Source organism: Nymphaea colorata, chromosome 10 (assembly GCF_008831285.2).
Source record: "Nymphaea colorata isolate Beijing-Zhang1983 chromosome 10, ASM883128v2, whole genome shotgun sequence".
Lineage (NCBI taxonomy): Eukaryota > Viridiplantae > Streptophyta > Magnoliopsida > Nymphaeales > Nymphaeaceae > Nymphaea > Nymphaea colorata.
The window spans coordinates 13,481,284-13,623,267 of record NC_045147.1 but is presented as its reverse complement, the minus strand read 5'-3'; the positions used below and the strand labels follow the sequence as shown (position 1 = coordinate 13,623,267).

The 141,984-nt window shown below is 39.9% G+C and overlaps 11 protein-coding genes, 1 long non-coding RNA gene, 1 other non-coding gene and 1 pseudogene across 18 annotated transcripts; 7 read left to right on the top strand and 7 right to left on the bottom strand.

Annotated features, from left to right (window-relative positions):
• Positions 1 to 12,699: 12,699 nt before the first annotated feature.
• TRNAA-AGC (transfer RNA alanine (anticodon AGC)) lies at positions 12,700 to 12,772 on the bottom strand. Its single transcript has one exon. It is a non-coding gene; the product is annotated as a tRNA-Ala (tRNA).
• Positions 12,773 to 13,896: 1,124 nt separating this feature from the next.
• On the bottom strand, positions 13,897 to 16,854 carry LOC116262630 (probably inactive receptor-like protein kinase At2g46850). Its single transcript, XM_031642116.2, has 3 exons — positions 16,095 to 16,854; positions 15,181 to 15,255; positions 13,897 to 15,093 (listed from the first exon to the last, which is right to left on the bottom strand). Exons 1-3 carry the CDS (start codon positions 16,822 to 16,824, stop codon positions 14,018 to 14,020), a joined length of 1,881 nt encoding a protein of 626 aa, XP_031497976.1. The 5' UTR covers positions 16,825 to 16,854; the 3' UTR covers positions 13,897 to 14,017.
• A 1,808-nt stretch (positions 16,855 to 18,662) lies between these two features.
• On the bottom strand, positions 18,663 to 22,255 carry LOC116263148 (protein CURVATURE THYLAKOID 1B, chloroplastic-like). Its single transcript, XM_031642764.2, has 6 exons — positions 22,001 to 22,255; positions 20,740 to 20,840; positions 20,579 to 20,665; positions 20,301 to 20,363; positions 19,078 to 19,115; positions 18,663 to 19,000 (listed from the first exon to the last, which is right to left on the bottom strand). The coding sequence occupies exons 1-6, from the start codon at positions 22,152 to 22,154 to the stop codon at positions 18,943 to 18,945; spliced, it is 501 nt and encodes a 166-aa protein (XP_031498624.1). The 5' UTR covers positions 22,155 to 22,255; the 3' UTR covers positions 18,663 to 18,942.
• A 5,142-nt stretch (positions 22,256 to 27,397) lies between these two features.
• On the top strand, positions 27,398 to 29,976 carry LOC116263147 (caffeic acid 3-O-methyltransferase-like). The gene is made up of 4 exons (XM_031642763.2): positions 27,398 to 27,953; positions 28,835 to 29,253; positions 29,344 to 29,408; positions 29,509 to 29,976. The coding sequence occupies exons 1-4, from the start codon at positions 27,652 to 27,654 to the stop codon at positions 29,809 to 29,811; spliced, it is 1,089 nt and encodes a 362-aa protein (XP_031498623.1). The 5' UTR covers positions 27,398 to 27,651; the 3' UTR covers positions 29,812 to 29,976.
• Positions 29,977 to 40,282: 10,306 nt separating this feature from the next.
• LOC126409182 (caffeic acid 3-O-methyltransferase-like) lies at positions 40,283 to 43,750 on the top strand. The gene is made up of 4 exons (XM_031641432.2): positions 40,283 to 40,638; positions 42,583 to 43,001; positions 43,092 to 43,156; positions 43,257 to 43,750. Exons 1-4 carry the CDS (start codon positions 40,337 to 40,339, stop codon positions 43,557 to 43,559), a joined length of 1,089 nt encoding a protein of 362 aa, XP_031497292.1. The 5' UTR covers positions 40,283 to 40,336; the 3' UTR covers positions 43,560 to 43,750.
• Positions 43,751 to 44,930: 1,180 nt separating this feature from the next.
• LOC126410489 (uncharacterized) lies at positions 44,931 to 46,204 on the bottom strand. Its single transcript, XR_007574549.1, has 2 exons — positions 45,671 to 46,204; positions 44,931 to 45,399 (listed from the first exon to the last, which is right to left on the bottom strand). It is a non-coding gene; the product is annotated as an uncharacterized LOC126410489 (long non-coding RNA).
• A 1,859-nt stretch (positions 46,205 to 48,063) lies between these two features.
• LOC116262255 (caffeic acid 3-O-methyltransferase-like) lies at positions 48,064 to 51,087 on the top strand. Its single transcript, XM_031641434.2, has 4 exons — positions 48,064 to 48,450; positions 49,919 to 50,337; positions 50,429 to 50,493; positions 50,594 to 51,087. Exons 1-4 carry the CDS (start codon positions 48,149 to 48,151, stop codon positions 50,894 to 50,896), a joined length of 1,089 nt encoding a protein of 362 aa, XP_031497294.1. The 5' UTR covers positions 48,064 to 48,148; the 3' UTR covers positions 50,897 to 51,087.
• A 5,971-nt stretch (positions 51,088 to 57,058) lies between these two features.
• Positions 57,059 to 59,891, top strand: LOC116262256 (caffeic acid 3-O-methyltransferase-like; annotated as a pseudogene).
• Positions 59,892 to 65,190: 5,299 nt separating this feature from the next.
• LOC116262254 (caffeic acid 3-O-methyltransferase 1-like) lies at positions 65,191 to 68,683 on the top strand. Its single transcript, XM_031641431.2, has 4 exons — positions 65,191 to 65,566; positions 67,568 to 67,986; positions 68,078 to 68,142; positions 68,243 to 68,683. The coding sequence occupies exons 1-4, from the start codon at positions 65,265 to 65,267 to the stop codon at positions 68,543 to 68,545; spliced, it is 1,089 nt and encodes a 362-aa protein (XP_031497291.1). The 5' UTR covers positions 65,191 to 65,264; the 3' UTR covers positions 68,546 to 68,683.
• A 14,948-nt stretch (positions 68,684 to 83,631) lies between these two features.
• On the top strand, positions 83,632 to 85,413 carry LOC116262850 (protein DMR6-LIKE OXYGENASE 2-like). Its single transcript, XM_031642371.1, has 4 exons — positions 83,632 to 83,906; positions 84,004 to 84,251; positions 84,515 to 84,836; positions 85,047 to 85,413. The coding sequence occupies exons 1-4, from the start codon at positions 83,682 to 83,684 to the stop codon at positions 85,287 to 85,289; spliced, it is 1,038 nt and encodes a 345-aa protein (XP_031498231.1). The 5' UTR covers positions 83,632 to 83,681; the 3' UTR covers positions 85,290 to 85,413.
• A 13,929-nt stretch (positions 85,414 to 99,342) lies between these two features.
• On the top strand, positions 99,343 to 104,396 carry LOC116261876 (transcription factor bHLH57-like). The gene is made up of 4 exons (XM_031640789.2): positions 99,343 to 99,822; positions 100,024 to 100,659; positions 102,489 to 102,944; positions 104,058 to 104,396. The coding sequence occupies exons 1-4, from the start codon at positions 99,787 to 99,789 to the stop codon at positions 104,124 to 104,126; spliced, it is 1,197 nt and encodes a 398-aa protein (XP_031496649.1). The 5' UTR covers positions 99,343 to 99,786; the 3' UTR covers positions 104,127 to 104,396.
• A 1,065-nt stretch (positions 104,397 to 105,461) lies between these two features.
• LOC116262165 (metal tolerance protein A2-like) lies at positions 105,462 to 110,990 on the bottom strand. 6 transcript variants are annotated; one of them, XM_031641302.2, is made up of 4 exons: positions 110,737 to 110,990; positions 110,509 to 110,602; positions 108,689 to 108,885; positions 105,462 to 107,075 (listed from the first exon to the last, which is right to left on the bottom strand). In XM_031641302.2, the coding sequence occupies exon 4, from the start codon at positions 107,073 to 107,075 to the stop codon at positions 105,633 to 105,635; it is 1,443 nt and encodes a 480-aa protein (XP_031497162.1). In that variant the 5' UTR covers positions 108,689 to 108,885; positions 110,509 to 110,602; positions 110,737 to 110,990; the 3' UTR covers positions 105,462 to 105,632. The 6 variants fall into 6 exon arrangements, with proteins under 6 accessions (XP_031497162.1, XP_031497161.1, XP_031497163.1 ...); XM_031641301.2 differs by lacking the exon at positions 108,689 to 108,885 and having other exon boundaries at positions 110,737 to 110,989; XM_031641303.2 differs by lacking the exon at positions 110,737 to 110,990 and having other exon boundaries at positions 110,509 to 110,729.
• A 3,237-nt stretch (positions 110,991 to 114,227) lies between these two features.
• On the bottom strand, positions 114,228 to 118,758 carry LOC116263435 (50S ribosomal protein L11, chloroplastic). The gene is made up of 4 exons (XM_031643206.2): positions 118,414 to 118,758; positions 118,149 to 118,321; positions 117,944 to 118,007; positions 114,228 to 114,735 (listed from the first exon to the last, which is right to left on the bottom strand). Exons 1-4 carry the CDS (start codon positions 118,634 to 118,636, stop codon positions 114,527 to 114,529), a joined length of 669 nt encoding a protein of 222 aa, XP_031499066.1. The 5' UTR covers positions 118,637 to 118,758; the 3' UTR covers positions 114,228 to 114,526.
• Positions 118,759 to 121,338: 2,580 nt separating this feature from the next.
• On the bottom strand, positions 121,339 to 138,827 carry LOC116262845 (1-acyl-sn-glycerol-3-phosphate acyltransferase BAT2, chloroplastic-like). The gene is made up of 6 exons (XM_031642366.2): positions 138,439 to 138,827; positions 138,159 to 138,356; positions 137,685 to 138,091; positions 137,475 to 137,576; positions 137,095 to 137,406; positions 121,339 to 121,778 (listed from the first exon to the last, which is right to left on the bottom strand). The coding sequence occupies exons 1-5, from the start codon at positions 138,557 to 138,559 to the stop codon at positions 137,179 to 137,181; spliced, it is 1,056 nt and encodes a 351-aa protein (XP_031498226.1). The 5' UTR covers positions 138,560 to 138,827; the 3' UTR covers positions 121,339 to 121,778; positions 137,095 to 137,178.
• Between the last annotated feature and the right edge of the window lie 3,157 nt (positions 138,828 to 141,984).

The following is a 141,984-nucleotide window of genomic DNA, read 5'->3' as shown; positions in this document are numbered from 1 at the left end:
TAGCTCAACACAGAGAGAGGCTTCTGCTTCTCTGTGAAGAGGCCCCACAGTTTCCTTTCTCTCTCTGCATGCATGTGGCGTGTGCAGCTTTACTTGGAGATTTTATCTTGGAATGAAGCCATGCTTACAGGTAGGTTGTGGAAGATGCCAGCTCTCTCCTGCTGCAACATCAAACTTCTCTTCGACAGCAGTTCCTCTGTTATGTCAGGTCACATTGTTAAGATACCGTTGCGTTTCTGCTCCCATGAGGGTGATCACTGGTCACCACGATTGATGTTGGGGATGTGAGATTACCACAACCATGCGATTAATTTGACAGTTGATATGACCACTCCCCTTTTAGTTTGGTGAATTAAATGTATCTTTCTCTCTCTAAACATTAATTTATATTCTTCACTACTCATTCACCATAAACTTTGAGATAAAACTGCTCACAACCGGTTTGCATGACCTAAAACTACGCTTTGTGTCAGATTTTAGCGTCAAAATCTACAGTTTTTGAAAAACAAGAAATTTATTCATCAAAATCTATTGTCCGAACACGTAGGCAATCATTGTAGAAAACTTCCGTTCTGATTTAATTCGGACTCGGTGCAATATATATGAGTAGTTATTACTTGTAAATTGCTGTGAAAACATAACAGAAGCTTCCAAACTTTGGAATGACTTCACTATGCGGGATGTCCGTTACAAAGGTCTTTTCCTGCGTTGGCATCATACTAAAGACTTCAGGAATCCCCATGCACAAGCAACCGGAGTTCATGCCTTTCTTTCTCTTTTCTCTTTCTCTTTTTAAATTTTTCTGGTGGGAGATCCAAGCAACATCACGTAACGGTGGCAGAAGTTGGTGATCCCCACATGAGAAAGGCAGAGGGAGGAAGGAGATAACATGCATGAGCAGAGGACGTGGGGAGATAACCCCACAAGCAATCGCCATCCGCTTTAGGGGGGTAGGCCTTCATGCGCAGCATGGGGTGTCCTCCTCCTCCATCAATCGCCGCACCCCTTGATCTGTCAGTAGACAGGTCCCCTTCCTAGCTAGCCTACCTCCCCCTTTAATCGCCTTTCAGATTCTGGGGCCCTGCTGTGGATGGCAACAAAATTTTATCTCTGCCATGGAGGATGAGAATGTGATGACAAAGATCTTGCAGAAAAAGAATATCTACTGTTGAGCTATTATGCATCATCTTGTTGGCAAAGTATTTGGTTTATGAACCTGAGATGTAGATTTCTTAGTTTCTCTTTCTTTCTACTATATAAGAATGTGCATGAATATTTTTATTGGTGCTGCTCAAACCATAACTACCAAGATCTGAAATACACAAGAAAAGTCACGCCTGAAGTCGAAGCGAGACAACAAGGATTAAGTGAGAGCAGAACGGAAATCAAATACAACGGCAGAAATAATGCTTGAAGACAGAAGAAAGATGTATCAGAAGCAGGAGGAGATGATCAGTAAATGACTCGAAGAAGTAATGAAAAAATACTATTTGAATTTGTTACAAAAATTAAACACAATAGGAAGCGATGAATAAATAAAAATGAAATGCGATCGGTAAGCATGAGAGAGGAAATTAATGCATTTTCAGTGAAGAGGCGCATGTCTTGTGATGTGCTTTGCAATTGAGAAGCGCGTGTGTCAGATCTAAGCCTGGGCATCCGGCCTGGGCTGGGAAAAACATGGCTTGGGTCAGCTTGGCCCGGCTCGTTTAGATTACAAAATTATTTTTTATTATTTTTAATAATATATATTTATTATTAATAAATATATTTTATATTTTAAAAAATAATTTAAAATAAAAAAACTTATTTTTTAATTTTAAATTGGTCGAGCCGAGACCCGAGCCCGGGCCAGGCTCACCGGCCGGATTGGGCCACCCTTAGCGCCACATCCTAGGCACCTCGAGTGACTGGTACCCCTAATAAAGTGATCTTTGTTTATTTTTGTATTTAAATTCTTAAAAAAGAGTTTTAAATACGGATGAAGTACAAAAACTACAGTTTTTATTTATGAAAGAAAGTCCTTAGTCTCACTGGCGGGTGGTTTTGCAGACAAAGAACAGCAATGCCAGGACAAATTTTAATACTGAAGATCTACACTTCCTTTCAACTACGCATCCAGAAAACTGTTTATGTAAGTTCGCTACCATTTAAAAGACTCTAAATTAAGTCAGAGAGTGGGCCGACTCGGGGTTTTACTATTATGGCTCATGCTCATTTAAGTGGTGTATGTGGCTCCTTGCCAATAAACGTAGAAGGGAAACCACTGGAAACATCATGCAGTTAGAACTTCGAGGTAAATTGCCATAACTTAGTCTCCTATTTATTGCTTTTGTTTTAACCACGAATAATTACCCACATAAGGATCCTTCAATGAAACTTCCTCGGTGTCTGCCTTTTGTCGCACATCTACACTGCCATCTGCTTTTAACAAATAAATCCAGAATGCCAGATGCACCTTTTTAAATAATAGAACACACGAGAAAATTCTCAAGCTAATTCATGATGTCTATCTGCCATCCGATTCCGTCCAGCTGCAAAATTTTGACGGTGAAATTTAGTACGAAGTGTTTCTTTAATGTCAGTTCCCAAGGAATTTGTTGTCCCACTTCCATAGCTTCGTCTTGGCTAGTCTAAATTCTATGGTGGTGTCATCTTCTTCATCATTAGCTCAGGGATGCATGTGCTCATCTTTGATGTGTGGTAGCCTCTTACATGGAACCCAGACATTAGAGAAAATGGACCAATTGAACCAACTACATGTGAGCATGACATGTGATATTGACGTCCAAACTACTCAATCAAGCACGTCCACCTGATACATATGGTTCAATCTTCTGATAGCACAATATAGATGACCCATCACCGAGGTAATTTTGAAAGAAAAGAGAGAGAGAGAGACCCTGAAGATGCCGAAGCCTTTCCCCCTTTCCCCTTGCTTCAATCTGAGTGGAGAGAGAGACATCTTTCAACCAATCCACACGCTGCCATAGCCTCATTGAACCAATCCACTGTATGGCATGTTAGACTCGGTCACTCTTCATTTTTTCATTTGAAGATGTTATTTAGTTTCATTGTTTTTTTTCATATTAATGAACATTGCTCTATATGTTATCTTACCAAACAAGCTAGTTTACTCTTTCCTAACAATTCAATATCTACAAGTAGTATATTTCAATTGATTCATTGTAATATTTGGGAAAGTTATCAAACACCTGAGCTCATTACTTTCTCACTATTGTGGATGATTTTTCATGCTGCATGTAGGTTCTGAAACGTTTTTTTATATCCAAAAATTTATTAATCTTGTGGAAAATTAATTTTAAAATTCTATTAAAAAATCCGCACTGATAATAGAGTTGAATTTGTTTATGTGAATATGAAAAATCTTAACATTAACATTTCTACGTCACCACACTTCAGCAAAATGGACTGGTTGAATATAAACACAAACATCTCTTAAATATTGTTCGTGCACTTTGTTTTCAGGCATGCTTGCCTGTAAAATTTAGAGGGATATGTTTTAACTGCTACTTATTAATCAATCATTTGCCTACTCATCCTTCACAAGGAAAACTCCTTATGAGGTTCTTTATAGATGACTCCTAGATACAACCACATTTGTGTTTTTAGCTGCTTGTGTTATGCTTACAACATTGGCAAAAACCACAAATTTGACTCACACTCAAACAAAATGTGCTTTTGTCGGATCCTTTTGGTCAAACTGCTTATAAACTCTATGACCTTGACACTCATGAAGTTTTCACTAGTCGAGAAGTTAAATTAATTTTTTTTTTCTTTTCAAAACCACGAAGACCAAGATAGTGGTGTTGTTATACCTCTTCCATCTCAAGAATCACTTGAATATGAATACCAAACTCATACACCTAGCCCACCCCAACCTAACCAACCACCATGTTCTTCGCCAACACACACACTAGAGCCACCATCTCCACCATCGGATCAGCTCCCATCCCACACCTTTGAACCCATAATCACCAACATTGGTACCTCTTCCACTGAACCTCCATTGTGGCGATCAACTAGACAACGCATTCTACATTCACGTCTTAAGGACTATCAATGTCATTCCATTGCTCAACCCACATCATTTGAGTCGAAGTCGACACCTATTCGACCCAAAGGAACATGATACCTTATGAGTCATTACCTTCATCTACATAAGTTCTCCTCTAACTATCAAGTTTTTCTTGCCTCTATTTTAAATCACCAAGAACCATCAACTTTCCAAGAAGCAATGCAATATCAAGAATGGAGAGATGATATGACCACTTAAATTTGAGTAGTAGAAGCAATCTCAACTTGGGACGTGGTTTCTCTTCCAACAAGTAAGCATCCTATCACCTACCAATGGGTGTATAGGATAAAATATCCTGCAAATGGTACAATTGAGCGTTATAAGGCTCGCCTTGTCGCTAAGGATATACCCAGATGAAGGGCATCGACTACACGGATACCTTCTATCTAGTAATCAAAATTACCACCATTCGATGTCTTTTATCTATTGCAGCCATTGGAGTCGTTTTCAAGTTGACGTCAACAATGCTTTCTTCCATGGTGATCTACATGAAGAAGTTTACATGACTCTTCCTCCTAGCTTTGCCCGAGAGAGGGATACTAAGGTGCATCGGCTAAAAAACCCTTATACGGCCTCAACACAACAGTTCTTCGAATTAGAATTGATAATGGAGCACAGTTTTTTCATGTGAAATGAAAAGTTATTTTCAGCGAAATGGAATTTTACATGAACACAGTTGTACCAAAACCCCACAACAAAGTGATACTGTTGAGCAAAAGCATCGTCATCTCTAATGTGTTGGAAGAGCACTAAAATTTCTGGCCAATCATCCCTTGAGATTTTGTGGGGATTGTGTTATGACTGCCACCTACCTCATCAACTGAAGTCTGAACTCCATCTGAATTTGATTCAATGAGCAACACCGTATGAGCATCTACTTAATAAAAAGCTTAGTTTCTCACACCTAGAGTCTTTAGATGTCAGTGTTTTGCAACCTATCTAGACATTAAACATAAATTTAATCAATGTGTTCATAGATACATGTTGTTGGGATACCCCAGTTGTAAAAAATCATACCGGGTATTTGATCTTGAAAATGAGAAGTGTTTCTCAAGCTGTGATGTTAGATTCTATGAAAACAAACATATTTCCTTTCAAGACCTCAGTTGAACCTGAAATTAACCCGGTTTTTCCTAATCCTATAGCAGATAACATAAGTGAAAACAATGAATTTCTATCACTAGAGGAGATGATCAACACCACACCACCACCATCTAATGAAGCACTTCCTAGTTCCCCACATAATCCTTGTTTTGAACATGATTCCAACTCCATATCAGACCATTCAAATTCTAGTGAACCCTAGACAACACCCAGCCTCGTCCTGAACCTTTACCCACTCACAATACTGAACTCAGAGAAACCGCCTGTCCTTCTTAGAAACTTCTATTGTGGTGCCGCTCAGCTGAGATCCCTCTACAAGCATCGTTGGAGGAGAATAATGGCCGCTGGTACCCTCTCTCTCATTTTGTTTCTTTTGATAAATTTTCCCCTTCACATGGTTCCTTCATTGTCAACATATCTCATCAGTCCGAACCTGCATTCTATAGTTTCTGCATTGACATAAATTGTCATGTTGAAAGCCACTAGTCAGCAATTAGATCCCTTACCAAATAATAAATGTATTTCTTACCTTGCAGCTAGAAATGAGCATTCTATGTGCTTTCAACTTGCACCATCTTGATAATGCCGGAAAAGAAAAAGAGAGGGAGCCACCAATAAGAACTACATTTATTATTTGGTAAGGGTTTTAGTTGGTGAGTAGTGGCTTTCCAAAGTTAAGTAAACGAGCATATATATCAATACCATCAGGATAGAGCCACCAATAATTCAATCGAGTATGTGGGTTTACATACCATCCAGCCTGCCCGGTTGTATTACCATCATTTGGTAGAGAGAGAGAGAGAGAGAGAGAGAGAGAGAGAGAGGAAGTTCCACCATTAAATGTACTGAAACGGACCTTGTCTGTGCACAGCCAAAGTCCCTTCCTATAGTTGCTTTCTTTTCTTTTCATCCATCGAACAAAGAAGAGAGAGAGAGAGAGAGAGTACAGATGAATGAGAGAAGGAATGAGTTGGAGTCACCTGTGACGTACGACCAAACATGGTTGAAATTAAACCAACCGAGCATGTGTTTTCCGGGCCATGATGTGAACCGTGGCCAAAGCCAAATATTGCCAGGCCAAGAGCGTCTCTTGTCACGAGCCCCACACCGTTCTTACTATCATATACCAATTCCACGTGACTAAATGTCTTGTCCTCTAGCAATGTGGCTAAGATGTCTCTCTGCGGGGCCGGGAGATACTGCTTACCATGTGGGGACTAGAGGCCAAGAAATTTGTCTTCATTCATGACCTTTTCATTGTATGGACATGATTAATTCGTTCTTCTTTTATTTTACTTCTACATCAACAAAAACCATTAAAGAAAGTTAAACATGAGCATGTTGAGATCCAGAAGAAAAGTTTCAGGGCTTTAATTTACTGCAGTAATTCCTGCCGACGATGTTCTTGCACCATCCGTGGTACATATTCACATAAAGCCGCTCAAACGTCTGGCCAGTTGCCTTCCTCCTCTTATTCTCTTCTCAGTAGTTTTATCTTGGCAAGCTGGAAATTAAAGCAGGTGCCGTCCTTTTCGAAAATGACAAAGTTATTAATTCGAGAGAAGAATATTTATCAATTACCATGCTTTACTATGGTAGTAGTACCCTTCAATTACCATGCTTTACTCTCTGGTCTGGTAGTAGTATCCTCCAATAAAAGGCATGAGTTAAGTGGGATGACCTACCTATATATTCATCAGGATCACGCATAAGCTTCACACTGACTGCTCCTGTTTCGAATATCCCCGAAGTTTTACCATTGGTTTACCTTGACAGAACGGTGAGTATGTTAACATAAAAGAGTGTCCCCTTTGTTTACCGAAGTCCGCACGGCCCAGCTTCAGTCTCACAGCAGAAGAACCACTTTAATTGCCTGTTAATTGACCTCAAGAATATATGTCTACAATGAAAATGAGACTAATTAAATTGCTTTCATTTTGTGTGGTTTTTCCTTCTGTGATGTGAATTCCCGTTAGACCACAATGCGCTCTCATGTTTGGCATGCCCGCCTTTGGATTTGCCTCCATGATTCGCTCCTCAGAGTCACTTACATGCCTCAATTTAGAATCGAGGTCAAGTCATCAAAACTGCACAACAATTGGGATCACACAATTAATGGTGCAGAGAGCACATTAACTAATGATTCTCATGCTTCAATTGCTGGGCAGCCTCTTATGCTCATAAGGATTGGCTTGATCCTTGCCAGCCCCTTAGGGGTCGTTCGGCATTCAGGACACTCTGTGAGTATCCTAAGAATCAGCCTCAAAGATTGGGCAGATTCATAAATCTTTAAAACTAGTATTCCATGAATATGCTTAATTTTTTGGACGAATTCATGGGACACTTAAAAGTGTCCTTAATGCCAAACAACTCCTTAGAAAGCATTAATCAATAACGACATTGTGGCTTTTGAGCACATATTCTTAGAGCACATGTGCCAAAAATACTGTATCTTTATTTCAGTAAATATAGTATATACAGTTATGGATGTTGTTTTCATATTCTAACAATCAAGAACGAAATGCAGGACAAAATCACATTGTATCTCCTGAAACAGAAATAAGGTTATTAAAACATGTGTTTTAGGAACGTGTTACTAGGAACACAAAGTTTAATTTTCCTATCAAAAGTACCTTATTGGATCATTAGGTCTGTACTCAAACTAAGAATGACTCGTTTTATATATTTATATGATGTTTGCTGGGATATATCTAAATTGCATAACTACTAATTAGAAGCTACTAAGGAGGGTTACGATTGGTTTAGAATGTCCTAGCTTCTGCTGATCAGGATTATAAATCTTAGACAAACCAGAAACATGAATCTGTAAGTACAACGGTATCTAATTTTGATATTTATGTAGTGATTGGACATTTGTATTTCTTCCTTTGGGGATGTTTACAGTTACATTTGATTAGCTTTCAGTTCACCTCAATCCATCAAACGAAATATGAACAACTCATCATTTTCTCCTTTGAAATCAATTACCAAGGGACACGTACGTCTGGTTTTCACTGCATGACTTAAACAATTTTGTCTTGTCCATACTCTTATGTGTCTAAGGAAACTAGTTTTATAAGAGGAACCACCAAACTCAATAACTAGGACATCTGTCCTTCAGTTCTCAACATATAATTTTCTAATTCTCTTGTAGCGCTTGCAAACTCCTTTGCTAACAGTCAATGGTAGTAGAAAATTTACAAATTGGGAGGGTGCATGAGCGAACACCGTTGCTAACAGTCAATGGTAGTATAAAATTTACAAATTGGGAAGGTGCATGAGCCTGTTCATGTCGGTCAAAGAAATGCAGTTGGTGTACTCTTGGCAGTGACAGATGCATAGACTAAAGAAAATGGTTTAGAGGAGAATGGCAACAGGACCTTGACGTTGGCACTTAGCACACTTGACTTTTATTATCTATCTAGAACAATATATTGAGAATATAATAATAATAAAAATAACTGAATGATGTTTCTTACTTTTAGTGTGTCCTTATGGAACTCAATGCTAAAAGAAAATTACTTTACTAGATCTGATGGCTTAAATAGGCTGAACTGTACTGATGCCCTATGGCATTATGAATTCCAACTGTGTGAGGAACCCTAAAATTCTTTGAACTCGAAGGTCTTGGGCTTAAGTGTTTCAAGATCATGATGGGCATCAGCTAGTGTGATTCACACACCCCAACTTTAATCGAAGCTGGTCATGCACGCCATACTTGTGTACGAATTTTTTGTGTACGAATTTTTCATGGGCCAGTATAGTTAATGGCAAAAATACTCTTGGTTAATGAAAAAAAAAAAACTCTGTGAAGATAAAAAAAAATCTAAAAAGTGAAAAGATTAAGAAGGACATTCTCTTTTAAAATAATTAACAAAATGTCCGAGAGTTTCTTTTGGCGTATATGACATATACGGCGCACGCAAGTCACGCTCAACTTCAATCCCTTGTAGATAAGTTTCATGCCTTAATTTAAAAGAGTAAAAGTTTGAACAGATCATATTTTCCACGTAAACACGGATTAGTCAAGCAGTACAAGATATTACTATTTCTTGTTCAAAGCCTACTGAATCGCGGCAAATCGTAAAATAGCAGAAGCATTATGAGCTCACAATTTAAAATCTATGGGTTTCACAACACCTAAATATTGATTAAGGACCTGTCCACAAAGCTTCGTTTTTTTGGTTGTCATCAATGAGTGCCCTCGAAATGTCTCCTTCGTCATGGGTAGACATCTCTACTTCCAGAAAAGCAAGCGTCTATTGACATAACTATGCTTATGAATGTGATGGAGCACCTAATTCTCTGCCTTGCTGATTCAATAGTCTTAATTTACCTCTTGCCCGACGATGCTGTCCAATTTAACTTTTCCCTGCTACGCAAAGTACTTCTGTACAAATTTCCTCCCTCGATTTATCACCACGTTGAAAATATTCATCTCAAAGAGAGCAAACTATAGTCTATTTCTTGTCCTTTTGATGTGGATCGATGAGATTTATTTGCAGCTAGCATTTTTACCCGCCCAGTAAATATCAAGCTCCTACCCTTCGTGGGTATTATTCAGTTTAATCATTCAAAAGGTACAGTCTAGCTGGGTCAATGGAGTGGTGTAATTTTCATCCATGGTTAGTTTGAATGTTCTTCATGTGACCATGATTTTCATGAGACACTTTGACGGATACACTTGGTATGGATCTGTATCCAGATCATTATGGACCCATATCTGCGTCCTGCTGAAGATTACCTGAACTGTACCTGTTCCCTGCATTGCCCCACCCATCAGTCATTGAATTGGCTCGTACCTTCTTCTCAGGACCCAGTTATAGATGCCAAGTCCTGGTCAGGGTCCGAGTGGGTCTCACTTTCCACCTACCAAGCAAAGCTCAGAGCTGACTCGCACAGATACAGCCGACAGCTGCCTAGTCCCACTTTGGTCGTAATCCCCAGTGCATGTGCACCCATTTTCAAAGGGTTTGAAAACAATGCATCGGCTGTAGTTACTTCACTTTCACACAGGGGGTTGGGTCCCAACCCACCATTTCTGCACAGGGTTCACTGCTCTGATCTTTTTCTTGAGTTGGCCTGTCCGCCGCTGCCAACTTTGACTCCTGAGACCTTCATGAGCTCCACCAACCTGATACAAGTTGAGAGGACGTTACAAATTCAAAGTAATCCGAGTTTCATGTCTATAATGATAAACCTTGAACTTTGAACCTGTTGACGGCGAAAAGCTAGCCTGGAACTGACAAGACTTTGATCAAACGAGTCTGAAACCTCCATGCCTTCTGGAGCTTCAAACAGCAGACGCCATCATCCACTGCTTTTAAGCTTTTGACTCCCGGTGGCAAAATTAAGGAGAACTAAACTGCGGGTAGTGATTTGTCCTTCCACGATTAGCTGTTATTAAAGTCTGGTGGTTGAAGTTTTGAATCATATGCTGACTGCAGAGCAGAACTTGACCATGAAATAATAGTTTAAACCTCCCAGCAGCGGTTACCATTGATTGCAGCCAATAACTAATTCATGATCTGGAGCCAAGTTTTCTAAGTTTGATACGGGATCTCTTAGATGGCTTCACGCAGATTTGACTGACTTGGCCTGGACCGATGCCAGGAGTAATGAACATCTGTATCAGCGGTGATGCAGACTCACAGAGGTATTCTCTGAGAAAGATTGATGCTTTAGGCTTTGTCCCCACCTGGAAGATCTTCAGCTAGGGTGCATGCGCTGGATGAAAGATGCAGACGGGAAAGGCGGCATCATGCCATGTTCTCTTCTCTGGATTCGCCTTCCCCAGGCAAAGATGCAGCGCATTTTTCCCAGGAGACAAAAATTTAATGTGACGAAAGGTGACGACGCGTTTCAGAAGCCTACTGTTCATCCGGGCTCCTTCATATGAAGAAGGGCCCCATTTGTTCAGGCACCGTCCGTTCATCTCTGGTGGAGAAGTCGAGTTTGGAATTTTACTGACTTGAAAGCCTATCCACTCGCTCAAGTTTATTCCCGTCGGCTCATTGTGTTTGACACAGCTTAGGAGGGGCCCGGGTCTAAGCGGTTCACGTTTGGGTCCAGATCGGATCTAGTTGCCACCGAAATCGAACTAGTCGGACTCTACGCAACAGGATTTGGACCTTATTTATAAAATCAGATTCTGATCCGACTAGTACGAGTTCTGAGTTTCGACGGTTCATCTGTGGATAGGGCTCCACGACCGCCATGCCAACTTGGGCTCGACTCAAACTCACTCGAAAAAACTTGGCTTGTGCTCTCGTTTATAAACAAGCCGAGTTCAAGCTTACAAAGATACTCGGAACGATAAATGAGTTGAGTTCGACCTTCAGGAACTTGACTTATTTATACTACACTCAACTCGCAAACTGGTACTATATAAAACATTGTCAAAACCGGTTTATCGAATCACTGGTTATAACTTTTAGGTCAAAAATAAATTTTCACGAGTTACATGAGTTAACACTTACACGAGCTAAATAAGTTAATGCTTACACGAGTTAACACCAAAAGAATTAACACCTAAACAAGTTAAATGGGTTAAACGAGTTGAGTTCGAGCTCGATTTTGTGTAGTCGAGTTGAGCTGGACCTTGCTATAAGGAGCTCAAGTTTTTTGAGCCGAGTCGAGCTCAAGCTGGCCAAGCTCGGGCTCGACTCGGCAAGTGTGCAGCCTTAGATGTCGAATCCAACTTGGATTCAAATCCAGTGCAATGGTGGAACTGCATACTAAATCCAAATATCAACAGCAATCAGATATGGATTTCTTTACCAAATCCAACTAAATTGATTTGAAACCAGATCGATAATGAGATAATCTGATCCACTTACATTCTTGCCAAGGAAAGGTTGCTGTTATGAGATGGTGGGTCATATTTTGAAGTTAAATTGCTTTCTTGTGATATTGATCATGCCTTGGTTGTACTAAGCCTGGTTTGAATTTGATTAATTTTTTAATCTTATCTGGTTTTGTTTATCGCATAAAAAACCAAATTTATCACATAAAAAATAATTTGGAGATGAAAGCCTTTGTCGCTTGAACCTCATGGCTGGCATTCTGGCCCTCAAGTTTTGCCTATAAATTCTTTGGCTTGCACTGACAGTCTGATGCTCATATAATTCAAACCGCAACTGCCCATTTAATAATGGAGGCATGCTCCATATCCTGACTCCTTTAGAATGTATTTGATGGCCACAGATATCAGATTTAACCTTAAATTCATGAAGAGATCTGCAGTTTTATCTTCTGAAATTCATGAATTATATATATATATATATATATATATATAAAAAGAAACAAAGAAAGAGCGAGAATGAGGGGGCAGAAGATCACCCGTCAAATCAAATTTAAACCCGGATTTGTTAGAATGAGGTGGTCTTGGGGGACGGTGGATTGTTTAGGAGAAAGAATAGAAGGATTTCTAATGAACAAATAATAGACAACGAAAAAACAAAAGGACAAAAAGAAAAGGGCCAATGTGCTATAATTGGAGATGCGGGGTATCGATCCCCGTACCTCTCGCATGCTAAGCGAGCGCTCTACCATCTGAGCTACATCCCCGTGATGTAATAACTTTTCCCAACATTTTTTTTCCATTTTTACCTCTAATGCCTTCATGGGATCTCATCGTGATGTCGCAGACTGATTTGAAATGCCATGTCATCTTGTCCAATCTCTATTTTTCTATATGTCAAATCTTGAAATTGGACTGGTTACAAGCATTTGATGTCGCCTCCTCGTCATCAATGTACATCGCCGAACATTTGGTGCGCATAAAACAATGATCGGAACAGCTACATATGCGTATACTTGCAATATTAAAACATGTCTGTGTTTATAAGATATAAAATGCGTTGATCGCAAAGTGAGGGAAAAGGAATGAATCTAACGTGATAATCTACGAAAAGATGAGCATAATTAAGTTCAGTTTCTTATTTGTAAGGAGTTAAGAAACATGTTTGTGTCATTCTCTGGTGTCTGAGCTTTCCCCTGGTACTGTCTTTCGTAAGGCTTGCTGGTCAGAGCTCTCCCAAGTCATCGGAAAAGTTCGCTACAGTTTTTGGTTTCAAATTCGTCGGCATAGCCACATGACTTTTACAGTAGCATTTTTATCTCTTTTTCAACCCTTCAAGTTCATTATAGAACGGTCGCTGCTTTATGCATTACATTCTAAAACATCTGTCATCTGTGCCCTACGAGTAGAGGATTGCAAAATGGTCGAGTTGGTATGAGGTTTTCTTATTTCTGCAGCCTGTATCATATCTAATTCTAACCGGCCCTCCGATCTGGTTAGCGGTCACGAAGCCAAAATCAAATCGTTTCATCTACCCGCATGTGAAGTTCTGGAAAAAGGCTAATGTGGATCTTTGCAATCAAACGTCTCGTATAGTATTGGATTAGTTTTTCTAGATGGAACCATTTGATACATCACACTACTGAAATGCTCAGACATCTTCACCATCAAATCCTGGAGATTAACATGGTCACAGCCACACGCATATGATCGAGTAGCAACTTCTGTATTCGCCCAACTGCATGCTGCCCAAATGGTTAGATTGGACACCAGAAGGTAGTGACCTGAAAGCCTTCTCTAGACATTAATGTGATTTGGCAGAATTTTTTCTGCTCCCATTCACTCAGAATAATCAATTCGCATAGATGGAGAACTTTTTTCCATGATTTACGCATCGGGTTATTATGCAATGAATGTCTTAAGGATCTACATAACCCCCAAACCACTCACTTGGGTTAATCTCAACAAAAACAATTATTCAGAGGTATGTATGAATTTCAGATGGACGTTTATCAAGCCAATTCAGGACCCAGTGAAGAACTGATGGAAATGCCATTCTCTAAGATTAAGGAGCCTACCAGAGAAGAGTCTGGCGATATTGAGATCATTTGCAGCAGGCTAGAGTTTGAGAATGTCTCTTCTAGTGAAGTGCGTGTGTGGCTTTCTTTTCTGCAACATCTCACACTTTCAAGCTCCTCTTCAATCTCCAGAATGCTGGGCTTCGTTTTATTGCTGACAGACACACATCTCAAGCCAAGTTCTGCTACCCTCTGTACTTCGTCTAGATGTAACCCTTCGTGATGAGAGAGCAGGAATGGATCAATAACTTCGTCCAGCTTTCCTTCGTCAATCTTTTTAGAGAGAACCACAGGATCAGTTGCTGACTTTGATCCAGTGATTATCTCGAGCAGTATCAAGCCTAAATTGCAGATCTCCTCTTCATCTTTTTCAATGATCGGACTAAAAACAGAGCAAAACAAAGCAATTCTAGGAGTACGATCTTTGTCAAGGAAAATATTAGCAGAGCTGATGTTATGGTGGTAGGTTGGTGGAGAAATCTCATACTGCAAGTAGGAGAGAGCCTTCACTATGCCTGCAGCAATATTGATTCTGTCGTGCCAACATAATGCTAGGCTTTCCTTACTCTGCAAATGCTCCTCTAGAGTGCCATTTATGAACAACTCGTACACCAAAAACATGGTCTTACTTAAGTCGGTAGAACATCCTATAAGCCTGGCGAAGTTGACATGAGAAAGATCGGATAAAATATTTATCTTGTTGAGCAACAAAGAGAGCTCTTTTTGGCCTGTATACTGAATTTTCTCAACAGCTACTGGAATCCCACCATCGATCGCTCCAGCATATATCATCGCGTTGGAAAAATTTCCAAGTCTGTCTTTTTCTGCAAATCCATTTGTAGCCCGTTCAAGTTCCACATAAGAAAATATCCTGATACTGCAATTCTTCTGGAAATCAGGGGTTTTCAAGATGCTGCAAGGATCACAATCCCGCCTCTTCTGGATAGATCTGCCAAGTAATCCATGTAACATAGCTAAAACAGCCAAAAGAGACGTTGAAGCCAATACTCCTGTGTGCACAAACTATGGTCTGCATTAGAACTGAATAGTATTGATCAACTAACTAAGAGATTATATAGAAGACTCATGATCATCACCAGCTATAATTATGGAAGTGTTGTTGCGAAGGTGGCACGCACTTCCATAGGCCATTCTACCGTGCCGGCTGCATGCTGTCAAATGCAATGCAAAATAATACTCAAGAAAGATAACCAATCAAATCAGATTTTTTGGATATTGTACAAGTGAGACATGAGACAGCCCCCCACGTATATAGGGAAAGTTTGAGAAAATATACCATGTCTGGCAGCTTTACACATTTAGAATCTCTGTTGTTTTTTTTTCTGGAAATTCCAGATCCTATAACATGATTAAATTACCTTCATGGTTTGATGGCTCATTTCTCTTGCTGACAAAGAAAAGAAGAAGGGTGGATCCAACGTAATAAGCACAAAAGAAAGGCTTCCAATGATTGTAGATAACTATCACACTTATGGCTTTTTTTATTTCAATTTGATGATGGTAGAAAATGGAGCAATGAATGTATGAATGCATTAATTTCTATGCAGTAGTCTATGTGCATTTCCTCATTTCTGGATCTTTTTTTATCTCAATTTGATGATGGTCGAAAATGGAGTAACGAATGTATGAACAGCATTATTTTATATGCAGTAGTCTATGTGCATTTCCTCATCTCTGGATCGATATAAAAAGAATCTAACTGAACAAAGTGATTTCACATGAGAAAAGATCAATGACTCGCGTTTGTTACCATATTTATACAGGTCCACAGGACTCTCAAGGAGGAGTCAGATGCCTTTTCAATACTTTTCCCTGGCACAGCCAGGCCAAATTGGAGATAAATTCTATTATAAGCCAGTAAAAATTTGGCAGCATTGACATAGGTTACATTTACTTCCCATTGCGTTGGGAAAGTTACTAGCATGCTTGTAATATCCACAGAAACTTGGTAGGGAATTATTCAACTAAACTAAGTATTTGCTTAACTTACATTTCACGCAGCCAATCCCATAGGCAAATCCATCACCGGTGAACCCAGTCTTACACCTGCACCTCATTCCATCAACAGTCCTTGCATGAACCACGGTGGCTCTATGGTGACATAATCCACTGGAATTCAACTTCGTTATGCCCCATTCAAGTTTAATTCCACGTTCCGTCTGAGGATCAGAATGCCAACAAGAAAATCCTTCGCACCCGAATGCAGAAAACACAGAGAAGCCATCACCAGGTTGCCACACGGCATAGGACGAAAGAAGATAGCAGCACTCACTCTTTCCTTCACATAACTGCATGGAACAGATCTCGCGACAAATAGATGTGTTCCGACACTCTGAAAATTGTAGTACATTGTCGACAGAAATTCCATACAACTGATCGCCTTTGAAATCGAAGTCATCTAGTTGGGCATGACAAGAACGAGCTGGGAAGAAGTCTATCAGCAAACCGTCTGACGAAATGTTAAGAACAACATATTCCTTGGAGTTCAGGGTCAGAGACAAGGTGGAATTTGAGCAGTTGAGCTTGAAACCATCAAATCCACAAGAACTATTGCTTAAATAGAAGGGATAAGGAATTGGAATTGTCCCACATTGCTCTTTACAGGGATTAATCAATCGAGGTTCATCATTACTTGAAGAAATAGAAACTTGAAGACAAAACCATGCGAGAAAAATCAGGAAAAGATGACCGGTAGCTACCAAGGAGGTGAAGGACGACATGGCTTTGCAGAGAAAGGAAGAGATTGTGTTGTGTCCCAGTGCTTGCAGAGGGAGAAGCAGGGGAAGTAGGCGCTTTCAGTCTCTAAAAAGAGTACCCATGTGGCTCCAAAGAATTCAGGGAAACTAAAGGACCTTTGGGGGTGCTCAACTTGGTTTCGGGATTCACGGAGCACATGAATATCACAGCAGACCAAGAATGTCGCACAGTACTTAAGGGTGATGAGAGCATTTGTGCGTTTACTCCAAGCAGAACCACATGCAGGTACTCAATCTCGAAGTTGGCACGTCAAGTAAGATTCTGCAAGCTTTCTCTCTTTCTCTCTTACATAACCAATTAAAGAAATGCGTAGTAGGATCATTCCCAATTTTGGGCAGGTCCGACCCATTCTCGTATTTGTGGGATTTTCTTTAACAGTCGTACAGATTTTCTTTCATGTGTAAAGACTTGGGGATCCACACAGTGACCATGTCCTATGACAAGGTCTTATTAGCCAAAGAATTCAAGATCGATTTTTTAAACTCGTAGAAATCTTATATATACAGTTCAAAACACCGCCTTAATGTTGATTTATCAGCTTCTGAGTGTGAAGATGACGTCCATATGTTTAATTTTGTGAAAGCATGAAGTGATGTTTGGTATTTTCCTTAGAAAATGCATGTTTACATTAGATAGTACTTTTGAGTTTCGAGAAGATTTATCGGTTCTCCTATACCACGACCAGCAAAATGACAACCCGCGATCATCCTTAGGGGGAATTCTCATGTGCCTATCAGCTATCATTTATAAAGCCCTTACAGACGACTGATCAAACCATTCTAGACGACCTATCCAATAGGAGGTGCAGTTTCAATTGAGAAGTGATTAAATCTCTAACCATGTTCCTTTCAAAGGCATTATACGTAATCCTTCAAGTCCTAAGCGTTTCTCCTGAAAGGAATTTTTTTTTACAGTTCTGAAAAGACGTGCTCTTTTTTTTTTTTTTCTCGTTTCGAGACATCCATGGAGTTTTGTCAGTTACAAGGTCAGTCTCAGAAAGCCCATAGGTAGTAACTAGTAACGTGCTTGGGCCGCCTGTTTGAGTCCAGAGTAGGCAATTCTTGCAAATGACATGAACATCACAAATTCAGTCCTTCCCAGTATCTGTATATTCTCTGAAGAAGCAATCTGTGGATCCAGCAGATCTTCAAATTTATGTGAAACCAGAAATTCAGTTTACTGTGGTATGGAATTTTTCACACGACCAAGTTTACTCCAAAAGAATATTAAGAATGCACTCCTGATACGAAACCTGTAGACACATCGTTACCTTGGGATGTAAAACTTTTCTGTCACCCGCAGAGTTCTTACATGTTTCGTCTCTGACAAACTGCCAATGTGTGAGTGCACGCTCATAAAGCGCCCCACACAGTTCTTCAGGCACTTAAAGGCGGTCATGGTATTGATACTGGGATCTCTAGCTAGGTAGTATGCCCAAAAGACCTCCATAAACGTGATGAGTTGAGTTAGTTTAAGGCCTTCAAAGTTCAAGAAGAACAAGACTTCAACATCTAGCCGGTCGACGTACGTTTTCCAAATTGAGCGTCAAAGGCATGGGAGCCTTCGCATACTAATGGTTTGATATCTGCCATCCGTCTCTCACTGTAAAGCTAAAGCAATGGAAAGACCTTCCTAGCAGTGAAGGAGGAGTATCTGAGGTTTAAGGAAAACTGGTAGTTCTCTTGGTGACTGAAAAAGAAGTGAAGTGGTTAGCCTAGTTGAGGCAATCCTTACTATTAGATTCAAGTGGACGTACTTGACACAATTTTCAACCAAAACAAGGTTAGTGGAACAACGACAATAGGGATGAAAATATAATATAGATGCAATAATGCTTGTGCCATAGGTTGCACGAAGTTACAAAGGAAAGATGACAAAGGGCTCTGGTTGCATCATGTTGCTTGAAGAAGATTACTAGAAGAATAAGTTGCAGTAACGGTCTGTCAAACTAAAATCTAATCGATCATCTTCTTAGACGTTCCACATGACTTCATCTCATCAGTCTTCTTTGCAACTTGGTGGTGCCTCCTTGCCTGAAATGCCCTTCTTTCATGCTCTTCTCAGCACCCAACTTGAGGTTCTCAGTTGCTGCCTGTTATCTCGTCGTAGCTGCCCTTGATCTTATCAAACAATGCCTCCCTGCAATCCATTTTATTAGGGGGAGAGAGACACGGAGAGAGAGAGACAGAGACAGAGAGAGATAGAAACGGGTTTACCTGTCCGGTTTGAAGACGAGGTTTCTATAAATGAACCACTGCAGGCATGAAAGAGTAGTATAAGAACGGAGGATAGACACATGTAATTGAACAAACTCTCAGACGTGAAACAGTATTGAGTACGCTCTATCACCATGAGACTATATTGAGCAAACACGGATTTTTTCATGTATTTCCCAGCCTAGAATTATTTCAGGTCTGAGTTCACATGTAGACCATTTCAAACGGTTATTGCGGCATTTATTTCTAGTGTTACATCATTGTTGCATAGAAATCATGCTTTAGATTGCTAATAGAAGCTTCATGAACCTAGCTAGGTGGATGATATGAAGGCACTCGAGTTGAAGCCTATCAAGAGTTTAGAACTGAACGAGACGTTCCTTTTCATCGCCAGAAGATAAAGGAAAAGAAAAATTGTGTACTCAATCACTAGGAAAATTGCAAATTTTTTAGCGGTAAACTGTTGGTAAAACAATGGCTATCGCCCATCAGATTATTTGTTCAGCAAATAATTGCTATGACATCTACGATTCAATTTACAGAACAAAAACTAAAACTGTGTTTCTTAGAATCCATTCTTATAGTTAGTAATTAGGTCAGACCAATTTCCATGTCCCAGCCAGAGCCTTGATTGGCAGGGAAGGCTGGAACAGAGATCAAAATTGCAGTTGGTAAACTAACTCTGTTCTTCGCTTCACTGATCCCATGGACTTGGTAAGATGAAAGAAAAAATTTAATCTCGAGAATCAATGTTATTGTATTTCTCCACAGAATTTTGATATGTGCAGCTCTTGACATCAACAATGTCAGTACATATGACCAGCGGAGTCTGGATTTTTTGGTTGGGCATCACATGTGGCTGGACACATATCCAGTTTCATCATAATGAGATCACGATCAGATTTTTGACTGACTGGTGTGGGCTACTGCCCACACCAGATTAGATGTAGCTCCGTTACTGCATATGACAGTATTGGGTTTGAACCGTTATAAAACTCAAAAAAGTTTACGAGTTCAGGAATGCTCCAATAGTCCAAGTGAGAATCGTTTTAACATCAGAGCATTTCTCGTCTTCCAGTCAATAACTTCAGAATTGGGACTGAGTTGCACTAATTAAAAACCAAAACTTGTACCAAAATTCTGAACCTTGACCTCATCACACGGTACACACACTTCTTTGAGAAGAAACAGAAGAAAAAAAAAAAGGTAAAAGATAAACTTACTCCTGTGTAACCAATTCCTACAAGTTCAAGAACACCGGGAACCACAGGTAGCCTCTCAATTGCCTGCCAAATAGAACATATCTTGCATCAAAATCTCCAACTGCTGATTTCAGTTAATGGTTCATCCATTTGAAATTTAATAATATATTTGAACTTCAAAGTTGGACTCCAATTGTGAATCAGAAATCCATGCATCAACCCTATCTTGAAATCAGTACTTTTATGGAGATGAAACATAGAAGGAAGATTTATCACTTTCTGTGCATTGGTTTACTCACAGAAATGAGTCCAGTTGATCCCCAAATTGCAATGAGTCCAGCTAACGTGAGCGATGCAACTGCATACTTGTCATCGATTTTGTCCCACTGCTCTTGAAATGGATTAACTTTCACAATGTGAAACAGGAAACCAAAAGAAAGAGAACTATGATAATGCTTACTGCTTCCTGGATGGGTTTGGTGATACTTGAGATATCGGTCCCAGCTTCTGCAGGTGGCTCTCCAGTGGCCATCACAACCGTGCTGCGGGACATCCTTCGCCCTGTGGCCAATCGGCAAACAGCAATCTTGTCACTCAGTATGCAAGGACATAGTTTTCAACTTATTTCACTCATCCATGACTCCTCAGCATGATCTGTTTGTTCGTCCATAAAGAGTTGCACGAATTGAAGAGAGAGGGTGCTTTATGGCATCTGAGTGTTAAGTTTTTCATCCAAGAAATTACGTTGTCCTATGAAAGAATATATTGGTGGTATTCGAAAACTAAGATGCTTTCAACTAATTTTTGTACTTAGGGTGCTAGTTAGTAGCAAACAGAACTCACTTCCATTTCATGTAAGGAATATGAACTATTCGTTAGAAGTACTGAAAACACAATGTCTGTCCTATCGTTGCCAAGCTAAAGTTCGCTTAAAGTGGTCATATGCAATGTCAATCAACAGAGTGATCTCAGAAATTTGATAAACACATGAACATTTATTTTGGAGATGTAGTGAAGTCAAAAGGATCTCATAGGAAACAAAAGTTTTACGACGGAAAGTTTATGTCTTGCCTCAACAAATGCGTCCACAGTGTTGCAGTATGTTTCATGAAGGCAACGGCCTTTTCCAATGAACTGTTGCACAGAAACGTTCTTCTGTGAGTGATGTCGAAATTTCTCTTATGTAAACCCAATTTCTCGGGAACATCTTTTTTTTTCTTCTTATCTTTAGGCATTTTCCTGGGTGTTAGTTCCTGTTCGCACATGGTCACGACCTCCTCTTGGAGCCCAACTTTCTGCCGAAACTGTAGTCACGATTCTCTCGAATCATAAGATCCACACTCTGCGGTCATGGGGGAAATGGGGATTTTCCCCAAAGTGGCAGCCTGAATTCCTACGCTTATCCAATCAAATGAGGTTCTCAAAGATATTCTGGATAAAGGTCAACATCCAAACATTTTTAGATAATCATTTAGCATCCCCTTCCCCCAATATAAGTGCAATAAGAGTTCACAGTCATTTCTTGTCCATACAAATACAGGCGACTCAAATCGTGACATTGTAGTCATACTTAAAATAAGAAGTGACTCCATTATAAACGCAGTTCCAATGCCATGGCTTAAGTCCACGAACGAAAATCATGCTTTTAGTAACTACAAAAAGGGAAAGCTACAACCAAGGACTGAAGACCATTAATCAAACAAGAGATTTGGGAGGAGTACCAGAGGCCATGGATTTCCATCCCTGAAGTCGAATCGGGGAAGGGGTGAGGGAGGGAAGGCACTGTGGAGGCGCCGCCACCTGCGGTCGGCCGGACTTCCCGTCGATCAGTGCCGAGGACGGCGGGACGGCAATGGCGGCGGTGGATGAGGCCATGACCAACTGTAGACTAGGGCCTCTCTAGGTTGCACCCGCAATGGCTAAAACAATGGAGGTCTGCGAAAAGTCGGACGTTATAATTCAGCGGCCCGCCGCACCATTTCCCCGTTAACTCAGGTGGACGGCCACCCGTTGCTTCATCAGGATAGCGCTGACGTGGCTCGCTACGCGCCTTTTTATTGGTGGGCTACTAGTCACGGGGCCCAACCCCGGGAGAAATGAGGCTCTAATGCTCCTTCAAGGATAATTTCTAAATTGCCCCCTAAACCCTGAGTATTAATGACTATGCAGCTTATTTTTTACTTTTTTCAAATAAACCCCACCACAATGCTACCCCCGCCAAACCGTTTTCCCTCTCTCTCTCCCTTTCTCTCCTTGCCTACGGTTATTTTGTTAAGAGCTTTTCAGACCCACTTTAGTTTCCTCACATGTTTTTTTTTTTAGTCGTGTCTTAGTAGCGTATTTAAGAAGAACTTTAAGAGCACATTCTCATCATCACAAGAATGTCCACTTTACTATTCAGGTATGATGCTGTTCTTCATTTGCTGTTGAGCGACTTTACTGTTCTGTCTATCCACTCTTTTTCACCTTTTTTATTTTGTTTTATTGTGTTATTATCTTGTATAATTCGTTTTTTATATTTTGCTTTTGCGGTTTGTTTTTATATGTAGGGGACTTTTTGTTCTGAAACAAATTCTGTTATGCATTCTCATTTTATTAGTTTTTTTTTTCTTTTTTTATCATGATCTTTAATATTGGGGACTTAGAAAAACACTTTGAAGTAAAACTGTTTCCACTTATTTTCCAAAAAAAAAAAATGCACGTGTTTGTACGTAGTTTTCACATTTGAACACACAAGAGAAGTTTTTGTTTTGTGAAGACCTAGAATTAGCTGAAAAAAGTTTAGATAAAAAGAGAGTCAGGTTTTTGTTTTTTTTGTATTTGGGATTATATGAAAAATATAATTATTGGACGATTAAGTCGCTTTACTTTTTATTTATTACTCATATCTGAAAGGCCATGATTGCGGTGGTATCAAAATTATGGCATCATTTGCATGAGCTGGCTTAGAAGAACAAAAAAACTTTGGTGGTGGTCACATGGAAATACGGAAAATAACAGATGTCCATGGTTTTATTGGTGGAGTATCTTTAGAGATCAAAGCAATTGCACTTCAGACCCCACAACGGTACTGCATCATTCATCCGCATGACAAATGGCATTCCAAGTACCATAACTTTTTATCTTTGTCTGTCGTTGCCCCATAATGATCAGAATTTCAAGATTATGATCATAAGATGTGATTTACCATACTATAAAGCTGCAAATCTATTCCAGTGTGGACTAAGCAGGATTTTCAAGGATCAACATTTTCAAAGTTTACACATTCCCAAATGTCAATATAAACCGACTTTGTGTAAGTTTTGAACCATAAAGATTGCATCTCGAATGTTGAGATTTGTAAATAAACTTTAATATTGTCCTTCAATAGTGTAGTGCAATACATTTTGCACATAATGTGGCGCTTGAACCCCGTTTGTTCATTGATTATAAATAATTTTTGTATGAAAAAAGGTAATCATGTCAACCGTTGTACTACCATTTACATCAAAAGTTTTACGGAAAAAAATCAAAATTGAATTGTTATGACTTCAAAATTTAATGGGGCGTATACATTGGACTTGGGCTCGTGACTTGAGTACCCTTCAACCAAAAGATTCTGGCTCCGCCACTGCCACATATAATGGAAGGCAGACTTTTCAACAAATCACTAGTTGACAGGTACCAATATATAAGTGAAACCAATAGCTAAGCAAAAATGGCGACAAGGTACTACCATGTGAATAAGCTGAGTAATTTCTGTGAGCCTATGTGGAAAATTGTCAGCACAGGTGATGAGCACTATGTCAACATCAAACTTTGATCCATCCTTTCTTTGCTTTCATCCATCTATTCATTTTCACTCAATAACATCCCAAGTACAACATTCAGCCATAAAATTTTATAGATCAAGATAGATCTCTATGTCAACATCAAACTTTGATCCATCCTTTGCTTTGCTTTCATCCATCTATCCATTTTCACTCAATAACATCCCAAGTACTACATCCAACCATAAAATTTTAGAGCAGTACAGATGTAAAGTTCAAGATAGATCCAAATCAAAATGTGGCTCCATTTGGCAGAAGCTCACAAGTGAAGCATGACCACAGAATCCATTCTCATCGGAAGTCTCCTCAACGGTGTCGATGAGGCGAGGTCTTTAATCTTGAACTTACATGGGTCTATTTCATAAGCCTGGGTATCAGGCCAGCCCGACATTTTAAAATTACATCTAAAAATCAATAAAGTATAATTAAAAATATTATCAGACCCACCGAGGCTTAGTCGGGTCAGCCCAATAATTTTTTCGGGCCGGCTCGGTGCCCTTTTTTTTTTCAGATTCTCAGCCTGGGTCAGAGTTGGGCTGGATACCGGGTACCCGTCGGCTACCCGGTCCGACACCCAGGCTTACTGTTTAGGCTGAACTGTGCGCTCAGAACTGCTTGTAATTAGGTCTAGAGATGAGATCCAAACCTAACCTAGTTGTAAGTAGCAACTGGTCTGGCTCATCGGCGTACCTATTTCATCTGTGCATCCATGAGGCCAACCACCTATGCTATGCTCTTCTCTTTTGGGCTAACATCTAAACACCTAGCTTGGACAGAAATCCAGGACACCACTGAATTAACAGGTCAGCTATGTTCATTGATTGCTATTTTAAGCCCAACGATCCTGAGAATAGCAATTTAATATTGTAATACGTTCACAAGTGCCCGACTCGTCTAACTAAGGCAGCTTATTTGAAGAAAATCAAGAGTCCATTTGGCAAACGAAACAATATGTAACTGTTGCATGAATATAGCCCAAAAATTAGGACAAACCGAATAGTATGTAACTGTTACTCAATAGATATAATGTGATCGGATATGCTATTTCTAGTTCTAATAACCAAACGCTGGACATAATGGTACCCAAAGTGTTGTTAAAGCATATGTTTTAGAAACACGTATTCTAAGAACAGAATCACTTGTGTTGTTTATATTAGTGAGGTGACTAACATAACATGATTCTAATCTCCATTTGTACCTAAAAGATGACTGCATTAATCCTTGACGTGGTTCGGATTAATGTTTTCCAAAGGCATTTGGAAACAACAATAATTTATTATTGGTTCATGAATCTGCTCCAAAAATAACTGTTGTTGTTGTGTTGTCTGAATTTGTAACAGTGACTAACCTTATAGCTAAGTGTTGGGGCACCTTATACGAGGGAGGGATAACAAAGGCTCATGGTTCACGGCATTCTATACCAACAGTTCAATCTGTTGGCAAGGCCCAAGAATGTTGGCGTTTTGGCGGTTCCAGCCTGAGTAATGCTATATAGGAACTAAAGACGATTTGCTGCTTAATCGACCACCTTGTAAGCTTCTTAATATATTTCACAATCTTTCAATATGAGAGTAGACTTCCTATAATAAGGTGTTAAAGCAGTAGCGGAGCAACAGATACGCTGCCGTGGGCAGTTGCCCACCCCAGCAACAAAATTTTTCTTTATTTTTATATAGATGTTATATGTTGTGCCCCATAAAAAATAAGAATTTTTATAACAAATTTTTTTTGGCTCCCTCACTGTGTAACGAACATTCATTGAGATGGACCCGAGATGTTCTAGCGCTGAAGATACACGTGCCAGCCGACAAAGGAGCCATCAGCCAAGTTGTCTTCTTTCTTATTTTCTTTAATCTTGAGAGCATACTGTTCAACGCAGGAAGACGATTGGGGCGGGACACAATTTGAGCCTCAAATCAGGCCGCCGGTCAAGAACGCCATCTTTGAACTCCTTTGCCCTTGTGCCTAAGAATCAAAATGAGAATCATTTTTCCTTTTTCATACTCTTCCCAAGTTTTGGCTGCTAGAAAAGATACTATAATGCACCAAAGCTGAACAGACAAAAAAATTATTTTCAACGATCATATTTGGAAAACTTAAAAGGAGCAAACTAGTTGCTTTCTATAACGCATAAATCATTATACTATAAGGTTAGATCAAGTCAATTAAGTTGACTGCTCAAAATATGGATAAACTTTCTTTCGGCGCCGAAAAATTGTTGTCACATATGCCCCACAAAAAATCCCTATGTCAAAAAGAATTAGGCTAAATACAGTGATGCCCGTCATCTTAGCTTTTTTCTTTGTAGCTAAGCACAAGGAAGAAAGCATCCTTTCTTCCAACTGAATTTAGAAGTTCCTTCCCAGTGATCGAAATTGTGCATTTCATGTCTTATAACGTTTCTAAGATATATTAATCCAACTCTGTTACAGCGAAGTGGCGGTGCTTTAATCAATGAAAATTTACAACCGTGATTAAGGGTTGCACGTAAAGTTTAGATACCTTACGTGTGAAGTTAAAGAAAAAACGACCTTGAGAAATGTTGTCTCAGTTTTTCTAGCGTGGGGTGTTGAAAGAAGCCGAATGGTGAAAACAACCGTCTGTCTGTTTCATTGGAATCTCTTCATTTCGTCGTTAGGTACCAACTTTGTGCACCTCCCAACCATACAACCCCCACCCTTATAATGTAATATAAGAAAATTTAGTATAACATAGAAGCATATCGATTTCCCTGCCGCTGTGATGTTTCAATCTTTAATAACGAAGTGTCATTCGAAGGAATTTTATCACATATATATATATATAAGTTATAAGTTAGTAAAAAAAAACCAAACCCTTTGATTTTGATTTTTAAAGTTTTGTTTGCAATCTATCTAACCTTACTAATATGATCTTAAAAATGAAATGAGTTGATACAAAAAATATATTAAATTGATAATTTGTTTGACTTTAATTGTGTTTTTATAATAAAAAAATGAACGGCTACCATGACATGAAAATAAAAAGATATCATCTTTCATTAAAACAGCTTGTATCAAAACATTTTTGATATCAAAATGGTCTTTATAAATATATTAAGATGTTTATATTGCAATTAAAATGGTTTTTGAACCAAAAAAAAGTTATCTTTGGTTTTTACTAACACACATATATATATATATATATATATATATATATATATATATATATATTGTTAGGCAAAACACTCGTGTCAAATTAAAAGCAAGCAAAGTGAAGCATCAAAGTGGCGTATAATTAACGAACCGCCTTCGCCTTTACCAACCATCTACCTCCACGCACTAGCTCGAGGAACAACCCTCTCTCTCTCTCTCTCTCTCTCTCTCTGTCTCTGTTTCTGCAGTGTAGTGGGATGTGAGCAGAAGGGTCCAAAAGAGAAAAGGAAAATAGTGATGGGTGCCCGCCGAAGGACGGCGGGCGTCAGTCGGGGTTGGTGCACCTAATGGACGCACTTCTATAAGTTGCAGAAAGGCCTGCCAACCCACCCCGAGTCTCCCCTAAGCTTTCCTCTTTGCCTCCCTCTCTTTGTCTGTGGGGTTTGGCCCATGGGTTCGCAGGCGGATGTGGGGAAGGCGATGACGGAGGAGGAGGCCTGCGAGTTCGCCATGCAGCTGGTGAGCTCCTCCATACTCCCCATGACCCTCAAGGCGGCGATCGAACTGGAGCTGCTGGAGATCATGGCCAAGGCTGGGGAGGGTGCGCAGCTCACTCCCGCCGAGATCGCCGCCCAGCTTCCCACCACCAACCCCGACGCCCCCCTCATGCTCGACCGCATGCTCCGTCTCCTCGCCGGCCACTCCGTCCTCACCGCCTCCACCTACACCGACGATGACGGCAAAGTCCGCAGGTAACAACTCCCGCCCGCCCTTTTCCCTTCCCTTGTCTAATTTTAAAGGACTTAATTCGTTTTCCCCAGTCTTCGCTAATTTATTGATCGAGACAAAAATGTATGGCATCAAGCGCATGTTCAAGTATTTCGCCGAAACAAATGAACAATATAATTTACACACAATATTGGAGGCCCCAATTAATAGTTTGTGTGGCCATGATTCCGCCACAGCCAGGCGATCACTTCAGCCCACCTGCCGCCGGAGATAAGCCACCGGTGGTCCAACCAGTTGACGGAGACTGAACCGGACCCACGTTCCACTAGCCTTACGTTAGAACCCTGGGAGTTTTGGTTCATACCCTTTGTGTGAGTCTTGCGAAGCGGAGCAGTTTTTTTGTTTACTCAGAACAGATCGGGTATATATTACCAAGCTGCGGCGGACATAAGAAAAGGGTGGCTCCGTTCGCTTTGTTCTTGATCATCAATGCGGATATATTGGAACTTACGTGTTAGAAAATGTGATTCGACAGCTCATGGTTATCGTTTTTTTTTTATACTCTAAAATCTTCTTTTTATTTTTTACAAGGGATGGGCACAAAACCAGGTGCCAGGACATTTAGTTCTGCTAGAGGCGGACCATAATTGACACTATGCAAATCATTGGGACTCGAGTGTATAATAAACAAATTGTTGGCAATGTAAAATTACTATAAATATTGTCCGTGGGTGTGGGCAGTTGCCTACACAGGTACACATGTTGCTCCACCCCTTGTCCGTGGGTGTGGGCAGTTGCCTACACAGGCACACATGTTGCTCCACCCCTGGAAAATAAATTCTTTTGACGTAGAGTTTGAAAGTTTAGTTTCGTAACTGGCTAATTAGCTACATGGTGAAACCAGACGATACGGCCTAGCTCCGGTGTGCAAGTTCTTAGTTCGGAACCAGGACGGTGTGTCCGCGGCAGCACTGTCCCTAATGAACCAAGACAAGGTGCTGATGGAGAGCTGGTACTACCTCAAGGATGCGGTGCTGGAGGGCGGCGTCCCCTTCAACCGCGCCTACGGCATGACCGCCTTCGACTACCACGGCACCGACCCCCGCTTCAACCGGGTCTTCAACTTGGGCATGTCCAACCACTCCACCCTCACTATGAAGAAGATCCTCGAAACCTACACCGGCTTCCAGGGGCTGCACTCCCTCGTCGACGTTGGCGGCGGCATTGGAGCCATCCTCAGCCTCATCGTCGCCAAGTACCCCCATATCAAGGGCATCAACTTCGACTTGCCTCATGTCATAGACGACGCTCCCCAGTTTCCCGGTAATTAAGCCGGACAATTGTTACTCCAAAATGTCCGCCTTGTTCTTATTCATATTGGGCATCTGATGAATTACGATGCTGTTGCTGCAGGTGTGGAGCACGTTGGTGGTGATATGTTTGCTGGTGTTCCTATTGCAGAAGCTATCTTCATGAAGGTTTGTTCCTCTTATCATTGGTTGGAGAAATTAAATTATATGCGTTGTTTGTGTGTAGTGTTGATGAGGAGACTGAGTACTGTTAATTGATGCTGTGTAGTGGATCCTTCATGACTGGGGGGATGAGCACTGTGTGAAGCTGTTGAAGAACTGCTGCAAGGCGCTGGCGGAAGACGGCAAGGTGATCGTGGTTGAGGCGATCTTGCCGGAGGGCGTTGACCACAGTTACGGGAGTGCGGGCGTTTATCAGATGGACATGATCATGTTGGCGCACAACCCTGGTGGGAAGGAGAGGACGCTGAAGGAGTTCGAAGAACTGGCAAAGGCTGGTGGGTTCGCCGGAATCAGGCCCATCTGCTGCGTCTACGGTTCTTGGGTTATGGAGTTCTATAAGAAGATGTAGTCAGGAAGGGGGGTGTCTTTGAGTTCTCTTACCTTACCTTTTGTGTTTGCTGCTCTGTTTCTTTTGTGGAGATGGGTTTTTATCCGAAATTGAAGTTAAAAGGAGCACTTCTATGCAATATGTAATATGTTGTTTAAACAAGGGCCCAAAACATATTAAAACCTACTGTGATTTACTCAGTTGTAGCTAGTTCTGTGTCTAGATCTCGCTTGAGCTTCAATTTTGTGAAATTAAGACAATCAGGAAACAATTCAAACTCAAAAGGCCTTCTAAATTTTAGATTGTGGGTTTAAGGTTCATTTTTTGATTTGACATAATGTCAGACAAACACCAATTTGTTGTTTCCAAGGCAAAGGCGGATTTGCGTACACACGAAAGGAATATTGTGTTTAATACATACTTAAAAGTATAGCATGATTATGATCTTTTTTTCCTTAACGCATCATTTGATTGCACAAAAAGAATTTAATCTGGTAAATTTACTATGATAAATTTTTTCAGAAAAATTTATAGGATGAAATTTTTCATCTTCCAATTTGAGGCTTGTTTCATGCTCAAAAAAAATTTAACGTGGTAAATTTAACTATGTTTGATATATAGGAAGAATTTAACATGGTAAATTTAATCCTGTTTGATGCACATGGTAGAAAAATGAAGAGAGCACTTCAAACAATGATTCCTAACTTGAGCACTTCAAACAACAATTCTAAAAATTGAGTTCAATTCCACTGATCGTCCTTGACATGCATAAACAAAAGCAGCAACTAGGATAAGCAAAGAAACCAGAGACTGTTTATTTCCATTTGCAGCAATCATTGTTACAGAATCCGTCCTCAAAAATGAAAGCAAACCTTTCAATCACTTGTTGAGGTTTATTTACTACTAAACACGTATAAAATTGGATCCCCAGCATAATTTTGCTGAGCTCAATTCCACTGCATTGAAAAGTGAATATCATGGCATTCCAAAGGTGCAAACTAGAGAGCTTACTGGTCCTTACAGAGCTCAATTTCTTACTCTTACAATTGAAATGCTGAAATTTGACTAGTTTGGTTACCAATAGAGTGTTGAACCTCGAGCAGCGGAACGGCGTCTGTGAAGTAGGTCCACCAGCAGCAGTGTGTCAAATGCAAGACCTGTGAGCAAGAGAGGAAGAAAGAAACAAGAGAGAAATTGGTTTTGGGGGTTTGCTTCTAAGAGGCGCAGTTGATTTCTCAACCTTATTGTTAGATGAATAGGGGCTGGGCTTTATAGACCGCCTCTCAGGATTTCCCCAAATCCCAGCTACGGTTATGGCATGAAGACTTATGGTAAGAATTAAAACGGAAACTTTAATATTTGATTTATTTCCTGTTTTAATTCCATAACTGCAGAATCTCCTTTGCAGTTATAGAGGGAAAGGGATCGGGCTCAAGGCCACTACCCAACATATCCCACTTGGCCATGAGACCGACAGTTTGCTTCCACTTTATGTGGGTTTTCTGTTTCTAAGTTACGAGGTTTTCCATCATTGGTTTGTCCATCACAACTTTTCAAATATATCTCAACCCCATATGGGCTACATGCTTGGTAAACAAGTCTTATGAAATTCCCTTGGTAAGGGGATCTGCTACCATGTCATTGGTAGGCATGTATTCAACTGAGATTTCATTTTTTTCAATCATTTCATGAACATAATGGTATTTCACCATTATATGTTTACTCTTCGAGCTCACAGCTCCATTTTTCATAAGTGATATTGCTGCCTGATTATCACAATATAGTTGAACTGGTTCATGATCAAGATCTAATTTCAAGTCTTTTAAGAACCGATTTATCCAGACAGCAAATGTGGTAGCAACATTACATGCTACATATTCTGCTTCTTGTGTGTGTTGAATAACACATCCCTGTTTCTTACAGGACCAAGCTATCGCTCCACCTCCAAAGAGGAATACATAACCAGATGTAGACTTACTATCATCTTTGCATCCTGCAAAATCCGCATATGAATAGCCAACTATGGTCAGCTCATCAGCTTGATAGGACAATTTTAGTCTCTTTGTTCCTTTAATATACTGAAAAATCCTTTTGACTGCTTGCCAATGTGGCCACCCAGGATTACTTTGATAACGACTTACCAGACCGATAGGAAAACATATGTCAGGTCTGGTACACAACATTAGATACATTAGACTACCAACAGCCTGTGCATAAGGAACATGTAATTTCTGTTGTTCTTCTCCAGGACAATCGTTCCTGCTTAAATTTGCTCCTTTAGCTATAGGAGTTCCGATTGGTTCGCAATCTTGCATTCGAAATTTCTTTAAGATATAATCAATATATCGTTCTTGGCTCAAACTCAGAATTCTTGAGTCTCTATCTCGAGTGATCTTTATTCCTAATATGTATGAAGCTTCACCCAAGTCCTTCATTTCGAAGTTTTTGTTCAGCCAAGTCTTCGTTTTGACAATCATGTCGTTATCATTTCCAGTTAGTAATATGTCATCAACATATAATGATAGAATATAGAAAAAACTCCCACTTTTCCAAACATACACACAGTGATCCAGTTGGTTTGCAACGAACCCAAGTTTTGTAATTGCTTTGTGAAAAGCAAAATACCATTGTCTAGGAGACTGTTTCAGTCCATACAACGATTTATTCAACTTGTACACTTTGTCTTCTTTTTCCTTGATGACATATCCTGATGGTTGAGTCATATATATAGTTTCTTTCAACTCACCATTCAGAAAAGCAGTCTTTACATCCATCTGACAAATATCTAAGTCATAGAAAGCCGCAATAGCCAAAATTATTCTGATCGAAGCAAACTTTGCAATTGACGAATAAGTCTCTGAATAATCAATTCCTTCCTTTTGGGAAAAACCTTTCGCTACCAGTCTGACTTTGAATTTTTCGACTAATCCGTCAGCTTTATATTTCTTCCTTAGCACCCATTTACATCCAATGGGTTTTCTGTCATTAGGAAGATCTACTAATTCCCAGACTTTATTCTTTTCTATGGATTCAATTTCCTCATCCATAGCGTTTACCCAATCTGATGATTCATGCGAATTTATCACATCGTCATATGTCAGATTGTACATTTCGTCAATATCTGCTAAACAGCATAGCTCCTCTGCAAGATATACATAATAATCACTCAAATATGAAGGTGGAGCCCTAGGTCTTTTACGACCTAACAAAGTCTGATTTGATAAGTTATTTGTATCAGTTGGTTCATTGCCTAACTGTTCCCCAGTCGGTTCATTACCAGACTGTACACCAGGCATTTCATGCTCAGTTGGTTCATTACCAAACTGATCTCCAGTCGGTTCATTGCCAAACTGATCCACAGTTGGTTCATTACCAAACTGTACTCCAATCAATTCTTGCTCAATTGGTTCATTGCCAAACTGATCCACAGTTGGTTCATTACCAAACTGTACTCCAGTCGGTTCTTTGCCAGACTGATCATCTGAATAAATTAGATCCTCCAGTAGATCGTTATGATCTTTCACTGGATTACTATCATTGTTATTTAGTTTTTCAAGGAACTCCACATCTCTACCTTTTATGAGACCCATAGTAGAGTGATATAATCTGTAGCCTTTGGATTCTTTTGGATATCCAATAAACACACATCTTACTGATCTGTTATCCAGTTTATCCATTTTTGGATCTAAAACTTTTACATGTACTACAGATCCCCATCTCTTGAAATGTCTTAAGTCTGGTTTCACACCAGTCCATCTCTCATAAGGAGTGGTTGGGACTGCCTTGCAGGACACTCGATTAATAGTATACATGGCTGTTAACACAGCCTCTCCCCAAAAAACTTTGGGTAATTGTGCACCTACCAACATGGATCTCACCATGTTCAAGAGGGTTCTGTTACACCTCTCAGCGACACCATTTTGCTGCGGTGTCCTAGGCATTGTTCTTTGCCTATTAATTCCAAGGTCTTTGCAGTGTTCGAGGAATTCATTTGATGTATATTCACCTCCTCGATCAGACCTTATAACCTTGATGTCTTTCCCAAGTTGTCTCTCGACTTCAGATTTATATTCCTTGAATTTTTCAAGTGTTTCTGACTTATATCTAATTAGATAAATATATCCAAATCTTGAAAAGTCATCAATAAAAGTTATAAAATATAACTTTCCACCAAGTGTTTGGACTCTAAAAGGTCCACAAATGTCGGTGTGGATTATTTCCAATAGATCAGTGGCCCGAATTACTTCAGATGGAAAGAGTTTTCTTGTCATCTTTCCATATAAACACACCTCACATTTCGTGAAATCATTTGCTTTAATGTCAGGTATAATACCCTGTTGTGCTAAAATCTTCATCTTGTTGATGCTTACATGGCCTAATCTTTCGTGCCATAGATTTGTACTCACATTCATCGCACAATCAAAATAAGCAGAACCAGAAGATTTATTCATTTCATTGAGTTTGAACATACCATGTTCTTTAACATATTTTCCGTCAAACATGGTCATTCCATGTTTTCCCACTGTAACTTTCCCTGGAACAAAACGAACTTCAAAACCTTTTCCAGTCAAAGTAGGGACTGACACTAAATTCCTTCGCATGGAGGGAACATACAAGACTTCAGTAAGAATGACACTAGTACCCCCAACATTCAGTCGATATGTCCCAACTCCCATTACATCACAGTATGAGTTGTTACCCATATAAACTTTTTGCATTCCTGAACTTTGGTTTTCCATACGAATCATGCCTTCTTTTGTTTTTGCAATGTGACGTGTAGCTCTCGAATCAACCCACCAACCAGTTAGATCTCCATCTGCAAACAAGCACTCTGACACAACACAAATAACTTCTTCATTGTAGTCCTCATGTTCTTTTTCTTTGTTTTTATTGTTCTGACTCATATTGTCTTTCTTGTTCGAGAATTTTGTCCTGCAGTTCTTCTTGATGTGTCCAGGCTTCCCACATCTGTAGCATTTCACTACAGTTCCTTGAGTTCTTGGAGTTCCTGCAAAATTTCCTTTGAACTTGCCATTGTTTTTCTTTTTAAAGTCTTTAGACCTTATAGGCACAAGATTTGTTGGTTTTTCTTGAACATTCATAAGTTCTACATCATTTCTCTTGGTCAAACGTTCTTGCTGAATAGCTAATTGTATAGGGAGTTTCTCTAGATTCAAAGTGTCAAATTGAAGACTCAACGCTGTGACAGCCATATCCCAAGAAGATGGTAAACTATTCAGAATGGTGCATATTTGCATGTTATCAGATATCACATTTCCAACTACTGCTACGTCCTTAGCCATGACCAACATTTTGTTAACATGGTCAACAACTTTATCTGATTCCTTCATTTTATATGAGGTATACTGTTCTAGCAATAATTGAACATGCATAGTAGTAGTGGTGTTGAATTTGGATGAAATACTATCTAACATATCTTTTGCTGTTGGACAGTCTTCAAACACTCTGATCAGATCATCTTCCATGAATGTTAACATGATGGTTAGGAAAGGGCTTGTTGATCACATAAATCAGTCTTTCTAAAGTTAAGGCCAACATGATCCTACGTTTCCATGCATGAAAATTATTTCCACTGAGTTTTTCAGTCTTAGCTAGTTCAGAGGCTCCCACTCTTAAAGTCATTTCTAAATTAGTTTATAATGGCAAGCAAAGTACAATAATCAAGAAGCAATATCATGTCAGGAAATCCCTAATAGTAGCACCCTAAAATGATTTGAATATAGAGGGATAACAAATATTGCAATATTATTGGATCCAAAAGGCAAATATGATAATATATAATTGAATCAATGTAAACGATATTTTTAACCAATATCCAAACTATATGTCATGATTCAAACTGCATACGAATATAGATCTTAATCTGATCTAAAGCAAGAATCCAACTAATTTTATAGATTCAGACCTTACCAATGTATCCACACATAATGATATCACCACTCGAGATAATATGCATTTAAACAGATAAAGATGATCCAGATTCAAATCCAATTAGAATATGTTCAACCTACATGGATCCAAACCTCAATGACGTTCAACCATACTATAGATGCATAAAAATCTCTATTTTTCGCCAAAATTGCAAAACAATTTACTGTAACCCTCTTTTAGCAATTTATGAGAACTTGGAGGGTACCACCACGCAATTTCGTATTAAATTCCTGCTGAATTTAAATTTCGCAAGCTTCTTTTTGAAAAAGTTTTTTTTAGCAAAAGTTTTAGACTTTAATTGTCAAGAAATTTGACAGTTTTTTTTTTTTTTTTTTTTTGAAAACAGACAAAAATGATGGACAGTTTTCGTAATTTTTGCTTTTTAGTATAAATTCAGTCCGACCGTTTTTCTTCCTCATTTTGTCTGCACCATTTCTCTCTCTTCTCTCGAACTTTCTTCGCTAGGGTTTCGCCCGCCACACTTCCGTCGCCGTCACTGCTCACACCAACACCGCCGCTGCTGTGAGGATAGCGACGTCCTCTGCTTCCTATTGCGAGGAAGATGCCCGGAGTGGCTGTCCGACGGGCAGCGAGGAAGCCCTTTCCCACTAGATTGGGGTTTAGGGTCGCGGCGAGGACGATGGCTGGCGCGCGTCTGTCTGTTATCAACTCGAGGGAGACGACTGGTGAGCATCTGCACCTAATGAACCCTTTCTGTTGGGTGCATTGACCGGCAACCTCCTCTTCGTTTCTGCCGGCAGTGACAGAGGAGTTTATGGGTTTTAGAGTCGGTCAGAAATGGAGCAGCGACGGGATCTACAGCTGCGACGGAAGAGAGAAACAACGTAGGCTCCTCCAACTACATGGTAGAGCCGGCAATCTGTCGCTCAGGTGGCAGGTGATTTCTATGAGGATTCTGATTCCCTTTTCTCAGAACCCCCGACTTGGTTTTTCCTTCCCCTCGTTGAGGGTAAACAGGTTGTGATTTTTCCAAAGCCTACGATTAAGTTCAAATGCCAAGATCTAGAACAGCAAATCGTCATAATCTTGGTAATCTTGCATGCTCAAGGACATTGACGATGTTTTTTTTTTTTATGTGCATATTACAGGCATCACAAAAAGCCAGACGTCACTTAAGTGAAAGGAGATTTCATGTAGAATTGCATATAGGCTGACGGCGTCGATCGGTTGGTGGAGAGGAACCCTCGCGTTGGTGCTCACGGGAAGAGGACGATCTCTCCCTTCCGGCGTGGGCAACAGTTTGCCCCTTTGATCTTGCTCTGTCGCGGCGACAGAGGGAACTAGAGAGTCGGTTTAAAGGATATTTGTCACAGGCCCCTTAAAAAAAAACGCAGAGGACAATACGGAGGTAATCCCATCTCTTTCTTATTTTCGTTCTCAGGGCTTTCCTCAAAAAAATTGCTCCTGTGCGAGTTCTGGCCAGACCCTTGTTGAGAGTCAAAACAGTTTTGAAAGACTGTTAAAAAAAAACTTAACGTTGTACATGCTTAGGCCAGAGATGGTTTCAGAATCTGTCCCCTTGGGACACAGGGGTACAAGAAAACAGCCATAGAGCAGAGCGTAACATAACTCTATGTAAACTTTCTAACTTGAGCATGCTTCATGAATGTCTAATTTGATCAATATTATCATCTAGTATGCTTCCTACTTATTACAGATGATATTCATGCCTGCGTAGGACGAGTCTTTGTATGCTTCACAGGTACCAACAAAGCTCGAAGGTACTTACTAGATTTTGAAGTCGAAGAGCTGTCTTGCTCTCATGCTTCAAATCAATATAGCCTAGCATGCATTTATTTTCAGATGCTAGTGCTTAAAACAGCATGATACAGAGGCGACTGGCATGCTCACACAGTTAATATGATCTTCACAGACACCACAAAGATCAAGATCGAATTTCACTTACTGGAATTCGACAAGTATGGCTCTGATACCAATGTTGAACCTCGAGCAGCGGAACGGCGTCTGTGAAGTAGGTCCACCAGCAGCAGCGTGTCAAATGCAAGACCTGTGAGCAAGAGAGGAAGAAAGAAACAAGAGAGAAATTGTTTTGGGGGTTTGCTTCTAAGAGGCGTAGTTGATTTCTCAACCTTATTGTTAGATGAATAGGGGCTGGGCTTTATAGACCGCCTCTCAGGATTTCCCCAAATCCCAGCTACGGTTATGGCATGAAGACTTATGGTAAGAATTAAAACGGAAACTTTAATATTTGATTTATTTCCTGTTTTAATTCCTTTGCAGTTATAGAGGGAAAGGGATCGGGCTCAAGGCCACTACCCAACATAGAGGACTCTGGCCGGTGACTATGTGATCCTCAGCCAAAAAAACTGTTTCCACCACTGCATATAACCCAAGTGTTTCGACAAGGCTCAGAAAGATGTATTTGTGTGAAGGTTGGTGGAGTAGCATGTGGCAGTTAAAGAATCTCTACTGCAAGCCTGCTTGGACAGTTTACATAGCTATGGAAGGCAAACTCATCACAGAATAGTACAATGAAAAAGCCAGGGTTCCAAATGACTATCAGGCGTCACTTACGTAGATCTGCAAACGAAAAGGAAGAGCATCTGCTCTTCAATTGCAGACTTGCAGCAAGGCAGCCAAAGCTGGAGGGAAGGCGATGGGGAATTTCTGTAAAAACCAATTCAATTGCATACTTATATCAACATCATGATATTTACTACTGCAAAGCCCCCAAATCAGCAAAAAAGAAGAATTTAATGCAGATCGATTACAGCCTGTTCACCCCCAAATCAGAACTCCAAATCGCCCAAATCAAAAGAAGAGAGAGGGTGAACAGGCCGTGAGAGATATCGAGAGACTCACGGGGCAGAGATTAATAGAGGGGAAGGAGCGGCAACTGTGGCGGTGGCGGATGCTGCCTTGTCTCTACATCCCCCTTCTCTGCCGGTGAGGTGAGAAGCCAGAGAAGAACAAGTTAGGGTAAGAGAGAAAGGGAGAAAGGGAAGGCATTAGCAAGAGCAAGAGAGAAAGGGAGAAAGCAAACAGGTGGATTAGCGGAGCGGCGATGGTGAGAGCGGCTGTGCGACGATGAGAAGGCATGAATGCGAAGGAGGAGGAAAGATGAGAGGGGTGAAATGAGGCGTTTTGGAGGAAAACGTCGAGCCGGTGAAATTTCACTCGCTCTCTTTGAAATTTCACCGGTCCATACACATTTCACCCTCCCCAAGAAATTTAACCCCACAATCAAACGGGCGCATGTTCTCTGAAGAAGCTTGGCAGGTGTTTGAATTCTAAATTACGAAATAGTTGTGCGGCTTGCGCCCATAGGAAATCGCCACTTGATTGCTGACTGTTTTGTAGGCTTATATAATATTGTGATGTTCCCTGCTTCATCTAGTTTAATGTGGGCCACATTTTTCTGATACTGTCGCATTCTTTCAATCTGAAAAATAAAAATGCTTCAGTTATTATTTGAATGTTCTATGTGTCTGGTAGCCCTGGATATCAGATACAGCTACCCAAGGATTCCCCTCAAGGAAAATATTATGTGGTTAATTGAGAAGGAAAAAAAAAAAAAAAAGAAACTTCTCGATGCCGAATCCGCCAACAAATATGATTCAATGCACTAGAAACAAACATGGCAGAGGTTCCTTTTCCTGACATTCTGACTCTATAGATCTATTTAGTAAGAAAAAAGGATGATTATGCATGATTGTGGTCGCTAAACAAACAAGATAGATGATTACACGTGCAGTTCAATTTCCTTTTCTAGGAAGATATATATTGTTGTTCATCTTTAATTTTCAAAATATGTGGTGCTATTTTAATTTTTAAAAAGTTAATTAATCTCTACAATAATAACACCATCGTCATCATAAACAACATCGCTCATCGAGGACATATGATGCTCTATGCGTACACCAAAGGTTATTTTAAAGAATCATATGGTCAAAAGAGAAAAAGATGCAAATTAGTGACTATCTTTGACAGATAAATGATGTTAAAAACATCAACGAACAATTAAGTTGGCTTTTTAAAATATGGATGCACTATTTTCCTTTTGGCATCGTCACATTTATTACATATACCCCACAAAAAAATATCTCAGATCTGCCAACTTAGGTTGGGATTTCCATGTAGCCTTTCTTATAATTGAATTTATGAGTTTATTCTCAACTACCAAAATTGCAGATTTTATTAAATAAGTAGGAAAATTATTTTATTCAACACTGTAACATCCTATCAACTCAACAACAGAGTTAAAACCTTCATATTTTGCCCGTGGTTTGGGATGATGCTTTTGCAAGTTCTTTTTTTAAACTTTTTCTAAAATGTCGTAATCTAACTGCAGCTGTAAATTTTCAGTGCTTTATTTATAATGGCCCATCAAAAAGTTTACTCCGATATCTAATATTGTGAGAAATATTTGAGTAACTTAAAAAGATGGTGATTAAGTGATTGGAAATCATAGTGCACCTGGCGGACCCACCGTCGGAGTTATAACACAGAGGAGCCCTGCGAGCACCCCACCACACAGCCCGTCTTTTCTCCCCCGAGTTCTCCTCTTTGCTTCCCTCCCTCCCTCCCTCTCTTTGTCTGTGGGGTTTCGTCCATGGGTTCGGAGGCGGAGGTGGGGAACGCGATGACGGAGGAGACGGCCTGCGAGTTCGCCTTGCAGCTGGCGAGCTCCTCCATACTCCCCATGACCCTCAAGGCGGCGATCGAACTGGAGCTGCTGGAGATCATGGCCAAGGCTGGGGAGGGTGCGCAGCTCACTGCCGCCGAGATCGCCGCCCAGCTGCCCACCACCAACCCCGACGCCCCTGTCATGCTCGACCGCATGCTGCGTCTCCTGACCTGCCACGCCGTCCTCACCGCCTCCACCTACACCGACGATGACGGCAAAGGCCGCAGGTAACGACTCCCCACCCTTCTCGCTTCCCTTCTCTGATTTTCCCGGGTTTCGTCTTTTCCCCACTTCGCCTTTTCTATGCATTGCTTTGCTTCGGAAAAGCCAACTTATGATGGTACCAGACCTCGAGGCCCTGGTTTTGGCTTCTGAGTTAATCAGAATTTTACTTCAGGAACGAATTTCCCGTACGTGGAAATTATACTTCGAAGTTGCTGTTGTTTCCATACGGGCGTTATTCGATCTCGAACGAAAACGTTTCGAGGAAAATATGCTTATTTTCGTTGAGAATGGGCTTTTGTATATTCCCCAATCCCACACTTCCATTCGGTTTCTGGAAGGCAAACCAAGGTAGTAGTTTCCTTTTCTCGGCTATCCAGCAATCACACAGGGTAAACGGCATGAAGGACTTGTGCTTTCGTGTTTGTGGAATTTGGTGGACGTTATTCAGGGGTTCAATGGAACCCTGCTTTCTCTTCGAAATTCTAAAGCATTCCCAAGTTGAACTTGAGAAAATTTTTCTAGGAATCCGTAGGAAAATATCCTCAATCAATTACAAACAGTGTCTTGGCAAGTTTCTGAGCGGTGAAAGTCTTGAGGCCAATTGCCGGCACCGAAATTAGAGGCTGCTCTCCTTAACGCTTTGTTTGATTGGAGGGGATGGAAATGGAGGGAATGAGATGGAAGGGATGGAAATGGAGGGAATGAGATGGAAAGGGAAAAGAAGGAAACGAATGAAATGGAAAGGAATGAAAAGAGTTGATTAAAAAATTTGTTTGGATAGAGAGGAAAGGGAAATGAATGAAATGAAAAAAAAAAAGACTAAATAACACATAGATTTAAAAAAGAGGGAAAGAAAAGGAGAGGTAGTGTGGGAATAAAAAGATGAAATGGAAAGGAATGAAAAGAGTGAATAAAAAATTTGTTTGGATAGAAAAAAACTAAATAACACATAGATTAAAAAAAAAAAAGGAAAGGAAAGGAGGAATAATGTGGGAATAAAAAGCTCTTCCACTTATCTTTCTTTCATTTCATTTTAAATCCGTCCAATTTAAAAAGGAATGAATTTACACTAATGACTAAACAATCCCTTCATTTCTTTTCCTTCTACTTTCATCTTCTTGTAACCAAACACCTTTTGCCCCATTCTCTCTTTTTCTCTCATTTCTAATTAGCCAACCAAATAAAAGAAGAATGGCTCAATTCCTCTCTTTCCCTCCTACCAAACATGCCCTAATTCTAATTTTCATGTACTAACGTTGGCATTAAAAAAAAAATTAACACGCACACAAAATTCAATTGAATGAAGTACGCTGTCGGCAGCGTACCATTCAAGCTGGCTATGGGCAACTCCTGGCATTTATTGACAAAGAATTAAAAGAATGGTGACTTTTGCATTTTTTTCACGGCTTGCGTCCATTATTAGACACGAACAGTCATTAGGTTCTGCCTTAGCCTTGCAGTTTCTCCCACGATTGACTTTTCCCATGCTTTGACACCTTTTCCACATCGTTAGATAAGAAACGAAAATCCACAAGATCTGATGGTGGAAACTTTCCTACGTTTCCTATTCACATGGATATTTTCACCCCGTTCCTTTTGAGGTGTTTGACTCCTGAAAGGTGAAGCTAGGTCTGCACAACGACAGCTTGATTCAAACTCGTTCTTAAAAACTCTAGTCAAAAGACAGTTCAAGTTGTAAGACATCCATTAGTCTCGCTTGGCTCAATTATTGTTGACTGTTTGGTAAGGTGCATATTTTAAGGGACTTGTATTCAAATCTTGGAGTCTGTCAATATCACATCTCAATGCACTCCTCCTCTCCTCTAAATAGTAATTAGTCTAAAAGCAAAAGGGTATAGCGAGGAGGACGGGGCAGTGCTATTTTTTAAAATAGGCATTAGAACTTTAATTTCCTAAGTGGCTAATTAGCTACATTGTGAAACGAGGCGATACGGGTTAGCTCCGGTGTGCAAGTTCTTAGTCCGGAACCAGGACGGTGTGTCAGCGGCCGCACTTTCCCTAATGAACCAAGACAAGGTGATGATGGAGAGCTGGTACTACATCAAGGATGCGGTGCTGGAGGGCGGCATCCCCTTCAACCGCGCCTACGGCATGACCGCCTTCGACTACCAGGGCACCGACCCCCGCTTCAACCGGGTCTTCAACTTGGGCATGTTCAATCACTCCACCCTCACTATGAAGAAGATCCTCGAGAACTACACCGGCTTCCAAGGGCCGCACTCCCTCGTCGACGTTGGCGGCGGCATTGGAGCCATCCTCAGCCTCATCGTCGCCAAGTACCCCCACATAAAGGGCATCAACTTCGACTTGCCTCATGTCATAGACGACGCTCCCCAGTTTCCCGGTAATTAAGCCGGACAATTGTTACTCCAAAATTTCCGCCTTGTTCTTATTCATATTGGGCATCTGATGAATTATGATGCTGTTGCTGCAGGTGTGGAGCACGTTGGTGGTGATATGTTCGCTAGTGTTCCTACTGCAGAAGCTATCTTCATGAAGGTTTGTTCCTCTTATCATCGATGGCAGAAATTAAATTACATGCCTTGTTTGTGTGTAGTGTTGATGAGGAGACTGAGTACTGTTAACTGATGTTGTGCAGTGGATCCTTCATGACTGGGGGGATGAATACTGCGTGAAGTTGTTGAAGAACTGCTGCAAGGCGCTGCCGGAAGACGGTAAGGTGGTCGTGGTTGAGGCGATCTTGCCGGAGGGCATTGACCACAGTTACGCAAGTGCTTGCGTTTATCAGATGGACATGATCATGTTGGCGCACAACCCTGGTGGGAAGGAGAGGGCGCTGAAGGAGTTCGAAGAACTGGCAAAGGCTGGTGGGTTCGGCGGAATCAAGCCCATCTGCTACGTCTACAATTCTTGGGTCATCGAGTTCTATAAGAAGATCTAGTTAGGGGGGTGTCTTTGAGTTCCCTTCCTTTGCTTTTTGTGTTTTGCTGCTCTCTTTCTTTTGTGGAGATGGATTTTTATCAGAAATTGAAGTTAAGAAGAGCATTTCTATGCGATACTTTGTTTAAACAAGGGCCCAAAACATATTAAAACCTACTGTGATTTAATCAATTGTAGCAAGTTCTGTGTCTAGATCTCGCTTGAGCTTCAATTTTGTGAAATTAAGGCAATTAGATGGAAACAATTCAAACTTAAAAGGCCCTCTAAATTGTAGATCGTGGGTTTAAGGTTCATTTCTTGATTTGACATAATATCAGGGAAACATTTCTTGATTTGACATAATGTCAGACAAACACGGATTTGCGTACACACGGAAGGAATATTGTCTTTGATTACATGCTTCTTGCAGCAAGAAGCATGGCATGATTATGATCTCTCTTTCCCTTATATAAGACGCACAAGGAAGCTTGGCAGGCGCTTCAATTCTAAATTACGAAATCGTTGTGCGGCTTGTCAACATGCTGACTGTTTTGTGGGCTTATATAATATTTTAATGTTTTCGCTTCGTCTAGTTTAATGTGGGCGACAATTTTCTGATACTGGCGCATTCTTTCAATCTGAAAAATGAAGACTTTATGTAAACGTTCAATATCGGCATTCAATTTATAGGGTGTTTCGCAGACCCTTGGTATGGGAAGGAAAATGCTTCAGTAATCATTATAATATTTTATGTGTTTGGTAGCGTTGGATATTAGATAGGGGTCGGCATCGGGCCGGGCCGGGTACCGGGCCTGTTCCTTCCCCAATCAGGCCCAGCCCAACCCGTTTGGTCCGTTTGGTTAACTGTCTGGTCGGCTCATTCTTTATTTGAACAGAACTCATTCTCAATTTCTCACGCAGAGTTGAAGGGAACCCATTCTCAATTTCTCCTTTGATTTGATGGCCAGTACGAATGGCAGCAAGAAGCACAAACTTAGGTCTATCAAGCTCATTACAGGGTGCATTTGAAAGCGATGGTAATTCAAAGTCTTGCAAAAGAGACGCAAGAGCAAAGGCAGCTTATCATCCATGCGAAGCAAAGAGAAACACAATAAATTTAGAATGATGAAACAAACAGACCTGCAAGAATGACCACTGCACCACAGAGAGTACCAATATGAACCAATTCGAAAACTGACCAGTATCACGTTTACTTGTGCATCATGATCACTATTCCAGAATCAGAATAATCCTACCTTTCCCCCCATTGTCGACGACTGCTTAATCTTGGAAAGTTCCACATTAAGGGAACCCAAAAATCAGTTATAGAAATAAATGTTACACATATATGTGGACTGAGAAAAAAATGAACTGTATACAACTGCGATCACAGTTCTACAATAAAAAAGATTTAAAACTTTATTGCATATAATTAGGCATAAAGGCTCCTAACCATCACAGCTTGAAAAGAAAAAATGAGCATAACTCATCCATTCCAAAAAATATTCATTAGACAAGAGAGAAAAGGCACTCAAACTGACAACATACTAAAATCAAGATGAGAATTAGAGAAACCAAATGGTGATGAACAGAAAGAGTAAACCATCACTGAAAAATGGTTCAGAAGCCAAACATGAAGATGCTCTAATACAGTCACAAAGATATATGTGAGCATGGTTACATGGGTACATCAAATGGGTGTTAAGTGCTTGTGCATACTGCCACGTGCACTAGTACAGTTTGTGCTTCCGCTTCACATCAACATTTGAAGAAATAAAGGACTCAAGAATATGGCTCCCGCTGGCATCTTTGGCGACTTGAGTGCAATCAGATACATATTAACAACTGAACAGGCATTTCTCCTGTTGCACAACTGAAATTCTTAGTGAAGCTTAAAAAAAGTGAAGTTTTAGGAACAGCACAGGAGAAAAACGAAGGCTAGAAAAACCACATGATCTTTACAATTTGATGAGTTAACCAAGACTAAAAAGAGGCAAAACTGCAGAAATCACCACTATAATTTTTCCCTTTCCAACTAAGTGAATAAAAAAAAACGATCAGGATGAATAACTGCACGATTTTTTCTAAAAAAAAGAAAAGCGACAACAACAAAGCGATCGAAGAGACTCTAACCTACAGGAGAAACCACCAGACCTCAAACCAAAGTGCAGAACCTCGGTTATAATGAAAATCCCAGCATAAAAGAAAAGCACGTAAGTTGCCACTGAAATCAAACTTCTGATGGAAAGAAAAGGAAACCAAACCCCAAGATAAACAAGCAACCCCTTCCAGTGTCGAGTTCCAGTTATTCCAATCTCGTACTATCACGGTGGCGAGTGGCCCAATGGTGGAGCGGAGACGGTGGCGCCGTGGCGGTGGCGGACTGGCTGGTAGCCGGTGGCACGCGGTCACAGTCTCTTCTTGTCTCTGCCTCCCTCGAATCCTCGATGCCTCCCTCGATGGAAACTGGAAAGAAAATGCGATTAGGGATTTAGGGGAGGGGGCTGCGGGCAAGTGACCTAACAGGCCGTCGGACCAGGCCGGGCTGGGCTATAGAAGTGATAATCGGGCTCGGCCCGGGCTGGGCTCACTCAAATTGAGCCCAATAACAAAATTTTCAACCCGACCCCAGTCTGTATCGGGCCGGGCTGAGCTGGCCCGGCGGCGGCCCGGCCCAACGCCCAGCCCTAATATTAGATAGAGCAACCCAAGGACATAAGATTAAACCAAGGATTTGACATCCTACATGCAAAACCTGTGAGGTCTAAGAAAGGTGTTTGGAGTTGAACTTGAGATCTGATGATCCAAAATCTGTCCATAAAGATGTGAGATCCAAGGCTAACGAAATGTTGGGAAGAACTGCATGGTATTATATATTGTTTCATGTATCTAGCCTAAAAATTGAGTTGATTCTCATGAATCGACCTAAAATTTGAGGACAGACGGTGTCACTATTGCCAAACATCTGAATGTATGATTTTGGTTTCTGGTTACCAAAAGTTTGATGTGCATTTTAGGAAGATTACTAAACCCTAATCGCATTTTTCTGAATTACCAGAAAAGGTCAAGTGGTTTAAGTTACATCAATTTTCCAAGGTGGAAGTTTCACCTACTATTTTGTCCATGAACAGTTACCCAAATTATGAACCTTATAGGGCTATTAAATTTACCTGCCAACCGAAGAATGTGACATATCATGATGGGTGGTTAAGAAAAAAATTTGAAGAAAAAGATTATGGGTATCTTTGGTCACTTATATTTGGTGACACATTTTTCCACTGTTTTTCTCTCAACTATCTATTTTAAGCTATCCATATGAATAAAAAATAGATGGTTGAGAAAAAAAAGATATTTGAACTAATATTAGATAATAAAAATATTCATCTAGTTTTTCTTATAACTATCATTATACGGAGTTGAACAATGTTAGTTAAAGGCCGAGTGATTCTAAAAAACTAGAATCACTGTTCAATTATATATATATATCAAGAGAGAGAGAGAGAAAAGACACCTACCACTACAGCAACTTCTCCCCGGTCACAACAGGGGAATTGGGGTAGAAGAAGGAGACGGAAAATTTGCCACACGCAGAAGGTGCTGGTTTTGTCGAAGGCAATGGCCTTAACATGTGCCTGTGACTCGTGGTGATGTCAACCTTTGACGAGGATGCCGATAGAGGCTGCTTGGCGCAGGGCACATTGTGCAGCGAGCGGGGTGGAGAGAACAAGGCTTAGGTACAGCCAGTAGTGCAGGTCATCAACCCTTAGCATGGCCCGGGTGTGGTAAAGAAAATGCTACAGTTATTATTTAAATCTTTTATGTGTTTGGTAGCGTTGGATATCAGAAACCCCGACCCACAGACATAAAATTAGCTATGGATTTCATCATAGTTGAAAACCAAGGATTTGAGATCCTCATTATGCACGCAAAACCTCATATCTAAGGTCAAGGAAAGGGGTTAGGGGTTGAACCTGGGATATGATGATCTAAGATCTATCCACAAAGATATGAGATTCAAGCCAAAACGAAATGTTGGGAGGAACTGCTTGAGGATTTATTGTTGTAGCCAGAAAAATTGAGTTCATTCTCATGAATGGATCTAGTTTTTACGAGAGATAATGTAATTGTTACTGTTGCCAAACGGTAACATTACGGGTCGGGCTGGGTCTTGAGCACAAACTCAAACCCGAGACCCAATATTTCATCAGCCCGGCCTAGCCCGATTATTAATGTGCCGGGTCTCAGGCCTCATAGTGTTAACAAACTAAGAAATGGACATTTTTATCAAGCTGGGCCAACTTGGTCCGACCTGATGACCTCGCCCCAACTAAGAAATTTTCTCTCTCTAAGTGGGTGGGGGGTTTAAGAGTCCGTTTGATGCACAGGAAAAATACTGTGCATCAAATAAATTTCCCCTTGTTCGTACAGTGTTTTAGGGTTATGTGCATCAAACGTTGCCTAAGGAAAAAAATAATCACCAACCGTGGGAGTTGGTTTCGACGAGCCTTATAACACAAAGGAGCCCTGCGACCACCCCACCACCACACAGCCGGTCTTTCTTCCCTAAGCTCTCCTCTTTGCCTCCCTCTCTCTGTCTGCAGTGTTTGGTCCATGGGTTCGCAGGCGGAGGTGGGGAAGGCGATGACGGAGGAGGAGGCCTGCGAGTTCGCCATGCAGCTGGTGAGCTCCTCCATACTCCCCATGACCCTCAAGGCTGCGCTTGAACTGGAGCTGCTGGAAATCATGGCCACGGCTGGGGAGGGTGCGCAGCTCACTCCTGCCGAGATCGCCGCCCAGCTGCCCACTTCCAACCCCGACGCCCCCATCATGCTCGACCGCATGCTCCGTCTCCTTGCATGCCACTCCGTCCTCACCGCCTCCACCTACACAGACGATGACGGAAAAGTCCGGAGGTAACGACTTCCCAACCTTCTCACTTCACTTCTTGATTTTCCCGGGTTTCATTTTTTTTTCCTTAGTTCGCCTTTTCTCGGCATTCGCCTTTTCTCGGCGTTGCTTTGAAACAGCCACCTTATAATAACTGAGCTAGAAAAGTTCGTTGGACGGACATTTGTTTAAAAATACTTATATATAATATTTAAGATTCTTATTTAAAAATAAAAAACACAATGTGAGTACCAAAAATAAATATTTAAGATTCTCGTTTAAAAGCAATCACAATGTGGCTACCGCTAGAAATGGTACCAAAAGGCCGTGGTTTTGGCTTATGAGTTAAGTAGAACTTTACTTCAGGAATGAATTTCCTGTACGTGAAAATTTTATTTCGAAGTTGCTTGTTGTTTCCAGACGGGTGTTATTCGATCACGAACTAAAACGTTTGGAGGAAAATATGCTTATTTTCCTATGAGAATGGAATCTTTTATATTTCTCAATCCCATACTTCTATGCGGATTCAGGTAGTAGTTTCCCTTTCTCGGCTATCCAAAGAACCAAAAAGATTGGAAACAGACGTTTCGCTACTGAATCCAGCAAGCGCACAAGAGAAACGGCATGAATCAATTGTGCTTTTGTGTTCGTGGAATTTGGACTCCGATGGCAGCGCCGTAGGTACGAATTAAATAACAAAACAATGAGAGATCAGATCGGTTTCCAGTTCGATGAATCTACCAACAACAAGGAGTTGTTCGGGGGTTCAATGGGACCCTGCTTTCTCTTCCAAATTCTAAAGCACTCTTAAGTTGAACCTGAGAAAATTTTACTAGGCATCCGTAGGAAAATATCCTCAATTACAAACAGTGCCTTAGCAAGTTTCTGAGTGGTGAAAGCCTTGAGGCCAATTGCCGGTTTTTATTTTTCCAAGTGGACGGCAGAGAAGCCACCGAAATTAGAGGTAGTTCTCTCATGTGCCACTGTTTGTACGCTGTCCACAGCGTACCAATCATGGGCAACTCCCCCTATATATTGACAAAGAATTGAAAGGATGGTGACTTTGTTTGCATTTTCTTAGCATCGACTATTAGACACGAACAGTCAATTGGTTCTGCCTTAGCTTTTAAGTTTCTCTCACGATTGACTTTTCCCATGCTTTGACACCTTTTCCAATCCTAAGGTAAGAAACGAAAATCCACACAGATCTAATGGCGGATACCTTCCTATATTTCCTACTCACATTGACATTTTTACTCCGTTTTTTTTGAAGTGTTTGACTCTTGAAAGAAAACTGGACTCAAAAGTTTAAGCATCTCCCTTGGCTCAACTATTGTTGACTGTCCCGTAAGGTGCCTTTTAACGGACTTGTATTCAAATCTGTCCATATCACGTCTCAATACACTTCTTCTTTAAATCGTAATAAGTCTAAAAGCAAAAGGGCATTAAAACATTAATTTCTTAAGTGGCTAATTAGATGCATGGTGAAACCAGACGATACGGCTTAGCTCCAGTGTGCAAGTTCTTGGTCCGGAACCAGGACGGTGTGTCCACGGCTGCACTGTCCCTAGTGAACCAAGACAAGGTAACGATGGAGAGCTGGTACTACCTCAAGGATGCGGTGCTAGAGGGCGGCATCCCTTTCAACCGCGCCCACGGCATGACCGCCTTCGACTACCCCGGCACCGACCCCCGCTTCAACCGGGTCTTCAACCAGGGGATGTCCAACCACTCCACCCTCACTATGAAGAAGATCCTGGAAACCTACACCGGCTTCCGGGGGCTGCACTCCCTCGTCGACGTTGGCGGTGGCATTGGAGCCATCCTCAGCCTCATCGTCGCCAAGTTCCCTCACATCAAGGGCATCAACTTCGACTTGCCTCATGTCATAGACGACGCTCCCCAGTTTCCTGGTAATTAAGCCAGACAATTGTTACTCCAAAAAAGTTCGCCTTGTTCTTATTCATATTGGGCATCTGATGAATTACGATGTTGTTGCTAAAGGTGTGGAGCACGTCGGTGGTGATATGTTCGCTAGTGTTCCTACTGCAGAAGCTATCTTATTGAAGGTTTGTTCCTCTTATCATCGATGGGAGATATTAAATTATATGCCTTGTTTGTGTGTAGTGTTGATTAGGAGACTGAGTACTGGTAATTGATGTTGTGCAGTTGATCCTTCATGACTGGGGGGATGAGCACTGTGTGAAGCTGTTGAAGAACTGCTGCAAGGCACTGCCGGAAGACGGCAAGGTGGTCGTGGTTGAGGCGATCTTGCCGGAGGGCATTGACCACAGTTACGCGAGTGCTTGCGTTTATCAGGTGGACATGATCATGTTGGTGACCAACCCTGGTGGGAAGGAGAGGACGCTGAAGGAGTTCGAAGAACTGGCAAAAGCTGGTGGGTTCGCCGGAATCAGGCCCATCTGCTGCGTCTACGGTTCTTGGGTTATGGAGTTCTATAAGAAGATGTAGTCAGGAAGGGGGGTGTCTTTGAGTTCCCTTCCCTTGCCTTTTGTGTTTGCTGCTCTCTTTCTTTTCTCGAGATGGATTTTTATCAGAAATTGAAGTTAAGAGTAGCACTTCTATGCAATAAACAAGGGCCCAAAACATAATAAAAGCTACTGTGATTTAATCATAATCAATTTTAGCAAGTTCTGTGTCTAGATCTCGCTTGAGCTTCAATTTTGTGAAATTAAGGCAATTAGATGGAAACAATTCGAACTTAAATATGTTGTTGCTATGCCATGAAAACTTGACCACTTAAATATATATATAAAGTTTTTGGCTCCAACTTTGTGTAGCGTGTGAAATCAGCTTAATTATTGAGCCACCCCAAGAGTGTAGATGATGTTGATGGGTCAACCTTGGCGGACGAATGAGATTAAATTAGAAAGCGACCTTAAAATGCCTGTGCGGGCTAATGGGCATGCAGGATGATTGCCCACGTCACCACATGAAGAACCACTCTACCAAACACATGCACTTCGGCAGGTCCATTCACTATTGTAATATTTTAATCTTACCAAGAAATTCAACATACGAACCGGTGAGTAGGTGTTAACCTTTTGTGTTGTAAAAAAGTTATAAATGCATAGGTTCAAGCACCATGAGAGCAGCACAACGGGATATTGAAGGCATTTGGGGTTGGAGACATTATGAGAGTATTTCATCAATCTATTTCAAAAATAAAATAGATTCATGGAACATTGAAGGTAGTTTCTCATGAATATGCATCATTTTTTTTGGCAGATTCATGCGGCACTAGCAGAATGTCCTCCTTGCTAAACAGTTCGTATAAGGATAAGGAGTTTTGGCTGTCTGTTGAATGATGAATTAAAGAGATAGAAATTTTTGGCTTTTGCTAAATGGTGGGTCTTCCCCATTTCTTGGGACGGGTGAGTTTCTGTGGCTTGAAACCGTGTTTGGCAAACTTATCAAATTTCGTGAGCTCAAATCAAAATTGATGGGGTATTAATCGAATTAATTCTTTGGTCAACCCATGGATGCCATGTATCATATTTTTCAATTTCTATTGTTTATCTTATTGATTTTTATTTACATTTAATAAACTTGAGTACCTTTTTAATTTTTTACTTATTTAAAAACCGGTTCCTCTGGTCGGTTCCAGTCAAAATCGGATTTCCTAATCGCCCATTTAAAACAAAATAGCAATATTTCTAGAACTTTTTAGTTCAGGCCAGACCCAAAACTTGGTTACAATTTCCCTCCAGCCTCTGTTGAAACATGTGCTTTATTTTTCAAATTGAAAACTGACTTTAAGCGATAGTTTGGTAGCAAGAACACCTCGTGAGTATTTCATGAATCTACTTTAAAAATTGAAACATCTTCATGTAACAATAGTTTTAACCTGCCCTAATTGAGACAGAATTGGACACTCATAGAGTGTCTTTGCTGCCAAACAAGCTCTAAAAAACAATTATGTTTTTAAAAAGGAGTATGTATCTGAAATAAAAATGTAGGATAAAAAAAATTGGAATGCGAGTATAAACAAAGTGTCAACAACCTATGCAGATGATTTTGATTAAAAAATAAGCCCTATATCAATTTCAATTAGTCAAATGCAAGCATTTGGGCAAGATTTTGAATTTACTTTTGTAGGGGAAGCTGAAAGAGATCGTCATAACTTAAATCTAATGCCAGCCCTGGTCCAATCTCAACTATTTACAAGCCCAAAATCTAATATGTGGAGCAAATAAATGTTTTTCTACCTAAAACAAATATGCATCCCCTTATGCATTATAACAAATTAGCGATCAACTTACTCGAGTACTATCCTAAGGGGCTTAGTATAGCTGGTCAGGTGAGTGAATGTCCCTTCAGTGGAAGCATCAGCTCTAGCTTGGACAATGAGATTCTTTTCATGCAAAATACTGTTGTTGAATTAACTGAAGCAGGTTCAACGGTGCAGCTTCGTCTGCAGGCAAATGAAAACGATCAAGGCATTAACCGCTATGAACTCTTGAATCTCCCAGCTTTCTATATAGATAAGAGGAATGATGCATTAGAAAAAAGATTGGAATCCATTACTTGAAGATAGAAAAGAAAAGGAAGATGCTTGTTCCATTTGCTCGTTGTGGACCAATAACATTCAGCTGACAACATGCCGATTCCAATAAAAAGATATCCTTCCCTCTTTGAGGGCTTTCCCCACTTATCATTTTATTTTATTTTCCAAAAAGTTGCATGCTTATAGCATAGCTGAGCTAGCAACCATGAACAACTAACATCATCTTGTTTGTCAAAACAGGTATTAGTTTGTTCGTAAGTGGTCACACATATTGTTATGCTCAGGTAGAAGGAAGCCAACAGCTGCAAATATGATATGGCATTCGATTCAAATCCGAATACAAGTGATTGAATTCGAGGAGAAAATTTACAACATGTTATTTAATCTTAAAAATAAAACGGATTTGCGTACAAACGGAAGGAAAATGTGATCATTTTTGCTTTTAATAAGGAGAAAGACTTTTTCTACTTGCCCTGTTAGACGTTAAGAGGGTAATGATTGATAAGAAGAATATTGTGTTTAATACATGTTTCAAGCAAGAAGCATAGCATGATTGTGAAGGGTGGTTTTAGATCTAGTAATCAAATATAGACAAAATTACACCATGTTTTTCGAAATAATAGCATGGTACCTTTCGAACATGAACTTTAGAAACAAGTTAATATTTCAAGAACATAATGCTCTTCTTACCGAACAAAACAAAAGATGTCTTTAAAAGTCTAACTAAGATATATGATCTCAATTTGTATCAAAAATATGATTACGCATTAAGCCATTGACCTAAGTTCAACTGAAGGACTTCAGTCTAACTAAGTAATGGGCCAATTTATACTCGGGGAATAGTAAAAGACTTTAGTCCAATATACCGACAGCCGTTGGTTACTCTACAAATGAACTAATACGACCTCTAGAAAGTTTCATTTGGGCCGAGTGTCTCTTTTATTAGTTGTTCAAAGAAAGGCCCTGATGACCTATCCTTGGTAGGTGATCCACAAGTAATTCGAATCTTTCTTTCCCTTATATAAGCTACATGTTCTCTGCCTAGCAAGTGCTAGGCAGCTTGGCAGGTGCTTGAATTCTAAATTACCAAACCGTTGTGATGCTTGTGCCCATTGGAAATTGCCACTTGATGCTGACTATTTTGTAGGCTTATATAAGGGCCCGATTGATGGGCGGGTGAAATCTTGTGGAGAGGGAAAAATCTGTACGGGCAATTTCACCCGCCCGATTGAAAACCCAACAAACAGGGTGAAATTTCACCCGCTCAACGGAAAAGGGAGCGGGTGAAATTTCACCCGCTCTAAAGTCCGAGCTCTCAGCTCGGACTTTCGAGCTGGTGAAATTTCACCCCGCTCTCTTCCTCCTTCGCATTCTCACTTATCACCGTCGCTCACCCCGCTCGACTTCTGCTCTCACCATCGCTCACCCTGCTGTGCCGCTTTCACCATCGCTGCTCCATCGTCGCAGCTCCCCTCCTCGGGCCGAGTCATTTCCAGCAGAAGGCCTTTCTTCCCCACCAAGCCTCCCATGCATCCTCAGCAACTGAGTCCAGAGGTTATGGGGTTGAGAGAGGCGCTGTCAATGGTGGGCGGCAGCTGAGGAGCTTCCTCCGCAGTCGACGAGCTCCCTCGCGGGCATCGGGTTAGGGCTTTCCGGAGATGAGGCCATGGGAAGCAAGACTCGACGGTGCAGAGATTGGGGTTCTTCGCAATGGCCGTCGAGGAGTTAACCCGTAGGCTCTCGAGGTAAAGGAGCTTGCGATGAAAGAGGAGGCCAGAACCGGAGATGGGAGACGAAGAGGGAATTGGAGGCCAGAACCGGAGATGGGAGGCTCTGTTCCACAGTTTATGTTGCAACCAGCTGTGGCACCCGGATTCGGAGCAGGCGAGGCAGAGGACGGGATGTGGGGAGCAGTTGGTTGGGGAAGTTGTGGAGAGAAAACAGGATGAGGAGGGGGAAGTTGTGGAGAGGAAACAGGATGAGGAGGGAGCGGGGAATTGCTGAACGGCAGCCTCAATGGTGGATGGGAGTTATGCCGCTTGTGATGAAGTCGGAAGTGCAGAACACTAGTTTGATGAAATGCCTAAAGGGTCAGTTTCAGCAAATTAAAGTTGGTTTATGTTTCGACTGATGTTGTAGACATTATTGTTGGGCAAAAGCATTATTGTTGGATTGCGAAGTTGGGTGTTCATTAGGATGTGTATGTGGCTTCTTCTCTGATCAATTTGTATGGGAAATGTGGGGCTACTTGGGTCGTGCACAAAGTGTTTGATAAAATGTTTTGCAGAGATGTTGGCTATTGGAATTCCATGAAAGGAACGAAGGCATTCATTGTTGGGCATAAGGCTACAATATGAAAAAGAGCAGTTTAATAAGGGGGAGGAGAGGAAGATGACCAAATTGATTTTTACAATTAAAAATTTGTCTGATACTGATATGGTGGTTGCAATAAAATCTATATCACGCCGATCAACTGCTTTAGTGGTTGCAATAAAATCATTGGGGACGAGAAAAGAAAAAAAAAACAATATTTACCACGTTAAATTGTTCTTGTGCATCAAACAGGGTTAAATTTACCGCGTTAAATTCTTCTTGTGCATCAAACAGGGCCTCAGATTGGAAGAAGGAAAAATTTCATCCTGTAAATTTTTCCAGAAAAATTTACCATGGTAAATTTACCACGTTAAATTTCACCCGACAATCAAACGGGCCCTAATATTGTAATGTTTCCCGCTTCATGTGGGCCACATTTTTTTGATATTGGCGCATTCTTTCAATCTGAAAAATAAAGACCTCATGTTAACGTTCAGTATCCGCATCTAATTTATAGGGTGTTTCGCATACCCTGTTGTGGGAAAGAAAATGCTTCAGTTATTATTTGAATATTTTATGTGTTTGGTAGCCTTGGATATCAGATACAGCGACCCAAAGACATAAAATTCTGAGTTGATTCATAGAATAAAACAGACCCTGTTTATGATATATTGTTTCATGTGTCTAGCCCAAAAATTGAGTTGATTCTCATGAATGGTCCTAAAATTTTAGGACAGACAGTGTCACTGTTGCCAAACATCCGAATGCATGATTTTTGGTTTCTGGTTACCAAAAGTTTCATGTGCATCTTAGGAAGATCGCTAAACCCTAATCGCATTTTTCTGAATTAACGGAAAAAGTGAAGTGGTTTAAGCTACATTAATTTTCCAAGGTGGAAGTTTGCCGACTATTTTGTCCATTGGACAGCTACCGAAATTATGAACCTTAAAGGGCAGTTAAATTTACCGGCCAACCGAAGGATGTGATAATTATCATGCACTGTGCCGTTATTATTATTATCTTAACTAATATTGAAGTTCATTCAACTACTATGTTCATGTCTTCTTTATTTATTTTTAAAATAAAATATGACCGATTCAACTGATCCGCTAAATTTTCCGGTTCAGTAATCAGCACTGATGAACTGGAACTGCCATGCTGCACCAAAATGTTGCTGCTTTAACTATTATATTTGGAAGACTTGATTGTATTTTTCCTTTAAAGCAAATGTTTGAAAGTACCATTTTTCTGAAAACTGTCATTTGATGTCCATTGCAGCTTGTTGCTGGTGGTTCGTTAGAATGAAGAACTCACTTTTTTTTGGAGCAAGTTGGTTTCTAAATTCAGCATATGAAACTGGACATTTTTATCAGGCCAAGCCAACCTGGCCAGACCAGATGCCAAGCTCAGTTCCAGCTAAGAAATTCTCTCTCTCCCTTTCTCTCTTCCTAAGTAGATAGGGGATTAAGGTAGATAGGGGATTAAGGCTCCGTTTGATGCATAGGAAAAATACTGTGCTCTCTTTCTCTCTAAGTATGAGGATTAAGGCTCCGTTTGATGCAGAAGAAAATTACTTACATCAAATAAATTTTTTCCTGTTTGATTCGTACCGTTTTCCCCTAAAACATTAAACACAGAAAATTATACCCCGTGTTTATTCTCCTGTATGGTTTTCCCCTACAACATTAAACACAGAAAACAAACTTTACCCACCGTCGGAGTTGATTTCGACGCACCTTATAACACAGCGGAGACCTGCGACCACCCCACCACACAGCCGGTCTTTTCTCCCCTAAGCTCTCCTCTTTGCCTCCCTCTCTCCCTCTCTTTGTCTCCCTCTCTTTGTCTGCAGTGTTTGGCCCATGGATTCGCAGGCAGAGGTGGGAAAGGCGATGACGGAGGAGGAGGCCTGCCAGTTCCGCATGCAGTTGGTGAGCTCCTCCATACTCCCCATGACCCTCAAGGCTGCGATTGAACTGGAGCTGCTGGAAATCATGGCCAAGGCTGGGGAGGGTGCGCAGCTCACTCCTGCCGAGATCGCCGCGCAGCTGCCGACCACCAACCCCGACGCCCCCGTCATGCTCGACCGCATGCTCCGTCTCCTGGCCGGTCACTCCGTCCTCACCGCCTCCACCTACACCGACGATGACGGCAAAGTCCGCAGGTAACGACTCCCCACCCTTCTCGCTTCCCTTTCTCGGCTATCCAACGAAGCAAAAAGATTGGAAACAGACGTTTCCCTACTGAATCCAGCAAACAGGGCAAACGGCATGAATCAGTGTCTTAGCAAGTTTCTCTGTGGTGAAAGTCTTGAGGGCTAATTGCCGTTTTTCGTTTTTCAAAGTGGGCGGGAAACTACTACCGCGGTTTCTGCCTTAGCTTTGCAGTTTCTCCCACGAGAGACTTTTCATCCAATGGTGAAAACTTTCCTATATTTCCTACTCACATGGACATTTTTACCCCGTTTCTATTTTGAGTCCTCAGAGGTAAAGCTAGGGCTGCACAACGAGAGCTTGATTCAAACTTGTTCTTAAAAACTTGACTCAAAAAGGTCAAGTTGTAAGACCTCTATTAGTTTGGGGTGCTTTTCAAGGGACTTGTATTCGAACCTTGGAGTCATCTTAATGCACTCCTCTTCTAAATCATAATAAGTGGAAAGAAAAAAAGCGGCATAGCCAGGAGGGCAGGGGCAGTGCTTTCTTCTAAAGCACTCCCAAGTTGAACCGGAGATAGTTTTTTTAGGCATGCCTAGGAAAATATCCTCAATCACAAACAGTGTCATAGTAAGTTTATGAGTGGTGAAAGTCTTGAGGCTAATTGCCGGTTTTTATTTTTCCAAGGGACGGGAGAGAAGCCACCGAAACTAGCGGCTGCTCTGCCTAATTCTAATTCTCATGTACCAGCGTACCATTCAAGCTGACCGGCTATGGGCAACTCCCCCGCATTTATTGACAAAGAATTAAAAGAATGGTGACTTTGTTTGCATTTTTTTCACAGCTTGCGTTTGGCAAAGAGGAAGCATCGATTATTAGACAGGAACAGTCAATTGGTTCTGCCTTAGCTTTGCAGTTTCTCCCCACGATTGACTTTTTCCATGCTTTGACACCTTTTCCACGTAGTAAGGTAAGAAACGAAAATCCACAGAGATCTGATGGTGGAAACTTTCTATCTTTCCTACTCACATTGACATTTTTACCTCGTTTCTTTTGAGGTGTTTGACTCTTGAGAGGTAAAGCTAGGGCTGCACAACGAGAGCTTGACTCAAACTTATTTTTAAAATCTCGACTCAAAAGTTCAAGTTGTAAGACCACTATTAGTTTAATCTCGCTTGGTCAACTATGGTTAACTGCCCAGTAAGGACTTGCATTTAAATTTTGGAGTCGGTCAATGTAACATCTCAATGCACTCCTCCCCTAAATCCTAATAAGACTAAAAACAAAAGGGCATAGCCAGGAGGGCGGGGGCAGTGCTATTTTTTAAAATAGGCATTAGAACTTTAATTTCTTAAGTAGCTACATGGTCAAACCAGACGATACGGCCTAGCTCCGGTGTGCAAGTTCTTGGTCCGGAACCAAGACGGTGTCCATGGCTGCACTGGCACTAATGAATCAAGACACGGTGATGATGGAGAGCTGGTACTACCTCAAGGATGCGCTGCTGGAGGGTGGCATCCCCTTCAACCGTGCCTATGGCATGACCGCCTTCGACTACCACGACACCGACCCCTGCTTCAACCGGGTGTTCAACCAGGGGATGTCCAACCACTCCACCCTCACTATGAAGAAGATCCTTGAAACCTACACCGGCTTTCAGGGGCTGCACTCCCTCGTCGACGTTGGCGGTGGCATTGGAGCCATCCTCAGCCTCATCGTCGCCAAGTACACCCACATCAAGGGCATCAATTTCGACCTGCCTCACGTCATAGACGACGCTCCCCAGGAAAGTTTCCTGGTAATTAAGCCGGACAATTGATACCCCAAAATTTTCGCCTTGTTCTTATTCATATTGGGCATCTGATGAATTATGATGCTGTTGCTGCAGGTGTAGAGCACGTTGGTGGTGATATGTTTGCTGGTGTTCCTACTGCAGAAGCTATCTTCTTGAAGGTTTGTTCCTCTTATCATCAATGGGAGAAATGAAATTAATGAGGAGACTAAGTTCTGCTAATTGATGTCGTGCAGTTGATCCTTCATAACTGGGGGGATGAGTACTGTGTGAAGCTGTTGAAGAACTGCTGCAAGGCGTTGCCGGAAGACGGCAAGGCGGTCGCGGTTGAGGCGATCTTGCCGGAGGGCATTGACCGCAGTTACGCGAGTGCTTGCGTTTATCAGGTGGACATGATCATGTTGGCACACAACTCTGGTGGGAAGGAGAAGACGCTGAAGGAGTTCGAAGAACTGGCAAAGGCTGGTGGGTTCGCCGGAATCAAGCCCATCTGCTGTGTCTACAATTCTTGGGTCATCGAGTTCTATAAGAAGATGTAGTCAGGAGGGTGCTTTGAGTTCCCTTCCCTTCCTTTTTGTGTTTGCTGCTCTCTTTCTTTTGTTCTTCTGTGAAGACGGGTTTTTATCAAGGAGCACTTTTACGCAATATTTTGTTTGAACAAACCTACTATGATTTAATCAATTGTAGCAACTTCTGTGTCTAGATCTCGCTTGGGCTTCAATTCTGTGAAATTAAGGCAATGAGATGGAAATATTTCATATTTAAAGTATGTTGTTGCTATGCCATGAAAACTTGACCACTTAAAATCTTTTATATATATATATATATATATATAAAGCTTTCTTCATCCAACTTTGTGTCGCGTGTGAAATGAATGTGGAGATGATGTTGATGGGACAACCTTGGTGTACGAATGAAATTAAATTAGCTAATTAGCCTGTGTGGGATGATGGTCCCACTCTACCAAACGCATGCACCTCGGCAGGTCCATTCATAATATTTTAATATTACCAAGAAATTCGACATACTAACGGTGAGCTACTGTGGTCCCGTAATGGTTGGTGTGTGGTGTAATTTTTGGTGTTAGAGAGTTTACCAGAGTCTATCATGAATCTACCTCAAAATCAGTTACTCATGAATAGCACACGTTCATAAAAAAAATTGAAGTTAGTTTCTGATGAATATGCTTCAATTTTTTTGACAGATTCATGAGACACTAGTAGAATGTCTTTCATGCCAAACGGTCCCTAAAAAGATGATGAGTTTTGGCTTTCTGCCGAATTATGGGCTAAAGAGTTAGATGAGAGTTTTGTTCACCCATTCATTGAAGCAGGTGAGTTTCTGTGACCTGAAACTGTGTTTAGCAAACTGATTAAATTTTGTGAACTCAAAACAAACTTGATGGGTTATTGATGGAATTAATTCTTTGGTTCGACCCATGGATGCCATGTATCATATTTTTCATTTTTTATTGTTTATCTTATTATATTTTTATTTACATTTAATAAAATTGAGTACCATTGTAACTTTTTTCTTATTTAAATACCGGTTCATGTTGACCGGATTTTCTAATCGCCCATTTGAAACAATTAATACACGGAGTGACAGCATTTTTTCTAGAAATTTTTAGTTCAGGCCCGGCCCAAAACTTGGTTACAATTTCTCTATAGCCACCGTTGGAACATGTGCTTTACTTTTCAAATTTCAAGTGAAAATTGGCTTTACACCTTGTAAGTATTTAATGAATTTACTTTAAAAATTGAAATAGGTTCATGTAACGATAGTTTTAATGTCTAATGAACATGCACTAGTTTTTGAGACAGAATTGAATACTCATAAAGTGTCATTGCTGTCAAACAAGCTCTAAAAAAGAATTCTGTTTTTTAAAAGGAGTATGCATATGAAAGAAGAAGATAGGAAAAAAAATTGTGATGCGATTATAAACAAAGCGTCAACAACCTATGCGGGTAATTAGATTAATAATTCAATTATTAATAAGTTGCTCATTTAGGCATGTCTATGAAAATGTTGCATAGGAGTCATAACATTAAAGATTGAAAAACCAATATGATCCCATGTGGAGTCCAATCAAACTGATATAACTAAAAAAAGGTCAGGCACTTCATTAATTATTAAACCAAGATATGACTATACCTCACTAATGACCCAAGCTGTGAATATGTAACTTTCAATAGGGCATATATATATATATATATATATATATATATATATATATATATATATATATATATATATATATATATATATATATATATATATATATATATATATATATATATATATATATATTTGGTTGATTGTATGGAAAGTCTATGGTTAGGTGAGGTTGGAGACCAAACTGATCAGCGTACGTGGGAAGGAAGTTCCTACGTGTCTAAGTTGCTGAAACTATTGTGACCTTGAAAAACATGTTACTACTCTTCCGCAATTCTGGAAACATTTGAAATAGAGATTTCACCAGACTTGCTCATTTGAGAAAGGTCCCTAACTTCTAACTAGAAATATTTCCAAGTGGTCAAACATAAAAGGCCCTCTAAATTGTAAATCTTGAGTTTAATGTTCACTTCATGATTTTACATAATATCAGACAAACACCAGTTTGCAGCTTTTAATGCAAACACGGATTTGCGTACAACGGAAGGAAAATGTGATCATTTTTGCTTTTAAAAAGGAGTAACACTTTTTCTACTTGTCCTATTACATGCTTCAAGCAAGAAGCATAGGATGATTATGAAGGTTGTTTTTAGATCTAGTAATCAAATAGTAGACATAATTACACCATGTTTTGCGAAATAATTCCATGGTACCTTTCAAGCATGAATTTTAGTAACAAGTTAATATTTCAAGAACATAATGCTCTTCTTATACAACAAAAGATGTCCTTACTAAACACCCTGGAACCATTTACGGCTTATATTGCTAAAAGTCTAACTAAAATGATCTAATCTCAATTTATATCTAAAATATGATTACTCGTTAAGCCATTGACCTAAGTTCAAGGGAAGGGCTTCAGTCTAACTAAGTAATTGGCCAATTTATATTCGGGGGATAGTAAAAGACCTTAGTCCAATGTACAGACAGCCTTTGGTTACTCTACGAATGAACTAATACGGCCTCTAGAAGGTTTCATTTGGGCCAAGAGTCTCTTTTATTAGTTGTTCAAAGAAAGGCACTGATGAGCAATCCTTGGTAGGTGGTCCACAAGCAATTGAGATCTCTCTTTCCCTTATATAAGTTACATGTTGTCTGCCTAGCAAGGAAGCTTGGCAGGATTGGAAATTTCCACTTGATGCTGACTATTTTGTAGGCTTATATAATATTGTAATATTTCCCGCTTCATATGGGCCACATTTTTCTGATATTGGCGCATTTTTTCAATCTGAAAAGTAAAGACTTCATGTAAACGTTAAAGAAAATGCTTCAGTTATTATTTGAATCTTTTATGTGTTTGGTAGCCTTGGAACAGACATAAAATTAACTATGGATTTCATCATAGTTGAAAACCAAGGATTTGAGTTCCTCATTATGCATGCAAAACCTCATATCTAAGGTCAAGGAAAGGGGTTAGGGGTTGAACCTGGGATCTGATGATCTAAGATCTATCTATAAAGATGTGAGATCCAAGCCAAACAAAGTGTTGGGAGGAATTGCTTGACGTATTATTGTTTCATGTATCTAGCTCAAAAAAATGAGTTCATTCTCGTGAATGGATCTAATTTTTACCAGAGATAATGTAATTGTTACTGTTGCCAAACAACCCAATGTTCTATTTTCAGTAACATTTCAAAGCTGAGATGAATGTTTCTGTTTACCAAAAGTTTTATGGGCATTTTACGAAGATCGGTAAAAGAGAAAAAGTCAAGTGGTTTAAGTTACATCATTTTCCAAGGTGGAAGTTTCATCGACCATTTTGACCATGGACAGCTACTGAAATTATGAACCTTAAAGAGCTATTAAATTTACCGGCCAACTGAAGGATTTGACTTATCATGCACTGTGCCTTTATTATTATTATTTTAACAATATTGAAGTTCATTCAATTAATATGTTCATGTATTATTTATTTATTTTTAATATAAATATGACCGATTCAACTGATCCGCTAAATCTGCCGGTTCAGTGATCAGCACTGAATTGGTTAATTGAGAAGGACTCGCTTCAAGGAAAATATTTATGTGGTTAATTGAGAAGGAAAAAAAAAAAAAAAACTTCTCTAAGCGGAATCCTCCAACAAAGATGATCCAATGAATGCACTAAAAACAAGCATGGCAGAGGTTCCTTTGTTTTGTCTTTGTCATTGCATTTGTGATAATTCGGATCGACAAATTTTTGTATGACATGAGCCGTTGATTTTTCACGTCTTAATTAACAAATACAGAATCGAGTGTAATGTACAATATAAATATACCTGACATTCTGACTCGACAGATCTATTTAGTTGGATCCGGTAAGAAAAATGGATAATTTTGTATGATTGTGGTCGCTAAACAATCAAGATAGATGATTAAGCGTGCAGTCAATAATAATTCGTTTTTTCTAGAACCGTTATGGAAAGATGTATATTATATATATTGTTCATCTTTAATTTTCAAATTATGTGCTGCTATTTTAATTTTTAAAGTTTAATTAATTTATACAATAATAACACCATCGTCATCATAAACGACATGGGTCATCGAGGACATATGATGTTCTATGTGTACACGAAAGGTTGCTTAAAAGAATCATATGGTCAAAAGAAAGAAAAAAAAAAGAAGCAAATTAGTCACTATCTTTGACAAATAAATCATGCCAAAAACATCAATGAACAGTTAAGTCGGCTGTACAAAATATGGATTTATGATTTTCCTTTTGGCATCGACAAATTTTATTACATATACCCCACAAAAATACCTCAGAACTGCCATTCTTATAATTGAATTTACAAATTTATTCTCGACGACCAACATTGCAGATTTTATTAAATAAGTAGGAGGATTATTTTATTCATCACTCTAACATCATATCACTCAACAAAAGAGTCGAAACCTCTATATTTTGCCCATCTACATTCGGAGATGATGCTTTTGTTATGCTTCAATACAGATGTTCACATGAAATTGACATCGTAAAAGCTTGAAACACACTAACTGCTTTACTAACCGGCACCCATCCGTCATGCATTCCCATTGAGTATACCAAAATTGCAAATTCTGTTTTTAAACTTTTTCTAAGCTCACCTAATCTAGCTGCAGCTGTAAAGTGTCTATGCTTTATTCATAATGCCCCATTAAAAAGTTTACTCAGGTATCTAATATTGTGAGAACGGTTATGATTCATAAAGTTAAGTCATAACATTTGACATGAGAAAAAATTCTTCAGATCCTACATGCAAGAACATACAGAAGAGTGAAAAATTAGTTTGGTAGATAAGATTGTGAGAAATTTTGAGGAATTTATAAGCACCATTGTTAAATCATTGGTTGTTATGGTTTTTATTATTATTTTTTAGTTAGAATGAAAGCTGCTAATAAGTGGGTTTAGAGCCATCAAGTCAAATCAAACCATGTCATTATTCAACAAAAACCAATAATCAATAACTATGATTTTGTCCTTATATCTATTCATAATTAAAGACATCACTATTAAACACAACATTTACGCCAAATTAAAAGGAAAGTGGAAGCAATAAAATTGACATATAATTAACGATCCTCCAACATACTTTCCATTGCTTCATGAGGCAGCAACCAAGCGCCTTTCTCAAGGAAATCATTTTTTTTTATATTTGTTTTTTATTTTTGTTTTTGCGATTTGTTTTTGTAATTAGTGTGCGTGTGGGCGATAGTGAGAAAGAATTAATGTATGAAAGAAAAGAAGAGAAAAGACAATGATAGTGCATCAAGCGGACCCACCGTCGGAGTTGGTGCACCTAACTCGACGCACTTTATATCACAGCGAAGCCCTGCAACCACCCACCACACAAGCCTGTCTTTTCTCCCCTGAGCTTTCCTCTTTGCCTCCCTCCCTCTCTTTGTCTGCGTGGTTTGGTCCATGGGTTCGCAGGCGGAAGTAGGGAACGCGATGGCGGAGGAGGAGGCCTGCGAGTTCGCCATGCAGCTGGTGAGCTCCTCCATACTTCCCATGACCCTCAAGGCGGCGATCGAACTGGAGCTGCTGGAGATCATGGCCAAGGCTGGGGAGGGTGCGCAGCTCACTCCCGCCGAGATCGCCGCCCAGCTTCCCACCACCAACCCCGACGCCCCCCTCATGCTCGACCGCATGCTCCGTCTCCTCGCCGGCCACTCCGTCCTCACCGCCTCCACCTACACCGACGATCACGGCAAAGTCAGGAGGTAACGACTCCCCAACCTTCTCGCTTCCCTTCTCTGATTTTCCCGGCTTTCGATTTTTCCCCACTTCGCCTTTTCTATGCATTGCTTCGGAAAAGCCAACTTATGATGGTACCAGACCTCGAGGCCCTGGTTTTGGCTTCCGAGTTAAGCAGAATTTTACTTCAGGAATGAATTTCCCGTACGTGGAAATTATATTTCGAAGTTGCTTCTTGTTTCCAGACGGGCGTTATTCGATCTCGAACGAAAACGTTTCGAGGAAAATATGCTTATTTTCGTTGAGAATGGGCTTTTGTATATTTCCCAATCCCACACTTCTATTCGGTTTCTGGAGGGCAAACCAAGGCAGTAGTTTCCTTTTCTCAGCTATCCAGCAAGCACACAGGGGAAACAGCATGAATGAACTGTGCGCTTGTGTTTGTGGAATTTGGTGGACTCCGATGCCGGCGCCGCGGGCGCCAACTAAATAACAAAACAATAAGAGATCAGATCGGTTTCCCGTTAGATGATTCTACCAACAACATGACGTTGTTCAGGGGTTCAAATGGAACCCTGCTTTCTCCTCGGGATTCTAAAGCACTCCCAAGTTGAACCTGAGAAAATTTTTCTAGGCATGCGTGGGAAAATATCCTCAATCACAAACAGCGTCTCAGCAAGTTTCTCAGTGCCGACGCCTATTGCCGGTTTTTGTTTTTCAAAGTGGACGGAGAGAAGCCACGGACATTCGAGGCTGCTCTGCCATGGTTTGCATAGGAAAGACACTGAATTGAATTAAAGTTTTTAAATTTCAACAAAGTTTGAAATATTATTTCGTATAAAATAAGTAATTTTTTTAAAAATTTGCATATGATTCTAAAAAAAAAAAATTTAAGTGAGGTTCAGACGGGAGGCCCTACCTACCTGCATTTATTGACAAAGAATTAAAAGAATGGCGACTTTGTTTGCATTCTTTCATGGCTTGCGTTTAGCAAGGAGGAAGCATCGACACGCACATTGAAAGCACCAATTATTATTAGTTTGGGTGGCCTAGATTCAGCCTGCCCACCACTTCACTCCACGCAGTTGACCGAGAATGGACCGCACCCATGGCCTACTGGGCCCGTCTCTAATTTGTGGATGGATTCTTGACGAGCTCGGTTTACTTAATATAAGGTACTACGTTCTTAGAATGCATTTATAATTCTCACTTAAGCTGACTCTTTATGAACAAAATTGGAACTTCGAACTTACATTTATTTGCTGAAAATTTTGTTTGATGACACGCAGATTTTTGGTTCTATGGGTCCTGCAAATCTTTTGAGCACTTTTAAATAGTATTTTGCAAAGCAAAACGGATCATGCTTCTCTATTTGGGGCTTTTCTTTTTGGCAGAAGAGTCAGAATGTCTGGTCATCGGCTCCTTTCTGTCGTAACTTTTCTTTTTGTCGTGCTTCCTCATGCGTTCAAAGTGGGAAAGATCCTCAAAGATCTGACTCTAGAAAAAGACACAGTACAGTCCATTCGTTCTGCCTTAGCTTCGCAATTTCCTCCACGACAGACTTTTCCACATCGTTAGATGAGAAATGAAAATCCATCCAATGGTGGAAACTTTCTTATATTTCCAACTCACGTGGACATTTATACCGGGTTTCTGTTCGGGCAATTGACTCCTAAGAGGTGGGGCTAGGGCCGCACAACAGGAGATTGATTCAAACTTGTTCTTAAAAACTCGACTCAAAAGTTCAAGTTGTAATAAGTAATCTCACTTGGCTAAACTACTGTTAACTGTCCGACAAGGTGCCTTTAGAGGACTTGTATTCAAATCTTGGAATCGTTTTAATGCACTCCTCCTCTAAATCTTAATAATAAGTCTAAAGAAAGAGAAAAGGGCCAGTGCTTTCTTTTGAGGTGGTAGGTGGTAGAACGAACCACTCACTATTGAAATGAAAAAAAGACAAATCTAGTTAACATAAGCATTAGAACTTTAATTTTCTAAGTGGCTAATTAGCTATATGGTGAAACCAGACGATACGGTCTAGCTCCGGTGTGCAAGTTCTTGGTCCGGAACCAGGACGGTGTGTCCACGGCTGCATTGGCCCTAATGAACCAAGACAAGGTGCTGATGGAGAGCTGGTACTACCTCAAGGATGCGGTGCTGGAGGGCGGCATCCCCTTCAACCGCGCCTACGGCATGACCGCCTTCAACTACCACGGCACCGACCCCCGCTTCAACCGGGTCTTCAACCAGGGGATGTCCAACCACTCCACCCTCACTATGAAGAAGATCCTCGAGACCTATACCGGCTTCCAGGGGCTGCACTCCCTCGTCGACGTTGGCGGCGGCATTGGAGCCATCCTCAGCCTCATCGTCGCCAAGTACCCCCATATCAAGGGCATCAACTTCGACCTTCCTCATGTCATAGACGACGCTCCCCAATTTCCTGGTAATTATGCCGGACAATTGGTACTCAAAAAATTTTCACCTTGTTCTTATTCATATTGGGCATCTGATGAATTATGATGCTGTTGCTGCAGGTGTGGAGCACGTTGGTGGTGATATGTTTGCTGGTGTTCCTATTGCAGAAGCTATCTTCATGAAGGTTTGTTCCTCTTACCATCGATGGGAGAAATTAAATTATATGCCTTGTTTGTGTGTACTGGTGATGAGGAGACTGAGTACTGTTAATTGATGTTGTGCAGTGGATCCTTCATGATTGGGGGGATGAGTACTGCGTGAAGCTGTTGAAGAACTGCTGGAAGGCGCTGCCAGAGGACGGCAAGGTGATCTTGGTTGAGGCGATCTTGCCGGAGAGCGTCGACCACAGTTACGGCAGTAACAGCCTTTTTCAGCAGGACATGATCATGTTGGCCCACAACCCTGGTGGAAAGGAGAGGACGCTGAAGGAGTTCGAAGAACTGGCGGAGGCCAGTGGGTTCGCAGGGGTCAAGCCCGTCTGCTGTGTGTATAATTCTTGGGTCATCGAGTTGCGCAAGAAGATGTAGTCAATAACATCTATCGGCTGTCTTTGAGTTCTGTTCGGTTGCACTTTTGTGTTTGCTGCTGGCTTTCTCTTGTGCTGTCCCCCTTGTATCCATTTTAAAGTATGTGTGGCCAAATGATGAGCTTCCTGCGTTGCTTTATTTCCCTTTTCCTTCATTCCGATCAATCGATCAATCTCTCTATCTGAAATTTTCTTTTCTCCAAATAGACTTTTGGCGAGGAGAGAAAGAGCTTGCAAGCAAATTTGACCGCCATCTTTTAGAATAGACGACCTGATTACTAAATTGGTATGTATACTGCTGTGGCCTGTCCGAAACTCATTGTTCCACATCTATGGCAAATACTCGAGGCTAGTTAAAATACTACTTGAATCGAAAACTTGAAAGAGGACTACCCGTGTAAAGCTACACATCACATCATTCAACAGGCTTACAGTAACTCTTCCAAAAGGGCTTAAATTTTGGTTCTCCTTCAAAGTGGATAAGTAAAATCTCTCTGTTTCTAAGCAGAAAAAGGAAACGAGGTCATCCTCAATATATGTTTGACGACAGAAATTGGGGACTGGCGCCTGGCGGCCATATATTTGACCGGAAATAAACTTTGTTCATGATAAAATGTCGTGGGAAAAAAAAAATGACGAAAAGCAATTTCTGTGTCTGCAAGGAAGAAGATACTGGAGATAAATTCCTGAAACTTGGGACCTAAGTATTCCTCTCCTTCCATCATAAATGCCCCAAGAAAGGTTATCTTTTCGACATTGATTGATTGGAAGAGGTAGTAAAGTTGATTAACCCAAAACAACAGTTTCTTTATGAATTTTAAGGAGTAAGATCCATCTGAACGTGGGCTGCAGAGTGCAGGACTAGTGGCCAATTAGGCCTTTCATGACTTCCATGTTGTTATTCCAATCCCGAGTCATGATTAAGAACGCAACGCAACCTAAAGCAGCAGCGCCATCGATTGTTGTCTATGGGCAAAGGCTTTTCGTTTTGCTTTGCGACTGTCACGGGCGGATCTGTGCTGCCCATGACCTTCAATGCCACCATTGATCTGGACCTCCTCCGGAAACCTCGGCCATTAATTGGATCAAGAGGAGGAAGCCTACTTCGCCCAGTGACTCACCGACTGTCTGCCCATCAAGAATCTGATTCGTTGCCATGTCCATGTCTCCCTTCTCACACCAAAATTGATGGCTGTACCAGTAAAAGAGTTGATGCCTTTTGCATGCTTTTTTCATTTTAAAATTCGATGTTGAGCTCCGGCGACTAACTAGAATTACAAGGACCAACACCAGGAGAAAACTCCGGCGACAACAGGGCTGAGACTTTATCTTGGGTCATCCACTTCACACACTTGATATGAATTTCCCTTCTACCATCTGCTGGCCGTTCTTCGATCATCCTTAGACATGCCACTCTCTCAAATTCATAAAGGAGGTTAATCAATAACCGCGTTCAGGCTAATCCCTTGGAAAATTTCTTTCGCCTAACCCTTCTATCCTGTTGTTTTCATCAGTATGCTCAAAGTGGTCGGTGAAACAGAGTGTCCTGTGATTCTCAGTAGGAGAGCGGCAATTTCGCTTTTTTAAATATCAATTGCAGTGTTTGCTTTCACGAGGTAAATGAAAGAGGTCATGAAAGGGTAAGCAACTTCGTTTCTCCGCTCCAATTGTTTGAGGCCACCCGTAGACGGAGTGCCACCATTGATTGACATTTTAAGAGTGTGTGTGCGCGCGTCGGATGCATCTCATACCGTGCGGCAAAGTGCTGAAACTGAGGTAAAAGTAAAATGCAACATCAAAATTACATTATTTTTCTTGTTCAAATAGGACGTAGAACATAGTGTTCTTGAAACGTAATTTTGGCTACTTGTTATAAGAACAGAATGTTCTCTGCAAGCCTTAGACCAAGAGCTTTGGGGCAGGTCTTCCATGCATGTTCCCAATCAGAACATGATGCATATTTTGCGCCAAGACTTGCAATGCCGCAAGATGGAGCTGGAAAGGGATGGTACATTACCTAAAAGAAGCAGTTTAAAGGCTTTTGTTTTGCCACATTCATGATCACTTGTTTTTGGCATTAGTGCTATGAAGCCCTGTTTACATGTCAGGTTCGACAATTTAAGTCTTAATTCTTATGAGATGAACCTTATAAAACATCCGCTCTTGATTAGGCTAATTTGATCAAAATTATAGACACGTTTACTTATGTGTCACTTAATTTGGAAAATCTACTTCTGTCAAAGTGTATTTAATCTGTTATCTGTAGCTTTTGCCATCTACATATGTCACTTGCGAATTATAAGTTGGCAATTGGAAATGTAAACCACTCATTCGAGTCAGACCCATCCAGCCTCTATGAAGTTCGACCTAATCAGACCCCACGCAATCCAATTTGAATTTGGATTCAAACTCAATCATGTTATATATTTTTGAATACCGATCCAACTAGAATAACATGTAATTTGGATCTTAGTAATGGTGTAATATATAAAAAAAAATATGGATCCAAGCGCTTTGCTCCGCTGGTTTGGTCCGTCCACTGTCACGGGGCGGCTGGCAGCAACCCACCAGGACGATGGCGTCCTCTCGCTGTCAAGGGGCGGCTGGCGGCAACCCACAAGGACGATGGCCTCCTCCTTCATTTGTTTATTCTAAAAGAATAACAGGGAACAGGTTAGGCCATGCCCTCCCTCCTTGTCGCTGGTGGCCATCCCTCGGTGGACTGTGTGTGAAAAAGATGTTTGCTATATATATATATATATATATATATATATATGTATGAAACTACAGACAGATCAAATCAGAATCTGATCAGTAATTGGATCTGATATTTTTTGCACCAAATCCGACTAAATGTAGTAGAAAAGGCATTGCATTATAATGGGATATAACTCATTTATCAACATTTCTATTGGCAGAGCTTCAAGACTTCAAGGTGAAGAAGATTAAGAATCCAATGGTGAGTGTTCCTCTGTTAACAAAATCTTATGGGCTCTGTCATTCCTCAGATTGCTTGTTTAAAAGAAAAAAAAATCCACTGGTAATTAATTAAAATATATTCAATGTCATGAATGAAGGTGTCATAATTTCAAAGCCACAAAGACTTAAATTGAGATAATTGCCAGGCCGAAAATGCGAAGGAATCGATTTTTTTTTTCTTTATAAATTCATCACTAATTTGTAGATTTTCATGCATTTTAAGTTCATTTAGTGTGATTTTTCCCCTTATTTTCTAATAACATGAGAGAATTGCATCTAATTCTGTTTGCCGCGACTCCCTTTGGATATGATCTTTGTGACGCGAGAGCAGACATTTGAAAAGGAACAAAAAAGTTACGTGGTTCGTCACAGTTTTTCTTCATTAGTCGTGCTTTAATTCATTTTTAACTTCGCTTAAAAGTCTCACTGGGTTCTTGGTGTACATTTTCTCGCTAGAGGCTGCTAAGTGCATTATTAGAGGCAATAATTGAAAGGACTTCCATTATTTAGGGTTTTATATATGCATTGAGACGAAGAAGATTTTTGTGGAAGTTTAATTTTCACGTGCTAGAACGTGTTAATCAGAAGAATCTCATCACGCAGTCTTATAAAGATCCTTGGCAAAGGAAGGCATCACTTTCTTTTGTAGGAAAAAGTTTGGCAATTTTTTATGCGTCATATCATTTTAACCCATCTTTAGGCCTTATTGATTGGTGCAAAAACCACGTTAGATTAGAGCAAAACGTGTATAACTTCCTTGAAGCACATTTTATTGCTAAACCCAGGTCCTTACCATCGTCTTAGTGCCATTTAATCAAATTCATTAGTGATATTTCAGTGGGCAGGTTTGCTTGTGTTTAATTATCAAACCAAACATAAACTTAAATGCTTAAGCTTCTCCATGGAATAGTATTTATTGAAAAATCAGATTCCAGCTTTTTGTGTGCAATTTTACACCTGAAAGCAAGTTTTAGTCTGAATGAAACCTGAACCTGGCTAAAATCCAGAAACTTAATCATTGGCGACAACTAGATCTAGGTTACTCCTTGTATGGTTATAAAATGGGTAGGATGTTTTTCTTGTTCCCGGGGTCTAGAGCTGCCAATAAAATCATTCAAACCTGGCTAAAATCCAAAAACTTAATCGTTCCTGTCAACTGGATCTATCCTGTTCCCAGGGTCTAGAGTTGCCAATAAAATCATTCAAACCTGGCTAAAATCCAAAAACTTAATCATTTCAGACAACTGGATCTACATTAATTTTGTATGATTGTAAATTGATTGGAAGTTCCTCGCCCCCGAGGTCCAGGGTTGCTAAGTATGAATTCTACATCGGCAGGACCAAACCCACACTCTTCTTCTAGTTCTCATCCTTCCCAGTTTAATAGTTTCACTTGTTCAATCATTTTTTGCTTCCTAAATCTTCGAGGGTGATATTTTTCTTTCCGCTTCTATAATCACTTCAGAAAATGTCACAAAACTTTCTTCTCCGGCCAAAATCATGGTCAATTTACAATCCATGCATCACAAAGCGCACATAATGAAGCGGACTAGTCAAAAAGCAGGAACTAAAGAAATTCCACCAATAATCCAGAACCATCAAATCTCGTTGGCTGCTGGTCTATGTATTTTATTGGCAGAAATTGAAAGATGTGCGCTCCACTAGTGAAATCAAAAGAAAACAAAACTAAAAAATTGAGAGCAGACAAGAACAATGTTGACGTCCTCCATCTATCTTCAGACACCTTGGACAATGCCTCAATAGTTCGTCATAGATTGCTTGGAAATTGCCACAAGTTTGGTGCATACTTAAAGGGATCGTGCTTGTCTGCACTTGGAGAATGCGTGATAATCGGACAAGAAGCCGAATCACAGTAGGAGATCATTTGGATCTTGGCCTTCGTTTGTCTTTGCTGACGATGACACCCACATGCGATTGTTCTCGCCTCAAGGTTATCAAGATAAGAAGTAGACCAGGTCGTGCTGCTTTCTAGATCTAAGAAGGATCGTCTCTCGAAAATGGAGGTCCAGAAGATGGAGACATCCTGGCCCTACTGAAGGGGTTGCCATGGACTCTTGTGATGCGCACCAATAGTGTCAGCTATCAGCATGCATCGTATAGATATGGAGAGATTGAATAATGTGCCCTTTGAACTTTTTGTCCTCCCCGTGCTTCATATTCTATATAATTATGCACTATCCAATGCAATTAAATGTCTGTGATATGGACGATTCAAATATGCCCAGATGGCTAACAATTAAAAATTCATCAAAAATTACCACAAGTCACTGTCGCATTATAAACCACCCACCAATGTTCTTATATTTTTTAGTAATTTTTTATTAACATTTTAAGACAATTTCAAGCATCCAACAAATTTAATTCTCTCATATGATGTATTCGGTTTATGTAATTACAAGGAACAGTTTTGGAAAGACACTATGAAAGAGGGAAGAGAAGACAGATGGCATCAAATTAAAACCATACGGCTCACAATATAAACTTGATAGGTAAAAAAATCGAAGAGCTTGTTTCCCAAACTATGATTGCGAATATAATCGTTAACAAGAAATCGTTCATACAATTAGATTAATTCCAACGAATGTAAGCCTGTTTGTTGGGAGACTGGCTCCCGTCCTTTTTATTCACAACAAAAGAATGAAGAATTACACAAACACAACAATTCTGAAAGAAAGAACAAAGAGAAAACCCCACAAAGCCTTAATCAATGGGCCAAACGGAACCTATACACTATTGGGACTTCATCCCAAACCATCAATATATTTACAGATATATTCTGACCCCGAATATTCAGAGCCTCTCATGCAGGATAACCAGTCCTAACGAAAGTCCTCCTTGACACGGCAGCTAGAAAAGAGTAACCTCTTCCTCCTATCCCATGAATCAATGCCATGCGACCCGTTTCAACTTTCCTCTCCACTTCTTTCTCTACCACCCAGATTCTCCCTCGCAATGGTAGAATGTGACCATGTAAAAAACTCAGGGAATTCTTCAATTTAATAAGCATTTCTTCTGTCTGTACATCTTAGGCCTGCATGTAGCCTGATTCCTTCCCCAAGCTTGACAATGAAAGCATTAACGCACTGATCGTGTTTCTTCCATCAGCATCACCGATTGAATAATAACATCCCCATCCTTGGACGAAGGCCAACTATCAGACCATATGTTAGTTGTCATCCAGATCATCACTTCCTCCCTGCACTACTTAGTCTAACTACAAACTATACGATTTATATCCTTCCATATTGACAAATATCTCTCTGTCCTTATTTCACCATCATCTAAACTTCCATATGTGTCGTAGTACCATAAGAAATGCTAACCCCCAGCATCACCTAATCGATCTTGCCTTGAAACTACGACCCCACCTCCAAACCAAAATTTTTCTCTGAGAATCATTTCACCTACCCAGATGCTGAACTTGCCAGCCACAAAAAACCAGTATGCTTTTGCAAATATGTAATTCATAAAAATGTGTTCTCCTGATTCCAACTCCCGCTACGCTCGTTTGCCAGCGGTACACCCAAAAAGTTGAAGTTTATCAAGAGTGAAGAGTCTCCCTTCCACATTTTGCACAGATTCCATTTAGCTATTGCCACAAACATCACTATGCAGCCTTTCTTCCCCCCATTAGTCACTACACATCTTAATGTGATCATTCTTCCATATATGGCAGATATTTTTCAACATATTCGCATCCTGGTCACCCCAGTATAATTTGTCTTCTGATGAATTTCAAGACTGTCCACTCTATTACATGCCCATTCCATGGAGAATCCTCCCTTGACAATACTTCACTGTCATTCCTACTGTAAATCGCCCTCTCCAAAGTCCAATACGAGAATCTGCGCAAGTACTTCCTCCCACCACTGGGTTGTAACAAGTAGGACAAGATTCCCAAACTCCAACTACCATGGAGTAATTTCACTGTGGAGTTGTTTCCTGGTCTCCACCATAAGAGGTGACTCACTTCCTCCCAACCCCATAGAATGCTTTTTCAACTCCCAAGTCATCGATGACCTCTCTGATCTTGCATGTCCATAAGCTAGCTTTTTGTCAAATATTTGAATCTTACAAAAATAGACCACAAAGGTTTCGAATCATAAACCCTTATGGCAATAGATATATATCATGCAGGGTCTATTCCACAGCCATAAGTTTCTCCTTCCAATTGGCGTTCCTCAAACGACCTACTCAACTACTGCCAACCAATAGGATGATATTTACTTCCAATTTCAGAGTCTCCCTACAAAACGTCGTTGCACTCCTTCTTAGTAAGGGTTAACACCACTTTAGGCCACTTGAAAGATGACATCCTATATCTTTACAGTTTGATTTGTATACATACTTAAAAAAAAATCTACCAGAATAAGATAGAAGTCTATTTTGCTTGCTGTAAGTTTTCTCGAGATCTTATCTTTTTAGGGAAAACAGTTGTCAAACACAAATTTACCTTCAAATAGTGGCAGTCTATGATATGTTATTGAAAGTGAAGTTCTACACCAGCCAAATGCATTCTTTATCTCTTCACATCTGCTGCCATTAAGATCAAATAGAACAATACAACATTTTTAAACATTGATATCCAAACCTGCTTGCTCTTCAAATAGTTGAAGAGACAATTTCACCTTTCTAAAGAAGTATGCTCAGCATCACTTCAGATTATGATACCATCAACAAAAAAAGACCCTGCTAAAATGCCCACAATTCTTAGTAACATGATCCTCTTACGATTCACGAAAATGCCCCCATCCAAACAAGAAACATAAACTTTTTTGTTAAGGTATAAGGAAGCTGAAAAAGGTGAAAAGACTTTTTAAAAAATGTCCCTCTGTTTCTTCTGTTGTTATGTATGTTGCCTGCACCGATCGGCACACGCAACTCTGTTTCATTTCAATCCCCTATATAGCATTTCCACCACCACCATAAAAAGGAACAGTGACAAGGGATCTTATCCTTGAATCCTTCTTTGACTTGTTGATGGCACCCGCAAAAGTTGAGAAAGGTGAAACAAGTCATCGTTTTACAAACCCATTCAAAAGGCTTTCCTGCAAGAAACTCCAATGAACTCTATCAATAAGCGTTTGACATGTCTAATTACATTAGAATTCTCAAACCTAATTCCTTATAGTTTCCCATACTATTTATGGACTCATGTACCAACAACATTTGATCTTGGATGAGCCTAGCCGGAATGGAGACTCGCTGCTCCTTTCTATTAATGATCGTTGCCAAAATTTCCTTCATTCTTTACACCATAGTCAATCTTATAATAAATTTTATATACAGATGCAATTTCACAAGGCAATTGGTCTAACATTTTAAACGTTCAAGGCTCTTTCATACTTGGGAAAATGGAGTCTTATTCACCTTCCTTACCAACTTCCCACTTCAAAAAAGTTCTATTACCGCTGCCAATACATGATTCCCCGCCATATTATTCCAATATCTCTTAAAAAACTTTGCCCTGGTGCTTTACCATTTGCCATACTGAAAACAGTTTTGCATACTTCGTTCTTTGCGTCTGGCCTCTTCACTTCATTTTTGTCAGCTAATTAAAAGCCGGCCCCAATTTAAGGAGAGAGAAAGAGAAAAAAAGTGAGTACATAAATGCCGTGTGACTTCCTATCAAACAATTAAACTTTTTCTTCCGCAATTAAATTTCAGACCTGCTTCCATTGTCTTTTAATTGTCTTGTGGAACAGGAAAAAAAGAAGGAAAGGAAGAAAAAGAAAAAAAAAGCCACCTTACAAGTTACTTGAAAAGAAATACATAGTTCTAGAAAGAAACTTTTCGTAAATACGACGAAAGGGGTTCTCTCCCATAATCGTCCCAAAAACATCTAAAGCGTGCACGTCTTGCGTTGAATCCCATGTGGAAATTAATGTTTGCAATAAATTAAGAGGATATGCTAATTGATCACCATGCAGATATATATTAATTCTATATATGCATAATTGGTCCGTTATATCGTGTGGAAAACCAAACATCTAGATAAGCTTTTTCTTCTCCACACATGAAAAAAAAACAAGATTATTAGAGGTTCAACATTGGGAGAGATCCCTCAGCAGGGCTGCGCTGGAATTAGAGGTCCTACATTAATCACCATATTGTTTGTACATCTAAATACTGGAAATTGCTTTAGCCTACGTAGAATAAAGATTAGGTCACCACCCATCTTGCCTCATTAAGTTGAGATTGAGTTGCATGTACTCTTTTTATGCACAAATGTACGCTGAAATGAGAAGAAGGCGGTTGTTGTATTTTGGAAAATTTGTTATAAAGAAATGTATTAAGACATTTAACTTCCTCATAGACCCTTGTCCTCCTAAAAGTTTTTTTTTTCTTTCCGGGTATTGTTTAGTCATCAAACTGATGCCAAAGGATGTTCACCTAAGATGTCCAACTCATGATCATATTCGTTATAATGCGCCGGTTAACTTCTCAAAACGTATATAATACTACTAATTGGATTGCTGCCGTTCGAAGCTTATTTGAGATTATAATTAAAGGTGAAACGTCGAACAATATATTAGATGCCTTAAAGTGAATACTCGTGTGACCAATTATTGAGAAGATAACCTTATACGCAGATAACTAATTTACTTTAGAAAGACTAAAAAGATTTAGGATGACAATGTTGAAGCGTGGAGCTTGATCCATATTTCATAGCCTTCCCTAATTTAGGAATCGCGAATTTTGCCCTGATCTCATGTTTATTAGGGCGCCATTTTGGCTTGTACTCTGCAAGATAATGAAAGTGTCTCTATGAGATGGCCATGGACTCAAAAGAATGTTGTTTCGGAACTACCTAAATCTTTCTGTGTGTGCTTTTTTTTTCTCTTTTCCTTCTCCTGATTTCAATTCTCTTGGTGGCTAAAGAGAGTGTGTGAGAGCTGAGTTCCTAACTAAAAAGACTAAGAAGATTTAGGATGACAAGAGGCAAATTAAGTGGGTAGTCTACAAGAAGTAGCTAAAGATGAATGGGTTGCCATTACAAATGGCCTTCATGCATCAGCTTTAATTCCATTATCTCATGCGCACTACGCTGTCCATCTACTTAAGCTTGAACATGAAGTTCTTGAGTGCACGCCCTTGATCAAAGGACAATTCCAATAAACCACGCCTTCTATGAGAGAGAAGAAAGAACCCTTTTGATCCGGAGTATGAAAAAGTGAACCACTTTGCGAAATTTTCTCGAGGACCTTTTTGTTTCTCCTTTCGGTTGGTAGGTCATAAAAAGGGTTCAAAACATAAATAACATATTAAACTTCTTAGCTCTGCAATAAATGGTGGTGCGTCAGAAACCGCACCTCTCGAGGATTGAAAATTGGATGGAGCCGTGTTCATATACCATAAAATGATTTGCTTTTTAATCTAGATTACATGGCCTTGGCCTAACATCCAATGGGACCTACTCAGTGTTGAAGCTGGCTACTAATAGACCATGCATCCTCCACACTATATTGTAATGTTTTATTAGGGGCATATTTATAAAACTATTGTGACATTACAAAAAACTAAGCATTACGACAGCCAGAAAATGTCGGTGAAGAGTGTGTCAGTTAAAATAATCACTCACACAGTGGATCAATGCATCAATGTACAATATCACTGGTGTGCGTGGTATACACATAGGTAAATATTAACTATTACCGATGTCTAACTGTGCTGGTAACAATCAATTATTTCTGATATCTTAAAAGCCAACAATAAAAACTCTTGCCGACAATAGACATTGATATTGTTAAAAAATTTTATCGACATCTAATTGGACATCGGTAAAATTTTAACGGACATCCGCCTAACATTGCTATTACTATTTATCTATGCAAATTTATGTGTCGGGAAAAGTCTTTTAATTTTTTTATTCAAGTATGACATAATTTTTCTAAAAATAAAAAATACATATACAACATACCTGGTTTCATTTTCCATCTATCAAACAAAAAATGAAACAATTACATGTTTATGAACCAAACATATAGATATAACAAATGTTTGCACTTATATTACAATTTTACTGATTCACTATAGTTCAAAGTTACAAAAACATTTTTAACAAATGTTAACATTAATAGAAAGTGCTCCTATGGTAATCTCATTGATGAGGTGGAAATCGTACAAAGTTTGGCGATGTCGGCATGCCTACAATGAACATTAAAAAAATATGTTAGTTCTATCAAAAATGACGTTTAACTAACTCATTATGACAAATAAAATGTTATGTAACCCAGGCGTACATTCATCGTTGATTTGACCATCTTTCGTATTATCTGCCATCTTAGAAGATGATGCATCTAGTTGTACATGTTGCACGTCCCATAGCAACCTTTGAATGTTTTCCACAACTATTTCTAATGCATATTCATGGAAATTTTTTATCTTCCCATGATATTCTGAATTAAGATACGTCTGTACAAAGCTATTACATATTATGTGATCGAGGACATCTTTAGCGGTTTGAGTGAGGACATTATTATGTCTTACACAAGGACATCTCATTCTTCCATTTACCATCGCATTATATGTGAGATCATAGTAAAAAAATTGCTTTACACGAGTTACAATTTTCAATCTGTCTCTTCTTTTCGTAATCCAAGTTCGACTATCCATCTTTCAAAAAGTCTCACAACCAACTTCAATATGATCAACTCTATATAATGTAACTGATAAATTTCAACTATTTGGTTTCCGATTCATGCAAATATTCATTGTGTAGCTCGTCATGCAATCTTTCAAACAAGTACCTAAACATTTTTTTGATAAACTTATATTTTTCAAACAACGTAAAAAGTGATACCTTTATATATGTATGTGACATAAATATCATCTTATCCCTAACTCAAATGTCATTAACCAAAGATTTATTGCACTATACGATGATGATGTTAGAATCTAAGCAGTGCAAGAAAAATATAACTTTTCACTCGTTTAAACAATTCATGAAACAATTGATGGATGACTAAAAAGGCTAAGGACCAAAAACATTTAAACATCCAAAAAAATCATTCAAATGAGAACGAATCAAACTAATATTTTGCAAAAAAATATATGTGAACTTGAATTAGACGTTGTCCAAAGTTAACACCGGAATCTGGCTATAATGCACCAAAATCTGGTGCGACAAAAATTAGGAAAACTATGCGGGTTTTGTGATTGTGTGGAAATTTTATGCAATTAATATGTCAAATTGAAGGTACTAAGATCAACAAACATACTTACATAGTTTCATGGCCTAATACAACAGAAAAACAGCAAGATCTCACCGAAAAATGTTCCCTACAAGCATATTATAACTTCAAATCATATAGATTAGAAAAAATGGGAGAGGAGATTGATGAACCAAAATTTTTAAGGGTCAAGCAGCCCAAAAACACAATGAAGAAAAAAAGTCCCGCTGAAAGACCACAAATGAAAGGAATAGAGAAGAGAAAAAAAAGAAAAAAAAAAAGAGAAGGAGGTCAAGGACCCACCAATTGTTTTCATTTTCAACTCTCAAATAGCAGCCTCAAACCATAAGAAAGTGAAGAGAGAAAATCTTACTTTTTTTTGTTAGTCCATCGCCATCTCAACGTAATTCAAGGACTTCTCAATTAAGGCTTTACTCTAAAGCTTTCATTGAAACGTATAGTTTTCATGCATTAATAAAACGTGATTTTGGAACAAGGAGTAACTTGACTTTCACTTAAATTAATGAGCTCTGAAAAGTAAAATTATTTTACATGAGAAAATCATATTCAATTAGTAAAGAAAGGGACAAACTTATACATCGTCATGGTTGTAAAAATTAACGTAAAAGTATAACTTTTTTGAAGTTTTTTATTGTGTTATGGAAATCATAAGTAAAAAAATAAATAAAGAAAGAAAGAGAAAAAGTTGGCTAGAGAGCAAATGATAAAACAGAAGTGAAAAACTTATATATATACAATCGAGAGTGATGAGAATATTGCACATACGGGTGGCACAATGGATGGGTAGAGACGCAGCCACGGCGTGATGAGGACAGCCTGCTGTCGCGTGGGCATGGTGACGGAAGCCTGAGAACGTCATCAGGCGCGGTATCTATCATACTTTCTCCTTTTTTCTTCTACTTTTTCTAGTGCCATAGTCGAAATGTGACAGAAGGCTTTCTTGGAGTGTGGAACTGTTTTTGAATTTTTTAAGGGTATTTAAGTCATTATTTCATATTTATGAGGGGGACGGTTTCTTGTATTCTTGGATTTTCTTTGTGATAGGGAAAACTCTTTGTGGCTGTGGACGTATGGGAACCGTATTTCCAAATCAAGTAAGATTCTTGTGTTTTTTTCTTCCTGTTCTTTCTTGGTTTTCTTTTGCTTGGTGTCGTAAGAAAGAAAATGAGAGAGCATTGTTCCTAACAGCCTCAACTTAGCGCTAGAATAGTGAAGCCCTACAACCTGGATTTTTGTCCTTCCCCTAAAGCTTAGCGAGAGTGGAAAGTGAATCCAAGATGCAGCGTCACGGGCCGGCAACTAGCCAGACTCCAATTTCACACATTGGTAGTTTCCAGTTCCTCTTCTTCCTCAAAAAAGTGTCACCAACTTTGGTGCTGTACCAAAAACGAGATAGTGGGAGAGATAAATCTACTCCAAATGCATATGGAGTTTAATGGTTTGTTTTAGGTGAGCAGGATGAATATTTTATACTCTCACTCAAAAGAGAGTTGAAGCACCCAACTAACCATTTGTCCTCTCAATACAAGACTTGTATTTGGTGCTTCAAGGTACCACCCTAGTCACGCTTCAACATGTGTGTCAGTGTCCGCTCTTTCTGTTTGTTAGAGGACAAAGGTTCTTCACCAACAATCCGAGGTTGGAGCCACCCTAGCCATAAAGTACTATATAAATCCTGATTGATTTCCGAGCTTAGTTGGTTAGCAAGGTCTCGACCTACCCCTCCATCCCTCTTTTGCTATACAAAGAGGGATGTTGATGCCTTGTCTTAAGAATTCAAAATGGAAATTGACTGCTTGCTAATTCCTATTCCAACTGTTGTGCTAACCCTCTTCAGGATATATGTTGTCTTGTGGTTAAAATTTTAAAATTTGTCACCAATAAAAAGTCAATATAATGACAGCTTATGGTAGCTTTGATGACACTTTAAAGTCCTTTGAGTAACGAATTTTTAAATTTTATCAATCCTGTGGCATCTAGCAGTATCCATTTTTTCGTACATTTAAGAAAGAAAAGATTGTGCGAAGCTCAATTTTAGGGTACTCTTGCGGATGGGCTTTAGTAAATATTATATTCAAATTTCTTAAGCACAGCTAATTGTCATGTTATTTGATTGTCACTACCGTTCTGTTCGATCCCCACTCACCACTGACTTGGATCAAAACGATTTGGACAAATACCCTAAGAAAGAAAATGTAAAAAAGAAGATAAATACAAATTGAAATGGTGGATGCACTTGTACAAATCTTGGTAGACTGCATTTATAATGATTGCACGGGAACGAGATTTAGTTTAGAATATTATTCCTTTTCACAATCTTAAGTCAACCAAATATTCCAATTTATGCAGAATTATAGTGAAGCAGAAGTTGGTAGAATCAAAGTCTCATTCGCATCATATTATCTTAAAAAATTAAATATTATATATTTTCTCTCGGAAGCAGAATTAGTAGAAGTCACCTCTCGATCAGATCTCCCTGAAGCGACTCCAGTTGGTTGATGAACTCTAATACACCTTACTTTGCAAAATACATGGTACCCAACGAGTCAATAAAACATCAATTGCCCATTCATTTTTCTTCAATTCTGATCTTTCCTTTTGGGTTTCCTTTTAGTATTGGAGCTTTGCCAACCTTTTAACTCCATGTGACAGCCTTTATATCGGAGTTTTCCAAATTAAGTACTGAATCCGATCCAATACCGGTCTCTCAGAAGGAACGGGATTTCGCAAAATCTAGACAATCCATATCTGAGTAAATTTGGAGGCCCCAAACATTTATCTGCCTTAATTTTAGCAGCAAACCTTTCCTTCTCAGGTAGAACATTAAATCCAAGAAAAATTTTGTCCTATAAATCGGCTTGTTCTCTTCTTCCGCTCACGCTCTCACCTTCAACAAGAAAATTTCCTTCTTCTTTCTTCACACTGACCGAGCGAAACGGCGCCATGTCGAACCTAGTCTCGGACCTCGTGAGTCGGGGCACCAAGTCGGTCCCAGCCCACTTTGTGAGGCCCGTCGGAGACCGTCCCAGCGTTACGGAGGAGGAGGAAGGCAGCAGCACCGGGGAGTCCTCTTTCACTATGATCGACCTCCAAGGCCTTCATGGCCCCAACCGCGCCACCATACTCAACACCATCCATGAAGCATGCAAGAACGATGGCTTCTTCCTGGTAATACTGGCAACACATTATACATCTCCTCCAAATTTAGCGAATTAGCTCCTTTCTGTTTCATATATGGTCGCCCATGGTTGTTCTGTGGTTGCAGATTAAGAACCATGGCATACCGGATGATGTCGTCAATGGGATGATGGAGGTATCCCGGGACTTCTTCCGGTTGCCGGAATCCGAGAGGTTGAAGACCTACTCGGAGGACACGACGAAGACGGTGAGGCTGTCGTGCAGCTTCAACGTGAACAAGGAGGAGGTGGGTAGCTGGAGAGATTACTTAAGGCTGCACTGCTACCCGCTGGAGGACCATGTTCGTGATTGGCCCTCCCAGCCTCCTTCCTTCAGGTCTCATCCTCCCTGATCTCCTGCTAAATTCTTGACTCAATCTCTTCTGTTGCTCCATACATATTTGGATCCAGATACAAGTTATTAATGTTCATATATATATATATTATATATATATATAGTTATATATATATATATAAAGCGCATCCCAAATAATATCATGCGTACTGCGGACGTCGTCTGGAGCTATGTATTTATCTATGTACATGAAATCTTTTGCCATAATGTCAAATTTAATGACACCATTTTCTATATATCTACAGGCAAGTTGCTAGTGAATACTGCACCAGGGTGAGGAACCTGGCGCTGGAGCTGCTGGAGGCCTTATCAGAGAGCCTGGGTTTGGAGACCAACCACTTGAACGACGCACTGGGAGGGCATGGCCAACACATGGCCATCAACTACTATCCACCTTGCCCCCAGCCCGAGCTCACCTATGGCTTACCGGGCCACACTGACCCCAACGCCCTGACCATACTCCTCCAGGATGATGTTCCAGGACTCCAGGTCCTCAAAGGTGGCAAGTGGGTGAGACTCAACCCCATACCCAAGGTCTTCATCGTCAACATAGGAGACCAAATTCAGGTAACTAAGAACCCAGCATCTCGCATTCTGAGTTAACAAGATCCTACATCAAATCCCAACTAAATTATGCTATATATATTCTGTTGTCTTAACGCTCTCAAGATGAGAGCACTAGACTTCATGATCAGGAATCTGTATCTAAGAGCGCCATGAGTAAGAGATGTGATCATAGTGGCAGAAATATTAATGAAGTCTTTTGATTGATGTCAGGTTTTGAGCAATGGGGTATATAAGAGCGTGCTGCACAGGGCATTGGTGAACAGTGAGAGGGAGAGGATATCTATCCCAACCTTCTACTGCCCATCGCCTGATGCTGTGATACGGCCTGCTGATGGGCTGGTGGATGAGCATAACCCTCCTCTGTACAGGAGGTATCATTATAGAGAGTACTACGAGAGCTTTTGGGATCACGGTCTTAAAGATCAGAGTTGCATTGAGAAATTTACCATTTAGAAAGAATACCCATCTCTCTCCTCTGTCTCTCTCTAATTGCATCTGCGTCTGCATCTGTGAAAAATATTCTGAAAATAAGGAAAACCAACATGTTATGCGGCATCTATGGAAAATGTTCTAAATACTTTTCAGTTCTTTCGTTGGACAGCATTGATTCTTCCCTTGATTAATTTGTCCGCTTTTTCTTTGTCATGCCATGATATATGTGCGAGGAAACTTCGAGGAAGGAAGCTTTTCAGAATTTTTCTTGCCAAGTGATGGCATTTACGATTTGACAACACTAACAAGATCTCCTTCCACTTAGATTGAACTTTTGATTTTAATTTGTTACATGGAAATTGTACTCTGGCCAAGGGGCTTTCTTTTTGACCCAGGAGTGTCAAATCTAAATAAGGTCAATATCCTTGAGCTTGTGCGGAGAGCTGACGTTCACATACTTGAAACGTGGTGATAACTCATCAAACGGTCGATACCCACTCAGGGGCGGGAGCCAGGATTTTGTTTCGGGGCGGGCTAAATAGTCCAACTTCGGATTTGGGTAAGACCAAACTGAACCAAAATAAAAAAAAAAAATACATTGCACAACTAATAATTTTTTATTTTTCTAATATAATTTTCTTTTTAAAGTTAGTTAGGGTGGGCCTATGGCCTAGGCGCCCCTTCGCCCCTATGCCCACTCCACTACGTCAACCTCCTTAGTTTAATCAAACTAAAGTTTTGAGTGAGCAGAAAGTTAACAGCTTGTATGTTGAAAAGAAATTTGAAAGCCTCTCCCCATTTCCCCTGCTTTCGGGGACTTGAATTGCGCACCTTGAATTGCATTGTGAACTTTGGTAACGTATGATATTCCCTTCAAGGAGTGTCACAATCCTACCGTTTGTAGTCCCAATGAATAGCACCTACAGGAATCAAATTGACGACGCACCTTTAATCTGACACCTGTCAGATCAGCTATGTTATGCTCCTGATCAGCTATACTACGTTCATCAATGCTAGAAAATCAAAGTTAAAATGCTCCAAGGAAACTTAAAGCTTCGCTTCTACCAAACCTGCTTCCTTTCATTAAAATTTGTTTCTCCTTTGCGGATTCTTTTGCCACTTCACATGGCTTACCTGGTCTCTCCTTCATGCATCATTTTAGTGATCGGTGGTTGTGATATTAATCAAAGGGTAATAGTTAATGTTGATCAGAATTTGCTTATCAAAAGTTTCACATGGTACGATGGATGCTTAAAAGGTTCAAATAAACCTAAAAGGATGTTGATTAAGAAAAAGTATAACATGTTGTTGATGCATTAATGTTGGAAGAATATTATGTTCTTGTTTCCAAAATATATGTGATTATGCATTATGTGATTATATATGTTGGTTCTTAATCGAAGAAATTGAAAAATTAAACATAAACACACCTTTCGTCTTGAAGAAGGAACATAGAGTTCGTAGTTCATGATGCAATATCTATATCGAACACCCTCAAATAATTCAAGTTTGGCTTGGATATATAATCGACTTAATCATTAGTTTAATCCAGTACGTTACCATGAATTCAGGTCAAGTTGACTTGGAGCTAATATCAAGTCTTCGATCCACATCTGAATTGAACCTTAATTGAAAACAGCATACTATCAACAACTCTCAAGCTCACTCCTTCCTTGTTTAAATGAGGTTGACTGTGCTCTGTTGAACTTCAGTAAATAATGTAACATCATATATATTAATATAAAAACTGAAACTTTTTCATCCTCGAGGGTGAACGATCTATCATGTATCGGCCAAAACAACAAATCCCAAATATGCACCCAAGCACACGGTGTGGAAATATGGGTTTGCAAAATTATTAATAGTGTAGTTGTTCTATGATGACATCTTCTAAAGATGCCCGTGCAGAAAAGCATCGTGAATGTCTAATTGATTAATGCCCTTGTGATTTTTTATCAAAATCATGCTTTTTACTAGCTTTTGACTGTGATGCTATGTTCCCTATGGTTCAGTCTACCATGATTCATGCGTATCTGAGGCTTTGCACTCGATCATAATTTTCCATTAGCTTGGTGATACACATCTCTCTCTCTCTCTCTCTCTCTTGTCCCTCAATTTGTCTGTTTCTTGGGGCCGTGTTTAGAGGTTGTAGCTCATTTCAGTTTGGTGGCGCATTTGGGAGGAGCGCAACAACAGGGTCTTCAGGGGTACCTTCTCTTCGCCGAAGTCTGTGGCTCGGCTTGTGCAGGGAGATGTTCATTTTGCCATTCAGCTGCAGCGTCGTCCTCTTTCTGCGACTGGGAGATGATGTCGGTCCGTCCTTCCACTCTTTTTCTACCCCTTTTTTGTTTTTCTGTACGTTGTATTTATACTTTCTCTTTTGCTTTTGTCTTGCGGTTTGTTACTGTAACTAAGGGACTTCTTGTCCCCAATTTTTGTATCTAGGGGACGTCTTGTCCCCCAATTTTGATATATATTCTCACTTTATCGGCTCTCTCTCTCTATAAAAGAACTGCACATTAAACATCGTCAAAAATTGATCTTTAATTCAACGAGATTTTAATGTACACTTTCAAGTTCAGATGTGATGCTTTTAATTCCTACTTCGGCAAACCTCTTTGCATAATCTGCTAGGAACCAGCAGAGCCATCTCCCTAATCATGAAATGGGAGAAAGTTCTGTTAGAGATGAAGAAGGTTCAGCTGTATTAATTTGAAAGGTTCACATATACATGATTGTTAAACAAATGACAACTCCAATGCAACCTGCCAAGGAGAAAGGGTGCCCAAACCCTTTATTAACCAAAAATGAGGATACAAAGACAATAAGAAGTCAAACAAATGACAATTGTCATATAGCATATTAGAAGGAAGAAAAAAGAAAACTAAATATTTCGATCAATTCTCAGACAGATTTGATTCAAATTTTCAGACTCGAATCGATTCTGATAACTTTGCACCCTGATTTCTGTCCCTTTCTTCCATGGCAGATGCAGACCGCAGTTTCTACAAGCTATTAAGGGAAACAAAGAATCAAGCAGGACTTTTAGAATAGAATCAAGCGATTAAGAGACGACTAATGGTGGAATACCGGCAGCACCATTAGTCCTATCACGTACTTCCAACAGGGTGATCATCAATAAAAGAAATGATGATGGCATACAAAATTCTAGCTATTAAGGAACGAAATTATCAGAAGTGGGCACCTGATCATCCCCTTCCGAGTTTCTCTTTAGAATAGAATCAGAAGCTCCAAGGAGAGACACTCACTGAATGCAATGCAAGAAGATGCGCCAAAAATTGTGCTACAAGTTCATTGCCTTAATTGGGGATTCAACGAAGGCTAACGTAAAGCTCTTCCTCCACTGCATCATCAGGTTGACGCCACTCCCTTAGCAGTGTCCGTAATATCTCCGAATCCACAAACGATGCTGACCAATTAGAGATGTCGGTGGATTGAATTCAGATTGCATATCTCATCTCACAGAAGAAATTCTTGCAAAAGGGTTGGACGTGGAAAAAAAATTAATATCCGATTCATAGAAATGTCGGCATCAGATTTGTATTTGGAGTTAAATAAACATTCAATTGGATTTGAATTCAATCTGAATTCAGTTTTGCATTTAAAACTCAGATTCAGATGTGAAATAAAAGTCTGATATGGATCAGATATGTCAACCCCCTTTTTTTCCCTCACCTTTGAACTAGGAGTTGAATCTGAATATATAAACATTCAGTAAATTAACCGGATAGAGTAAAGGGCACGTCCGGTTTGAATCTCATCGACGTCCATATGACCAACCTAAGGTTAAATATTAGATTTTTTTAATTAAAATATTTAAAAGTTTTATATGAAAATGAGAAACAGACCAGTATGGGCCGGTGTGCTTTGACAGAGCGGCCGTATCAGTCAGCAAAAGGATATAATATGAAAAAAGAAATGCTTACAACACTGACATGTATTTGGATTTCGATGCTTCTTGGTGCATTTATCAAATCCAATATTCTGACAAAAATAAGTTTTATTATGATATGAATAACTTGGCCTCCCAAGTTTTTAAACAAAAAATGTTGCTTCAGTTTTGCCACTCAATTAAATACACAGATCATAATCTCAAAGCTGAATAAACACCCATGTTTCTACAAAACTTGGGTTCACAGAACTAATGTTTTCTTATGGTATCACCATACAGAACCTAAGATTTGACATAGCCAATTAGCACCAACATATTGGTGTGTATCGGCACCAGTATCGGCCGATACCCACCGTGTCAGCCGTTCTCAGCAACGATACAGGGTCCCCCAATTATGATCAGCTGGTATAAGGCCGATCCGAACCACATCGCCCGATTCTGGCCCATATCGTTCAATGTCTGGACAAAATGATAACTAATCTTTTTATTTGAGAACCAATATGTTCGGTATAACAAGCCAATACGTTCCATTAAGGCATATCCACCAATGCAGCAAAGTACAGGATATTGAGGATTAGAGAGAAGAATCGATATGGATGTAGAAGATCATCATGTACGCATTTATTTCAAGAAAGAACCGTCCATCGTATTTGCTTTTGATGATTTGTAGCGTTGAGTCTGGAAATCCGTCCGACATTCCACGAGCTCTCAATCTCATCCGAACACGCCAGCCCTCACCCCTCCATCTCTAAGTTAAACCAGCTAGCATACGGCCATGCACATGCATCCTCTTCGTTCTTCGTCGTATCATGCCAAAGAAACACCTTTATTTCATTCATCAAATAATTCACTTGTATGGGTTACTTTTAGCAGGCAGAACAAGGGCTTGAACATCACTGGGCCGCTGATATATATATATATATATCTCCCAACTCTGATACATTATTATTGAAGATTGAGAAAAAAAATGGTATATATATATATATATATATATATATGTCCCAACTCTGATACATTATTATTGAAGATTGAGAAAAAAAATGGTAGACATTTTCGTGCTTTCTCGAATCAAATAACTCAAATAAATAAGTTATGTGACTTTGGATAACCAAAATCATCATTTTCTCACAAATTTAAAATCATATGATGCGTGTGAAAGACGTTTATAAAGCAATCGACTTTATCAGACCTGGGCATTGGGCCGGCCCAGCCCAACCCCATAAGAGTCTGGCTTGGGATGGCCTAACGACCGAAACTCGAGCATGGGCCCAGGCCCGATGCACAATACCTGAATTAGGGCCAGGCCTGGCTTGATTAAAATAAAAAATATTTTTGAAATATAAAATATATTTTTAATAATAAAATATATATTGATATTAAATAAAAATAATAAAAAATTAAAAAAATAATGGGGCTGACCCGAGCCGGCCCGAGGCCAAGCTGGGTATCGGGTACCCCGACCCATTTCCCTTAGACGTCATCATTCACCACATGTTACGTATATCTTATCGCCCTTAGACGTCATCAGTCACCAGATATTACTAATATCTCAACCCGTTTTTACATTATTTTCGCCCCGAGGACCCACTTGATCTTAGCCTTACATGCCGAACTATTTTTTTATCATTATGAGTCTATGACCGATTGAATATTAAATCAGACTCGACTCATTCCCTCCATCTTCTTCTTCTCTTTTTCTTAGTTTGCTATCAAGAGTGTTGGATTAGGATACGCAGTAGCGGAGCCTATTTAAATTGGCAAAAAATGTCACTACCTCACTGCCTCTGCTACTGCAGATCGTATGGGTCTAGACAACTGATCTAGAAGGGAAAAGGGCTTGGTGAAAGTACGCAAGCGTCTAATATAGTGAGTAGTTGCCGACCGACCAGTCAAGCTGGTCTCCAACTGAACATACTGTCTTCTGCCACAACGAAAAGAAAGTAAGACAGATTAAAAATCCAAGTTAAATCTAGCATATATATATATATAATAAAACTTATTTATTTTCCTGTTTTTTTAATCTCTCTTTCTCCTCCTCTAGGGGGTATTTAGGTCTCTTAGAAAACCATACTACTAATGTAAGTAGCCAAGTGAAGTAGGAATAATTCACCTTCGGTCTACCAATCTCTGTTCGAAATGTTTTTCTTTGAAATAAAGCAGTCGAATACCTTTCTTCCATAAATTGAAGCAATTAATATGTCACAATAGGTTATGTGTGATGTCACCAACCTTGGCTTCAACTTGGGTCCATTCTCGATCAAAGTTAACATTTTCCATCGAACCTAATCGAACACTTGGTGGACGCATTTCTTTTTTCTTCTTCTCAAGGACACGAATAGATATTGGCGTGCTAGTAGAGCACTGGAGCGATGAGTTGTGCAGGTAAAACCTGAGAGTTACCCAACCTTTTGTGGGGGCCTCTTCTCCTGCCACCTTTCACCTCACAAGTCATGTGAACAATCATTGGGGCGCTGATAACGAGGACGATTGATTTGGTGCAAGGATGTAAACGGGAAGAAGGACATCCTCGTGAGATCTTGAATTTTTTTTTTAATATTTTTTTTTATTTTGATTTGTTAATTTGAATTTAACTTGATTAAGTTGGCGCATGGAACCCATTCAATGAACTGATAAGTGTGGTCAGTTTTTGTTTTGAATTTTTAACTCTTTAATAAGTATCAACATGCAAACCAAACTCGATGTGGTTTGAACCCTAAGAACATGGAAGAAAGGATGAAGGTTTCGGCTCTTTGTTAGTTAATAGGATGAAATACTCTTCATGCTCTCCCAACACAAATTTGTCTAAATTTGAATGCATCTACTTGTGTGGGCAATTGCCCACACAATTGCTTTATTACCTCCGAAACTATTATTGTGTCTCTTACAATTTAAAGTTTAAATCATTAGTGTCCTTTAGCCAAAAAAAAAATTGGCTTCCATGATGTAAATGTCTTAGAAATTAGAACATAGATATCAAGATTTTTTGTTTCATTATTTCACTAACTTCTACCGAATCTGGCTCAATGTTCAGGAACTTAGGTGAAAAATGGATCTGAATTTTTTTTTTAAAAAAAAATCTCATTCAAATCATTGGGACTCACGGATTCCACCTAGAAGTGCTCCGTTCATCTGGCAGAGGCGATTCGTGAGTGAATGCTCGAGACTGACAGGTTCGGATGCGTTCCATCCGACTGAGACAATCAGGACAAGGGAGGCGGAGTTTTCCTTCTGTCCTTTAAAACCGGGGTCACACGGACACGGATCCTGGGCATGTTTTCCTCGTGACACAAGCGGACATAACCGGACCCAATAATGACATGGACACGGGCATTTTCATTTCTTAGATGCAAACAAGTGCCGACTCATTTTAAATATTTTTCCAAACTTTGTACTTTTTGGATTATTTCTTAACAACAAAGATGGTTTGAGCTCGCCTCAGCTGCCTCCAGTCTCAAAAAAAAAAAAAAAATGAGCAGTTCAGGCATACTATTCATTTTAATACTCTTTTTTTTCTTGTCACAGACTCACAGGATTTTGTCCATCAAATCTAACATGATGGGCACAGCTTGCCTACACTAAAGACCTCGGTTTGCGATTCAAAGTTCAAAAAGTCGTGACTCTACCGCTAGATTCTACCATTAGATGGGTGTTCCATACTTCTCATCAATTTATATTATTTTATGGATGGATTTAAACCTTGCCTGGCTCTCAAAAGTTGATGAATCACAAGAACTATAGAAGAACACCAACCAAAAAGGCGTTTGATTGCGCCAGCTCTCATATTTGAAGTGATGTTGAGATCTTAGATCTCTAGATTTCTCAACAACTCCTTACCTTACATTCTTCATTCGAAATGCATGTGAACTGTAACATGATCCGTGCATCTTTATTTCATGAGTCTCAAGTCAGAGGTCCCTTTCTTTTCGAAAACAAAGTCAGAGAAGTCGAGAGTTCCCCAACGCGGCAGTCCAAGTCCACTCAACGTTTAGCTATAATTTGCCTCAACAATCAGTCTGCAGTTCAGGCGTCGGAAGCCCCATTTTTAATACCAAGTCGACCCCTTTATAGACGCTTGTAAGAGTTCAGGTGGGCACCTTTATTCATTGTTTGCAATAATGAATGTGCGCCCTTCCTCTTTGCGTGAAAAATCTTATCTCTTGCCTTTATTTGCAGTTCTGCAGTTGAGCCATATTCATACTTTTTCCATTTTTGGATCGGCCCTCAAACAGGAGGCTAATTTCCCTCTAGATTTTGATATCTTTCTCTTCCAAAGCCAAACCAAATATGTCATTTTTATGTCCATTCGGTCATGGGCTATATTGGGTCAGTTGTGCAACATTTAAACTTAATGAAATATTGCATCGGATCTGCTGTGGCTGCCCACAGCCCGAGTTGAGCTGGACTTGGTTAAGAAAACTCGAGCTCGAATTCAGCCCGAACTTGAGTCGAGCTTCATAGAACAAGTTTGAGCTCGACTCGATGATACAAACATCAAGCTCGAGCTTGACTTGCTTAATTTGTAACTTGTTTATGTTAAGCATGTCCCATTTCTTTTAACTCGTCTAATTGCTACTCATGTAATCAATCTTTCATTATAATTCACAGCATAGCCAAGCTGAGTTCAGTTTAAACACGTTGAGTTCTTACAGCTCGAACTTGGCCCTCTACATTGGGAGCATACATTTGAACTTAAGCTCGAGTCGAGTTTTGTTGAATCAATATTGATGAAAACAAAGAAATTTTTGGCAAAGGGCCATTAGTTCATGATATCATTGACCCATCATATACATAATAGAATAATTGAAAGACACTAAGCAAATGAATAAGGGATACTGCCAGTATGTAAGTTTGGAGAAAACTAATATATAAATGTTACAGGATTGTGTGGGCAACTGTCCACACAAGCCAGCCCACATGTGTCTCCGCCACTAACAAAGCATATATGAACAGTCTGCGGTATCTTATCAAATTTGTTAGGTGGCTGGGGAGGTTGGCTCCTCCACTTTAGAAGGACAAACAGCCTAATTGTCTAATGCTGAGCCACTTTATGTAAATGGGGGTGTACGTCCCTTATTTATGTATTTATGTAAAAAAAAAAACCATTAAAAGAAAATTTACAAGAACAACAAATGACGAAGCAGGGGAGTAGAGATTCACTAATCCAGCCTTTCACTTGACACCGTTCACATTTCTTTCTTTCTTCGGTCACTGTGACGTCTTACTTGACACACAGATAAATCCTTTGTCGCTTGCTTGATGGCATAAACCTAGCAGAGCTTAGTGTGTCCTTGGAGCCAACCAACTTGCCCAAAAAGTTCACGCCCATGTGGGTCGGACCAGCCCACCCCAAACCCACTAGCCCATCGAGTCAGGTTCTCAATCAACTTTACTTGATAGAAATCTGCCAAACCACGGATCATTATTGTTCAAGAAACAAAATAATTGCAGATACCATCTAATTTTCCAAAGTTTTTTCCATGAATCCTTTCTTGGCATGTTTATACCTATGGAGTAGGGGAACATTATTGCCACTTGGCCATGTGTGACCTAACGATGTGGGTTCATTCAGGCTCGAGATTGCAGTATAGACACGAAATGTGGTACGTTTGAGAAGATGACAACACCGAGTACTACGTCCAACCAATTTTTAGACCTACCCCATCCCCAGATTGTTTGTTATTTCGTGGTTTAGGACTTTGGAGTTTGTCCAAACACCTTGTTCTTTTCTTGGATGCTTCAAGCAATTCACGGAATCGGACCAAAATCCTGTGCCGGACTCGTAAAATATGTACGTTTGAATCTTCCCAACTCGTGGCCATGTGAAACGTGTAATCTAAAGAAATCGGACTCTAAGAAGAAGCACCTGACGACGCGTTTGGATGTATATCGCCCACAGGATTGAGTCCCGTGGAAAGGTGAAAATTCAGTCCTGAACTCGGCGGTGAAGTGCTGCCGGAAAGTTGCTTTGAGCATTGGCCGGAAACAAGGTTTGGTTCCGTCCAACTTTTGTTTTATTCTGGAACAATAAAAGTCACACAAGTATTGCGCTTGAAGGGTCCCTTATATTTGGCTATGCTGGTGGTTTAATTAAGCATCAAACAAGAACCCAAAATTACATTTATTAGGTCACTGGTTCAAAGCCTATGGGAGTCAAAGTCATCCCACAAGTTGATGGGTGTGGTTTCTTGAGAAAGCAAGAAGGAAATTGAGAAGATTTTATGGAAGAAGCGGCAAGATGGCAAGGATATTCGAAAGTTGAGGGCTTAAGACTAGATGTTATTTACCGCTATGTCATCAGAATGCCGGGTGCGGGTGCCGGTGCGGGTGCCGATGCAGGTGCAGATGCGGGTGCCGGTGCGATACATCTCAAAAAATTACGGTGCGGCGGTGCGGCGATATTTATTATTATTATTAATTTATTAATATAATATATTAATAATATCAAATTTGATAAAAAAAACTAAAAAAAATGAAATCAATAAGGTGCAGGTTGAGTGCAAATCTGGGTCGCACCAGCACTCGCATCGCATCGACGCGGGTACGTCACCAGGGTTGCCGCACCTGGTGACGTTGATCAGCCGTCTTCTTGAAGTAAGACCACTCGATCTTAGTTTCATTTTAAAATCGCTTCAAGCTTCCATGAATTGAAGACCACAATATAATTTGATGCCGTGAGGGCTATACTGCCTAATTGGCTGAGTGAAATCTTGGTTGGATTTTCACATGTGCTATGCTTTTAATAAGTCAATGGAGAGAAGGTTTTGACTTTCATAGGAGCTAAATATTTTTCTTACTCAATTCAAATAGTCATTCTCTCTGTCTCCCTCATATAATTTATTTTCAAAGGAATATAGTCATATAAATGGCCAAATAACTGCTACAAAAAAAAAGATTTTCATGAGAAATTGATTTATATATCAGACTTCCATAACTTTTAACTAGTTTGGATGCCGTAAACTTTTGGAAAACCAATCGAAAAATGTGTGCCCTGATTGTAGCGTGGCGCTGTGGGCCTCCACAGGCACATACAAACAGCATACAAGAACATGACGTTCTTGCAAAGCACCGGGCTCCCAAAATCATGTTCTTTGCTGTTCGGCCGATTTGGCAAACCGATCGATATGGAACAAATGTTGCTCCAAGATTTGCACGGAGTGCCTGTTCCACCCTATTCAAACGCGGGTCCTTTTCGGGCCATGTGGAGTGTCCTCTATGTGGTACCGCTAGAACAGCATGTTCCGTTCTAATTACCAAGCTCAAGACAAAGAATCAAACGTATATCCTTTTTAAGTGCATTAAAAGACCTCCCTCTTGTTCTTCAACTCAAAAATATTAAGATCTAGTCATGATCAAACGGTCAAACTAACTTGATAGCTATGATTAAGCACCCTTGGAGTGCACTAATGTTTAAAGGTATATATAAAAGGGAAAATCATGGGCATTAACATAACTGAAGGTCCAACAACCGACCGCAGATGCTAGCTCTTAAATAGAGCGAATTGTACCACTCTTTATCTAAAATAACGTATAAGAGCTACACATTTTGAGAGATCATATGCACTTAATAATGCCAACCTTCCTTTATTTTTTAGGGATCAAATTGAAGTCAGTAACTGGGCAAGTTAGGAGAAGAATATGATTTCTTTTGTGAAAAACCTAAGTACAAAACCATATATATATATATATATATATATATAATCATTGAAAGCACTATAAATCATAAATCGTCATTGTACAATAAACCTTCAAAAGCAGGAGCCAGAATTTTTTTCAAAAGCAGGCCAAACAGTTCAATCTGAGATCTGGGTAAGGCCAAACTGAATCTGAATCTAAAAAATACATAGCAACTGTTTTCTATCACATGAGAACAATCGTTGTAGGGGCATTAGTGACGGTTTAAGTACAATGACAATTTAAGTGTTTTTAACAGTGGTTTGAAGTGTTTCCAGTGATGAATTTTTTATTTTTCACTATCCAGTAACACCTAACATTCAGCAGGTTTGAATATTCACGTATACACACACAAACACGCATTCATGCACACACAAACAAACACGACGCAAAAGTGCAGCTTTACTTGAGAAAGTTTGTCTGGGATCAAATTTAGAAAGGGAATGTGGATTTAGAAAAGAAAAGAAGGGGAGAGAGAAATGGTGAAGGCACCTGTCCCTATTGTTGAAAGGTCACTGAGCATACCCTCTAATATTGGGGCAATGGACAGTGAGACAGGTAAGAGGGGGAAGGGGGGACCCGTAGGACCCTTTGCTTTCTGTAAAGGGAATCTCAGGCTGGTCTGCTAGTGGACATGACTGCCGCCTACAGTAATTGCCAGTCATGCAAAGGGGGAATAGATACATATGGTCCTTATAAGCTCGCCTAGCCGTGGGCATGGAGACAAAGCTTGGTCAGGATGAGTGATGATGGTCGAGTTGATTACCAACTAGTTGGTCCAGCCTCAAGTTAGGCCGGCTGGCTTCCAATAGTCTCCCTGACTCAATTCCTATTGGATAGTGGCCTTGAGCCCTGGACCCACTTGCATAAGAAAACTAACCACAAATCTCTTTGACTGTAACTATTGTTGGGCATCGGAAAACCCTGGGAGGCTGTTTATAAAAGCCCAGCTGATCTTATACTTAGGGTTGATTGTGAGATTACCTTAGCCAGCACCTTCGAGAAACAAACCCACGAATAACCTATCTCTACTTCTGTTTCCTTTTTCTTGTTTCTCTTCTTCCTTTCAGTTGGTGTTGTTGCTGCCTCTTCACGCACCGACCGGAGACGCCACAGGTGCGCGGACTCTGAACTGATCACGGACACCATTCCGCTACCATAACTCCAACAATCCGGTCGTAGGAGCACCACTTGGTAAAATGAGATCAGCCTTCACAAGCCAAAAGAACTGGTTGACAGCTTGATATGTAAACTACGTAAAACCGTCCGGATTCCGGTCGGACCAACTCCTTAATTGATGAGCTTCGATTCGATCATATTGAGTAATCGAATTTAGATTCAAAACTTGGCCTCAGATCCCATTTTTGCAGGAAAATTTGGATCTGGCTGGCATAAGATCTCACATTTGCCAGATTCCAACTAGATGAATTTGAAATCCGATTAGTAGGAGACTCTCTCTCTCTCTCTCTCTTTCTCTCTGAGAATTATATGTACATAAATCCATGGATCGAGGCTGGACCTCGGGACGAAGCTTCTGCCTCAAAAAGAGGACACTCTCCACGATGAGCTCTGCCTGGTATTGTCTGGTTGCTAATTATTCAAGCATGACAGCCCATGGAGGAAGCATACCATGCCCCATACTCAACCCGCCACCACCTTCAAGTTCAAAGCACCTCTCTCTCTCTCTCTCTCTCTCTCTCTCTCTCTCTCTCTCTCTCTCGCTCGCTCTCTCTGAACATCAAAGGAATATTTTGGTCAAGGTCCTTCTTATTCATCAGAAGAAAACAAATACCAATTATATCATATTAATATTATTGAATCTGGTCTCTATTCTACGGCCCTTTTTGAGTTCTATATATATATATATATATATATATATATATATATATATATATATATATAAAGAGAGAGAGAGAGAGAGATTACTAGGTTGGTTTTTAAAACCTGAATTTAGAATGAGAAAAGCATGAGATGATCCTGGGCAGAGAGCCCAAGAATTTGTGCTGTTACACTTGGGGAAGAGGAATCCCCACAACTGTGTGTCACCACTTCAGGACAAATCTGCCTAGTCAATAATGCGGGAAAGCATGTAACCAGACAACCCCTTGTCAATTCTGGCCATTTTCTATTTTATCTTTTCAGTGCTTCATTCTTCATCTCTACATCCTGTATCAGGAAACTTTTCTTCAGTCTCCCAAGTTTCATTTATAATCTGAGTAATGACCCTAATGTCTCAGAAATTCTTAAACTGAGCTATATGAGTTCTTAAGCTGCCATAGAGAAGGCTCTTTTAGCAGAAAAAATAATGCAGTCAAAAGAAAGCAAAAAATCATCTTAGCTTTTCCCCTAGTTGATAATGGTACTGTCATCAGTTGAACTGGGATAAAACTAGGTCACTTTTAGGCAGTCTTTGAGAAAACCAGCAATCGAGATCAAGAAATCTATAACCATGAGAACCATTTCGAAGATTAGAAGCAAAAGGTTGGATCCTGAACAAAATTTTTGCCCATATATGCTGTAATAGATAACACCCTTTTTTTTTCCTTTTTCTGCTTTCTCCTTCAAAATTCAAAACGCCCTGCATCTCTCTTCTTCCTTTGCAGTTCTAATGGTTTCTCCAGCTTCCCTCTCTTCCCCTCCTCCCCTTCTTACAGCCACACCAAATCATTCCAAGGACAAAGAATACCCCATCCTCATCGAAAGCACCAAGGCGCTACATACTGGCCTTGTTCTACCACAATAGACAGAAAAAGAAACAAAAGGGTACCATACACTGAGGGTAAGAGAGAGAGGAGGGGTCCATGGGGTCTTACTGCTTGTCCTGCTGCCACCATTATTAATTGCAAGTGAGCTCTACAGAAGATCAGAATGTTTGCAAGGAATTAAAGGCGTGAGGAGACCAGTCAATTGAAAGAAGCAGGGCATCTGCTCCCCATGGAGAGTCCTCAAGGACCCATCATCAATCCTTGCGTAAGCTTCCTCTGTGACCAACTTTCATTCATCAATGCATATTGGGAACTCTGCATTTACTTGCATATTTTACTCGCAATATATGCGCATGTAGTCCCTTCTGCTTATTTATCTGATAGGAATGGCCTGAGAATGTCGCTAAGATGATGGTGGTGCTCGTTGTGCTGAGTCTAGACCTCATTCTATATTTGGTTTCAACAGACATTTGAAGATCTGTACGAGTATGTGCAGTGCTACTATGAGGGAGGCCTTGCTCGGGACTCCAGCTACCGTGGAGGATGGGCGCCCATTCTCAGTACAGAGTCGCTGCGGGTCGGAGACGGGACGCCGAGCACGGCATTCCTCCAGATGCTGGAAGGTGGGAGGGATCGACTCTCCACCACATTGCTCCCCACCGAGCCAAACTTCTTCTTGTTCAGCCTCCAGCAGCAGCAGCAGCAGCAGTGCTCAATGGAGGCCAGAGTTCGAGCCGTGGAGCTCGAAAGCTGCGTCACGAACGCTTCGGAGTCGCAGTCACCGATGAAATCCGAGGCGAAGGAGAAAGCGAAAAGCAGGGATGAGGGGAACGGAGAAGCAGGGCCCATGGATAGATTTGAGGACGGGGTACTGCCCGGTTCGTCTCCGCCGCTACACGGTTCGATTCGGCAGATGGAGACCGAGCCGGACGCGGTGAGGGAGAAGAGGAGGAGGAGGAAGCGTTCCAGGCCGAGCAAGAACAGGGAAGAGATGGAGAGCCAGAGGATGACACACATTGCAGTGGAGCGCAACAGGAGGAAGCAGATGAATGAACACCTCAATGTCCTCAGGGCTCTCATGCCTCCTTCCTTCATCCACAGGGTATGCAAATCACAACTCCTCTGCATCTTTTCCTTCTCACCCTTGCGTAACACTTGATTGACGAGAAGGAAGGGCTTACATCAAGATTCAGCCCTGCCATTCTGGTCTTACTCTCATTCCACTTGTTAGTTGGCGGTCGATCTGGAGTTTTATCTTTTAAAAAGTTGGTAATCTTTAAGATTATCGGTGGACAAGATCACAAGAATTCAGATTGAATCACCACTTGTTACTGTATTAATGTTCCAGCAGCATGAATTGAATGACTTAGTAAGCTGAAACATATGTACCGACTGATGAAGCCACATTTAAAGAGAAAAGAAAGTAACCATCATTTAGCCATTCAAGGCTTCATGATTCGTGAAAATCATTAAGTTGGTAAGCAGAAACTAACGATAGAAGTCCCAGCTCTGTCACAAACTCGAAGTTAGGCATGTATATTTTCATGCAAAAGGTGGAAGTTGGTACACATACACTTTCGTGATGAGGTGACTTCAGGGGTTGTATCAACAGGCGCCCTGTCGATAAAGGAGATGAACGCCCATTTGGCGAAAATTCATGTACAAACAAACCTCGTTTTCTTTCAAATATTTAAGTTTCATTGAGCAAGTTCATTTGTTTTTTTCCTATTTATTAACTGGTTTTTGAGAATTGGGTGGTGTAGGTCTTTGTCTGTTCAAAATCATAGTGACCGTTCCGTGGCCTAAAGTAACTTCATGGGTATTTCCCAGCCTTGTAAATCTCATGTCGTGGCTTGTGGAGAAGGGCACGTGAACCCATGTGGAGAGACTCCAAACTTGAGATAGGTGGTGACATTTTCTATCCACAAATTAAAGATCACATGAATTTTCCTTGAGGTCTCCCTACTTGACTTGACAGTGACATAGTTTTTAGTAAGGAGGAGCTAGAGAATTGTAGATAAGGAATAAAGAATACTAGGTATAAAAATTTTAAATGTTTGTTATCAATATATGAATGAGAACAATCATTCAAAAATATTATCAGTATAAAAATAAGAAGTTTGTTGAGGCCTATGTGGGTGGGTAATTGCCCACACATAACCAACACATGCCTCCGCCCTTGTTTATAGTTAACCTTCAAAAACTTTGGGTTACTCATTTGAATGCATAGGAAACAAGACCAAGCGGAAGATCTCATGGGCAGCATAGTAAAAACTTTGATATTCATGTTCGTGAAAACAACATCTATTTTGAAGACAAGAAGTTCTTTGTGCAAGTGGCTGCGGGACTGATTTATGACCTTAGACTTAGGATCCGCATTGCGTCTCTTTGTATTGTTTACTACTTATTGCTTCGTAATACTTTCTTAAGTGGATTTTGGTAGTTAACTTACAAAGAGGTATCACTCTAAGAAAAAGTCCCTTGAAAAAAAAAATTACTAGGACTTCAAATCATTATTATGTTTCTCCTTTCCTAGGCCTAGCTAGCTAGTGAAGCAGTTAAACCACAGATTAGTTCAGGACATTTGGAACTTTATAATGTCTTTTCGAAATGAAATTTTTGTCTTTAACTTTTGAAAAAAGAGTGTGACTGTTATTTCATCCAGACCGACCTATCTTTTTAACTATGCTTGCGGAATAATGGAAAAGAGGCTCGCCTGTACTTGCCAGCTGTTGGCCAAAGTGAGGCCTGCAGCAGAAAATGAGAAGTATGAGGCCTTCTCTGGGATTATGACAAACATATGGCTTTTAAATGAAAAATTTCTCTAGGAAAAGAAAAAACAATGCTAAAATATTAAAAAACTTCAACAATGGTGTGTAAATGTATCGAGTTTGCTCTTAGTTATTTGTTTGAATGTTTGTTCGTTATTAGGGAGATCAGGCTTCGATTATAGGCGGCGCAATCGATTTTGTGAAGGAACTAGAGCAGCTGCTTCAGACACTTCAAGCGCGAAAGAGAAGAAAACAATGTGATGTTCAGGAACTGCACCAGAGTCCGGCGGCCGCCATTCCTTTTGATGGCTGCTCCTTCATGTCACCCGAGCATACGACGGCCTACACCTCAAGCACCAAGTGCAAGAACCTCATGGAGGACTCTCCTACTGATCATGGGAAAGGAGGAGATGAGCTCATGGCTGAGAGCAGACCTGTTCTGGCAGCCGTCGAGGTAACCGTCATCCACACGCATGCAAACGTCAAAGTCCGGTGCGGCCAACGGCCAGGACAGCTCCTTAAGGCCATCTCCATGCTCGAACAGCTCAACCTCACAATTCTTCACCTCAATGTCACCACTGCCAATGGCTCCGTGTTCTACTCCTTCAACCTCAAGGTGCAATTCATTGTCTACCCATCTTCCACCTTTCTTTTTCTGCGCTTCCTTATCGTTCTTTTGTTTTGTTATTGGAGAGAGAATTGGATTTTCGTTTCATTTCGTGGCGAGAGAAACCAGCGACTCTCTTTCCTTTCCTTTCTAATCAACTTTCCAACCATTTGATCAAGCAGCCGTAATGTTTATAACTCTTGTTGTCCTGATATAAGACCTTGGATGCCCCTTGTTTGCTCACAAGTACAGTTTGTCATTGCCGTCGGCGGTGGACGCAGTGTGGGCAAATTGCCCACATCCGCCCATAAAAACTTGATTATTTTCGACATTGATAGCTCATAGTCGTATCTTTATTTATATGTGGCTGCCCCTTAAAAAAATTTTATGCATCAATAATGCCCCTCAGCCAGAAACTTCTGCTTCCTTCTTTGATTCCCGGACTCGTCAAGAGAAGCATGCCCAGAGTGTGAACTTTACAACTCCTGCAACTTGAAAGTTTAGAGCCAATCCTTCTGTTTATTTGGAGTATTTGTACTTGGAACATATTGGGTGGGTGTCAGTGGAGCATGAAGACACTCTATAACTGAAAATCATATGTTGAACTGTTTTTCTAGTGAAAATAATGAGAGGATTTAAACATTTGCAATAATTCAATTTGAAGCAACGATATGCCTATCAAAATCAGATTTGCTTGTTGCTAATTGCGAAGTTTCTCTTTTTTTCAGTTCTATAAAACCAAAAAATGATCGTTTAAAATATTTGACACTCTAGAAGGTTTATTGACTCGCTCAAGTAACTCTTTTTATTATATATTTCGATTGTGGTTACTAAATGACCTAGACAATCCCACACTCACAACACCTGAAACTGGTCATCCATTTAGGATAAATAGTTTTGGCAATTGTTTGTCCTTTCTTGAAGCTGTAAATCAATAAATTACTTGATCGTAAGCATGTTTTTTTGGTAAATAAACAATGCCAAATATATCAAGAGAAGCATTTCTTACGAAAGTTGTGATTGCGGTGGTGCGCGTGTAAGTACGTGTGTGTGCCTCGCACATAAAATACATTTATTATTTATTTATTTATTTACTTAAAAAGAGATTAATATGCTTCGCAGATTGGGGAAGGGTGCAGCCTCGGGTCGGCAGATGAGATCACAGTGGCTGTTCAGCAGATCTTTAGTTAATTACATCGACACTGATAAGTGCCTGCGTTGCTGGTGAAATTGATCTGATCTCTCGGGGGAGATGAAAAGGCTAATGATGTAGCTTCTAGCATGAGAAAGGGAATTACAACGGAGACCATCATTGATATTGCAAAAGGCAGGCCAACTCTTCTCTTTCAACTTGAAGAACACTTTCTATGTATCTACCCATTCTTTCCCTTCCTTCACTACTCTTGGACAAGCACTTCTTACTTTATGCTGTTTCTTAATGTATATATTCTAATTATGCTCTCTCTCTCTCTCTCTCTCTCTCTCTCTCTCTCTCTCTCTCTCTCTCTCTCATCCTTTCCTATCTAAAAGTTTTGGAGAACCTTTTCTACTTTCAAAACTACTCTTAGAAATGGTTCCAACTTTTCATTGGTAGGAGCACACCTCCTTCCAGGGGTGGCGTTAGGCCTACACCCTCAAACCAACTGTCTATGAAACTCCTTTTGCTTTTTGAAGTTCACCACCTATCCAACTGAAGAAGGCTTCCATTGTGCTTAAAATTGTTAGTGGTTTATTTAGGCCTAAGCTCTTTCAACCTGCTTCCTAATACACAAGATTACTACTTCCCCTTCACTTGCTCCAACACCCAATAGGTCGAGACTAACTTCCCACATTGTGCGACAACCCGTCTACCTTGTGAGCACACCACAACCAGATTGTGGCTTGTGCACAGCGTGGTAAAACACAAATAGCATTAGGCTACCCAAGGTTTACAACAAGGAAAGATGAAAATGGGAAAGCTTCAGAATGCACTTCCTGGACCCCTCAAGGGCGGTATCACAGAGGACAGAATATCTGCAGCTCATGAAACCTCCATCCTTGGACCACCTACACAAGGTGAAGAAAATGAATGCTGTTCTATTTTCTGCCTTTACACAGTGTTGTTAAGCTGTAAGTGGAGCTTTTGCATAGCACACTAGAAATGCAGAATCACATGTTGAGGTGGTAACAGAGAAAAACAAAGACAGTTGTTAGGAAGAGGGCAATTATGGCCACTTACAAGGCTCTATAATTGCAGTCTGCAGCAACAAGATACACTGGGCTGTCGTGACATATTCCAAGATCTCTCTCTCTCTCTCTCTCTCTCCCCCCCCCCCCCCCCAAAGGATTAAAGATCAACTCGTCCAGCACATACTCTATTCTTGAACATTAGGTATCACAAGAACAGAATCTCAAGCTCCTATATCACTGGGTCCTTTTCTCCCCTCTTTCTGCTTGGCATGTCCCAAGCTCAAGTTCTGGAAATCCCACACAATTGAACGGCGCAAAAACTTTCACACATTGTCCTAGAATCACACTCGCCCTATATTTTGAAAAATAAACTTCAATTTTAAAAGAGGTTATCTATCCAATTACCACAATTATACTGTGAAACTGTTTGTTATATAACGGGTCAAAACCATGTCCGAAGAGAACAAAGATGGGGCCTAACAGTTCCGCTGAAAATAAAAGCCACCTGGACATCTTTAGCATCATCAGTCACTGTGAATGTGCTGTTGATCGCTCAATCTGAATCGTAACATGACTGATGTTATATTCTCTTTGGATGTACCCAATCACATTATCAAGAACCTGGTCAGCATCAGCATCTGGTTTTATCTCCACATGGCATGCCAATAAAACCTTGCCAACAGTTATCGCCCATATATGCAACTCATGGACAGCCTCGACCTCCTCCATTTCACACAACCCCTCCTCCAGCCTCCTGGCATCAATCTCCCTTGGCGTGCTCTCCATCAAAACTTCAAGAATATTTCTGAGCATCTTGATTGTTGTTGCTAGTACAATGAGAGAGAAGAAAAGAGTGCACAGAAGATCAATGATTCGCCATTCTGGCTTCCACCAGATGATAGCTCCACCAATCATTACTCCTATACTCTGGATAGTGTCTCCAAGTACGTGGAGATAAGCACCTTGAACATTGATATTCCAACGCTTGGACTTACCAGTAGACACAGAATTATGTACCGTATCAGCACAGCTATCTTCTGAATGACTAAGCAAACGCTTATTCAATTGATCATCATCAACAGGACTTCCCTTGCTTTGTGCTTCATGTTTGTGCTTTGAGTGGCCATGCTCTTTCGCATGGTTGTGATGTTCTGCCTTATGCTCTTCTCCATGCACAGAATGAACTTCTATGTTCTTCGAATGGCAATCTCTCATCCCCTGCCTGCCTTGTTCTCCATTGTGTTTGCCTTCCCCATTCTGAGTGTCAACTCCACAATGTTTGGTGTGGTTCTTCTCCTCATGCACGGAGTGACCTAGATCATGATGCATATTGACAATACGACCATGGTCATGATCATGAACATGGCCATGACCTCCAGATCCATGGCCATGACCTCCATGTCCATGGCCATGGCCATGATCATGGCCCAGCACAAGAGCCATGATGATATTCACAATTAATCCAAAGAAAGCAACAGCAAACATCAAAGAACCTTCAACATCACCACTATCATGTACAATTCGATGTATGGCTTCAAAAACAAGAATACCCGTAAGAAGCCAAATCAGCTGTATGGAGACTAGAGTTCCCAGAATTTCAATGCGGAAAAAACCATAGCTTTGTTGAGGTGTAGCTTCCCAACCTGATGCCCACAAGGAAAAAAGTGAGATGCCAAAGGCCGTAACATCTGATAACAGGTGTGCTGCATCAGTCAATATGGCTAAACTATTGGCCTTAATGCCACCAACTACTTCTATGGCCATGAAAATAATACAAAGCACTGCGACCCTCCAAAGTTTCTTCATGGAGGCCTGTCGCTCTTCTGCATTGCTGCCACCACTCGCACTGTCTGAAAAACCACATGTTGCAGCACCTCCACAACTCTTGTTTCCCAGTTGGGTTGGCTTTCTTGCATGGATCTCCCTATTGATTTCAATTATATGTGCACTGTGAGAACCCGAAGCTTCCATCTGAAACATGAATATTCAAAAACCAATTACTAAATGTCACAGCATGCAGACTTGCAATTCTATGTGCATGAAATTTTACAGAAATCTGTGACCAATTTTTTGGGAGAAAGATTCCCAACAATAAGCTAACAGAACTTAGTTCCTAACCTTGAATAACACCACCTGGAAATATAATAACATGAATTGCAACATAACCCAGAAAAAGTAACTAGTTTGAAGCATGAGTAGATCCTACATGCGATGGACTAACAACACCCAGGATCAATATCACCTCAAGTATCAGCACCTCGAAAAGTAACACCTAACTGGAGTCAACTTCAGTTGAGAACATCAAGGACACAAATCTCAGACAATGAAGATCATCTTGAACGAATAAAAGAAACAAATTCAAGAAGGTTAGTTATGAATTGAAGAAGGTTAGCTCTTGCTCCTGCTTCTATTACTACCATTTTGACAAGTCTACAATAAGTGCAAATGTTACAACCATCTATCATACATAAAGGCAAATTTTGAAAAACAACCGGGAAAATCATTCCAGTGGAGATTACCAGGTAAGGTGACAAAATAAACTTACAATCAAAACTACCATCTCTCCTTAACTCAAATTTAGTTAACATAACAAATAACTTAAGCTGATCCTTGGCAACCGCCAATCCACAACCCTTTCATTTTTCTGAGACCAGCAAACATCTCCTAATCAAAGTTTACATATCAAAAAAGTTGCTAAATCGTGCAATTTCATGAAGTCCCATCTAAGCAGCTTGTTTGGCAGAAGAATTTCATTGTCCTCGACATGCTCAGCACTAAGTCATGTCAAACAAAGCCAGTCAGTGTTACTTATTCCAACTCTGTGACACAAAGAGACAAGTCCTGAAGCTATGAAATAGGGAGAAAAGGAATTTCCTCTTGCATCAACATAATTTAGCTGTTGCAAAATTTCTATAAGACAAAAACCTTTACATTAACAAAGTCCTCAAAATTATTGATGGTGAGGAGATACCCTTTCCTTATCAGGATGAAAAGGGAAGAGCAAACCTATTGTTTTGGCCTTTTAGGTATTGATGGAAGAAGGATCAACGAAAAGGGTAAAAAGGAAATGCATGAATGCTAAAGCAGGAAAAGTTCAGCTGCTAAAAAAAAAAAAAAAGTAATACCTGGAGTTTTTAACCGCCCTTAAGAAAAACTGAGAAGACTTATCAGAAGTTTGAACTGTTGTAAGCAATAAAAACACTTATCACTTCACCTAGAAAATTCAATCTTAGAGTATACATCTTTTGTCTTTAAGTTTTAACCTTCATCTCAATGTCATTTTAGGCAATTAGCATGAAAAAGTAACCTGTTTTCTTCCTCCTGTACCATGCCACTTGCTTGTATACCAAAATGTAGCGTTGGAGAATGTTATCTAGATAGCAAGCAGCAATGAAGCTTCTAAATAATCAAACCGGCTTCCTGCATAGCAAACCTTGTGGTTCATGAATGCCCATCGTATGAATTTGAACCTATGTTTGCCACTACAAATTGCTTTCCTCTTATTATTGATGACTGTTAGTTTGTTTCTTTAGCAACTGCTTGCACCATTTAAGAAACACACACGCATAAAAAAATGCTCTCACCTAACTTTCATGAAATTAGATGCACTATCACAACTACATCTGCATTATGTTGCATAGTTCTGTTATCTTCTTCTGGTTCGAAGAGGTGAATGGAAACAATGAACTAGCCATCTTTTAAAAGTACAGAAGAAAATAGCGCCAGCAAATAACATGCTGAAAGGAACTTCGGACAAGTTTCTCCATACATCATCCCAAAACTGCATAGACCACAACGAGGAAAGGAACTTAGGAGTACCAAAATGTCAGTACTGTGATGAGTAAAATAATGATGGTAGCATTTGTACCGAGGGCACAACCTGCTTAATCATAGCCAAATTACCCTTATTAAAAGAGCTGTAAAACAGGGGCTAAGAAGCCTCAAATTGCGTGCAGAAGCATATAATAACGCCTATGGAATTTATTGACAAATAGCCAAAAAAGTTTTGATATAAAAGACAACATTTCGGAAAAGACAAATTGCAAGACACAACTGATGTAATAAAGCCTGCCCTGCAAATGTTCAATTCTAAGACCACACAAACACATCACCTGGATTTCAAACACCAACTATGCCAAAGAAAAATTACACGTACTCTAACCGAACATTAGATCAAGCAACATAGAAGTTATGGCTGACCATGGAAAGGCATCCAAATCAAACAATTTCTCAACAACATGCACTGCTCAAATGACGAAGTATTTGAAAAAGCACTATTAACTCGCGATCTCGCGAACATCAGCGCAAAGAAACGAATACAGTGATATCACTGCTCCTAAAGCAACCGAAAGACACAATTTTCCACAAGAGGATGGACATCTTTCTTTGCTGCTCCAACAGAAAGGCCTAAATCCACAGGAAGAGCACATCACGTTGGTCTCCCTCTGTCTCTCTGCTTCAGGCATCTAGCATGCTGGGACCAACGAAAGAAGAGAAACCTGACCGGAGGGGAAGGCGTAGATCATTGGGGTTGTGCAGCAGAGGACGACACCAGGTAGAAGCTATTTTTTGTCGGCTGAACGTGTCAACCTCAAACATGACGTTCAACAGGTTTGGTTGTCACTAAATAAGGACGTTTTGATGCAGAGATGCTAGAGACTCCTCCATTATGCAAAAGAAAAACGATCACAAATATAAAGCTGCTCTTGTCGCTGTCGGCCGAAAACGATCAGCCCTCTTATTATTGAATTAAACTGAGCCATAGACAAGCCTTCGCATTATCAAGCCGGCAATCAGCGTTCATTCTCTTTGCATGCGAGATATATATGGCATGCCTCATCCGATGGACAATCCGGTGACAGTAATCAACCAACACAAAAGCACCCAAAGCAGCGAATAGGATCAAGGAAACGCATGATTGTGTACAATTGTAGAGAGCCATATAGCAGGAAAAAGGGTCAAACCGTCAAAGATGATAACCAGATTTAAACAATGGAAAAGATGAGCTCCAAAATTTTCGAACCATATTGAAACAACGAAAAGGATCTTCTCAAAAACGTTCGAGCCAAGGCGCAGAAGGCTTCCCAAGTCCCCTGGTCCCCTGACTAAATCAACAAGACGAAAAACAAAAGCGCCGGAGTATTGATCTTACGCGCTTGAAACAATCATCCCTTCAAAAGGCAAATCCAATAGCGCCATTAACTAGCAGACCCAAATGCTTAAACTCAGTGGCACAAACAAAGTTCCCTCCCTTGACCACTTTGAGGAAACCCAACATGGAAAAAAGAGAGGATGGAAATAGAAGGAAAAGCAGACATCCTCACAACTCATCCTCATCACCAACTATAATCTCAAGGAATCCTTCAAAATTCTTCGGGAGTAATTCCTGGGCAGAGAGACACACCTTTTGGTTTCTTGCGAGTGAATGCGCTTAATGACGATTGTACGCACTCAGACCGAGAGCGAGAAGGCTGTGCGTTGCTCAGCTATCATTGCCTCTGTCAAGATAATATATATATAATATACATATATATATACATAGACGGAAAGCAGCGTCCAATCCTCAATTATTAATCACCTAAGATGATCAATAATAAAAGGAGAAAAACATCTGTTGGTGAGAGAGAAATACCATGGGTAATTGCGCATATGAGGGGGCTGTGTGGTGGTGAAGTTGGGGGAAGAGCGGGCGCGAGAGAAAGAGCCGATAAAGAACAAACCGCAAAGAGAGAGAGAGACGAGAGATAAAGGTTGCAGAGAGATAAAGGTTGCAGATTCCGGTAGATTCACATGCTCGGTGGCTTTATAAACTTCCTAAAAGGCGTCCACGTTTCTTTAATCTTAGTGGCGATATCTCAGCAGAGACATTGATCCCTATCCCTTTGCATGATTCTTCATTTCTTTGTTTCGAGGTTACCAGGAATAACGCGTATCATGACGTGAAAGTACTTGGTTTTTAATGCCCTTCAATGAACTTTAAGTTGCGTTTGGATAACATTCTCGAAAAGTATTTCTTATCAAAATTTGGTTTTGTATAAGTCAATTTTTTTTTCCTGCGTTCTTGGTGCATGACAAAAGTTCGGCTCATTATTTCTGAAACTCCGTTTGGATAACAAAAATGAGTTTTGAGAGCTGTTTTTAGAAATTAGTTTAAAGTGAATGGTAGTTAATTTGCAGCTAATTAATTTAAACTGTAGGTTGCAGTTTTTTCAAATATCCATTGGCTTCATGGGTCTCTGCCAAGTAGATCTCCTCTAACGGATCCCTTCACAGGCCGTCATCTTCGCTTTGATTCATTGATGGTGGGTGAAAAAACATTTGCAAAACTTACAGTCGATGAAAAGTAACAGTCCACAACTTGTTCATCTCCACCGTCAAAGACGTGCTATGTTTTCATGATCATTCGATAAAATAGGGTAAACGAACATTGTCTTCTAGCATCGACACAGCTGACTGACAAATAGATGCATCATCCTCAATATAGCTCAAAATCTCATGTGAAGCAACAAGACCATTTTATATATCAATGACAAGTTTAGTCATTAGTTTTTCACGTGATGCACTGCACCTTAGGGCCCGTTTGATTCCCCAAAAAAAATTGATAGAGCAGTTGAAATACGTACGGACAGGTGAAATTTCACCCTCCCGACACAAAAAAACATCAAACGGGGTGTAATTTTACCCCATTTACGATAAAGTGAGCGGGTGAAATTTCACCTGCACGTCTTCCTCCCTCCGCAGTAGACGAGCTCCCTCCCTAGGTTAGAAGTTGGGGGTGCATGCTGAGGATCCGGCCGATGTCATCGCGGCTGAGTCCCATACTCCGAAAGCAAGACTTGACGGTTCTGAGGCTGTCAATGGACGCGGACCGAAGATTGGGGTTCTTCGCAATGGCCGCTGAGGAGTTAACCCATAGGCTCTCGAGGTAAAGGAACTTGCGGCGAAAGAAGAGGCCAGAATCGGAGATGGGAGACGAAGAAGGGGAATTGGTGGACTTGAGCGGCACAACAAAATGAAGGTCAGTAGGGGATGGAGTAAACAACGAGTGAAGGAATATCGGGGCTTTGGAGGGAGGCCGGTACTTGCGAGAGAGGTCGGAGGAGGAAAGGGATCCCCATGATGTCGATGAAGTTCGTGGTAGAAATGTCTGGATTACAGAAAATGCCATGAGGAAGTTGGTGGTGCTCACGCTGAATTTGGAGCTGGGAGCATGTGAAGCGTCTTTGAATTGGGTGCTCCTGCAGTCGACGAGCTCCCTCACATTGGCGATTGGAGATGAATTGGGTGCTTCAGAGAAGAAATTGAAGAATGGTAACATTGATGTGCCTATATTCAATGCTGAGAATTTGCAGAACAATATGAAAATTGGTTCTTTTTTGAATCCCTGCAATTCTTTGATGTCCTGTTGTTTTTTTCCTTGAAGGGTGCATATTTTTTTAAAAAATTATACACAAAATTAACTGTGATGGACCTAAGCTTTAACAAACTTTCAGGACCCATTTTGAGTGACTTCTTCATGTCAATGTCCATGAGAAGCTTGGATTTGTCTAATAATAGATTCACAGGAACCATTCCTTTTCAAAGCTCACATAGTTGGGTGCTATGCTAAATGACCTGATAGATTATCTGGTGACTTGTTTTTTCTAGACAGTTCATTAATTTTTGGTGCTCATGAACAGTCGAGAGCCCCTGTAGAAGTTCTTGGGAAAAGCAGTCATGGAATTAAGCTAATACAACTTTAATCTACTGTAGTTTTGAAAGATTTTCAGCGTTAAATTTAACAGTTACTTCATTTTTCTACCCTCTGCATCAAACAAGATTAAATTTGTCACGTTAAATTCTTCATGTGCATCAAACATGACCTTAGATTGGAAGAGGGAGAAATTTGATCATGTAATTTTTTTAAAAAAAAATTACTATGGTAAATTTACCGCATTAAATTTTACCTGACAATCAAACGAGCGCTAGTGGACAAGTATTCTTAGTAAAAAGCCTGCTAGAGGAAACGGCATTTTCAGGAAAACACTTTCAACCCAACACAGCAAAAAAATACGTGGTTTGCCTCCAAACACGCCCTCAGCGTGCTTCAGTTCCCAACTATTTCTGAATACTTTCAAAGAGTTATTACTTTTAGCGTGTTATATAATTTGTCATTTATATTTTGCAAAAGTTAAAATTTCCAATAATTTTTGCTGAGAATTTTACAATTGCGTACAAGATCCGATTTAACAGGGAAAGGTCCGTATTGGCAGGCCGCAGGCATATCTTTTCGTTCGGCGTGGATTTCCCATTGATTGTGACTAAGACGGTGACATGCGTTGTTTCAAGTGCTAATTGAAACTTCTTTTCATATTTGTCAGAGTCTGGATGGCCTTTTTGCATAAAAGAAAGGATGGTGGTGGAACTTATGGAGGAGGAGAAACAGCGTCTTCGGCGGAGAAGCTGGTGAGTGGTGCATGATTGAATTCAATTATGATCCAGTTCGGCCCCACAATTTAAAATAGCTAAATAAGTTGCAAAAATGTTTGGCCGACGGGCGGGCGACGTGGAGGACGACGACAGACCAACTCCTTCGAGTTGTTTGAGTTCCAAAACTCGTTCATTCATAAGACGACCCGTTTGTTCTAGTTATGATTTAATTCAAACGGTTTTCAAAATACTCAGCACTGAACTTCAACATAAAGCAGCAGACATGGGGCTTCAATATTTACCATTTAATATGTACAATACATATTAAATAACGTATTATACTAGATATACTACACTTCATTAGTAGGTGGTAAGGTGTATTACTACATAACCAAGTTAATTATATATATATATATATAATACAAAAGGGAAAATGACAAACTTTCTTTTAAGAAAACAAAAAATTCGCATGCGATATGTCAGGACCGCTGGGTTGCCTAAGTGCGCCTGGGGGTGCCCAGGCGATATGTCAGGCAGCGTAAAAGCTCTCTTTTTTCATCATCAACCAAATCACTGTTTAATGACTCAGGATTTTATTTATTCATCAACCTTATCGCTATTCTTTTGTTTTTTTTTTTTTGAAATCAACGAATAGATGTCTTACAACTTAGATACCTCATATTTCTCAAAAAAAGTGGTTGAACTGATGGAGGATTTGGTATGATACTTAAGAGATAGATGATATCGATGGATATTCAAATCTTTTATAATGTATTGGTTACAAAAACACACTAATCTACTACAAGTGCATCCATGGTAGAACGGAAAGGGGATTTTAAATGGAGGAATAGACCTAGCAACATCATCTAAGAAACAAATGGTACATTTTAGGCTTGTCAAGGCTGGTCCGACGCTACAATCGCAGAAATGCAAAAACCAGGAGTTACCATTTTAAAAAATATGAAAAAATACAGTGCAAATTAACAAAAATTTAAAAAGAAAAGGAAAAAAGATCACAGAACTGCCTTCTTTTTGGGTTCAAGAACAGGAGGGTCAATATCGATGCCCATATTCGCAGCAGTGCCAGCAATAATCCTTATGGCAGATTCGATACTTGAACAGTTCAGGTCTGGCAACTTCTCTGTTGCTATGGCCCGTACTTGGTCAATGGTTACCTTCCCCACTTTCTCAGTCTTTGGGTCCTTTGAACCCTTTTCCACACCTACAGGAGGAAAAATAAAGCTCCAACGGTTTAATACAGGTATCAACAATAAAATTCCAGAGACAGTAGCAAGTCGTGATATGATCCAGCAAGATAGAATCCCAAGTTATAATTCAACTTCATAGCTGTAGTATACTATAAGGTGAGGCAACAGTTTCCAGTCATAAAGGTATCAGTATTCATCATCGAACCTTCACGTTTTTGCATTTGGGCACGCAGTTGTGCAATCAATTATATGGGTATGACCAACGAAAAACATGAAGTCCTCATAATTTCGGTAGTATCAGAAGAAGGAACCCACATGACGGGGATCAGTTACCTTAACGACCAACAAAATGACCAGAAGGACATTCATATCAATTTATAAATACAGACTAGGTAAGAATTGGAAAAACTGAATGACATCCTCATAGTTTATGAATTCCTGCATAATGGATTTGCAAGGACCTCCACATCAGAAGAGTACTAAGTCCACATGTATGGCACCAGGGGTGCAGGTATTCCCAATCAAGAAAATCTCTTATAACATTGAAATCAACATGGAAAAAGCTCTGCCAAGCATCATTGCAGTTGGATCTCAAAACCAGTCGTCACAATGTCACATTATTACTTCTTTGGAAATTTTACGTACATTAATTTTTTGTTTTAGTTTTAGTATTTTAGATAATAAAAATAATCAATTCCCTGATATCTCAAAGGATATCTGGTAACCATAAAAGGAGTACTTGAAACATGACCTATCAAGGCATAGATACCAAAATAATGAACACATGCAACTGTCAACTTTTGGACTCTTGTTGGCCTGAGAACTAGAAAAAAGGAAAACGGAGAGGAAATATGCAAGTAAAACTAAAAGGTAAGATAAAGCAAAAAGATGACCTCTAAGTATGCTTCACAAACTCTTCCAACATGAGCAGACAGTTTGTTTGTTTTTGACAATCTCAGGAAAGGATACGAAAAAAGGCAATTGCCTACAATAAACTATAAATTTTTGATGACTACATATTGATTTTGCTACCCATTTCCTTTCCCAGTACTGATGCACGTAGTTCTTGCATTCTGACTTACCTGGTTGCTCCCTTTTCAGTACCAAGATGAGTTCCATGTATATCACCTCAACTCTGAATTGAAGATTGAGCTTCTACCAGCATCACTCACGAAATTTAACATCTCAACCACCAATTTATCTAACTTTATAACCTCATGATTTCACAAGTTTCAGTTTTCATGCATATGATTTTGAAATTCAGGATTCAGAGTGCAGATCTTGAGCTCTTGAAATTTAAAGCCCCAGAAATTTATCAGAAAGATCCAAGATTCCAATCAAGTAAAAGAGTGAACTGTGAAGATCAAATCCATAGCCAACAAATTTTCTATCTTTACCATTGCTTTTAGATCAAATGTTGGCAAGTGCTTGTAATTCTGCACTCTTAGAAGAAATCAGTTCCCGATAATTTCATAGCAAAGATCAGCCGAGAAAACTTAAGTGCAAAAGTTTTCCCATTATCAGAACCAGAAAGGCACTAAAATACGGTGGTGCATGTGCATGTGTGTGCAGTTCTTGAAGTGCCCAAGGAGAACAAATAGAAACAAATAAAGTCCGCTCCACCTTAAGCTTGAATGCAGTCATCAACTCCACCTTAAGCTTGAATGCAGTCATCACTATAAATACCAATAACTAAACAAAATAATGAATTGACTTGGTGAACATGTTATTGAAATTATATGATCAAGGGAACTGTTTGCCTTCCAAATCCACAGACAAAATGCTACCCTCTATTTTGAAGGGTACAGGGACTGCACTTCGATGCCCCAATTGAGACAATAACTGGCTACCCTGGCAGAGACAGTCAGTACCATTCACATTGAACAAGTTGAACCTGTGCAAGACCAAACGAAAGCTAGCACAAACTAATTGTTCTTAACTATCCCATCAGTCAATTTAAAATTCTTGAATTCCTAAATTTCATAGTGTGTAGCTTCATCAGTGGACATTATGCAGCATGTCTACAGAAAATAGTAAACCTTTTGAATCATGAATGTGTATCTTGTTATAAGTAACGGGTCAAAGGTCCAACCATTTGGGATATAAATTATTCAAAACAACAAAAAATGGAAGGCAAGCAACACAGGTGAAAACTAGTATGAAAATATTCGACCAACAGATACACCAGATAGCTTTCTTTTTCTCAATGCATCAAATAAGTGCAATCATACTTTTGGCTGCTAAGTTCTGCCTACCCAGCTTGATTACCCAGAAAAAGAAAAAGCTTTCCTACGCCAAGAAGATAACAAAATACACCTTACATAATGCAAGTGGGTCTAATGGTCAAAGAATGATGAGTGAACCCAATACTTCCTTAGCAAGACCATGGGCATATATCATAACTTTTATACAAGTGGGTACAACGGTCCATGTCATGATATCGCAACCCAAGATTTCCAACCGATAGCATGGACCTATATCATATTCTAACCTTAAAACTTTCCAAATTCGTGCCCAAATTTTCATGGTATAACAAATACATGCTTAAATTACTTTCATTTAAACACTCCTTTTATGTGTAATTAGGTGGCTAAACGTAATATATTTAAACACTAGCTGTTTTTGCTAACCGTTCAAAAAATTGAGCGTACTTCCGTAAAGTTTCTAACCTTTATTTTTTTCTCATGTGTACTTGAATTAAGTAAACAACCGTATTGCAAAATAGAAATCAAGTGACAAAGTAAAACATACTACTAGTTTGCTCACGAGAGAGAGAAAGAGGTGTTTACGTGGTCAGGTCTGCAGCCAACATCAGCAGGCAAAAGCAGATCAAGAAAGTTACTATCAGAGACGAAGATTACAAGTCTCTCAAAGAACCGCGTGTAAAAGATTCACATATACACCATAAATATGTTATATAAAATAGAGAAAGAAACCTAATTGTTCATGTATATCACCATTGCACGGTCTCAACAAGAATTGCTTGTACAGAATTTATGCATCATCGCCGATTAACCGCTACAAGTATCACCTCAGGAGAACATGAAGCAATTTTCCTTCATATATCCCCTTGTAGAGGCCATCAAGTTGTTCGCAATGTGTTTTCACAAATAATTCTACAGCACAAATGCTTCACATTCATGGATTCCAAAAGGAGAACAGTCCAAAAACACCGCAGCTCGTCTCTCATAAATGATGTTAAAATCATGGATAACGATTTACCTGCAGCTTTAAGCAGAAGAACCGAAGCAGGGGGAGTCTTGAGAATAAAGGTAAAGCTCTTGTCCTGTCTCATTTCAATACAAGACGCAAATCAGTCACACCTCCAGGCATCAAACAACAGATAATTCGCTTCAACCTGGGAAATAGTCCAACTGCACAAGGAAAGAAAAACAACAAAAAAGGAAAAGAAAAGCACCCAACATACATCATAGACCGTTATTTCCACCGGAATCACGTATCCAGCCTTCTCGGCCGTCTTGGCATTGTACTCCTTGCAAAACGCCATGATATTTACACCTTTAGACCCAAGAGCAGGGCCGACGGGCGGCGCCGGAGTGGCCTTTCCGGCATCCAGAGCAAGCTTCACTATTCCAACCACTGCAATTTCAAAGCATCCCCACAAGAACTAAGCAATTGGTAAAACCATTCAATTACCCTAAGAAGACGGTAAGCCAGCAGCATTTGGTTACCCTTTTTAGCCTTTCCAGCGGGCTTCGGAGGAGCCATGGCTTTGATGGTAAGAGTTCTGGAGGTGAGATAGAGTGGCTGATTCTGCAGGAAGTGGTGAGTGACGGACATCTTCTTCAGGGAAACGGTCCCCAAAATTGAAGATGATAGCTTGTTGGAAGAAGAGGAAGATGATGGGGAGGAGGAGGCAACATTGGGTAGAGTGACATATGATGAGGCAGCCATCGTTGGCGCGCAGAGACGGGCGCGCAGAGAGATGAAGAACGAGAGAGAAAGCGAGGGAGAATGAGGAAGCAGCAGTCTGAAGTGATAACGTGCCGGCTAACGTAACGTCCCAACGGGCGAAGGCATAGCCTTTATCTCAGGTAACAATATAGTAAATCTAGAAAACAAGTTCCAATAATCTAAGCCTTCGATTGCGTGGAGGAGGGGAGTGATTTATGCATTGGCAAGATCAACTGGATTAATGGGCAAGCTGCGAGCATTTGATTTATAGGTCACCACTTTGTAAGTTGGATATTTCCCAATGTATGTGACCGTTTCTTACTTAGGGTCAAAGCTTGCCAGTAATTCTCAAACAGGCTTAATCTACTTTTAAAGAAACTTCTACGAAAACACCTTATCTTTCCTACGGTTTTCCAACTCAGAGTTAAAAATTTCAATCAAGTTTAATTCAATATCAATGTGTTCGTCTTTATTCTATGGAAAGAAACAAAAAGTATATTAAAAACCCAAATGAATTTCTAATAGTAATAAGAACACAATATGCTAAGCCTACTCTCATTGAAGGACGTTCTCATAAGATTAAAACTAGCATCAACCTGAATTAAGGGAACAAAATTGTCAGAGTAGTTCCCATAAGTTAGTTTTCTTCTCATGAATTACAGAACCCCTTTAATTATACCTAGACATACAATTGCACATCCCTATCTCTTTAAATTAGTTAGAGATGCTTTATAATTGTCTCATTAATTAGCAATATTTTTTTAACCATCCACTTTCAATCGCATTAATGAACTGTAGGCGCAGCTCTAAAGGTTCTTAGAGTTGTATATATATTTGAAATCTATTAAAAAAAGTAGGCGTTTCCTAGAATATTTTGTAATGGGTATAATGATCTGGTACACTTAATGAGTAACTTGACAGAAGAATCCATGAATGGCTTTAGTTAACACTAAACTAGCTAGCCATGTTTTAATAATTATTAATTAGAAAAACTGAAACATTATACTGCAACAAAAGCACACTTTACCCAGTCTTTTTCAAACATAACATAACATGTTAAATCATTCATCTCAGCCTTATGTATAGAAGGTATGCAAGGTAGGCATCACTCTAATAAATGCATTTCAGTTAGCTATCACTAAAATTTTACAGGTGATCTTCAAAATATATTTACATATTTTTAACTTCGGAAGGTAACAATGAAAACCCAAAAGCGTAACGTTTTCTCAAGAGAGCAGTTATTCAATTTATGTCTTTCTTTGGCACCCTTTAGAAAATTCACATCCTATCCAAAATTTGGTTTATTTAATTGGGGAGGAAAATTAGTCTTAGAATAAAATTTCTCTAGATAATGTACCTCATCCCGATTTTCCCAAGAATAAAGGGGTGAACCATGTTCATACTGGGGGTCCTTAATTGAGTACAATCATATGTGAGTGCACGAACTGCTAAGGTCATGATCGCATACTAAAAGAGTACTGCTGCTGCCAAGTGATACGCATGTTAAAAGTTTAAGATCTTTTGTTTGATTAAATATTCTAAAATATTTGTGAACTCATTTTTAAATAAAAATAGAAAAATATCCCAACACCGGCGATGTGCATCAGCTAGGACCACGTACCCTTCAAAAAAAAATGATACCAAGAAATGTTTTTTTTTGTGGAACATGACTTGGTTACCATAATCAGGATTTAAGGGATTGAAAAGTGTGATTCTTCTTGCTGAAAGTTCGCAATCCAAATCCTCTAAATGCAAACACTAATCTTTTCTTTGGGTTGATAATCACCTCCCAACAGATAATTTACTAGAACTATCAAAAGCACCGTGATTCGCAAATGTTGCCTCATAATCAAGCATCAACTACTTTTCTGTTCCTTTTGGTGACAGTAGAAATGAAGGAAGCAACCAAAAAATAAAGGGTGGGGGGAAGATACGTTCATGTATATTTTGAAAAATGAAATATTTAGAGCATATAATTCTAAAGTAAGCATTTTTAGCTCATCCGAGATTGTATCCACAAATATTCATAGAAAAGGAATCTGAAAAACATTTCCTGTTGCAAATTATGAGATGATTTGGAAAATCTTTTGGTCTTTTCACAAGATATTCAAGAACTGAATAATACACGATAACGCAATCATCCAATGATGATACTAGCAGGATTTTTCACTATGATACTAATGCCACAGTAGCATTTTGTTGTTTCTGAAGAACTATATAGAAGAGGGGTATTATTTAAGCATCCTAATAGCAGTGTGAAACCCTTAGCCTGTATCTAATAGGAGCGTCATGGATCTACCGTAACAGCAAAAGATCTCTGTTAATTTCAAAATGGTCTTACAAATAGGCGAATTTCATCTTTCTTTCTTTTTTTTTTTTGTCAAAAATTTATACTTATTTTCCATACTTCCCCATGTATGCAAGCTGTAACCTCGTTGGCCTACCAGCAGCCCCTAGATTCCATAGGTAAACAAGGACCACAACATGCTCTCTGAGATGCCAGTAAGTTGCCCACAACTATGTAAAGACATCAGAAGATCCAAGTCACCAACACTGGGGAGAGAATATGAAACAAGAAAAGCAGTGAAAGAGTAGGAAGAATGAAAATGTGCATCACGGTATGATGCCACTAGAACAAGAACGTCCCAGAATCACGAAGTGTTGAATGTTCTACTGGAAATAGTGGGTTGAAGCAGCCAGTAGAAGCTCCCTTGAATAATTGGAATCTATATGTGTTCTAATTATCTCCTGACAGGATCATGCTGATTAGGGCCAAAATGTAAACAGTGACACGTACAAGCTGCTTAACATACAGCAAGGCCTTAGAACCAAAACTTAGGCAGTGACACGTACAAACAGTGACCTTATTCTGCAAGTGCGAAGGTCAACACATTGCATGACATGCAAACAGAAGATCACAATCCAAAATTTAATCGTCGATGTTTACAAAGCAAGAGGAAAATTTTCCAGTGTTCTCTTCATAAGGATTTCTGATCTGTAGTTTCTCTAGGCCAACAGGGTATTGCTGTAGTCATCCAATCTTTCCATTTAGGTGATGTTCCCCCCAAACTCTTCTATGCTCTGACAAAGTGGGAGAAGATTATCCTCCATATGCTTCAAAGTAGATGGGGAATTTTCTCACCTGCCAAGAAGAATGGAAAGTTTCATAACTTACCTACCAACAGATGGCTGCTCTACATTGTATAAAATTCAAAATTAGACATTTCAACACATTTGGTTGAAACATTTACTAAAGGATCTGTATACAGAGTTCGTGTAACCTCCTTCCAAAGCAACTAATATTCTAGTCTCTTTGTACTTGCCACTACAAAAGAGAAAAATGATCCAAGCAGCAAGGTAGATCAAAACAAGGGGGACAAAACAACAAGAGGAGAAACATACAAAATATGTCATGCAAGAGAAACATTTCATCATTGAACATCTGTGGAACCCAAGGCTGCCCATTTATCCTGAATCATATACATAAGACTGATTAGCTTCTAATAGACATTGCACCCTAAGGATACATCAATATAGGTTTGTCGACAAGGGCAAACATAAACTGCTTGTGTCAACTATCAGACACATTGGAGAATGAAAGAAATTGGATGATGATGTAGCTGATCAAGTCAACTACCTGTGAATATTCGGGAAATAAAATAAAAACACAAAGATGAAGAGGAGGAGAAACAATTAAAACTGAAACTGTATAACTATTGAGTACAACAGGGTCACTTCTTAGGAGCAAGAGAAGCATCCAACCTTCACTACAAAGGAATTGAACTCTAGACTCCTGGCCTAATGGCCTGGTTGGCCTTATATAAGTGGGTTTGAGGAAAGTGAGTGGTAACCTTACCTTTTACTGCCTTCAGCCTATCCGTTACCCACACAGTTCCTCTCTTCCAGAGGAAAAAAAAGACAGATGCATCAAGTTCTTCCCCCTTGGAGAATACCTTGCCCTCAAGGTGTGAAATCTTGAAAATGCTTCTAGATTTCTTCTGAAACTTTTTAGATGCCTGAAACTGATCCCATTCCTCCATCCAGTGAGCTAGTCAGTGCACAGATGTCATGCCTAGCATGCCCTGTGTGCTATCCCAAAATCCTAAATGGTTGTACCAGTGCTGTATGTATCATATGATCCGAAGGTGCATCTTACAATACGTATGGTAACTTTTGGAAAAGTCGATACACTACACCCCTTTTCCAATATAGGGTATTTAAGAGTCGTCTATAAGTATTTTCATTCTTTTGAAGTTATATGACTTCAGACAATCCCGCATAAAAATGGTGCACAAGAGTAAGGAAAATGATTGATTGAAAATCATCTATAAGTATTATAATCAGATGATGAATGATGTGTATATGACAGTTGATTATTTTCATTTATTACTGCATTAAAAACATTTTCATCTTGTAATGTACAACATTTTAAACTTGTTTTTTAATGTGTCATAACATTATGATCAAGTTATGTTATCTTGATGAATGTTCATTCCTATAGGACTATGGTGTATCCACTCTTCCCAACCAAATAGCCTGCATAACAACCCTGTAACTGCATAGAAGGCCGTCCATAACCAGCATATTAAGGGTCGTCTGGACCAATTATTAGTGTGCAGTATTATAGGAATACTTGGTCCAAGCCAGAAATTTTGTCCAATTATGGGGTTGGTCAAGACAATGGTTAATAAGCTCAGTCTGCCCATCAGATTGAGACTAATATGCTGTGCTATGTGCTATAATCAGATGATGAATGATGTGTATATGACAGTTGATTATTTTCATTTATTACTGCATTAAAAACATTTTCATCTTGTAATGTACAACATTTTAAACTTGTTTTTTAATGTGTCATAACATTATGATCAAGTTATGTTATCTTGATGAATGTTCATTCCTATAGGACTATGGTGTATCCACTCTTCCCAACCAAATAGCCTGCATAACAACCCTGTAACTGCATAGAAGGCCGTCCATAACCAGCATATTAAGGGTCGTCTGGACCAATTATTAGTGTGCAGTATTATAGGAATACTTGGTCCAAGCCAGAAATTTTGTCCAATTATGGGGTTGGTCAAGACAATGGTTAATAAGCTCAGTCTGCCCATCAGATTGAGACTAATATGCTGTGCTATATGCAATTTGGTTCCTTGCATCTTGAAATAATTTTCTCCAAAAAGTGCTCAAGAAGACTGTGTCCTGATCGCTTATGATGGACCTGAGCATTCATGCAGCTTGCCAATGTTTTTGCGAAAAGCTTCGACAACACTCCTAGAATTGTAAGGATTGACCAAAGGTATAACATTGCGATATTTGGAAAGCCCGATCAACATCCAATATAACCAGTTTACCCTGTGCCTTTGGTAGTCTTTCAATGAATTCATGGTGGTATCCTCCATGCTTGATCAGGAATGGACAGGGGTTGAAGTTTTCCCGGTGTCTTCATGGGTTCATACTCGTTACGTTGACCCATGCAGGCTTCTACAGGAGCTCTGATTCTCTGTTACATGCCAGGCCAGTAGAATGTAGCCTTCACCCTTTGATAAGTCTTCTCCACTTCTCCATAGCTGCTTATGAGGTAGCATGGAGGTGCGCAACAATTTTTTAGATCAATTGTGAACCAGCTGAGTAGTGGATCCCCAATAGAGTGCCTTGAAATTTGTCCCTCTAATGCATTTATCTTTTGCTTCAGACTTAGTATCCCTGAATGACTTCGGTGTTCCTATCCTTCTATAATTTGAAAACTAATAGCCATGGTCAAACATTCACCTGTTTCAAATCGCTTGTGTGACAGCTGCTGGACTGTTTTCAGCTCCACGCTAATACCACACTTTGAAATTGTACCCCACTAATTTGGTGATCTAGTGTTACCACTTACCAGGTCAGGGTTGATCTAGTGTTACCAGGTTAGGGTTTCAACTTTCAACAGCTTGGCTGGGTAAGTATTGCAGATTGCAAGTCATAGTCATGAAACACTAGCCCAGCAGATAATGATACTAAACAGGCTATGGATGCCTTTGCTTGGAAAGAACATCCACTGCACCTATTGTTGAGGCATCGATCTCCAAACTCTCCAATCCGAAGGGCTGAAAGTACTTGAGTAACATCATAACTGGTTGAGATATCATTGCCACCTTTTGTTGCTGGGGCATGCCTCCCGGATGAAAACATACATTCATATATCCTTCAAATCCTAGAGAATTCAAGAAATATTTCATATTCCTCTATTTGGTCAACTTTCCCTGCTTCTCAGTCCACTAAGTACCTGTGGAGCTGCCTGCATTGATGGCTTGGCAACTACTTATCATCACAGTGATAGCATGGCTCTTTCAGTGCTCCTGCGTTTGTGGGTTCAAACTTTCTTTACCACCGTAGAATAATTCTCCACTGCTTCTGGTGGTTTTCTTTAATGGGAGCATTTCCTTCTCACTGACATGCTCCCCTAGTGGTTGTTTGGGCAAACTGTAGGCCTTAAATCATGGAGGAATTTCTTTCATGTATTTCTGTAGTCTGTAGACTCTGTACTACCTTGGCAAGCTCGAGACCTTCTAGAAGAAATTTTTTTGGCTGTGCTGTTTGGACTTCTATGTGTAGACCTTCCTTAAGGCCTACAACAAACGCTTTGATTAGAGCCTCGAATGTCCACTTGTCCCCATGTGCCTTTCCTTTCAAAAGTGCCTTGGTGTTCATGTACCAACCCCATAGTTGGATCTTCAAATGCACCATCTTGAAATCCACATGCATGGAAGGGTTGAACCATGTGGTGACTCCCCTCGCAAATTCTCCCACTCTGGCCTCCCATGAAGACCTTCAAATCAACTGTAGGACCTACAAAAAATCCTCTTCCAGGTGAATACCAACATGGATTACTCTTTGGTCCTTGACTATTCCTTGGTGTATTCCACCGAGAAAATCTAGCTCATTGGGTCTTCCCTGTTCACTCAGGGAATTTCAATTTAGTCGTCTTTATCAGTCCAATCCATTCCACCATGCTTTGGTTTCTGAGGGGACTGATCACTATTGAACCTTCCCTTTTCGTTGGTGACTATCTCTCATTTTGATCTGCCATCGCTAGGGAGTATGAATCAAGTGTGCAGATGCCCCTTTCTTGGCTGCCCCTGATCCCCATGCCAATTTGAGCCTTCACTGTTGAGGTTTGTGGTGTTAGGGTGTAATATGACCTTATGCACCAAGTTTTGTAGCTTACCTTTTTGCCCTAAAGATGCTAATTTATTTGTCTAACTCATTCACAAGTGCTTCTAGCCTGTTGCTTTCACCCTCAACTGTCCCGCTGTATGACTCAATCGTACATCAGACTTTCTATAGTTTTAGCTGCCAGCTGGTGAGGGTGGAGACTAGTCCCTAGGATGTGACTTGTTCAACCATGGCTTTGATACTAGAACTAATGGAGCTGATCAGCTACTTGTGAGTATTCAGGAAATGGAAGCGCAACATGGAGAGAAAATAAGGAAAAATAATGGAAACTGAATGTATGCACTGAGGATAGCCAAGGGCTCTCGTCTTTGGAGAGAAGACTCCAACCTTTGCCAAAAAGGAATTAAACTCTGGACTGTTGGCCTAATGTCCTAATTGGCCTTATATGAGTGGTTTGACAAAAATAAGTGGCAACATTACTTTCTGGTGCCTCGACCCAATCCATTACCCACAAAGACCCCTTATAGGAAAATGAAATATACAATGTATACCTTATTTTTGTTAAAAGATCTATCAGGTAGTTAAAAGGTTTATAACGTACACTTATTTTGTTCCACTGATCATGCCAAACTATTTTTTCCTTTCATTACAGGTCCTTATTGTTAAGACGTGTTTATACTCAGTATTAGGCTTGAGAGGGCACTTGTGTAATAATGTTTCTTTTAATGACTTTCTTGTAACTTATCCCTCTCCTCTAGTCTATATAAAGAGGAGTTAGGGATTCTTTCGATGTTAATCAAAGATTAGTTCTCTTAACTTCATCATGGTATCAGAGCTCCAGCCGTCTCCTCCTCAGCGAGTTGTCGCCGACTGAGCGGCGCCGGCCGCCGCCTCATCGGCGTCAGTCGCCGCCGCCGCCCTTTGCCGCCCTGTCCATTGCCGCCTCGCCCTTTGCCGCCCTGTCCATTGCCGCCTGATCCATCCCTGCTGCCCCTCGTCGCCCTACCCATTGTCTGCCTGCGCCGCCTCCGCCTGTGCCTCCTGCGCCCGTCCGCCTGCGCCGCCGCCTCCGCCTGTGCCTCCTGCGCCCGTCCGCCTGCGCCGCCGCCGCCGCCCGTCTGCCTGCGCCCGTCCTCCTGCGCCCGTCTGCCTTCGCCGCCGCCTCAACGCTGATTTTTTTTTCCTCTCTGCATCTTTCCGCTGCATGCTGCTCCGCCGCTGCTCTGCACGCTGCTCCTCCGCTGCACGCTGCTCCGCCGCTGCTCCGCCGCTGTTCTGCCGCTGCTCTGCCCGTGGTTCTGCACGCTGATTTTCTTCTCACCGTCGTCTCTGGTATCTCTCTTCGTTCAGCTCTGCTGTTGCCTCTTCTCGCCGATCGGACTTCTGGATTGCTACCTGCGTTAACTGCATATTGCTTCATGATCAGCATGTTGTCTTTCGATATGTGATTGTATTCTTTTGCCTGCACTTCCTATTCCGTGGCTCGGTTTCCTCCTTTGTGTTGAAAGATGTCTGAAATTAGTAGTGGCGCTAATACCTCTTCCTTTGTATCGTCGGGAGAGATGAAGAGTTCCCCATTTTCCAGCATTATCACCAAAATGGATGGGGGTAATTACGAGATGTGGGCCATGCAAGTAAAAAGAACTTTGATCGCCCATGAGAAGGAACATCTCATATTGGAGCCCGAGCCCGTACAGAAGGTAGGAAAATATACTACTTGGTTTAAAGATAATTCATTGGTTATGGTATGGATTGTTGGTACTCTCTCACAAGAAATTGCAAATGAAGTCTTGCACAAGGACAGTGCAAAGGATATGTGGGATTCCCTTGCTGCCACTTATTCACAGGCAAGAAATGAAACGCGCATTATGCAGCTTCATCATGATATCCATCAGATGCGACAAGATGGCAGACCTCTTCACACTTATTATTCTAGTCTCAAGTCCATGTTTGAGAGACTGAATAGCTACTTTCCCGCATGCAAGTGTGAACAACAAAAGGCATACAGAGATATGCTTATGGTAGGGGTCTTTCTTTCTGGTTTAGACTCTGTTTATGAATCCGCAAAGAACCAAATGCTTACTAGTCCCTCGATTCCTCCTATTGATGAGGCTTACAGTAGGCTCAGCAGAATTCCGATCTCTGCATCGACTGTTCCTGATACCACTTCTGCTATGCTTGCTACTCGTGGCAGAGGAGGACCCTTTTTTGCCAGAGGACGAGGGGGCCGTGGCCGTGGCAATACCCCTTCGCGCCCTGTATGTCAGTTTTGTCACCGCATTGGTCATACTGTGGATAAGTGTTGGCAGAAACATGGTCGTCCAGCTTTTGCAAATCAGACTGTATCTACTGATTCTCCTGAGCAGCCTAAGCCTCAGCACACTGCCTCCTCCAGTGAGTTGCATGTAGATGACATTCTCTCTCAGTTGAGGCACTTGATTGGCGACAGCGCCCATCCATCCCCTGGTCCGACCACTTCTACTGTTCCTACCGCTGCGAGTGCTTCTTCATCTGGTATGTATTCTGCCTGTACAGTCTGCTCTCCTCCTGACACTACAGATTGGCTTATTGATTCTGGTGCATCGACACATCTCTGTGGGGATAAGATGCAATTCACCTCTTACGTCCCTACTCCACCGGGTCGTTCGGTTATTCTAGCAGATGGAAAAGATTCACCAGTTGTTGGACATGGAGAGGTCCAACTTACTTCATCATTGCTGCTGCAGCACGTTCTTCATGCACCAGAATTCCCCCATAGCCTACTTTCTATCAGTCAGATTACCAGAGACTTAAATTGTCGTGCTATATTTGACTCTTCCTCTCTTGTGTTTCAGGATATACTGACGGGCAGGGTGATTGGCAGTGGCCGTGAACAGGGAGGTCTCTACAGGCTAGTGCACTCCTTTCCCTTTGCTGGATCTACCTCGTCGGGGTCGTCCTCATCCTCGGCTTATACTTGGCATTTACGTTTTGGACATCTCCCGTTTCAGAAACTGCTGCATGTTCTCCCTCAGCTGTCTCATAAGTCGTCTTTTCAATGTGAGTCTTGTCAGTTAGGCAAACATCATCGGTCATCCTTTCCTCCGCGGTCTAGTAGAAGTAGCCACTCTGTGTTTGAGTTACTTCATTTTGATGTTTGGGGCCCGAGTCGTACTCCTGACCTTCAGGGTCATCGGTATTATCTTGTTGCTGTTGATGATTACAGTCGTGTTAGTTGGGTTTTTCTTATGAAACACAAATCTGAAGCGGGTCATGTAATCAAAAATTTTATCAATGAAATTCTGACTCAGTTTGATACTTGTGTCAAGATTGTGCGCTCTGACAATGCTCTTGAGTTCTGTGCTTCCTCTTTAGAACAATTTTTCAGGGATAAGGGTATCATTCACCAAACTTCTTGTGCCTATACTTCTCAACAAAACGGGGTTGCTGAAAGAAAACACCGCCATATTCTTGATGTCGCCAGAACCATTATCATACACAGCCATGTTCCCCATTCTTATTGGGGAGATGCTGTTCTTACAGCATGCTATCTTATTAATCGCATGCCGTCATCCGTGTTGGGAGATCTTATTCCTTTCTCTGTTCTTTTTCCTGACAGAGAATTGTTTTCTGTTGCACCTCGTATTTTTGGATGTGTTGCCTTTGTTCAGTTACTTGGTCCTGGGCGAGATAAGTTATCCCCTCGGGCTATCAAAACGATCTTTGTTGGTTATTCCCGCACTCAAAAGGGATATCGTTGTTATGATCCTTCTACTCGTCGATATTATGTGAGTGCTGATGTTACATTTTTTGAGTCCACCTCTTATTTCTCTCCCAATGGAACTCAATTAAGGGTGCCTGAATTTAGTGATGAAGTCCACCTTCCTTTACCTCTCATGAGTTATCCACAACCCGTTGCTTCGCGTTTTGGGGCTATCTACCAACGTCGCACTAAACCTGTTCAACCTGCCCCCTGTGCTCCTGTGCCTTCACCCAGCATGCCCAAGGTACTTCCTGAACACACAAATCCTGCTGACCATTCTTTATGTGATGATGCCACAGGGGACTCTCCAGAGCATGCTACTGGTCCTCATATTAATGAACTTGATATGCCTATTGCTCAAAGGAAAGGCAAACGCAGTTGCACTATGCATCCTCTCTCTGGTCATTTGTCCATGGCTCGACTCACTCCTACTTACCGCCAGTTTGTCAAGGGACTGTCGGCTGTAGCTCTTCCACAGACTCCTATGGACGCTCTTTCTGATCCCAAATGGGCCGCAGCTATGCAAGAAGAGATGGATGCCCTTCAGTCTAGAGGCACCTGGACACTAGTTACTCCTTCATCTGATGCAGCTATTGTTGGTTGTCGATGGGTATTTACTGTTAAATACAGAGCAGATGGCAGCATTGAGAGATATAAGGCTCGCCTGGTTGCAAAAGGCTATACTCAGACTTATGGGGTTGATTATTATGATACCTTCTCTCCTGTGGCACGACATGCTTCTTTACGGGTTCTTCTCGCTGTTGCCGTCAGCAAGAATTGGTCTCTATCACAGCTTGATGTCAAAAATGCCTTTCTGTATGGTGACCTACATGAAGAAGTGTATATGCAGCAACCACCAGGGTTTGTTGTTGAGGGGGAGTGTCAGAAAGTGTGTAGATTAAGAAAGGCAATTTATGGTCTGAAACAAAGTCCTCGAGCTTGGTTTCAAAAATTATCAGAGAATATTGAGTATGAGGGCTTCAGACGTTCTTCGGCTGATCATTCCCTTTTTGTCAAGAAAACTTCTACAGGTACAGTGATAGTTCTTGTCTATGTTGATGATATCATTGTTACAGGGGATGATATTCAGGGGATTTCCAACATCAAGGGCGTCCTTGGACGACACTTTGTCACCAAGGATCTTGGTGAGCTACGCTATTTCCTAGGTATTGAGTTTGCCAGAAATCAGAAGGGTCTTATCATGTGCCAAAGGAAATACGTTACTGATGTCTTGCAAGAGACAGGTATGCTAGGATGTCGACCTGCCTCTACACCCATGGACATCAATACTCGCTTGTATAATGATGATACTGAAGATGTTGATGCTAGACAATATAGAGGGATTGTTGGGAAGCTCCTATATATCACTGTTACTCGACCTGATATTGCCTATGCTGTCAGCAGAGTGAGTCAATTTATGGATAAGCCCAAGAAAGTCCATTGGGATGCTGCCATGATGATTCTCAGGTATCTGAAAAATTCACCAGGAATGGGACTCTTCTTTCAAAATGGTACATCTCTCACTATATCTGTGTATGTTGATGCTGATTATGCGGGATGTCACCTTGACAGAAAATCCACTACTGGGTTTTGTGTGTTTATTGGATCCAACTTGGTTACATGGAAGAGTAAGAAGCAGACAGTGGTTGCCAGATCAAGTGCAGAATCTGAGTATAGAGCAATGGCTCAGGCTACTGCTGAAGTTATGTGGGTTAGATCTCTGATGTTGGATCTTACTGTGGAAGTGCCTCTTCCTATGCAATTGTTAGGTGATAACAAAGCTGCTCTGTTTATTGCTAATAATCCTGCTTTCCATGAGAGAACCAAGCATGTTGAAGTTGATTGTCACTATATCAGAGACATGATTCAAAAGGGGTTTGTAAGCACCTCCCATATTTCAACTACAGGGCAAACTGCTGATATTTTTACTAAAGCTCTTGCAAGAGGACCATTCCAAAGTTGTTGTTCCAAGTTGAGCTTGTTTGACATATACGCTCCAACTTGAGGGGGAGTGTTAAGACGTGTTTATACTCAGTATTAGGCTTGAGAGGGCACTTGTGTAATAATGTTTCTTTTAATGACTTTCTTGTAACTTATCCCTCTCCTCTAGTCTATATAAAGAGGAGTTAGGGATTCTTTCGATGTTAATCAAAGATTAGTTCTCTTAACTTCATCACTTATTCCTTTTATAGAAGTTGACTTCAACTCTTCAAGTGAACCATTACACATGGGAAGTGAAAATTGACAACAACCTAGGATCTCCCCCTTGAACTCATTAAGCTTGTGGTTATGAAGGATGGCAGTAACTTACGGACATAGGACAGCCAGCCCAAACTCAATGCTAATTCATTGGCCATGTGAACACCAATGCACAAAGCAGTAGCATAGGCATGAAGATGACTTCAACTCTTCAAGTGAACTATTACACATGGGAAGTGAAATTTGACAAGAACCGAGGATCTCCCCCTTGAATAAGCAAATTGTGGTTATGAAGGAGGGCAGTAACTTACGGACATAGGACGGCCAGCCCAAACTCAATGGGAATTCACCGGCCATGTGAACACCAATGGTCCAATGCACAAAGCAGTAGCATAGGCATGAAGATGACTTGGAAATGGTTGTTCATTGAAAGATAATAGATTGAAGCAACAAATATAGAGGTAGTAATTCCTGTACAGCACAACCTGGGCAGCAACTCAATCATCAGTTCTACATTCTTCTGGAGCAAGTCCCTGTTACTAGTAGCTATATCAGTGGAGCAAGAGACTTGCATCCATAAATTCATGTTAGTCCACCATAGGATCATTTTCTTTTAATCTTATAGAATGAATCTTATTTCTTATTCACTGAAAAGAGGTATCGGTTTGTTCAAAATCTTAAAGCATGAAAACATTACCAGTAAAATCACATTGAAAACTGATTAACTCCTTATTTATGAATAGGATCTAAATGGTTCTATTGCTTGTTGCATCAACATACTTTAAGATACTTAATAAAAACTCGCAAGTTTTTAGTAAAACCTTTGACAACTTCCTTTTTGTTCATTGTTATTTGGATGTTCTCAGCATAACTCACGTGTTACATATCTCACTACTGATTGGTCAGCTATGGTGCTGCTGTTATAGGAATCAAAATTTGTTAATTATGTAAATATACTGTTTCTTAGTATTTCAATCTTCATGTTAACATGTGTCTTTAGGAAGCGTTCTCCACACACTTAGGAATCAAAATTTTGAAATTCTTATTTTCACACATTCAAAGCTAGACAGTGAGTTCCCAAGATAGATAGAAGAGGTAGCGCCTAGCGCCTAAGCGAGTCTAGGCAAAAAAGGCGGTCAATTTTTTTTAAAATTTTTTCAGTTAGACTAATATGTCAAGTTATTTTGATTAACTATTACTAATATCTGAAATGTGGGGAATAGTAATATAACAAGCATAATTAACTTAAACAATAAAAAATTAACTGTTGACTTCATTGAATATGCAGAATCAACAGAAGAAGTATAACATTACTCATTAATTGTAATCTAATACAAGAAACAAAAGAAAAGACTAAATTTAATCTTTGGAAGAAGGAATGTAAATCCGCAAGAAGGCTTTAATCCATCACTACTTAAAGAAAGACATAATATAAAAAAAAAAAGACTAACAGTGCATAATAGTATACATATAAGTATACAACAGTAACAATCAATATAAGTACATCACCATACTAGACTAACTATATATATATATATATATATATATATATAGGTTGATGCAATACCATATAACAGGTATAACAATACTACATATTATATAACAGACTAACAATATATACATATATATATATATATATATATATATATATATATATAGGTTGATGCAATACCATATAACAGGTATAACAATACTACATATTATATAACAGACTAACAATATATACATATAATAGGTTGATGTAATAGTATCATTGTTGTACGTATTGTACGATACGTACCATCGCTTTTAAAATTTATGATACGATACACCACCTGTATCACAAACAGGTGGTGTATCATATGTGTATCGCATGTCATGCGACACACAAGCTATATCGTACGATACAGGGTGATACACCTTGTGTCGTACGATACATGTCTATTTTGAAAAATATGGGGTTAAAACCACCCTTTTTCAAACTAATTTTTAAAACTTGCCTCCTTCTTCATTTCTAAACATATCTAATAGTTGAAGAAGGGAGAGATTGTGGCAATTTTCAAAAGGAATAATCAGTTTCACCATGAAATCGTCGATTGAGGGCAGATTTATACATGGATGATTGATTCATGTTTAGATAATAGGGTTTATATCTTGTACGAAAGATGAAAATTAGAATGAGATGATAAAGATTATGAATGAAGCTGTTTTCATTTGTTATTTGCATTATTGAACAATGTTGTCTTGCGATGTGATGTATAGTGTCCGTAAAACTTGGTTTTTGATGTGTTATGGATCTTATGACTTACTCATGAATTATTATGTAAATCATCTAATTTATTATGTTTCTTCATGTCTTAGATCATGTTGTGTTACTATACGATATTATGACCACATATTAATGTTTGTGAAGTAACTTCATACCTTTCATAAACCTGCCATTCTGTATAACATGTTTTTTTTCATTAAAACAAACATATTTTTTATTTTTCTTGATTAATCTGATTTTTTTCTATTTCTTTTTTATAAATTTACGATACATATACGATACTTTACGATACAACGTATCTATTGGCCGGACCAATACGGCTGACAATATGTTTTTACAACACTGAAATAATATATAACATGTATAACAGACTCTACATAACAATATATACATATAACACGTATCAGAATTTATGTCACATGGCGCGGGTACGATACGGGTACGCGGACACGGCGAATTTTATATTCTAAAAAGTTAAAACTGATAAAATAAAAAAACATAAAATTAATAATTCACTCTTACAATCTCATAAGAAAGAAAGTCTCAAACAAAAGTACAAAACATTAACAAAACATTGTTTATCAGTTTGAAACCCTAGCTTTTGATATCGAAAAGAAAGAAAAAAACCGCCGGACACCACCGGACGTCGCCGTGGATCGCCGGACCTCATCGCCATCGCCCGCCATTTTTGTTGAACTCTGTTGTCGCTGGTTACAAGCACACTCAGTCGTCAACGGTGTAAAGGTCGAGCGTGAAAAAGCCATCGTAAAGAAAGTCAAGGGTTAAAAAGGTCGGGCTACAAAAGTGGTTCGGATCTGGTCTGACCCAGACCCGATCCAAAACGTATCCTACCGTGTCCACATGTCGGGATCGACATGTCGGAGTGTCGACACCGGTACGCGGCCCATTTTGCCGTGTCCGTGTGTCGTAGATCAGAATACATATTACAGGATTAACAAATTGCATTACAATAGAATTTAACATAATAGTATACACATATAAGTTTGTAACAGGTACAAAAAATTAGCAATACCCATAACTATATGATATAAATACGTAACATAACCATACTATGTATACATAACAGGTATGAGGTATCACAATACTATATAACAGACAAAGTGACTAACAGCAATGTTATAAAAGGTGTAGCGTATCGCGTATCGGTCGGGCTGACCTATACGCTGTATCGTAACGTATCGTAAACGTAGCGTAGCGTATCGTAAAATTAATTTTTAAATTTTAAAAAATATTTAAAAATCAGAAAAAAATAGAGAAAAATTATTAAAAATATGAAAAAATAAACAAAAAATCAGAAATCAAGAAAAATATATTCAAATATAAAAAAGATCATCATACATAAGGAACATTCATGTGTGTCAACAACACATTCAAAAATTAGAAATTAGATATTCAAAATAACGTAATAAGCATCCATCACAATTTTAAACTTGAAAATTTTATAGAATCTTAAGACTTAGAGTTTTAGGACTTTGAGTTTTAGGACTTATATTACATCACAATTTTACAAGTTCAAAACATATAGTTATCAACTTATCATCTTTCATGATTTAACGATAATATTTTCCAAATCGATGAATCCTTGGTTATTTTTGATGAAAATGTACAAAATCTTTCCCTCCTACGTCTCTTGGAGTCTTTAAATACAAGAAGAGAGAGAGGGAGGAGTGTTTAAACTTTAAAAAATAAAAAAATTTGTGTTTTAACCCGTATCGTACGATACGGGGGTGTATCGCCCGTATCGTACGATACGGCCCCCGTATCGCACGTATCGTGCGATACGTGTACGATACGGATGCGTATCGTCTTTAAACAGCGTATCGTATAGGTTTTCTTGACCTATACGATACGTATCGTACGATACGCGTCCGTATCGTACGATACGTATCGTACGATACGCGTCCGTATCGTACGATACGGATAACATTGACTAACAGTATATACATATATGATATAAGAGTATAATCAACATAACAATACATAAAAATACATAATCAATACAAAATAAAGTACATAACAACATATAGTCAATTAACTATTAGAAACTTTAATTGAAAGGAAATGTGACTTTTCACTTTCCCAAGGACTAGGCATGTTGGCACCTAGGCTTGCCTAGGCACCAGCCTAGGTGCCAACACATATCCCATCACCCAAGTGGTGGGCTTAGACGACGAGTGTGGAATGATGCTTAGTCCACGCCTAGGCCTCCTAGGCAAGGCCTTAACAACATAGAGAGAAGCTTCAAGTACTTATGCATAAAGAGAAACAGATGGAGAACATGCTGTAGAAAGTACAAACTATGGACAAAAGTAGAACAGATACTCTCAATTGGCTAAAGGGTTATGAGTTAGAGAACTTCTTAGCTTAAGGAGTTAAGGGTGCTTAATGAATATGAACTCACTCACCATGACAGGATATTGATACATTAGGTAAAATGCTAGGAAAACAAAACTTTAAAAAGGAAAAAGGGTCTACTTTTTTTATGACCTAGGAACTTTTTAACTCCTGCATTGTATTCAAGAGTTACAATTTAAAAATGACAACAATTTAGTGTTAAATGTTTACGGCCTTGTCCACTATCTATAGCAGAACTGGCAGATTTTCCTCAATGAACAAGTACATGCACATTTTGAGTCCCTTGGGGTATATGTCAACCAGAAGCCTTATTTATCTATGATGTTATTCAAACAAAGGAACTGATTGAAATATTTTTATAGAGCTTTAAACATAGATTTCTTGTGCAGAAGCCAACATTCAACTACTTACATGGAAGCTAAATCACAAGGGATATTGGTTGGTTCATGACCTCCAAAAATATTCCTCGTACGGAAATGGAAGGTCAGTTGGAAACAAAATGAGAAAGCAATAGTAAAGTATATTGACGAACCACCCTTTCCTGAACTGCCTATCGAACAGAATGTAACAAGAAACAAGAAGATGAAACCATATTGGTAGTAGACCATATGAAAATGGTAATTGAATCCAGCATTCAAATCATGAGCACACAGATTGCTAAATTAGCCAACAATGAGATAAAGCTTTAAAAACAAGCACTCCACGATAAGGAGAAATCAATGCTAATCATAACGATACCTTGCGTCATCCTGTTGAAGTTAATCAGCAACCATTAACTATCCATGTTATAGTCAAACAAAAAACTGCCGCAAACTCTTCCTATCATTGAACACCATATCCATGAAGAACAAGTCCTTGAGCAATGACATCTCGTGCTCTACTACATAGCTCATCAGCATTGTTACCCATTAAACTCTCGTGTATTATTACTCTAATAGATCCTGAATTCAAGATCGCTTCCTTTCCACTAGGCATCATCTTCCCAGTACCCATCAAGCTGATTGGCACAATTGGCGCTCCGGTCTTAGCAGCAACACTGAATGCTCCTTTCTGACAGTGAAAAGCCAAAAAGTAAGTCCTGTTGAAGCATTATAGACTGCTTGAATTTCAATTCTCACCTTAAACGGGCCCAACCTTCCATCCTTACTTCTCGTGCCCTCTGGGAAAAAGAAAACAGAAGCCCCTTTCTTCACAATATCTATACACCTCTTCAAACACTCCTATTTCTCTCAAACAGAACACATAGACAACTCAAGCAAACGAACATAGGGAACCGCAATTCATTAGTTACACAAAATTTCAAAAAATCAAAAAGCAAAGAAGAGTACCAATTGGCTCTTGTTATCCATTCGGCGCAATGGGATGAGACCCATTATAAACATAGCCCAACCAATGACGGGAATGAGGAAGATAGCCCTCTTGCTGATGAATTTAAAGGTCCTCCCCAAAGTCAGAAGCGTGTAGATATCCAAGAAACTCTGATGATTCGAGACGTAAACAGCCGGCAAATCTGGCGCAGGTAAATTCTCCAGTCCCTCAAACTCAATCTTGCAAAAGCAGTAAATTGATGCACTTGCCCAAATCTTAGCCACAAGGTGCTGAAATCTCCTTCTGTAGCGGTCGAACAATAGAACAAGGGGATGAACCATAACCATCAACAGGAACAACGGAATCGCCACGACTCCCGTCACAATGTAGAAACATATTCCCCGGATTCTCGAATAAAAGGAGACATCTAAAAACCAAGACCACTTCAGAGAGATAGATATATAGATAGAGAGAGAGAGGGAGAGAGAGAGTACCTGTGGAGAAATTGACAGAAGAAGAAGAAGAAGAAGCAGGGATCCCTGTGCCAGAAAGTTCTGCCTTTGCTGCACATTGCCTATTGGTATATCGCGATACTCTTGTGTGAGGAAAGCAGTAGTTGACCGACGCTGAATCTCGATGCCGGAGGACGCAGGAGAGGCCGGAATTCCCACTACTCTTCCCTCTCTGAAACCCTTCCAACAATCACCAAATCCATGTGAACACAACATCCACCTGAGAGAGAGCGAGAGAGAGAGAGAGAGAGAGAGAGAGTACCGGGGAAGATCGGCCGGGCGTGAAAATGAGGGCTTTTCAGGGAGATGGCAATGTTCTTCAAAGAAGAAGGAACCCATACGAAGTCCGGACAACTGAAAGAGGGACCGCAAATGGTGTTCATAGTCACGCCCTCCCTTCGTCTTCACAGTTTGGAGAAAATCACAGGGAAAAATTAGGTGCACGCGAGAGAAACGGGTCATCCGAACGACCACCAAGGCGCAAAGTGAGAGGACACGGACAGGGATCACCCAAACAGCTTCCAGACCGAAACTTGGAAAATGAATCTCAAGGACAGATTCATTCGGCCCCCTACAGGACATTAGCTTTCCCATCAGAGTCTGGTTCTTGTGAATTGCAGTCCCAGGCCCCCCGTCAATTTGGACTCAACTCATGGATCGCGTTACTCGAACTGGACCGGCAGCCAAGTACAAGCTACGTGCTTCCATTGCATTAAGGGTCGGCTTTTTCAAGCTTGCCCCGTGGCGTAAGGCGTTCTCCAAAGCCTTCAACGAGCCTGACATCTCTTGCTTTAGCGAAAGCGTTCATCATTATTCACAACTTTGATAGACCCTTCAAATACACAATAAAATGCCATCAAGCACCAATATATAATGAACTAATTTATGTGGAGGCTGTGTGGGCAGTTACCCAGGAGCAGACTTTCCCATGAGCGTTGTGTTGTGTTGTAGCACGCAAAAAATTGTGACGGCGTACCCAGACGAGGTGTTCAACGGTGAGAGGTAGAACAGTTGAATCACTTCAACAATGTTCTGGAATAAAATATAAAGGCATCCTTTGAGTGCATTCTCGTAGATCATTCATCAGTGCATTGCATTCCCATGAGTTTACATTCCCAGAGTAGTCTGTACATATTCTCGTTATTTGCACTCCTAGTTCCAAGAACACGAGCTCGCACGGTTAGGACTCTACTGCCCCAAAACACGGCATTTTAGTGCAGCATTTGTTGGGGCATGGAAGTTTGAATTCTAATTTCATGTGAACAGTAGCAGACTTCCACCAATTCAAACGGGATCCACAGTCTCGGCTCCAGCACGCCTATTGTCACAGGGATCACATGGTTTCAAGATTTACCAATGACAAAAAGTTTAACTCTTGTTCAGTTGTAAGTAACTCCTCTTGTTCAGTTGTTCAATTGTAAGCCACTCTACATCTTCAAGGGGGTTAGTGTAATAGATGAGACATGGACTAGTAGTAGTTAGTATTTATTTTGAATTTCTGTGACATCAACTATCTATGTTGCCAAAAAAAAAGTCACTTGCATGCAAGTTGAAATGCAGTGAGAATGACAACCTAAAGCACCAAAAGCAGGTCGTATACTTTATAAAAATGAGGAGTTAAATGAAAGCTTCAAAAAAAAAGCCATTGACATGCAAGTTAAAATGTAGTGGGAATGGCAACTCACGACAACTAAAGCACGTCTTGTACTTTATCGGATGATGGGTTGAATGGAAGCTTCAACCTTTTGTCGGGCTTACCCATAACTCCTCACCTTCTTGGAAATTTAAATGCTAAGCTTGTTTATTTAGGAGAAATATTTCAAAAAGAAAAAGCTTTATGTTAGCTGCATTATAGACACACTCCAGCGGTTGCAGAACCAGAAATATAACTTTAAAATGTGAAATGAAAATAAGAGAGCTTTTCTTTTATGCTAACCATTGTTTGTAGGAGAGAGAGCCAGAGAGTGGGGTGTGAAGTAAAAACTAGTTAAACAATTAAAATGTATAGTCAATAATACTTAGTTCATACTTATTAACTTTTTTATGACAACATAAAAACCTGTGACATCGTTTAATAGGTCATAATTACCTAAATATCTGTACCATTGAGCAATAAAGACTAAATACTTCAATAATTATAATCGATGACTACAATATATGGGCAAAAATTTGTATATATATTGTAACAATATGTAGTGAACAGTCTTATATATAAATGATAGTATTAGAATCAAGAAAAAATATTTTTTAAATAATATATAATTGGCAGTATATATATATATATATATATATATATATATATATATATATATATATATATATATATATATATATATATAACCTGAGACATAGGAGTGGAAGGGAAGGAGCGAGTAGGAGGAGGGTGAGAGGGAGTTAGGGAAAGTGAAATAACAAAACTCTCATCAGCTGGCCATTTTACAAACACATACTAAAGTTGTAATTCAGTTGATATGACAATACAATGCATAACAATCCTGTCGAGCCTAGCTAAGAGAAAACACCTAACAAAATGTGCCATAATTTTTATGAACACTACATAACAAAAAAAGTAGTTGCAATTAACATGAAGAAACCACATAAACATATATAAATGCTAATAGAAATATGAAAAAATCAAATACAAATAAGCATTATTACGAATTAATCTATTTGAAATTTACAAATGAAAAAAGTAATAAATTAGATTAGAGAATAGGCCACTATTGATCAGAGAACAAATTAAATGCAAAGCAAAGTGCATGGAAGAAAATACCAACTATTTATACTTCACAAATTGGAATGCTCTAAACACATACTAATTATATTTTTGAAGGGATTGGTGCAATAGTCAAGGTGGGAGCTGGTAGGCGGCTAATTTTTCTTTTGAATCTTTAAAACATCAACACTCTGTGCTACAGCCATTTTTATGAGGAAATATCAACTATTTATCTATCACAAACTAGAAGATACTAATTGTATTTTCAATGGAATTGGTGCAATAGTCAGGGTTGGAGCTAGTAAGCAATTCGTTTTTGTTTTGAATGTTTAAAACATCAACTCTTTATGCTGCAAATGAGGCGTCATTGATACGTAAGTTAAAGTGTGATGGCAGCACCTTAAGACACCAAAGTAGGTCATATACCCTAAGGAGTTGAGTAGAAGTTTCGGCTATTTTTTAGGTGGTAGGATGAAATACTCCTACTCAACCAAAAAGTCATCTACCTGCAACATTATAATGTTATCTAAGCAATGCAATTCAACAAATATTAAAAACTACAAATGAAAAAGGATTTAATTAAGATCATTCAGACGATGTTAGTTCAGATCAGCCAGATTATCATATTTTTCATCTTTTATTGGAATTATTTTTAATCTTGTTCAAGAAAATCCTAAAAAAGCATAAAATCCCTAAATTCTATCACTTTCGTTCTAATAGTTTGTGAAAATTATAAAACAAAGGATTTAAAAGTGGAAGTGTATGATGTATGACATTGCAATATTAAAGGAGAAAATTGAAAATTTGACCATACTAATATATATATATATATATATATATATATATATATATATACTACCAATTAGGCAAGAGAATTACGACCTTATAGCCCCTTCCACCAATTTCTCCTCTCTCAAGGGCCCAGCTGTAAGTGTCAGTTTATTTAAAAATAAATTAAAACTCTAACTTAAATTCCTAACATAGGAATTAGGGACTGACAAAAGAATAAGAATGCTAAGACAGAGAGTGAAAGAGAAGCCGATAAAATGAAAAGTGCATTCAACAAAGAAAAAGAAAAATTGGTGACAAGTG

Bases quoted from the DNA above. Each gene is read 5' to 3' on its own strand.
- LOC116262630 (XM_031642116.2), bottom strand. From the start codon at position 16,824: ATGTCGTCCTTCACCTCCTTGGTAGCTACCGGTCATCTTTTCCTGATT. The intron at 15,256-16,094 runs GTAAGTTAAGCA...TGCATTTGACAG, and splicing joins TGGGATTGGCTGCGTGAAAT to CATGCAGCCGGCACGGTAGA. The intron at 15,094-15,180 runs GTGATGATCATG...TTGTGCACACAG, and splicing joins CACTTCCATAATTATAGCTG to GAGTATTGGCTTCAACGTCT.
- LOC116263148 (XM_031642764.2), bottom strand. From the start codon at position 22,154: ATGGCCTCATCCACCGCCGCCATTGCCGTCCCGCCGTCCTCGGCACTG. The intron at 20,841-22,000 runs GTACTCCTCCCA...GATTGGCCACAG, and splicing joins ATGGAAATCCATGGCCTCTG to GGCGAAGGATGTCCCGCAGC. The intron at 19,116-20,300 runs GTAAGTTTATCT...TCATGCCTGCAG, and splicing joins TAGGAATTGGTTACACAGGA to TGGTTCATTTATAGAAACCT.
- LOC116263147 (XM_031642763.2), top strand. From the start codon at position 27,652: ATGGGTTCGCAGGCGGATGTGGGGAAGGCGATGACGGAGGAGGAGGCC. The intron at 27,954-28,834 runs GTAACAACTCCC...TGGTGAAACCAG, and splicing joins GATGACGGCAAAGTCCGCAG to ACGATACGGCCTAGCTCCGG. The intron at 29,254-29,343 runs GTAATTAAGCCG...CTGTTGCTGCAG, and splicing joins CGACGCTCCCCAGTTTCCCG to GTGTGGAGCACGTTGGTGGT.
- LOC126409182 (XM_031641432.2), top strand. From the start codon at position 40,337: ATGGGTTCGGAGGCGGAGGTGGGGAACGCGATGACGGAGGAGACGGCC. The intron at 40,639-42,582 runs GTAACGACTCCC...TTGTGAAACGAG, and splicing joins GATGACGGCAAAGGCCGCAG to GCGATACGGGTTAGCTCCGG. The intron at 43,002-43,091 runs GTAATTAAGCCG...CTGTTGCTGCAG, and splicing joins CGACGCTCCCCAGTTTCCCG to GTGTGGAGCACGTTGGTGGT.
- LOC116262255 (XM_031641434.2), top strand. From the start codon at position 48,149: ATGGGTTCGCAGGCGGAGGTGGGGAAGGCGATGACGGAGGAGGAGGCC. The intron at 48,451-49,918 runs GTAACGACTTCC...TGGTGAAACCAG, and splicing joins GATGACGGAAAAGTCCGGAG to ACGATACGGCTTAGCTCCAG. The intron at 50,338-50,428 runs GTAATTAAGCCA...TTGTTGCTAAAG, and splicing joins CGACGCTCCCCAGTTTCCTG to GTGTGGAGCACGTCGGTGGT.
- LOC116262254 (XM_031641431.2), top strand. From the start codon at position 65,265: ATGGGTTCGCAGGCGGAAGTAGGGAACGCGATGGCGGAGGAGGAGGCC. The intron at 65,567-67,567 runs GTAACGACTCCC...TGGTGAAACCAG, and splicing joins GATCACGGCAAAGTCAGGAG to ACGATACGGTCTAGCTCCGG. The intron at 67,987-68,077 runs GTAATTATGCCG...CTGTTGCTGCAG, and splicing joins CGACGCTCCCCAATTTCCTG to GTGTGGAGCACGTTGGTGGT.
- LOC116262850 (XM_031642371.1), top strand. From the start codon at position 83,682: ATGTCGAACCTAGTCTCGGACCTCGTGAGTCGGGGCACCAAGTCGGTC. The intron at 84,252-84,514 runs GTCTCATCCTCC...ATATATCTACAG, and splicing joins TCCCAGCCTCCTTCCTTCAG to GCAAGTTGCTAGTGAATACT. The intron at 84,837-85,046 runs GTAACTAAGAAC...GATTGATGTCAG, and splicing joins ACATAGGAGACCAAATTCAG to GTTTTGAGCAATGGGGTATA.
- LOC116261876 (XM_031640789.2), top strand. From the start codon at position 99,787: ATGGAGAGTCCTCAAGGACCCATCATCAATCCTTGC. The intron at 99,823-100,023 runs GTAAGCTTCCTC...TGGTTTCAACAG, and splicing joins GACCCATCATCAATCCTTGC to ACATTTGAAGATCTGTACGA. The intron at 102,945-104,057 runs GTGCAATTCATT...TATGCTTCGCAG, and splicing joins TCTACTCCTTCAACCTCAAG to ATTGGGGAAGGGTGCAGCCT.
- LOC116263435 (XM_031643206.2), bottom strand. From the start codon at position 118,636: ATGGCTGCCTCATCATATGTCACTCTACCCAATGTTGCCTCCTCCTCC. The intron at 118,322-118,413 runs GTAACCAAATGC...TTGAAATTGCAG, and splicing joins CGCTGGAAAGGCTAAAAAGG to TGGTTGGAATAGTGAAGCTT. The intron at 114,736-117,943 runs GTAAATCGTTAT...TTCCTCCTGTAG, and splicing joins TCTTCTGCTTAAAGCTGCAG to GTGTGGAAAAGGGTTCAAAG.
- LOC116262845 (XM_031642366.2), bottom strand. From the start codon at position 138,559: ATGAACACCATTTGCGGTCCCTCTTTCAGTTGTCCGGACTTCGTATGG. The intron at 138,092-138,158 runs GTACTCTCTCTC...CTTGGTTTTTAG, and splicing joins TTCTGTCAATTTCTCCACAG to ATGTCTCCTTTTATTCGAGA. The intron at 137,407-137,474 runs GTGAGAATTGAA...TTTCACTGTCAG, and splicing joins GAAGGTTGGGCCCGTTTAAG to AAAGGAGCATTCAGTGTTGC.